Genomic DNA, 140,727 nt, shown 5'->3' with positions numbered 1-140,727 from the left:
CATTCCAACCTTGCTATGCCCCTGGCGGCCACTACACATGGGTTTCTGCACAACACCTGCACAGAAGAAACTTCCATGTAGAAAATGTGTCTCTTGTAAGTTGACCCTGAATTTTCCATCCATGACTGGGATATCTGAGAGTTAGAGTCAATAATAAAAGAACAGCACACTGCTTGTGACAGGAAGGGGCAAATTACAATGATTTCTTAGTCTGGCAGGGGCTGGTTTTGGCCCTGGCAGAACTTGGCTGTCTGCTCCTGTTGCAAATTCCTCTGTCTAGTGTGGCAAACTAATGTATCCTCCTCCCTCTTAGAGTTAAAGTAAACACTGGTGTGGTGAATGCACACATACCCCATCATGAGCCAACAGTCATCACAAGACAAAGGCTGGCAGGAATCATTCACTGGTTTATAGACCGACCCACCACCACCACCACCTTCTTCTTCCCCTATTTTGCTAGTGGCTATTTGGGCAGGTGATCCTCTAGGACAAAGTCATGTTTTTTTTTTAAAGAATGAGATGAGACAGAGAAAATGACACTTGGAATCCTCACATAACTCCTGACTGTTGTTCTAAGTCTTTTACAGAGATGGCTCATGTTTTCAGGTTTTGATAAACAACCATGTCTAGATGGTACAGTGTTCCTTTTAACAGGGATTTCCAGATATTGTTGACTACAAGTCCCATCATTCCTGTCTGGACAGGGGCGCAATTTCAGTGCTTGCCCTAGGCACTATTTTCCCTAGTTATGTCTCTGGCTCTACTCCTGGTTCTACTCTTTCCCCTTCTGGTTTATCTGAAACGTTTGCATCCTCACCCCTTAGGAGATTTTGCTTGCTGAACCAGATAACACCCAGTTCCTGTTGGCAACCCACCAGGCATCATTTTAAAAGCTGCTCTGCAACCTTTTTGATTTTAATCACCAGCAGTCTGTTTCCATCTTGGTTCAAATGGAGCCCATCCCTTTTGTACAGGCCTTTCTTGCTCCAAAATGTATCCCAGTGCCTAAAAAATCTGAACCCATCCTCCTGGCACCACCGTCTCATCCACACATTGAGACCTCTCAACTCCACCTGTCTTGCTGACCCTGCATGTAGAACAGGTAGGACTTCAATATGCTACGTAGCAGCTTAAATTTGGCTTCCAGGACCTCCTGACTGCATTTCCCAACACCGTTGATGCCGACATGCACCATGACAGCTGACTTTTTCCCAGCACTGCCTAATAGTCTTTGTAGATGCTGCGTGACATCCGCAGCCTTTGCACCAGGCAGGCAAGTCACCATGCGGTCTAGATGCAGGTCACAAATCCATCTCTTTATGCCCCTAATTATTGAGTAACCCACCACTAAGAGACCCTCAACCCCTGGAGGAGTATCTTCTGTGTGAGATGATATTGGTACATCATCCAAGGAAGGGGTCCCTTCTAAGAGAGCATTTCCCTCTTCCTCAGACTGATGCCCTTTTCCGTTGAGACCTTCATTCTCCATTACAGCAGAAGAGCTATCAGCCAGGGAGCGGGATTCCTCTATCATGTCCCTGAGGGTCTCACCCACATACCTCTTTGTCTCCCTGAACTTCTACAGGTCAGCCACCTTGACTTTGAGGGAACAAACCTGTTTCCTGAGAGCCAGGAGCTCTTTGCACTGAGTGCACACCCATGACTTCTGCCCCTCAGGAAGACAGTCATACATGCAACACTCCATGCAATACACTGGGAAGCATCCCCTCCCCTGCTGGAATTCTACCTTCATAACTCATTTTATTAGTTATTTAGAATATGTAGAGCTTGTTTACTTGAAAGCTAGGTATTAGCTGCAGTTAGCTAATTAAAGGTTTAAGCAATGTCCTCCAATAAAATTACAAAGTGGGATAGTACTCACCTTCTCCTCGTGCTGTCTTCTTTGTGATAAACGCTTGTGTGCCTCCCTGCATACTTCCCTGCTAAACTCCACACAAAATTCCTTTGATATCTGTTTGTAAACTCCTGTTTGCAAATTTATGGGTTGCAAAGCTCTCCTAGTCTGACCCTTCTTTTCTCAAGAACTGCTTTAAAAATGAGCTACCTCAGGAATGTTCCCCCTCCCACAATCTGGTTGACTCACCTGTAGCTAATGCCCCACCCACTGTCTCTCTAGGCACAACTGCCCTGTCAAAAACAAACCTCTAGCCAGCCAGAAATCAAACCCTGGAAAGGACTAGCCATAACAAACTTAATTTGTCATTTCTCCCTTGTTTTATTGTTTGTTTGTTTTTATTTGCTTGCCTGCTTTCTGTCTTCTTTAGGAAAGAAAAAGATTTGCTGCCTCTCCTAGCTTGAGCCTTGTCTTCTCAAGAGCTGCTTTCAAACTGAGCCACTTCAGGAATGTAGCTCCTCCCACAAACTGTGTGACTCACCTGCAGCTAATCCACCACCTTCGCCCTGCTGTTCATGGGTATGACAAGCCTCCAGACTAATATCTGATGGATCCTATTGTGTTAAACACATGTTCAATCAGTGTACAGAGCACACGTATGGATCTGTGCACATGTACAGTTATCCACATACTATGTTCACCACACATACAGTACTATGCTTCCTATCTGTACCCTGCATTTGAGGGAGCCTGAACTTAGATTGGCTTTAAATGAACATACAGCCATTCACACAAAAACATGTGCATGTGTACAGACATCTCTACACACACAATGTTATGTCTGAATAGAGCTTAGGTCATTTCAGTAGGCATCATTATAATTGATGCATACCTGAAGGTAGGGGGTAGAGAGGGGGAGAGGGAAAGATAATGAATTTACCAGTTACTGGGAAAATGAATTGTACTATGAGTGAGGGTGAAACCGTAATAACCCCATTGACCAGAGGTCTCTCAAAGGGGAAAGTTTGGTTAAATATGATGAGGTGGTTTTGAAGTAACCAGAAGTCATCACAGAGCACAATTTGGTTTCACTCCATTATGGGCCTGACACTCAAAATGGAGTGTCTGCACTTGCAGGTTGATGCTTTCTCAAAGTGTGTCAGCAGCCCAGTCCTGGAATGCATTTCTGTAATGACAAAAGATACTCGTCCAATGTATTTGTTTTATTTTAAGTGAATAGTCATATGGCAGTTAAGTGATGTACAATCAATAGCATGTATGTTATCTGATATGGTAAACAGGAATTAGTAACCTGATAGTATAGATGAAGATGGAAGTTTAATGCACATCTTGGCTTAATGTACTTGGTTGATTAAGCGTGTTATGTCCTAGAGGCAGTATCCATGGGGAGAATAAGAATGTAGCTCCTTCTCCACTGTGTCTAAAACTGCCATCCTTTCCAGTTTTCTCTGCCTGGTTGGAGGGGGAGCCTTCAAAATTCTCAACATGAAGAGACACAGGGGTCAAACTACGCATTTAGGAGACAACCTTAAATCAGGAAATAAACAGGAAGTGCCTCTTTTGTCACAAAGCAGACATGATATCCTCACTGGTTTTTCAGGTTGAGGCAGCAGCCAGGCAGTCTTTTTATCAGCTTCAGGTGATACATCAGCTATGCTCATTTCTGGAGGTGAATAACCTTAAAACAGTGGTACACATGCTGGTAAGCTTCAGACCTGACTACTGTAATACACTCTATATAGAGCTCCCTTTGCTCATAGTCCAGAAACTACAATTGGTACAGAATGTGGCAGCCAGACTGGTGTCCAGGATAACCTGAATAGACCATATAACATTAATCTTAAAAGAACTGCACCGGCTGCCAATATGTTTCCGAGTGAAATACAAAGTGCTGGTTATTACCTATAAAGCCCTTAACGGCTTAGGTCCAAGCTATTTAAGAGAGACCCTCATTCGTCATGAACCCTCCTGCCTATTAAAATCATCTGGGGAACTCCGGATATGGCTTGGCTACCACCACCTCATTTGGTGTTTTCTGGGGACCGGGTCTTCTCTGTGGCTGCCCCGGGGCTCTGGAATGCACTCCCTGTCAAAATCAGAGCTTCTCCATCTCTGGCTGTTTTTAAAAGAACCCTTGGCATGAGCTTTCCCAGGCTTTTAATTAATTGTTTTTAAATGGTCTGTTTTATATCATGAAATTGTTTTAATCTTATTGTTTTATACTTGGTGTATTTTAATGTATGTACACTGTCTAGGGAAGCATATGTCAGATGATATATAAATATGATAGATAGATTAGATAGATAAGGTAGGCAAGCTGGATTGGGACCACAAAGTATATTTTGGGAGATTAACATAAGAACATAAGAACAGCCCTGCTGGATCAGGCTCAAGGCCCATCTAGTCCAGCATCCTGTTTCGCACAATGGCCCACCAGATGCCGCTGGAAGCCACAGGCAGGAGATGAGGGCGTGCCCTCTCTCCTGCCATTGCTCCCCTGCAACTGGTACTCAGAGGCACACCCTTGAGGCTGGAGGTGGCCCACAGCCCTCTGACTAGTAGCCATTGATAGACCTCTCCTCCATGAAGTCATCCAAACCCCTCTTAAAGCCATCCAGGTTGTTGGCTGTCACCACATCCTGTGGCAGAGAGTTCCACAAGTGGATCACGCTTTGTGTGAAAAAGTACTTCCGTTTGTTTGTCCTAGACCTCCTGGCAATCAATTTCATGGAGTGACCCCTGGTTCTAGTGTTGTGTGAGAGGGAAAAGAATCTCTCTCGCTCCACTTTCTCCACGCCATGCATGATTTTATAGACCTCTATCATGTCTCCCCGCAGTCGTCTTTTTTCTAAACTAAAAAGCCCCAGGTGTTGTCTTGCCTCGTAAGAAAGGTGCTCTAGGCCCCTGATCATCTTGGTTGCCCTCTTCTGTACCTTCTCCAGTTCAACAATGTCCTTTTTAAGATGTGGTGACCAGAATTGTATGCAGTACTCCAAGTGTGGTCGCACCATAGTTTTGTATAAAGGCATTATAATGTTAGCCGTTTTATTTTCAATCCCCTTCCTAATGATCTCTAGCATGGAATTTGCCTTTTTCACAGCTGCCGCACATTGAATAGACACTTTCAACGAGCTGTCCACCACAACCCCAAGATCCCTTTCCTGGTCCGTCACCGACAGCTCAGATCCCATCAGCATATACTTGAAGTTGGGGTTTTTCGTCCCAATGTGCATCACTTTACACTTGCTAACATTGAACCGCATTTGCCATTTTGTCGCCCACTCCCCCAGTTTGGAGAGATCCTTTTGGAGCTGCTCACAATCCGTTTTGGATTTCACTACCCGGAAGAGTTTGGTATCATCTTCAAATTTGGCCACATCGCTGCTTACCCCTGCTTCTAGATCATATATGAATAAATTAAAAAGCACCGGTCCCAGTACAGATCCCTGGGGGACCCCACTTCTTACTTCCCTCCATTGTGAAAACTCTCCATTTATACCTACCCTCTGTTTTCTGTCTTTCAACCAGTTAGCAATCCACACATGTACTTGTCCCTTTATTCCATGACAGCTAAGTTTCCTCAGGAGTCTTTGATGAGGAACTTTGTCAAACGCTTTTTGGAAGTCCAGGTAGACTATGTCAACTGGATCACCTTTATCCACATACTTGTTGACACTCTCAAAGTAGTCCAAAAGGTTGGTGAGGCAAGATTTACCTTTGCGGAAGCCATGCTGGCTCACTCCCAGCAGGGCCTGTTCTTCTAGGTGCTTTACAATTTTATCCTTGAGGTTGCTTTCCATCAATTTGCCTGGAACGGACGTTAGGCTAACCGGCCTGTAATTTCCCGGATTGCCCCTGGATCCCTTTTTGAAAATCGGTGTTACATTTGCTACTCTCCAGTCCTCTGGTACAGAGCCCAATTTCAGGGATAAGTTAAATATTTTAGCAAGGAGGTCGGCAATTTCACATTTGAGTTCTTTGAGGACTCTTGGATGGATGCCATCCGGCCCTGGTGATTTGTTAGCTTTCAGTTTTTCCAGACAGTTTAGAACATCATCCCTTGTCACTTCTATGTGACTCAGCTCTCTAGCCTCCATCCCTAAAAAGCCTGGTTCAGGAGCAGGTATATGCTCAGTATCCTCTGCCGTGAAGACAGATGCAAAGAACTCATTCAGTTTCTCTGCAACCTCCATATCCTCCTTAATAATCCCTTTCACTCCCTCATTGTCTAATGGCCCAACCGCCTCTCTGGCAGGTTTCCTGCTTCTGATGTACTTAAAGAAGTTTTTGTTATTCCCCTTGATACTTTTGGCTAAATGTTCCTCAAACTCTCTTTTTGCTTCCCTTATTGTCACCTTGCATTTCTTTTGCCAGAGTTTGTGTTCCTTTCTGTTCTTTTCGTTTGGACAGGCCTTCCAATTTCGGAAGGAAGTCTTCTTCCCTTTTATGGCTTCCTTGATGGTACCCGTTAGCCATGCTGGCATCCTCCTGGACTTAGTGGTACCTTTCCTCCTTTTGGGTATACAATCTAATTGGGCTTCTAGTATTGTGGTTTTGAGTAAATGCCATGCACTCTGGAGCGAAGTGACTCTCCTGATTTTCTCCCTCAGCTTTCTTTTCACCATACTCCTCATTTTGGAGAAGTTTCCACATGAGGACAGCCCTGCTGGATCAGGCCCAAGGCCCATCTAGTCCAGCATCCTGTTTCACAAAGTGGCCCACCAGGTGCCGCTGGGAAACCAACAGGTAGGGGTAGAGGGCATGCCTTTCCTCCTGCTTTTACTCTCCTACAACTGGTATTCATAAGCATACTGAAGTGGCCTATAGCCCTCAGACTAGTAGCCATTGATAGACCTCTCCCCCATGAAGTTATCCAAAGCTGTCTTTAAGAGAGGGGCCATCCCCTTGCTTTAAGCCATCCAGGTTTTTGGTTGTCACCACATCTTGTGGCAGAGAGTTCCACAAGTTGATTATGCATTGTGTGAAAAAGTACTTCCTTTTGTTGGTCCTAAATTTCTTGGCAATCAATTTCATGGGATGACCCCTGGTTCTAGTGTTATGCAAGAGGGAGGAAAATTTCTATCCACTTTCTCCACACCATACATGATTTTATAGACCTCTATCATGTCTCTCTGGAGTGTCTTTTTTCTAAACTAAAAAGCCCCAGGTGTTGGAGCTTTGCCTCATAAGAAAGGTGCTCTAGGCCCCGGACCATCTTGATTTCCCTCTTCTGCACCTTTTCCAGTTCTACAATGTCCTCCTTGTGCCTTTTCCCTGTCAAAGGTTGCTCCCCTGAAGCACCTATTTTCCTCAAAGTGGCTATAGCCATTTCAGAAGCAAAGGGCCACAGGTGGATGGATTTTCTGTGGGAAAATAGCACAAGTGACAAGTTAACTCCCTGCAACCCCAGTCTGGATTTCCAGAAGAGGCTCTGGTGATCTGCCAAATAATTGAGCAGCAACTCAATAAAGACCCTCCTGTCTGTCTATCTATCTATCTATCTATCTATCTATCTATCTATCTATCTATCTAATTTTGATATGTCTGATATGTACATCTGCCTGATATGTACATCTCTAGGCAGTACACAAATTTTAATATTAAAATCATAGATTAAAATAAAACACAATAAAAACAATATAAAATTAAAATTATTAAAATTGATTCTAATTAAAAGCTTGCAAGAACAGGAGAGTCTTGGGGGTCTTCCTGAAAACCATCAGAGAAGGAGATGGTTTGGATATTGCAGCTATTTAGAGAAAACATATGGAGACCCTTGTATGACTAAACACTAAACATTTATTGGTTAAATACACTTAGATAGGAAAGACCTATATCTAATCTAAAGGACTACATAGCGGATAGGTAAGGAGAGAGAGAGAGAGATGTTTCCATCTGCTCTCTAGGAGGAAAGGAAGGATTGTGACTCAGCACAGGAAGTGCTGCAGAGTCAGTTCAGGGGCCATAGAGTAGGGACAGATAGGGAGACCCTGACTCACTGTCTCTACTCCCAATGCCCCTAGTGGTCATTAGGACAGTTGGTGCATAAGGTCGATGCACTGGAAGTTAATCACCAACATCCAGAAGATCATAAAAGGCATTGGAGTTGATGAAAAAGGAGGCACTCTCTTAAATAGCCTGGACCCAGGCTTTATAGGTAATAACCAGCACTTTGTATTTCACCTGGAAAACATATTGGCAGCCAGTGCAGTTCTTTTAAAACCGTGTTATATAGTCCCTTTGTGTTGTCCCAGAGACCAATCTGGCTGCTGCATTCTGTACCAATTGTAGTTTCCAGACTACATGTAAAGCACATTACACTAGTCAGGTCTGGAGGTTACCAGCATATGTACTACTGTTTTAAGGTCATTCATCTCTAGAAATGGATGTAGCTGACATATCAGCCAAAGCTGATAAAAAATGCTACTGGCCACTGCCTCAGCCTGAGAAACCTGGGAGAGCTTTGGGTCCAGAAGTACTCCCAAGCTATGTACCTGATCTTTCAGAGGGAATGTAACCCCATTCAGAACAGGCAGATCTAAACCATCTCTCAGGTCCTGACCCCCCACAGTCAGTACCTCCATCTTATTTGGATTCAACTTCAGTTTGTTATCCCTCATCCAGCCCATTACCGCCTCCAGGCAGGAATTTAGGGAAGATATGCCATTTCCTGATTATGTCGACATGGAGAAGTAAATCTGGGTGTCATCAGCATATTAATAATAGCCTGCACCAAACCTCCTGATGATCTCTCCCAGCAGTTTCATGTAGATGTTAAAGAGCATTGGAGACAGGAGGCTTGTGGGACTCCATACTTCAGTTCTCACTTTGCAGAGCAACAGTCTCCAAGCTACACCATCTGGTATCTACCAGAGAGGTAGGAGTGGAACCACAGTGCCATCTAACCCCAGCTCCCTCAGGCATTCCAGAAGGATACCATGGTCTATGGTATTGAAAGCCACAGAGAGATCCAAAACGATCCACAGAGTCACGCTCTCTCTGACAATAGGCAGTTGGAGATCATCCATCAGGCCAACCAAGGCAGTCTCAACCCCATATCCCACACAAAAGCCAGTTTGAAATAGGTCTAGATCATCTGCATCATCCAAAACAGCCTGGAGCTGATAAGCCACCACCCGCTCAATCACCTTGCCCAAACATGGAAGGTTAGAAACAGGTCTGTAATTAGCTAACTCCGAGGGATCCAATGCAGATTACTTCAAAAATGGTCTGATAATAGCCTCCTTAAGACAAGGAGGCATCTTGCCCTCCCTCAGAGAAGCATTTATAATGTTTACCAGACCCTCTCTGATAATATGATTATCAGATGAATTAAGCCAAGTTGGGCAAGGGTCAAGAGAACAGGTTGTAGGACGCACAGTCCGAAGCAGTTTGTCCACTTCCTCAGGAGTCACAAACTGAAAATGATCCAATCTAATCCCATAAGAGGAGTTGCTGGACACCTCCACAGTAGACGCTGCAGTAACACTGGAATCCAGCTCAGCCCGAATGCGAGAGATTTTATCTGCAAGAAGTCATTTAAAATGTCACAGAGCAAAAGACTAAATTGAGTGTGTGACCAGCATCATGGGTCAGTCTAGAGACCAATTGGGATAGGCCCACAGTCGTCATAGCCGCTATGAACTCTTGAACTGCTCCCAACAACCCGGTCCCAGAATGAATATTGAAGTCCCCCACCACCAGCAATTTGCTTTAAAGACAGCCCCGTGGTATTCAGATGAACTACAGGAGCTGAAGCAGCAAGGTAGACATAACCATACCAAAGAAAGGAGACTTAACAGATTGCGCAAACCATCAGCCTTAACATGCGAGCAAAATAATGCTCTGGATAATCCAACGCAGATTAGAACCCTACATGGAAAAGGAAATGACGGATGTTCAAGGTGGTTTCAAAAAAAGGCCGAGGAACAAGAGACATCATTGCTGATGGATGCTGGATAATTGAGAAAGCCAAAGAATACCCCCCAAAAGTCAATATGTGCTTTATTGACTACAGAAAAGCCTTTGATTGTGTCGACCATGTCAAATTGTGGAATGTCTTTAGGAAAATAGGCGTCCCAGAACATCTCATTGTTCTCATGAGAAACCTATACACAGAACAGGAAGCCACAGCCCAGATGGAACATGGTGAAACAGACTGGTTCCAGATTGGCAAAGGCTGTATATTTTCTCCGTATTTATTCAATTTATATGCTGAAGATATACTGAGATAAGCTGGACAGGGGCGGAGCCACCATTGGGCAAAAGGGTTCAAAGAACCCAGGCCGCCAATGGGAAAAGGCCACTGAGCCCCACCCCGTGGCTTGGGCGCCATAGGAGCCCAGAGCAAACTCCCCCCTCCCACACCCAGGCAAACTCTTCGCCAATTATTTTAGGCAGCTCCAACTGCCTGATAAAATGTTTTCCCCTTCCTCTCCCTCTCTGGAGGGAGAGAAAGGCGAAAACGTCCTATCAGGCAGCCGACGCTGCCTGAAACGACAAGCTGAGAGCTCGTTTGGGCTCTCGGCAGCCCAGGCCACACACCCTTTGCACGTGACAAGGGGGTGTGGCCTGGGCTGCCGAGAGCCCGAACAAGCTCTCCCCTCGTCATTTCAGGCAGTGTCGGCTGCCTGATAGGACGTTTCCTCTTTCTCTCCCTCCAGAGTACGTCACACGCACAGGCGTATTGGAGGGGGCTGCCGAGCGGGGCTTGATGCAGGCCGCCGCTTGGCTGGCTCCGCGCCTGAACCTGGATTGGAAGAAGATGAGTGTGGTTTTAAAGTTGAAGGAAGAAACATTAATGACTTCTGCTTCACTAATGACACCGCTCTGATAACTGAGAATGCAGATGATCTAGTAATGAAAGTCAAGGAACACAGTGAAAAAATGTAAAAGAATGTAAATGTAAAGAAGACTAAACTAATGACAACGCGCACAGCAACCAGTCTCAGAATTGATAATTAAGACATTGAAGTGGTGGATAGCTTCTGCCTTTTAGGATCGACCATCAACAGTAACGGATCCAGAAGTCAAGAAATATGCCACAGACTAGCACTTGGTAGGGTTGCAATGAAGACCTTGGAAAGGATATTTAGATGCCGTAGCATGTCTGTACCTACAAAGATTAGAATCGTTCGAATAATGTTTGTTCCCATGACACTCTATGGATGCAAAAGCTGCACTTTGAAGAAGCAAGATAGAAAAAGTATTGACACTTTTGAACTTTGGTGCTGGAGAAGACTTTTGAGGATACCATGGACAGCCAAGAAACCAAACAAATGGATCATAGAACAAATCAATCCAGAATTTTCACTCGAGGCACAAATGACCAGGCTCAAACTATCATACTTCGGACACATTATGCGAAGACCCAGCTCCCTTGAGAAGTCCATAATGCTGGGCAGGGGCGTAACAAGGCTGGAGTGGGCCCAGAGACAAAATTTTAAAATGGGCCCCTCGCTGATGCACACACACACACACACACTTCACATGTGACTTGCCTCTGGAGGGCCCCTCGAGGCATGGGGGCCCCCAGGCAGCCGCCTCCCCTTCCCTAATAATAGTTACACCCCTGATGCTGGGAAAAGTTGAAGGAAAGAGAAGAAGAGGACGACCAGCAGCAAGATGGATGGACTCGGTTACGACAATGATGAATGCATCACTAAGAGTCCTTAAAAGCCAAGCTGAAGACAGATCATCCTGGAGAGAATCTATCTATGTGGTCATTAAGAGTGGACAGCAACTTGATGGCACTTAATCAATCAATCAATCACAGCAGCAATTTAGGAAGATGCTGAAAGGCGTAATTTCACACTGTGCTGGAGGAGACAATGGTAAACCCCTCCTGTATTTTACCAAAGAAAACCTCATGGTTCTGTGGTCGCCAGGATGGCACAACGTTACTTTACTAACTACTTTTAAAAGTTGGTTTTTATTCTTCTTGTTATTGTTTTAGATTTTATTTTTTTTTAAATTTCTATGGTTTTCTAGATTATGTTTTTAATGTTGGTAAGAGGCTTCCAGATCCGTGTCAGCTGAGCAGCATATAAATATTGGACGGCAAATGGGGGCGGCGGGGCGGGGCGGGGCGGGGGTGCGTTGATGCACAGTCTTCCCATCTGCGAGCGCCCGCCAAGCTTCTCCTCGCATCTATACATACAGCACCAGCACGGGCGCATACGGCTGGTAGTCTCGCGAGACATCCTGGCACTCCACGGGTCCGAGTTGTCCTCTTTCTTCCCCCTCCCTCTCTCAGCGCGTCACGGCGGCGCGGTGCTTGTGCCTCTCTCACTCGCTACCGCTGGGTGGAAGGAGGGGAGGAGCGAGCCAGATCCAGCCGAGGAGAGTCCGGGTGAGTCCCCTCTTTTCCCCCACCCTGCCGCGTCACGGCAGCGCGGGAGGGAAAGAGAGGGGTGCTGCGCTGCCTCTGGGTGGGAGGAGGGGAAGAGCAGCCCAGAACCCCCTTCCCCAAAAACGTTTCCTCTCGCCCAGACTCGGTTCCAGGTCGCCTCTAGCCATCAGGCGAGGGTGACGGGCAAGGCTGGGGTTGCTGCAAGAGCAGCAGCAGCAGCTCCACACTGGTGGCGTGAGATTTTGTGCAGGGCACCATCTCCCTCTTGTCCTGGCTGCGAAGTTCCTGGAGAAATGCTCATGGCAGGCTCGGAAAGAGTCCCCACTAGTGGACGTTGCTGTAGTCCAGCAAAACGCGGGTGTTGAAACCTCTGAAGCTGCATTGTGCTGGTGGTGGTGGTGGTGGGAGAGAGATCTTGTTTTTCATCTTTAATGCGGAAAGCCGCGGGACCAGCGTTAAATCCCTGTATCCTCTAGTAATCTCCAGAGCAAACGGTCTTGTCTTTCAACTTTAGGCAGATGCAGGGTGGCTCCTCGTGGGGTCTCACGCCCGGCTTTGCTGCCCCTGCCAAATGCTCCTCTTGGGGCTTATCTGGTCATACAGTAGTTTATCTTAGCTGCAAAACGGGGCTTAAGGCTTTGAGGAGGTCGTTTCCTTGCACTTTCGAAAGGAATGTACTGTATTGACGTTTTGGGCAACAGGGTACTGCTGATCCAGGGTAGTCACAGTGTTTTTCTTCTATCTGAAGCTGGAATCTGGTGTGTGGAATGAAATTGGGCATCCTGAACAATTCGTTCCCATTCTGTCTAAATACCATTCACATCTCTTCCTGCATTTCACTCTTTGCTATTCCAGACTTTAGCTATATTAATATTTTAAAAACATCAAAGATAAATAAAGCTATGCATAATAAACTAGTCTTTCAAATAAACCAGCAGAAGTTAAATAGCTTGGACAGTTTTTTATTTTTATTAGCCTGCTTGTCCACAAATGCCTGTTACCTACTTATGAACATCAGTGTTGCTGAGGATTTGCTGATTAGATCAAGGACCTGTTTATGATAGCATTCTGTTTCCAACAGCAACCATCCATTTGTCTCTGAAGCTTACAAGCAGTACATGAAGCCAATGGCCTTGTTCTCTTATATGACTCCCAGGATCAAGAGTATACTGCCCATGAGCATGGAAGTATCATATAGTGGTTATGGCTAATAGCCACTGATAGACATACCAGCATATATCTTGGTATGTCCTATTAAGGGTTATTAGCTGTTATGGTCATATGTGTGGTGTATCAATGGCATGAAAGAGAATCAACCCTCTTCCTCATTTTACAAAAACTGCCTTACATAGGAGTGGTTTTGCTTGTCATAGATGACCAGGTAAGAAGCTGGTTTACAAACCTGTGAAAAACATGCAGGGGTTCTCAAACTTGGGTCCCCAGGTGATGCTGGACTTCAACTAATATCATCCCTAACCAAAATGGCCAAGGGCTGGCGATGATGGGAGCTGTAGACCAACAATATCTGGGGACATAAGTTTGAGAACCCGTGCATTATGCATGATTTATTCTGTGTTTGTAAGTTGGGTTTCTTTGTAGCAGAATTAGAGTGTAAGTGTGAAAGAGCAAGCCTTTTAAAGAAAAGGGGTGTATCACAGATGTCTCTTCTGCGTGTGCACAAGTGCACACACCTCACTGAAAAGTGACCTGCTAGACTGCCCTTCCATGTCTCACTTGTTTTTCTTTTTCAGGTGCTTTGGGAGCTGATCTTGGGAGATGTACATGATGATTTGAAGCACCATGCTTGTTGCTGCCTATGTCGCTTTTGCTTTACTCCTGGTGATATGCATCGGCTTGGAGTTTTCTGCCTGCCGCTCCAAACTCACTGGCAGGTCTTGCTCCAACCCAGCCTTCTTGCGGTTCCAGCTGGACTATTACCAGGTCTACTTCTTGGCTCTGGCAGCTGACTGGTTGCAAGGACCCTATCTTTACAAACTGTACCAACACTATCACTTTTTGGAGGCCCAAATCACCATCATTTATGTCTGCGGTTTTGCCTCCAGCGTGCTGTTTGGGCTGGTCTCCACTTCCTTGGTTGACCGCTTGGGCCGTAAGAAATCTTGCATTCTCTTCTCCTTGACTTACTCTATTTGTTGCTTCACAAAGCTCTCCTGGGATTATTTTGTGCTGATTGTTGGGAGGATATTAGGTGGATTGTCCACTGCCTTGCTGTTCTCTGCCTTTGAAGCGTGGTATGTGCATGAACATGTGGAGCGTCACGACTTTCCAGCAGAGTGGATTCCTGCCACCTTCTCCAAGGCAGCCTTCTGGAACAGCATCATTGCTATTGGAGCTGGGGTGGTAGCCAATGTCTTTGCTGAATGGTTGGGTTTGGGCCCAGTGGCTCCCTTCATGGTATCCATTCCTCTTCTCATGCTGGTTGGTGTCTTAGCTATAAAGAACTGGGATGAGAACTATGGCAAGAAGCGGGTGCTATCCAGAAATTGCATAGATGGTTTGAAGTGCCTCCTCTCTGACCGCCGGGTCATGCTTCTGGGCACCATTCAGGCTTTGTTTGAAAGTGTCATCTACATCTTCATCTTCCTCTGGACTCCTGTCCTGGATCCTTACAACCCACCACTGGGCATTGTCTTCTCCAGCTTCATGGCAGCCAGTATGGTGGGATCATCACTCTACCGCATTGCCACTTCCAAGAAATATCACCTTCAGCCTATGCATATCCTTTCCCTTTCAGTCCTGATGGTTTTCTTCTCCCTCTTCATGCTGACTTTCTCTACCAACCCAGGGCAGGAAAACCCCTCAGAATCCTTCTTGGCCTTCCTGCTCATTGAGCTCTCTTGTGGGCTCTACTTCCCTTCTATGGGTTTTCTCCGGCAGAAGGTGATCCCAGAGAAGGACCAGGCAGGTGTGATGCACTGGTTCCGTGTCCCTCTGAACCTTCTAGCCTGCCTCGGCCTTCTCATCCTCCATGACAGTGACTACAAGACAGGCACCCGGAATATGTTCACCATCTGCTCTGTCATGATGCTGATGGCTCTCCTGGCTGTCGTAAGCCTCTTCACTGTGGTCCGAAACAATGCAGAGCTCAGGATGCCCAGTGCGTCAGGACAAACTGAGGGCACTTCTTCTGAGCTCTGATCTAGTGCATTGCAAAGCCTTTCTGAGGGAGGTGTCAAGGCTACTTCACAGTTGCCTGCAACACATCATAGTGCTGGCACTGTATATAAGGGAGGACTCATTGAAGAAAACGCTGAGCCTCTGGTGAGTCCTATGTGGCTTTTCTATGTGGGAGAAACTTTTCTCTGCCCTTTCCAATAATGTTGGTCCATATCAAACAACTTGATTAAATTTTTGGCAAACATAGCTTTCTTCTCTATACCTTTTCTTCTTCTTGATTTCTATAAGCAAAACTGGGGGCTGTTTTCTACCACTGCATCCTGTAGTGGTTGAGAAGAAGATAGATGGTGGCAGGTAATGGATTAAAAGGACACAGTCACCTTTTAGAAAGTAAGCAATGGGGTTGATGGACATTATTCATTATCAGTATTGAACCTGGTCACTATACCAGCCAAATTCCATATTGCCTGCCCTATGCTTTTTTTTAACCAAAAAATTTTAATAAATTAAAAAAATATGAAACTTCTATCCTGTCTCTTTTCATTTGGGGGGTGTATGGCCAGGTCTGCACAAACTTTGTTAGCTGAAATTTTTAATTCGTAGGTGTCAAATTCCTATGTTCCTGGGTTATTAGGTGTGAGGATTTTTGCAGTCTGTGGTGGGGTATTTATTCCTTTTGCAATTACTCTGGGCATTGGTTGTATTACATGGCAGTGAATCTAAGAATGCTTCTTCTGATTCTCAGCTATTGATTAAAAAAAAAAAGTTATATCTACAGAGAAGAGTAAATAATTCAGTGTCTGCCCAGTTCTGGATTGTAAGCGGCACTGAAGATTTCTAAAAACAATCTGACTTTAAAATATGTTTAATAAATATGTAAATAAAGGCTCCGAGAGTGGGATGCTTAGTGACCTATAGGAGCAATGTTACTTGTTTATCGTTCTAGTGTATATGTGCAGTCTCTTGCATATAAATAATCCTGCCTCTTGCGAGCAGTGCCCATAAGAATCTACGAACCCTGCTGGATTAAACCAATGATCCATCTGATCCAACATTCTGTTTCCATCTGTCCAATCAGCTACTTCTAGTAAGCTCACCAACAGGGCAGGAAGATGATCTCCACCTATTGTTTTTGCCCATCATTGTGTACTTGGACTTTATGGCATCTGAACTCAAAGATTCCATTTAGCTATTGTGTCTAGTAATAGGTATTTGTGGGGGCAATAAAATGGCTGCAAACAGCACCTTTCCGAACTTTTGTTCATTGGTTTGCCCTTCATTCATCAGTTCTTGAAATCTGGTTAATTACAAAATTACCAAAATGCCCATGCTAAACTTGCTGCTTAGAGCTACAGCAGAGAAGAAGTTACAGCAGCCAAGAACTGCTTTCATATCTGCAGCCTAAAGGAGGAGGAGAAGCTTCACCCCTGGCAACTCAATTTCTACTAGGTTATTTTTGAGGACCATTTCCCTCCTCATGCAGCTGCCTAAACACCTTGGATGGGGAGTGGGGGAGACTGCCTCATCCCACACCCTTTGCTCCTGCAGAGAAGAAGAGATGGCAGCTCAGCGCCACTCTTGTATCTGTGCCCCAGCAGAGGAGAAACTCTGCCGTGCTTCTTAATGGCCATTTCCTGAAGCCTGCTGCAGTTTTGAGCAGCAGCAGCTATAGCCAGAAACCTGATCATTTGTTTTTCTTGTATATAAACCTGGACCTGAAAGGCAGTGCACAAACAACTTTCTGTGTACAGGACAAATTGTCTGATTGTATGATGAACAGAATTTTCAGGTTTTATAATGACAGCTGAAAAAACATTCACCTTCACTGTACAGCTGGTCCAACAACTAATGGAAGATAATTATAATGTGTCTTATCTCCTAACACAGTGTAATCACATCTGTCTTTTAATACAGCTGTCATCAGTAGGGTTATAACATGTAATCAATTAAAAAGATAGTTCCAATTAACTGAGCAGCTGCTTAGAAAATTATTTAACAGAAGTAGCTATAATAATTAGACCCTAGGCACCATCTTAAAAGGTATTCTCACACACCATTTTAGAAAACTTTGTCTGCTGTGACATGTGCATGTGCCATCTGAAATCAAAACCAGTATAGTTTTTTCTTTCAGAATAATTATGTATTTATATACAAATGAGTGCAGATTATCAACATTCTTTTAATGGACAGGTGGCCTTACTAGCTTGTGATGAGCCTGTTTCTCTTACTAACTTGCTGTTAGAGGGTGCTACCATTTGGGCTGAAGTGATGAGCCCTGGAGTTCCCCTGCTTTTTTTGTGCCTGCTATTAATGGTAAGATGGAAGCTCACCCATGCATGACCCATAGAAAAGCAGGAAACACTTGAGATGAAAAGGGATACTGTATATTGTTAACACCTTTTATTTTGTTTGTTTGTTTGTTTGTTTTATTCATTTATTTATTTATCAAATTTATATACTGCCCAAACTTTGGGCGGTTAACATAAAACAATTAAAAACACATATAAAAACTTAAAACAATTCAACAATTTAAAATCAACCACAAAATTAAAACCGACAAATGTTAAAAAGCCGAAAAAGTTTGGGTGAAGAGATGGGTTTTCAGATGTTTTTTTAAAATTGCCAGAGATGGGGAGGATCGTATCTTAGTAGGGAGCACATTCCACAATCTCGGGGCAGTAACCGAGAAGCCCCGTCTGTGTAGCCCTCAGATGAGTTGGCGGTAACTTGAGATGGACCTCCTCAAGTTACCTCAATGGGTGGTGGAGCTCATATCCTGCCCTTCCTTCAAAGGGGTTTAGGATAGTACTTGTTTATACCGTCTATCCATTGTATCCTCAAAACAACCCTGTGAGGCAGATAAAGCTGAGTGCGACTGACCCAAAGTCACCCTGTGAGAGCTGCTTCATGGCTGAATGGGTATTTGAACCATATCTCTTCAGTCCTAGTCTGACATTAACCACTATGCCACATTGTTTCTCAAGACATGTTCTAGCCAACAATTTGTCCATCCCCACAGATCCAAGTCCAATCTCCACTTTCCCAATGTAAGGCCTGCCAGCAATCAATACATTCTGGATCTCTCTCTTCTTTATATGTTTTCTCACTGTCTCAGTGTAGTTTTTGAAACCTACACAGTTGTTGCTTCAGATGACTAATTTCAAATTAACCAATTATTTTCTAGTTAGGAGACACATTTTAAAAAGCCTGATCCCCTCCTCTCCACCTTCCTGTTAGTAAAAAGATATAGTGGCTTCCTTCCTCAGCTTTTGCAGAAATAGTTCTTTGTCAGGAAGCCTGAAGCTAAAGGGTGGGCGTTGATTGTGAGAGATCTGACATGTATTGCATTGTTATGGTGTGAGAATTTCTGACACATTAGAATATTATGGAAACGAGTGTGTACGTGTGCTGTTGCCACATGCTAACTCTTCCAATAGCATAATGCCTCCTGCAGTTATGGCAGAGTGCTGAGCAAACTCTTAAGCCTATCCCAGTCTGTGCAGAATCCATTAGGCCTCGATCCTGTTGCAGTTCCATTACAGCAATTTGCAGGACTGCAACAGTCTGTGACAGCACTCCACATCCTAAATGTATTCTACCTGTTGGGCCACCCAGCACCACCCCTATGTTCAGCCCACTGCAAAGATTCGTGGATAGGACGACCTTACAAACAAATCCACAAAAGTTGCTGGTTCTACAAGCACACCTATAGCTCTTACTGGTTTATGGCATATTGATGTTCTGGAATGGAGGAGAAGGGAGAACAAAAACAACTCTCTTAAATTACAGATATTTTTTCCCCAGCTTGCAGGAGACAATACTTACCAGACATGGCAAGATAACTTGCAACTTGTCTGAGAGAGCTTGAGATGTAGAAGTTTGTTCTGAAAGTAGCATCAGAAGAGTAATGTAAGAGATTGGAGTAATGCCCAATCCCTTCCAAATAGCACATACACTGAACCATCATTAGAATAAAGCAGCATCTCTTGGGTGTGGAGGAAAGATAGGCTCTGATTTCTTTCTGCTCCTTCACTTTAAGAATCTAGAATGGAGGAACTATAGTATGATGTTACTATAGAACCTTGCTGGTATTGTAACATCTGTTTCCTATCTTTGTAGCATACACATCCAGATAGTATCATTATGTGTATAGAGGGAGTTGTGAGAGTAGTAATACCTGTCAAACCAGTTGGAGCGGTCTACTTTCAGCCCAGAATTCATCAGATCACAAACTTGCTGGTAGTATTTGTTTTGGAAGGTTCTAAACACCTACACACCACCACCCCAAATAGAGAAATAGAGTTCATCTTACCCTAACGCAGAATGATGAGATCTTGCAAGTTAGGACATGATTGTATGGTCTGATGAGTATAAGAAAGCTATGGGCTTGCCATTTTATTTATTTTGTTTAACATTTCTATACTGCCCAAAACTTGCATCTCTGGGCAAGTTTTAATGGTTTACAATTAAAATCAAACAATTAAAATCATTTAAAACCCAACATTAAAATATTAAAACCATACACATGCGGACAAATTTGTTGGTACCCTTACAGCTCATTGAAAAAGTGTTTTATGCCTCCTGAAAAGTGATTAAATGAAAAGCAATTGTCCCATGTTTACCTGCATGCCTTTGATATGTCATCGAGTAAAGCAAAGCAAGTGTGAAAAAAGATAAAGTATTGCTTATTCTACAAAGATATTCTAAAGTAGCCTGGACACATTTGTTGGTACCCCTAGAAAAGATCATAAATAATTGGATTTGAGTGATTTTTCAAATTACCTGTTTTCTTTAATTAGTATCACACATGTCTCCAATCGTGCAATCAGTCATTCAGCCTATTGAAATGGAGAAAGGTAGTCACTCTGCTGTTTGGTATAATCGTGTGTCGCACAATGAACATGGAGCAGATAAAGCAAAGGAGATTGTTGTCTGAGGAGATCAGAAAGAAAATGATAGACAAGCATGTTAAAGGCAAAGGCTATAAGACCATCTCCAAGCAGTCTGATGTTCCTGTGACAACAGTTGCAAATATTATTAAGAAGTTCAAGGTCCATGGGACTGTAGCCAACCTTCGTGGACACGGCTGCAAGAGGAAAATCGACCCCAGAATGGGCAGAAGGATAGTGAGAATGGTAGACAAAAAGCCAAGGACAACTTCCAAAGAGATACAAGCTGAACTCCAAGGTCAAGGTCCATCAGTGTCTGATCGCACCATCTGTTGCTTTTTGAGTGACAGTGGGCTCAATGGAAGAAGACCCAGGAGGACTCCACTGTTCAAAGAAAAATATTTAAAAGCCAGACTGGAATTTGCTAAAATGCATATTGACGAGCCACAATGCTTCTGGGAGAATGTCCTTTGGACAGATGAGACAAAACTGGAGCTTTTTGGCAAGTCACATCAGCTGTATGTCCACAGATGAAAAAATGAAGCTTTCAAAGAAAAGAACACCATACCTACTGTGAAACATGGAGGAGGCTCGGTTATGTTTTGGGGCTGCTTTGCTGCGTCTGGCACAGGGTGCCTGCATCTGGCACGGGCAGGTGGGGGGGTGGAGTCTGTGCAGGGAACAATTAACTCTCAAGACTATCAACACATTCTGGAGCAAAACATACTGCCCAGGGTCAGAAAGTTCTGTCTCAGTCGCAGGTTATGGATCCTCGAACAGGATAATCACCCAAAACACACAGCGAAAAGCACCCAAGAATGGCTAAGAACAAAACATTCGAGTATTCTGAAGTGGCCTTCTGTGAGCCCTAATTTGAATCCTATCGAACATCTATGGAAAGAACTGAAACATGCATTCTGGAGAAGGCACCCTTCAAACCTGACACAGCTGGAGCAGTTTGCTCAGGAAGAGTGGGCCAAACTACCTGTTTACCGGTGCAGAAATCTCACGGAGAGCTACAGGAATCGCTTGTTTGCAGTGATTGCCTCTAAAGGTTGTGCAACAAAATATTAGGTTAAAGGGTCCCATCATTTTTGCCTATGCCATTTTCATTTGTGTTATTATTTGAAATATTCTGTTGCATCAAAACTCTAAAGCAAAGTCTGATTTTTGTTAAATGCGGAATAAACAATGATGGGTGCCAATAACTTTTGTCAGTTTCAAGTTATTTCAGAGACAATTGTGGGTTCTTCTTTTCTTGTGAAGGGGTAACAACACATTTGTCCATGTGTGTAAATCTAATTAAAAGCCTGGCTGAATAAATGTGTCTTCAGTGCCTTTTAAAAAGTTGCCAGAGATGGGGAGGTTCTTATTTCAACAGGGAGCGCTTTCCAAAGTTCAGTATTTTGCCATATTTGTAAAGTGGGACAAACCTCTTCAGATGGCAAGGTGTTATCCATGCACTGTTTATTGAGAAATTTATATTTTATCTTTCACAACATATTTATCTCAAGGCATTTCTCCTACCTTTTTATTTGAGTCTGTTTAGCGGGCCTATGATAAAGCAACAGGAGGCAGTTGTTTCTGGCAGCAGGTTCCAAAGTGGGTGTCCCTCCTGCGTTATAAACTGTAAATGCCTTGTTAAACGCTGAGAAGGTGTCACTTTGAATTTTTACCTCAAGTGCAAAAATGCCTTAGGGTCAGTGCTGCAAGTTAGTGATGGTGCTAGTCCCCTGCTGTCTTTCATGCTAGCCAGTTTGCTTCTATCTCTTTAGACAGCACTAAACAACTAGTGCTGATGGCTAGGGAGCGATACCAGAGCTAGGGCAACTCTGTGCATTATGCTTGCTGCAAGAAATACTCTTGTGTTTTGAAGCAAACATGTAACCTATGGGCACTGATTCTACCCCCATGGATATGCTGCTGGGGACCTTCGCCCAAACAGATTTCAAGGCTGTTCACATGAGCAGCCCTACCACTGGGATTAAGGCTGATTCCGGCACTGCCCTGCCATTTTATTAAGGTAAGTCAGTGTGCTTTTATTAAGGTAAGTCAGTGTGCATATGCCCTCTTTCCTCAGTTCCCCAGTTGTGTGTCTGCTTAGGCTGCAGGCAGCCTGAGCAGACACAGAGCTGGGCGCCTAGAGTGCCCGGCTGACAGGGAAAACTCCCAGTGCACCATGCTCTTAGTGTAGTGCATTGAGGGATACCTGGAGGCCAGGTGTCTTTCCCCACCCTCCTTGTTGCTGCAGTGCTTGTTGTAGCGGCGCTTGTCTGTGAGCATGGTGTGGCAAGTGGAGCGGCAGAAAAGCTCGCGTGGCAAAGGCAGGAGCTGTCCTGTCTCGCCCCTGGCATTCCCCGGCTCCAAGAAAAGGAGGTCTTCATGTAGCGATCCTTTAGCAATCATTTTCAGGACAGCTGCACATAGTGGCAGGCAGTCATCTGGTTGACTAACGGGATTGTTTCTCATGCAGCACTGTCAGAACTTTAGAATATTTGCATAACCTTTCTCTCTTTAGAATCAAAAACCAACCTCCATTCCATTTTGCACTAACATAAAAATCTGCATGGGTGCATGCTGACTCGGGGTCCATGTCGCCTTACCAAATCCGGTTCTCGCATTCTAGGGATGTAGCAGCACAACAGAATCTGAACCTAGAGAGATCTTGACAGAGAAGCAAAGCTCGTCAGGGCATGCAATGAAAATACTTTCTCAGAATCTGCATACACAACTCTTGGAGCTTGAAGTATAGTTTTGGTTTTAATCAAGAAAAATAAAAGTGCCCCAGGTATCACATTTTTTGAGAAATACTTCTACATGCTTTCATTACGGGATGCACTTACACAAACTTAAACTGAATTGAATCATTCTCTTGTGAACATATGAAACTGCTTTATATTAAGTAGGGCCATTGGTCTATCTAGCCTGGTGTGGCCTCCTCGGGAGGACAGCAGCTCCCGAGTATCTCGGGTGGAGATCTTTCTCAGGCCTGTTTACCTGATTCTTTCTACTGGAGGTACCAGGGATTGAACCTTGGACCTTCTGCAGAGCACATATGTTAGACCATTGACCTGGGGATCCTCCCCAAATGGCCCCCCCTCCTCCAAGAAACCCATGGACCATAAGATCCAAAAAGGGTTAAGAGCCTTTCTGGACCACACCAAAAGCCTATCTAGTCGGGTCTGCTGTTTCCAACAGTAACCAACCAGATGCCTTTCACTATCCACTCTCTCACTATTCATAATCTTATAATGAATGGTGGGGAGAGAGTGGATGGTGAAAGGCATCTGGCTGGTTACTGTTGGAAACAGCAGACCGGACTTTGGTGTGGTCCAGAAAGGCTCTTCTTATACTCTTAACCCTTTTTATGTGTGCTTGTTGAAAATTCTTGTAGATTGCTCTCTCGCTCTCTCCCTCTCACCCCTGCACTGGGTTGGCAAAGACACATCTGCTCTTATATGTAGCAGGGGGATAACAACTGTTTCTATCCAACACTGTCACAGCATCACCCCAGTAGCTGCTGCTGGTGTCTCCCTTGTGTTTATGTTCATGAGCCCTTTTGGGAGAGGGAACCATCTTTTTATTCCCTTTTCTATGTAAACTGCTTGGAGAATGTTGTTGTTTGTTTTGACAAGAGGTATATTAATATTTGAAACAGTGATAATACATATTATTTATTTATTTATTGAATTTCTATACTGCCTGATATAGAAACCTCCAGGCGATGTACAAGTTAAGACATAATATAAAAATAATATGAAACAGTTAAAATTCATAAAACAGATAAAATCTCAATTTAAAGCCTGGGAAAACAGGTAAATCTTCAGGGTCCTCCTGAAAACAAAAAGAGAAGGAGATGCTCTTATTTCAGCAGGGAGCACATTCCAAAGCCCTGGGGCAGCCACAGAGAAGGCCCGGTCCTGGGTGGCCACCAAACGAGTTGGTGGCAACTATAAGCGGACCTCTCCAGATGATCTTAATAAGCGAGAGAAGACAAACAAGCTACTCTCTTAAGTACACTGGACTGAAGCCATTGAGGGCTTTATAGGTAATAACCAGCACGTCGCATTTCATTCGGAAACATATTGGCTGCCAGTGCAGTTCTTTTAGAATTGGTGTTATATGGTCCCTTTGGGTAAATCCAGAGACCAATCTGGCTGTTGCATTCTGTACCAATTGTAGTTTCCAAACTACATAGAGTGCATTACAGTAGTCAAGCCTAGAGGTTAACAGCTGTTTTAACCACTGTTTTAAGGTCATTTGTCTCCAGAAATGGGGAGGATCTTTCAGGGGGAGTGTAACCCCGTCCAGAACAGGCAGATCTAAATATCTCGGATCCCAACCCCCTACAGACAGTACCTCCATCTTGTTTGGATTCAACTTCAGCTTGTTATCCCTCATCCAGCCCATTATCGCCTCCAGGCAGGCTATTTCCTGATGAAGTTGGTATGGAGAAATAGATCTGGGTGTTGTCAGCATATTGATAGCATCCCAAACCAAACCTCCTGATGATCACTCCCAGCGGTTTCATGTAGATGTTAAAAAGCATTGGAGACAGTATGGAGCCTTGTAGAACTCCACACTTTAGCTCTCACTTTGCAGAATAACAGTCTCCAAGCAACACCATCTGGAATCTGTCAGAAAGGTAGGAATGGAACCACTGTAGGAGAGTGCCACCCAAGCCCACCTCCTTCAAGCAACCTAGCAGGATACCATGGTCAATGATATCAAAAGCTGCTGAAAAATCCAAAAGGATCAGCACAGTCACAATCCCTCTGTCAACCACCAATTGGAGAACATCCATTAGGCCAACCAAGGCAGTCTCAACCCCATAGCCCAGCTGAAAGCCAGTTTGGAATGGGTCTAGATAATCTGTGTCATCCAAAACAGTCTGGAGCTGAGAAGCAGCCACTCGCTCTATTCCCTTGCCCAAACAAGGAAGATTAGAGACAGGTGTGTAATTGGCCAACTCTAAGGGGTCCAATGCAAGTTTCTTCAAATAAAGTCTAATAATAGTCTCCTTAAGACAAGGAGACATCCTGCCCTCCTTCAGAGAAGCATTTATGATATTTACCAGACCAAGTATGGTAAATTATATATGTATTAATGCACTGCTTTGTAATCATACACTAGTTTGGAGTGATAATGTCTGGGGAAACGATATAAAAGCTAGCCTAGAAATACAGATACAGCCTTCCTAACACAATCCTTTAGGATTCAAACTGGTTGCTGCAGAACAACAGAGCAGAGGTGGTTCCCAAGGTTTGAAAAGTATTAGCTGTAGTGAATATTTTCACTGTTGAAAATACTTATCTGAAAAGTATTCTTCTAGCTGAGCCTCTTTTCCTCTGAATGTGTCTGCTGTCATAGAGCATGGGCCCTAAGGTGTCACATAGAGGTGGTGGTTGCATGCACAAAGAATTGTACATGCATATGCTGTGAAGGCTATATGTTGTGAATACAAATGAATATAAAATGTGCAATCACATTGAACTCCACTCTTTCATTAAAAAAATAAATGGATGTATGTTGGTCTTCTAGTCACTGCACAGGGAAACCGGCCAGACCAGACCAGACCAGACCAGAGCCTCTTCCTCTCAGCTGAATACTATTTCACCCCAAACCGTACCTCACTGCATTCCACCCTAGGTAACCAGGCTTGCCGACTGCCTGCAAACAGGACACCAGGTTGTGCCTAAGGTGACCAGATAAGTGAGGAAGCATTCCCTTCATAAAGTCACTCTGTACATGCTCATAATGTACATGCTCCAAATAATGGGACTTTATTTTATCTACCAGTGAATGGCAGTTATTCACTTTTATGTATGTGTTTATTTACTATACGTACATACCGCTTTCCTGCTTGACCAAGGCAGTTTACAATATTAATACCAATACACGTTACTGAAGATTTAAAAAGCAATTTTTCCTCAGACTGTGGAAGGCCTTTTCAGGAACTGAGGACAGAAACCCCCTGGTCTGGGTCTTTTTAGTTTTCCTTGGGAAGGTGCAGGAGGGACTGTGATGGTGTGAGCATTCTGGCCTGGGCCTCTCTTCTGCCATATCTGGGGGAAAGTAAAGAAGTGCAACCAGGGACAACATGGGGGGGGGGAGGCTGCTCTTGGTGATCCCAGCCATTGAAGCCTGCTGCTCCCATTCTGAATGGTTTCTCTAGAATGTGACAGAACATTGGAAAATGGTTTGTGTGTCCAGTTGTAACAGCTACATCTCTGCAGAAGAAAGTAAGTCTTGGATCCCAAGGTGACCTTGCACTCACAGAAGGGCCATTTTCCAGTTAGCAGAAGAGTGTTGTGTGAGAAAGGTGAGCCCCAAAGGAATTTCTCTGTGAAAGCAGTGTTGCACAAGACTTTGTGTGCTCCACCAGAGTAGGAGTGGGCTGGCAGAGTGGAAATTTTAGGCTTGTGGGATCTACTTTGCTTTTTACTAGATCCCTGAGAGCCACCAACCAAAGTCAGGCATATAATAGTGGCTCAGAGGGATGGGGTGGACAAAAGATTTAAGGACTAGGGTACCTCTGAACACATGTTCTTCATGAATTTGTTTTCAGTACCAGAACTGAGCTTGCTGTCTTTTCACATGTAAATCCCCCAAGGTTCCTTTGTTCAGCAGCTTAATTTAGAAGAAAAAGGACCTTGTTGTTGCTGCTAGAATTAAACAATTAAGAATCAGAAACCTTGCTGACTTACTGCAGTAGCAGAAATCTACCAGAATATCCTATCCACCTTCTGTCCACCTGTGCAATAGAGTTCATAAACTATAGCCTCTATTTTACTGATCATGTTTCTCATATTGTAATGCAACCAATATATTGTGGTGCTGCAGTGCAAAAAGTCTTTCCTTAGGGCTTGTGTATGAGTGCCTGAAACAGCACGAAGTCACTTTCTGCTTCTGTTCACTGTTCTTGGGTCTAGTCATAGTGATTAGCAATATGACTGGTGGGGAAGTATTTTAATTATTTTTCATTTACATATACTTTAACCTAGTTCCTGATTGTAGCTCACAAAAATATAAAGTATGTTAGGGTGGGAAATCTAGCCAGTTTACTAGACATCTGTTAGAGCCAAAGTAATTTTTAGTAATTTATATTTTTATGTGGCTTTTATTTTTGTATTTTGTTAGCAGCCTTGAACACCTGCTGCAGATGGGAGGAGAAAGGTGGAATATGCAGTTTTATAAGAACACAGGTAAAATTTAATAGAACTGTACCTGCAGTCATAAATATTTTTAAGTTGGCTAATACTTTGAGGCAAGTAAGGATTTCGTGGCAGAGTGTTTGAGAACATCATCTTATCTCACATTCAAGCTAAATATGGGATTTTCATATGACACATGCTTAGCATACGCTCAAGAACAGAAACAGACAACGTAGAAATGTGGACTGGCCAAAAATGGGCAACAATACTGATGTGATTCAGTCTCTTTAAAAATGCAAAAAGTGCACACACAATCAAAGATTTCTTTCCTTTTTTCTCTTGTGTGAAAGAAGTTCCCTGCTCTGCACTTCCTGAAGTTTCAGGGACAAATTGTCTTTTTCTGGAGGTCTCCGGAAAGAGCAGGCTGAGAAGCCTGTCTTACATGTATGTGTAAGCATATACAGCCCACCTTTCCATCTGACATTTCTGGATCTGAATAAATGAGTTGCCCAGTAAACTTTAATGATGGTAATGGAAGATGTAATAGGGACTAGGACACCTTGAACAAATGGCCTGTTCTTTTCTAAAACCAGGAAGACAAAATTAATACAATAAATATCGGAAGAGTACTCAGTTAAGCTTTGGCAAACCAAACATTTCTGGCTTGAAGTCGTTCATAGACTGGAGCACCAGAGTGGCTTCCTGGGTAAGTTCTTTCTTCAGATGCTCATCTGGAATCATAACTACCTGCATCCCAGCTGCCAAAGCCCCTTTGACCCCATTAGGAGCATCTTCCAACACAAGACACTTTGCTGGAGGTGCTGGAGGTACAAACCTCTTTGCACAGGCTAGGAAAACATCAGGCTGTGGCTTGCCAGCCTTCACTTCAGGGTCATCAGCCACCACGATATGATGAAAAAAACCAAAGAGGTCTTTATGATGGGTTATTTTCATTTCATACGCTTCTCGATTGGAGCTGGTGGCAATAGCAAGGGGTATGTTGTGTTTCTGTAGATGGCGGACAAGTTTCTCAGCTCCTGGCATCAGCTGAGTCTTGGGAAGTAATTCTTCTTTCTTCTGCTTCATGAGATCCTGCATTTCTTCTTTGGTTGCTGGAATCTGTAGGGTCTCTCGGATGATTTCTAAACCCACCAACTCTTGCCTACCCATAATTAAGGATTTAATCTCCCAATTGAAGTTCTTCCCAAAACGGCTACAGATGTCTTGGAACATAATAGTATAAAGAGGTTCAGTATCCAGAAGGGTGCCGTCCAAGTCGAAGATGACGTGAGTGACAGGCTGCAGAGAGCGACCCGAGGAAGAGGGCGCCGACATGGTGCTGCTGTGGCTACAACAGCTACCCCTGGCCCACCGCACCAGCAACCGTCGCACAAAGCCGGGGAGCATCCGGACAAGCGCGATGACTGCGCGTGCGCATTACCGGTATCCCGACGGCTTCTACCGCTTGTGGAGTCTGTCACGCGGCCCCACGAATTGCGTTCCACGCTCTGCGTTTACTTCCAGCTAAGCCGCAGCAAAAACAAACAGTCGTGCGGCTCTTTAAAGGGTATCAGTTATTGCCACAATAAATGTGTTCGTCTCTTAAACTACTGCCACAAAAAGCGAGGAACTCATTGTCGAGGCGCCGCTGGTGTGAAAAGAAATGTTTTGATAGCTAGCCTGCTCCTACAATGCACGTTTCTTTGGAATGCGGCTGCTGTCTCACTGACTCCAACACGACTGACATCCGAGGAAGCGTGCAAAGGATTGCTGCTTGAGTTTTTTCTTTCTGGACTGCAATTCTTTCTAGCCACATTTACAATACTGAGGGGCAAATATCATTGAAATTAGTGGGATCTCCTTCTGAGCAAGTTAGTTGGAGGCTAGTTGCGCGGTTTGACAAGAACACAACCGCGAGGGGAGGGGCCCGGTTTACCAAACCGACCCTCTCTTCCCCGTGGGGGGCAGAAATGCTCGAGCTTCAGATCAGTGCATGGGGCGGGGGCATCTATAGTTCTTTTCAGAAAGAACAGAGTAGTAACCTAAAGACGCTCTCGCAGACTACATCGTACTTCATCACATGCAAGAAGCCTGGGCTCAGATGCTGGCGCCACACCACGTATGTGACGAAGTGGAGTGTAGCCCACGAAAGCAGATGCCGCAACACGTGCGTCAGCCTAGACACACTACGACAAGACAGCTTTCGGGGCAAAAGACCAAACTTCCCAGCAGGCAAGGCAAGAGAAGGGCGGGGCGACAAGGCTGCACCGGTGATTGGCCGCGGGCGCCGATTTGAACAGGGCGCGAGGCGAGACGAGTTCCGATTTTCCTGTTGCTCCTGCAGGGGCGGCTTCATAGAGCGCATGACCGGCTGGGAACTGGGGAGAGAGACCCCCCTGCCTGCGGGTAGGCTGCCTGGGGGGGATATGGCTTTCGCGAAGTGTGGGGCGGGGAGGTCTGTGTGGAGGGCTGTCTGTGTGGGGTTCGTTCGTAGTAAGTAGCGTGATGGAGGTGCACCTCTGCACGACAAATTTGTCGTCTACGCGATTATCTGCTATACACTGTCTGAACTGTTATGACTCTTTCCCGCATCTCCTTAAAGAACCCTGAGATCAGTGAACAACGCTATAAAGGAGCTGAGGTTTCTCTTCCTCTTTATAGAGAGGTACCACGTTTCAAGCTATAGTGGTTAAGAGTAGGATTTAGGAATACTGAGAAGAAGCTTGAAGAGCGGGGAAGGAAAGCCCAAGCCTGCGTTGACACAAGCAAGTACCCTCTTGGTGTGCTTTGGGTTTTTAAAGTTAACTTCACCTCATTAAACTTCTTGCTCACACCTTATGCCCCTTGAACCACCCTTGTGTCTGTGTACGTTTTTCACTAGATAACTTCAGGAATATTACTGAATGCATCTTCAGTTCTGGCCTTTAAAAAAAAAAATTGTAGTGTGGCTGTGGGAAAACGCAAAGTGTCAGACTGGATTGAATACGTGGATGACTTTTGGTACTGTAAGGGTTGTGGCATTTAGGACTGATAGGGAGAGGTTTGCCTGGTGTCCCTTATCTCAAAAGTGTATCTCATATCGACAAGTCTTACAGTTACTGTATTTACCAGGATAGATGACCTTGAATTTAAGGTGATCTGACCCTCTTTAAAAATGTGGGTTAAACATAAGTTCTACTATTTACTCAATAGGAAGTGGACCCTGAATTTAAGACTCCCCCCCCCCATTTCTAACATCAAAGCACTTGGAAAAAATCTAGTATTGGATTCGTGTAAATGCAGTATGGACATATGAAGCTGCCTTCTACTGAGACCATTGGTCCATCTTGCTCAGTCAGGAGATGCCAAGATTGAACCTAAGACCTTCTGTATGCAAAGCAGGTGCTCTTCCACTGAGAGATGGCCCCTCACTGTACAGTGAGTGTCTCTGTGACTGAATGTTGTGAGATTAGGCAATTTACCACACTTGTGAGCTAGCGGTTCAGATACTGGGGTTTGCTTCACTATCTCACCCTTGTGCTATTCAGTATAAACTGGCCTAGTTGGCCCTTTGTACTTCATGACTTCCCTGCTGCTGCCACTGTTGAAGTCCATCCAGATATGTATGAATATTGCTGGTGTAGGACTGAGATAGAGTAGATGTGTGATCTGAAAAGACTCATCGGTTCAGTGCTATGATAAAGCTGAGATGGAGTATTGGGAACTGCAGTTAGACTAGACTGGAAACAAGGCCAGGTCTAACTCTGTTGGTTGGCTAATAATGTATGAGAGTGCTCTCCCTTTCTGTAGGATGCAGAATGAAGTTCCTCAAAGACATGGATTTCATGGCACAGACCAGTACTCCCCAAGAAACACTGGCCTTGTTGTTGGAGCTGAAGGTAAGATTGTAAAATGTAGTGACTGCTAGTTTGACCACTGAGTTAAAAGCCGTTAATGGGAGATTACTGACACATTTGTGGAGTAATCATTGACTGACATTCAAATTTCACAGACAAACACACACACACACACACACACACACACACACGGAGAGAGCAAGGGCGTACAGGAAGCTGCCTTCTACTGAGTCAGACCCTTGGTCCATCTAGCTCAGTATTGTGTACACAGACTGGCAGCAGGTTCTCCAAGGTTGCAGGCAGGAGTCTCAGCCCAGGGAGGGCATACAGGTGCTCTTCCCAGAGCGTCTCCATCCCCTAAGGGCAATATCTTCCAGTGCTCACATGTAGTCTCCCAATCAAATGCAAGGCGGACCCTGCTTAGCAAAGGGGACAATTCATGCTTACTACCACAAGATTGGCTTTCCTCCCATTGCATACGTGCAGCAGTGTGAGTTCCATATTATTGCTGTGCTGTCACTTGAGGGCGGTGAAGGAGTGACTTTTGTTAATCTTCCCTTCCCTCTGAAGCCCACTGTGTGTCACCAAAATATGGTCCTGAAGGTTCCAGTCGCAGTTGTCTTGTGTGAACTGAGGATGTGTAATAAGGGAAGAAATCTCAATTGTTCCAGTATCAACTAGGGAGCAGTTCTCTGGATGAGGCTTGATACTGCAAGCTGCTGTTAGGACAATTATTGAATCCATCTTCATTAAACAGGGCTTTTAAAAGTTTAAAATACTTTAATGTTGGATTGACATAACAAACTTTTATTTTAATTCCAGGAATACCTTGTAATGGCAAAACATACAGATGGACCAAGCCAAGCTTCCAGACAGACAACAGCATGTGACAGAATCTTACGGGCTTGCATCCATCGACTTGGTGAAGGTTTGGATTGCCCAGCTTACTTTGAAAATCTTCAAGCCCTGGCCGAGGTGGCCTATCATGGCTATGTAACAGCTAGGCTCCACTGTATTCCTCTCTACTTGGAACGGTTGCTCTTCCATTTGCTCAAGGGTATTGCTGCCCGAGGCCCATCGGATGCCTGCATGAAGTTTGCTGATCTTCTCTATGCTGACCTGTTGAAATGCCAGCCTCCACAGGTGTCTGCTGATGACCGTGTTTCTATTGCCAAAAGTGCCTTTAGCATACTGTGGAAGTGTACAGATGCCATGGCTAAAATGGACAAGACTCCTGCCGGGTTCAGGACTGTGCTCTCCACCCAGCTGCAAGCAGCCCGCTTCTTATTCCTTCTGGAGCATGATGGCACTGGCCTCATGCTTCCGGAGCCACCTTTCTTTACCTCCATGGTAGCCCGGCACACTTCTACTGCAGCTGTTATATTTGAGGCCCAGCGGAGCCCACTAAGTGGGGAAGAGGCCCGTTTCCTCAGTGAGCAAATCTGCCATGTTGTTGCAGCTCTGTTGGAAAGGACAGGCATGAATGAGCCTTTGGCCTTCCAGGATTCCCTCTGTGTGTTTGAACTCACTGTGGTGAGGGTTCGTTACCTCTGCAAAAGTGGCTGCTTCCGGGAAAGTAAGGAAGTGCTCCAGCAATCCAGTGGCTACTTGAGGAAACTGAGGAACAAGAGAGATTGCTTCAGTGTCGCTTTAGACCTCCTCACTGCCGGCGTGGAACTGAACAGAGTATTTGGGCTTGCTTCAGGTTCAGCAGGGCCCTTCTTTACCCAGGCAGCTGAGGCTCTGAATACCTCATTAGATGCTCAAGAGCCCCTGCTCAGAGTGCTGGCTGAAACATGCCAGTTGTTCATAACCCCTCTATATGAACATGCGAGGAAGAGCAAACTAAAGGTCTTTGGCCTGCAAGATATTCTAGGGTTGTCTGCCTTCATGGAAGGTTATTTCAGGCTCCTTAGCAAGCTGCTGGATACTGTGAGTAAAGCTCTTTCTGGCCTTTCATATATAGTCCTGGATGACATCAAAAGCATAGTTGGATCTTGAAAGTCATGGTGGTATCCAGTGCACCCCAAAAATCCAAACTGTGAGGCAGGCTAATGTGCTTCTATTGGCTATGAAACATGCAGCTTTTAAAACTTGTGTCCCGGGCAGACAGTTGGGGGAAAAAAGGCTACATGGGCAGGAGGTGTGGAAGGGTTGGAAAGGTCCTTGAGCATGCTGACTGTCCTCATGAGGTATAGAAACCTGGTTTTAAAGGACAACTGTGTGAGAGATGCACAGCTGGATTTTAGAATACAAATAATTGAGCTACATCCCAGAGATACTAATTTCCCAGTTCTCATCTATTGCATTTCACACTGGAAATGTTATAAGCCTGGCCAAAAATAGTAGGTAAACCATACCCTTTCCTGTCTCAAAGATCCAAATGGGTCTGTAACCTAGTTCCTCCTTGCCAGCATGTGTGTGTGTATGCATGCACACATAGTCTTTTAGTAGAACTGTCAATTAATTAGACACTGTAAAAAACTTGGTGCAGGCTTAGTTTGGGATTGTTCAAGTATTTTTCTACTAAATCTATCCCCTACAGGTTGCACTAGACAACACGAAACAGCAGCAAGCTCTGAAGAAGCTGCTATGCAACTTCTTCCAGCTATACACAACTGTGATATGTGACTCACTCCAGGCTCTACAGGTATGGGAAATCAAGGGACTGCATGTGCCCTGAAGAATCTCTTAACAAAAACCACAGTGTGCGTGGAGTTAGGATTGAGACTTTTATCTTTGGTTTGGAAGTAGAAGAAAATACAGTGGGGCTATGTACACGACCACGCCTGTCCACAGTGGGTGGGATGGGGTCAGGGCGGGAAGCAGGGCTCAACCTACCTTCCCCCAGACAATCGCTTACAGCCCTGAAGGATGCAAGCCACGCACCCACGACCAGCACTGCAGGGAGCAACATGGATGAATCTCCCTGCTGCTCCTGGCAGCGCGTGTAAACAGAGGCAGGGACTCATTGTCCTGGCCTCTGGGAATCCCACAATGCATTGCATGACACCCACAATGCACTGGGGGATTCCTCCAAGAAACAGGCACTCTAAGCGCCTGTGGCTTTGCGGCTGGGCTGCAAACAGCCTGGCTCATATATGAGCAAGTAGCCAAGCTTAGGAGTGCTCGTTCCGAAAACTTCAGCTAGCAGTGGGGCTAGGCAGTGCTGGCCCTCTGGGATTGGGCCTGATCCTGGCGGTTCTCATGCACAGCCTAACTCAGGCTAGCCTGGGTTAGGCTGCGTTTGAGGACAGCCTCAATGTTCCTTTAAAGTTGAGTCCTGTAAGTCTTAGCCCAGCAGAGACTCTTGGATGGCTCAGTGACTGAGCATATGCTTTGCATGCATAAGATTCAAGGTTCAGACCCCACATCTCCTATTAAAAGGACTTGAGAGTCACTAAATGGGCCTTTCAATTGACTGGGTACAACTGTGTTCTGATCCCTGTACTTACTACTTCTAGACAATATGGCTACAAGGGACCATATAGACAATTCCTGGCATCTTCAAGTATTGAATCACTTTTCTACAACAACAAAAGCTCATTTACACAGCAAATGAGGAAATGAGAAAACTGTTCCTTGCCCCACAAAATGTCACCACCAGCACACTGGGAGGGATGCTGGGTTGGATAGGGGCAGTTGTTATCTTCCTAAATACAAGTGGGAAGTACTTGTATACCCGTGGGTGGGGGATCCTGTGGTCTCCCCATTGTCATGGACGGACCACTACCTGGTTAAGGTTGGTTTCATAGCTACAACTCAGGCCTGCAGGGGTGGAGGACCTATTAAGATGGCCAAAAAGCCTTGGAGGGTTTTGATGTTGGTTCTGCCAGTGATTCTGTTGATGCCCCGGTGGGAACCTGGAATAGGGAACTCACCCGGGCAGTAGACATGATCGCTCCTAAGCGTCCCTTCTGATCTGCTTTAAAAGTGGCCCCTTGGTATACAGAGGAGTTACAGGGTCTGAAGCAGCAAGGTAAGCGACTGGAGCACAAGTGGAGGAGAACTCGGCTTGAATGTGACAGGACGCAGCATAGAGCCCATTTGAAGGTTTATGCGGAGGCAGTGCGTGTGGCAAAAAAACAATTCTGCTCTGCGTGCATTGCTTCTGTGGGTTCGCGTCCGGCAGAGCTGTCCTGGGTTGTGAGGAGTTTGATTCAGGCTCCTTCCAATTCAGATCAATCCCTGGGGACTTTGTTCTGCTGTGATGCTTTCAATGGGTTCTTTGTGGACAAAATCTCCTGTATTCGGGCCGACTTGGACTCCACTGTTTCTGCAGAGTCTATTAAGGTGGTGTCCAGCAATCCCTCTTGCAGTATTAGATTGGATCAGTTTCAATCTGTGATGCCTGATGACGTGGACAAGCTGCTTGGGGCGCTGCGGCCTACTACTTGTTCTCTGGATCCTTGGCCGACATGGCTGCTTTTATCTAGCAGGGAGATTGTTGGAAATGACTTAGTTAATATCATTAACTCATTGCTGAGGGAGAGTAGGATGCCTCCTTGTTTGAAGGAGGCAATTATTAGACCACTTCTTAAGAAGCCTTCCCTATATTCCTCAGTGATGGACAGTTATAGGCCAGTCTCCAATCTCCCATGGTTGGGTAAGGTGACTGAGAGAGTGGTGGCTAACCAGCTCCAGGTGGTTTTGGAGGAAACCGATTATCTAGACCAGTGATTCTCAAACTTGGGTCCTCAGGTGTTATTGGACTTCAACTCCCATAATCCCCAACCAAAGGCCACTGAGGCTGGGGATTATGGGAGTTGAAGTCCAATAACACCTGAGGACCCAAGTTTGGGAATCCCTGATCTAGACCCATTTCAAACTGGCTTTAGAGTGGGCTATGGGGTTGAGTCTGCCTTGGTCAGCCTGATGAATGACCTTTACTGGGGAATCAACAGAGGGAGTGTAACTCTGTTGGTTCTTTTGGATCTCTCGGCAGCGTTCGATACCATCGACCATGGTATCCTTCTGGATCGCCTGGGGGAATTGGGGATAGGAGGCACTGCTTTGCAGTGGTTCCGTTCCTATCTCTCAGGCAGATTCCAGATGGTGGAGCTTGGTGACAGTTCCTCTTTAAAACAGGAGCTATTATATGGAGTCCCTCAGGGATCAATTTTGTCACCAATGCTTTTTAATATTTACATGAAACCGCTGGGTGAGGTCATCAGGAGATTTGGTGCAGGGTGTTATCAGTATGCTGATGACACCCAAATCTATTTTTTTCCTTGGTATGGGGAGGGCATCCTAACGTGACGGGTTATCAAGCTCTGCATGCTCTGAGACAGGACCAATCAAATTTCAGGTCGATCATATGTATCCAGACAGCTGTCACTCATCCCCAGTTCCAGTCCTGTCTCGCTCCACAGACAGAGCATGAGTATTGCTGTGAGGAAAAATTTCACAGCCTTTCTCCTTTTTTATTTTAATAGTTTTTACTTTTGGATTTCCTCTGTTGAGGTCTCTCTTATTCGCAATATGGAGCCTGATTATGGGGGATATGTTGAAGGGTTCCCTTCTGGAGGGCCCCTTCACAGAAGCCGCGATTGTTCCCTCGGTGGCAGGGACAGCGAGCTTGGGCCTAACGGCCATTGATAAAGGAGAGGAGACTACTGTGAGCCAGGAGGCTTCTAATCTGCCTGCCCCGCCGCCCAAGAAATCGAAAAAGAAAACTAAACACCTAAAGGAAAAGGGCATTGTCAAAAAGAAAAAGCATATACGATCCCCTGGCAGCACGCCACTGAGCGATAGACTGCAGTTGAAGGCAGTTCGGGCGCAGCAACCTTCCGCTTTCCCGCCCGATTTAACTGCCAAAGGCGCGGTGGCCATTTTAGCTCTCCTCTCCAAGTCTAGCCCTGCCGTTCTTTTTAAGAGCAATGGGGAACCTGGGCGCATGACGCCGATCTCTGAACCCTTCCAGGGTTCTGTCTATTAATGACCCCCCAGTGGGGTCCGATTAGCGTGCCAGCGGCGGTCTCCGTGCTCGACCCTCCTCAGGGTCCTATTAGCGCGACAACTTCATGTACCGCCCTTGACCCTCCTCAGGTTCTGTTTAGCGCGCCGACGCCACTCACAGTCCTCGACCCTCCTCAGGGTCTGTCTGCTGCTGCTGCCGCTGCTATGTCTACCACTGCAGGTGTCGGTTTGTCTAATATGCCTCCACTCCCTGGCGGCAAACAGCCGTCCCCGGGTGATTTAATTTGGCTGGGGGAGTTTGTTAAGAGGCACTGTCTGGCATGGGTATCTTCTCTGCTAAGTCAGTCCGCAGACAGAGCTTGATTAGCGCTGTGAGGAAAATCTTCACAGCCTTTATCATCGTCTTTCACTTTCTCTGACTACTTCAGGCCGGTTTCTCCCTTCCTTTATTCTGTGTGCAAGGATGGGAAGGGAGTCGCCAATTACGCTCATTTAGCTGCTTATTTTGATTATTTCCTCTGATTAAGGCTGTATTATTCTGACTATGGAGCCTGCTCATATGGGGAATATGTTGAAGGGTTCCCTTTCGGAGGGCCCCTTCACAGAAGCCGCAATTGTTCCCTCAGTTGGAGGGACAGCGAGCTTGAGCCTTTTGGCTAATGTTAATGAAGAAGGAGCAACTGTGAGCCAGGAGACTCCTGTTTTGCCCGCCCCTCCGCCCAAAAAAGCAGCTACAATAGAGCTTCCATTCTGTGGACTAAAGAGCTTGTTAAGCTGATACCTCCAGAAAATCTTAAACTCCGCCAGGGTTTAAATAAATTGGCCAGAGCTTCTGCCCTTATGGCAGACTCAGGTCTGGACTGCATACAGCACGCCTCTCGTGCCATGGCAGCCGGGGTGGCACTGCGCAGAGAGTTGTGGTTAAAAAAAAAAAAAATTGACGGGTAGATGCCAAGTCCAAGGTCACCTTGGCTGCTACTCCCTTTCAAGCCAAAAGGGCCATCAAGGATGTGTCTCAGGAGACTGGCACACCTTCAGCCGCTGGCTTTGATCAGGAAGGTTTTCCATCAACCTCTATTTCAGCAGCCACTGTACCTTTTCCACCATTTTAAAAAGATGTTGTGTTTGCAGAGTGGGGTGTGCCGGGGGCCACTAAACCTGCCATATCCTTCCCAAAAAATTGTATGCCTTACCTCCTGATATAATGGCTCTTTTGACAGTTCCTGTGGTGGATGGACCTGTGGCCCAGCTGGTAACTGGGGCTCTGGTGAACAAGGAGGGAGATGACCTTCTTAAGACACCAGAGGAAAAGAAAGTGGATCATCTGCTACGTAAGGCTCATGAGGCATCTGCAACTGTCATAAGGGCAGCTGCCACTAATTCTATTTTCGCTAGAGCCTCCATTTTGTGGACTAAGGAGCTTGTTAAGCTGGTACCACAAAAGAATTTAAAACTCCACCAGGGTTTGAATAAGTTAGCCAGATCGTCTGCCCTTATGGCGGACTCTGGTTTGGACTGCATACAGCACGCCTCTCGTGCCATGGCAGCAGGCGTGGCAATCCGCAGAGGTTTGTGGTTGAAAAATTGGAGGGCAGATGCCAAGTCCAAGGTCACCTTGGCGTCTACTCCCTTTCTGGGGGGGAAGTTATTTGGTGAATCCTTGGATCCTATTTTAGTGGACACAAAGGACAAAAAGAAAACCATGCCAGTTGGGCGTGGTAATTCAAGGAGGATTTTCAGGGGAAATAACACCTTCCAGAATGCCTTTTGTTCCTTCAGAACTTTCAATAGACCTGCCAATACAGGGTTTAGAGACAGCTACCAAGGAAGAGATGATCGTGGATCTTCCTTCAGGGCTAACTGGTGTCACCCCTGGAATAACAGGCAGATAATCGGGAAGAGCACGTGCTGGAGGTTATGTCAACGCACAAAACCGTAAGCAATGACGCGATATCGGTGGGGGGCAGGCTTCTGGAATTCGCAGAAGCCTGGGTGCACAGCACCACGGATCAATGGGTGTTGAGAACAGTAAAGCACGGCTATGTTATAGACCTTGTGGCAACTCCTCCCGATTTTCTTTTCTTAACACCTGTCCCCAAGGTGAGGTCCAAGAGACTGTTGATGGGCCAAAGCATCCAACACTTATTAGACATCCATGCGATAGAACTGGTTCTGTTGCTGGAATTATGTGTAGGTGTCTTTTCTCTTCTCTTTTTGGTGCCCCCCCCCCCAAAAAAAAGACGACTCCTGGTGCGCGATTCTGGATTTGAAAAGATTAAAATCAGTTTGTGCAAAAATGCACATTTCGAATGGAGTCTTTAAGGACAATAAAGGCAGCCGTACACCCGAGCAATTACTTGTCCTCGATAGACCTTTCAGAGGCGTACTTACATGTACCGATTCATTCTGCCTCTCGCCAATACCGGAGGTTTGTTTACAATCAGAGACTGTTCCAGTACAGGGCTCTACCCTTCGGGTTGTCCTCAGCTCCTCGCGTATTCACCAAACTCATGGTGGCAGTGATAGCTTACATGCGCTTGCGGGGGATCCATGTTTACCCGTATCTGGACAGCTTGCTCGTGAGATCTCTGTCCTACAATCAAGCCTCCAAGGACATAGCTCAGGACGTCCAGATACTAGAGGATCACGGGTTTGTCATCAACCGTACCAAGAGCCACCTAAACCCATCTTGTGTACTCCAGCACCTGGGAGTTGTTTTCGACATGAGATCGGGCACTGTTTCTCTCCCAACGGACTGACAACAGAAGATTGCCTCACACATCAGGCCATGGCTGTCCAGGAAATGGGGTTCCCTCATGTCTCTGGCTCAACTCATGGGCTCAGTGATCGCCTGCCTAGAATGCACGCCCTGGGCCAGGTGGCATTCGAGCCCACTTCAATGGTTCTTGCTTCCTTATCAGGAAGCCATTATGGCAAAGAAGCAGATAAAACTTCGCTTACCACGGAAGGTCAGGAATTCTCGCCTTTGGTGGCTGTCGCCGGCGATAGGAAAGTAAATACTTCTGGAAACTCCCCAGAGGATTGTGGTGACGACAGATGCCAGCCTCTCTGGTTGGGGGGCCCACTGCCTGGCACATCATGCGCAGGGGTTGTGGGTTCAGAAGGATTTGGAGAACAACATCAACTGGCTAGAGTTGAAGGCAATTCTATTAGCTCTTCTGCAGTTCCGTGATCTGTTGATAGGGAGACATGTTCTGATAAGGACAGACAACGTGACCGCAAAAGCTCACGTAAATCACCAGGGTGGCACAAGATCAAGGCCCCTCATGCAGGAATCCAACTTACTATCCGCATGGGCGGAAATTCACCTACACTCCATGACGGTGGAACATCTGAGCGGCACGGAGAATCTACAAGCGGATTGGCCAGCCACCAAGCGGTGGATCCAGCAGAGTGGGCCCTGCATCTGGAAGTCTTCAAGGAAATTGTCCACAGGTGGGGTTGTCCACAGCTGGACCTCTTCGCGTCACAGGAAAACGCCAAACTACCAAGGTTTTTCGCAAGATATCTAACTCCTCACGCAGAAGAAGTGGATGCTCTCACGTCTCCCTGGCCACGGGGATTACTTTATGCCTTTCCCCTGACTCCAATCCTGAGCTCGTTCCTATTAGAAGAAGCAGAAGCCGTTTTGATAGCTCCTTATTGGCCGCGAAGACCCTGATTTTCTGACCTCCTGAGTCTCTCAGTCCAACCGCTGTGGCCTCTTCCCCTAAGGAGAGATCTACTATCAGAAGGACCTCTATGTCATCCGGATCTGGTCTGGCTACGCCTTCACGCATGAAGGTTGAGCGCATTACCCTAGATTCCAAGGGATATTCCCGCCAGGTGCAAGACACTATCATAGCGTCAAGAAGGCCGTCCACTTTGCACATTTATCGGGTTACCTGATCAGCCTTTTGTTCCTGGGGGCGGAAGCAGGATTTTGTTCCATCCTTGGCGGGGGTTGCAGAGGTGCTGGGGTTCCTTCAAGCAGGTCTTGAGAAAGATCTGTGTCCCAGCACATTGAGGAGGCAAACTTCAGCCTTGTCCTCAGTCCTGGATTTAGCGGTGCCTGGTTCATCTTCCTTGCACCCTCATATTAGACGTTTTCTAAGGGGAGTGAGCAACTTGGCTCTGCCTCCCGTACATAGGTTTCCCTCCTGGGATTTGAATTTAGTTTTAAATGCTCTTACTAAGGCTCCATTCGAGCCTCTTCGTTTAGCTCCCTTGAGAATTTTGTCCTTTAGAGTCTTGTTTCTTGTGGCCATCACCTCGGCACGAAGGGCTCCTGAACTAGCTGCCCTCTCTGTGCGCAATTGGCTATGCATTTTTCAAAAGGAGTGTGTTGTTTTTGAAGTTGGATCCCACCTTCTTACCCAAGGTTAATTCCATTTTTCATAGGAGCCAAGATTTAGTATTTCCCTCCTTCTGTCCTAGTCCTGCTCACCCTAAGGAGCATGCTTGGCATACTCTGTATGTGCGTAGGGCACTTAGATTGTATATTAAAAGAACCAAAACCTTTAGAAAGACGGATTCCCTTTTTGTTTCCTTTCAGCCATCTTCCCTAGGGACCAAGGCGTACAAGGTTTCCGTGGGTCGATGGATCAGAGCTGCCATATCGTTGGCTTATGAGTCTCTTCACCTACCTGTTCCTCGTGACATTTCTGCCCATTCCACTCGCAGAGCCAGCACTTCTGCGGCCTTTTCAGCTCGTGCCCCCTTGGAAGAAATTTGCAAGGTGGCAACTTGGGCATCAGTGTCTCCCTTCATTAGGCATTACAAGATTCCGTCTTTTCACGCTGCTCAAGCAGCAATAGGAAGGACGGTATTGCAACAGGTTGTCTAATCATTCTCTCCCACCCTTGGGATTGCTTTGGTACGTCCCGTCACATTAGGATGCCCTCCCCATACCAAGGAAAAAGAAACATTGGTAGACTTACCGTGAAGGGTTCTTTTTCTGGGTATGGGGAGGGCATCCGGCCCACCTGCGAATGTTTACGACGGATATGCAGGGAGGTGGGGCGACTCCCAGGGTTGCTTAGTTCTTTGCTGTCACTGTTTACTGTACAACTTCATCCCTTGTGGACTATTTTTTCTCTCCTTGCTCTCTGTATTTTCTGTGCTCAACAGTCCTGGAACTGGGGATGAGTGACAGCTGTATGGATACATATGATCGACCTGAAATTTGATTGGTCCTGTCTCAGAGCATGCAGAGCTTGATAACCCGTCACGTTAGGATGCCCTCCCCATACCCAGAAAAAGAACCCTTCACGGTAAGTCTACCAATGTTTCTTTCTCCTTATCATCATCATCATCATCTTCATAATCAGGAAATGGCATTCACTCCCTAGATGCCTGCCTACGGGCAGTAATGGGCTGGATGAGGGATAACAAATTGAAGCTGAATCCAAGCAAGATGGAGGTGCTCATTCTGGGGGATCGGAATTTAAGGGATGAGTTAAATCTTCCTGTGCTGGATGGGGTTACACTCCCCCAGAAGGAACAGGTATGCGGCTAGGGAGTGCTCTTGGATCCAGGCCTCACCATGGTATCTCAGGTGGAGGCTATGGCCAGGAGCGCTTTCTATCAGCTTCGGCTGATTCGACAGCTTGAAGAGAATGATCTCAAAACAGTGGTGCATCAGCTGGTAACCTCCAGGCTTGACTACTGCAATGCGCTCTACGTGGGGCTGCCTTTGTACGTAATTCAGAAACTTGAGTTAGTTCAAAATGCGGCAGCCAGATTGGTCTCTAGGGTAACCCGGAGAGAACATATTATGCCTGTCTTAAAACAGCTGCATTGGCTGCCAATATGTTTCCGGGTGAAATACAAAGTGCTGGTTATTACCTTTAAAGCCCTGAACGGCTTGGGTCTGGGTTACCTTAGAGAGCGCCTTCTTTGGTATGATCTCCATTGCTCGTTGAGGTCATCTGGAGAGGTCCGTCTCCAGTTGCCACCGGTACATCTAGTGGCGACCCGGAACCGGGCCTTTTCTGCAGCTGCTCCTGGTCTATGGAATGCACTCCCGGCAGATATCCACAGTTTAGGCTCACTGTCGGCCTTTAAGAGAGCCCTAAAACCCTATTTATTTGGCCTGGCCTTCCAAGGCTTATAAAATGTTGTTGTTTTTAAAAGGGTTTTAATTGGTTTTAAATAGTTTTAATCATTTTTGAATTGTTTTTATGTTGTTTTAGCATTGTTTTAATTGTGGGTTTTATGCCTTTTAAAAAGTTATTGTATACCGTCCAGAGCCTCTGGATGGGGCAGTTTATAAATGTAATAAATAAATAAATAATAAAGAAGTGGCACCACTCTAAAAGGTGTCATTTTGCCCAGTTAGCAAAAAAGGGCCAGGCAGGATCCTGGTTTGAGATCCTGGAGTGCAAATGCCAGCCAGTGTGTAGACAGTACTGAACTAGGTAAACCAATGGTCTGACTGTGTTCTTCATATGAAGCTCTTTTTTAGTAGAACATGTTTGATTTTGCCTACGGGCCAGTGTTTTTATATACTGAATGGCCATCTAGTTATCTAGTATATCTTGGTGAGAAAAATGGGTGACTCGTACTTGAGCTTGAAACCTAACCACTAAAGAACAGTGTGTGGGCTGCTTTACAAATGTGATCATGGGTAATCTCTTTTAACAGCCTACATGTACTCAAGTGTCTGAAATGTGGCAAAAGTAGTTTCCCTACCAAGAGTATGTATACTGGGGTAAGCATATCTTGGTACAGGGGATGTCATGAGACGAAGAGGTATAATGTCCCAGCCTTATGCCTTGAATGAATGAATACATCTTTGAGACTGTAAAGGAGACCTGCCAATCAAAATAGAACTTTACTTTACTTCACGCTCCAGCCTCCTGAACTCAGTCTTCCTTTTGGCTGCACAGAAGACTCACTTATGTCTTAATCTTCCAAAGTTTACAAGCATGTAGAATTGCTAGCAAATGTATACAAGTTATAAGATGCTTATGGGCAACAAGTTAATGCAGAGGAAGATTAAGACATAAGTGAGTCTTCTGTGCAGCCAAAAGGAAGACTGAGTTCAGGAGGCTGGAGTGTGAAGTAAAATAAAGTTGTGCCTTTGAGCTGGTGTCCACTCCTGGTGACCACAGAGCCATGTGGTTTTCTTCGGTAAATTACAGGAGGGGTTTACCATTGCCATCGCCCTCACAGTATGAGATGATGCCTCTCAGCATCTTGCTATATCACTGCTGCCTGATATAGGTGTCGTTCTGTGCTCTGGCTAATTCAAACATGAGAATTTTACATACTACTACAATTTACCCTCCTTTTCTTGATCAATGTAATCTCTTGTGTCCATCTGTATTTGAGGTTCTGGAATATATCCTCTGTTGCAACAGGGTGTGAAATAGTATCCTATTCTGGAATGCCTTTCCTTGATTGCTTTTTCAGAAAGCAAACATTGCCTCCATTAAGATTCTGAAAAGCTTCCATACTTGCTTACTTTACTATATTAAAATGGTTGATCGGATTGTGAGAGAGCTGACTGTATAAATCTAAGAACTGAGGTTGCACTAAGATGGACCGTGGTGGTAGCTCTGTCTGTAGCAGATGCTGTGGCAACATGTTACTTGATGCTTGTAGCTTGTGCTCCTTTTTTCTGCTCTTAAAGCCTGGGATTTTATTTCTCACAGGGACCAGACTTTGCTGGGCTGTCACAGTTATTGGTATCTCTCCAAAGGGCTGTTACTTGGATGCTGGATTTATTAGAAGGCCTTCCTGAGAGAGAGAAGGCAGAGTACCTGGATGTCTCAGGTTGGTGTTTAAGACTGATGGTGGTCTTCCAACAGCTGTCTAGAGCTCTGTGTATTTGGAATCATTATCTTTCATAATAAGGAAGAAACAAGCATGGATTTTTCCTTATTAGTGGCAGAACTTTCAGTCTCTACACTGCAGCTTTTCTTTTCATCAAGGAGATCTCCTTGTTGAATCATACTGTGGAACTTGGAAATAGCACCTGCTGCTGTTCTGATTAGGGATAGGTAACTGGAGGTCCAGCATATTCCAGGTAATTGGTTCTTAAACTCTTCCCGTTGTATGAACAGAGGTTCTGCTGGAATTCTCTCATTATGCATCTTGGTTCTTCATGCTATCAGGAATGGTCTATCAATGGCTTCTAATTGTGATGGCTATAGGCCACCTCCAGCCTCAGAGCAAGGTTGCCAGAACCTAAGGGGTATACTCGTGGGTCAAATCGGCCGTAAGCCAGAATTTGGCTTTTAAAAAGCCAAATCTGGCCACCTAGCCTCAGAGGCAAGATGTCTCTAAATACCAGTTGCAGGGGAGCAATAGCAAGAGAGAGGGCATGCTCTCACTTCTTGCCTGTGGGCATCTCAGAGGCATCTGGTGGACCACTGTAGGAAACAGGATGCTGGACTAGATAGACCTTGGGCCTGATTCAGCAGGGCTGTTACGTTCTTATACCTGTATATGAGCCTGATGCCGGCAGATTGGGATGAGCAGATAAGGGAAGGACTCGGCCACGATCATTGTTGTTGTTCCCTCTGGACAGCAAGAGTGGCTTAAAAGGAGCCCTTTGTCTGTGTCTTGGTTGTGTGGGAGTTGGTGGTGGGCAGAGCAACCCCTACTCAATTCAGCATATGGCCCTTGTTAAAACTTACTTGCCAACCCGGGATCTGGATGGTGAATAATTATCTGCTGATGCTTGGGCTCCTCATCAGTATAATGCTGGCAAAGGTAGATGTCCTGCAAGGGAACCTCCTGAAGGAGGCTTGTTAGATCAGGCAAAAATGTCCACTAGTCTCTTCAGGAGATGACACTATAGTCAGCAGTACCTTGGCCAAAGGAGGCTGCTTAATCCATCATGACTGGTCCTGTTCTCCTACCAGCTTATTGCGTGTCCAGGTTGGCCTACAGCTTCTACTGTCAGAAGATGTATGTGGAGTCGAACTCTATAGCAGAGCTCTTTAGCAGAAGGCTGGTCGAGGAGGAGCTCTTCAAATACCCAGAACTACCTACAGAAAAGGTAACTTCAAGCTTTTTGTCACTTTATGAGCAGGTATGAAGGAGGCACAGGTGCAGCATCATAAAGTCCAGGACCTGTATCTGCTAGGAAGACTGCTGTACTGTTGTGATGCAGGGGGTGCACTACTGACCTTGGATTTAGAGCCCCTTGATTTTTTGGGGTGTGCTTTGCCTAAGCTATGACCTTGTACCTGTTTACTAAAAAATAAGACCTCCTAACTTCAGTGGGGCTTGCTCTTAAGTATGTGTTGGGTTGCTGCTGCCTTGGACTAACCTATTTCACAGGTTTATAAGGATAAGGTGGTGAGTTGAAGTAGCTGGCAAATCTGGGTGTGAATTCTAGCTCTTGTATCTCTGCCCTCTCTCTAGCTTTCCTCTGTGCAGCATGGTATTATCCACACCACTTTCCATAGGTATGCTGCTGCCTTTTGTACCCTAGCCTGCTCCTTCACCAGACCCTTTTGCTGGTCATGCTTATACTCCAGGTGGAATCTTGGCACTACTGCCAATGGCACCCAGAGATCCTTTGCTTCCCCTGTGTGAAACTTAAGCAGATCAGTCGGTCGTTGCCAAAGGCATCACCCTTAACCACATGTGTGCTGCATGGAGCTCCTTGGTGGAAGGGAATACACAAATGTGGCAGTATTTAAATGGTGATACCAGAGAGTCTACCTAACTGGACTAGAAGGCACCTCTGCTTGAAGCATCATTGCCAGTTGAAAGCCATTACCCTAATAATACATGGGCCACTAGTATTACCGTTTGGAGCATGAGCCATGCGGCATAGGATATGCAAGATTTTCTTGTTCTTGCTAATGGGGAGTTTGAGAACTGGAGAGGGCTTTGTGTTCTTTTCTTGCAGGAGTTCATTTCTGCTGTATGCCGCTTGAGTACTTCTTGTTTCTTTTTTTCATAGCTGCACAATTGCTTTAAACTGCAAGTGGAAAACTGCAGGAAGCTGGGCAGGTTAGAGGAGGCTCTCAAGACCGTGGTGTTCTGGCTGGTTGCTCAGCGCAGTGATATCGTAGAGCAGATGACGGAGCCTGTCTCGTCCTGGGTCAAAATCAAAATGGATGCCCACAAAAATGGAGCTGATGACCTGAGACTAAAGTGAGAAGGGAAATGGGAGGTTTAACAAAATTCAGACTTTGGAGTAGCAATTTGGGGGCTGCTTCTCAATCTGTTGTTGTAGGCGTATCAAGATTGAAGTATGGCTTCCTCTTTTCTCCCCACCTGAAGTTTATTCAACTAAACTCTCTCTATTCTTGCTGGGATAAAGGAAACACAGTTGGTCCTGAAGGGAGCTAGGGCACCTTACCTCTGCATATCAGATAGTAATGAGGAATGAATAGAGGGAAATGGAGTAGGTGAGCCCCTTCTTGCTGCTAAAGACTTTGCCAGTTATGGCTGCAAAGACTCAGCTACTGAACAAGTGTGCTTTTATTTAGTTGAACTAGAATTAAAACGTATATGTTATTGAACGAAAGAAGTCGTATTCCTTCCCATCTGTAAGGAGGTATAAATGCTCAGTCTGTTGTATTGGGATTTCTAACTAAATTATTGGGATTACTAATTAAATTATTCCACAGAATATCTAGCACAAATATGCCTATTCACACACATTTCCAAATGTGCAGAGTTCTGTTGGTGGTTGTAGAAGAGGATTTTTTTCTTGCTCTCTGCCCATCACCCCCCACACACACCTCTGGCTAGCTTCTCCCAAGTGGTAATGGAGCCTGTAGATCAGTCTGTCCCATGCAATTCTCTGCTCTTAAGTTCAGGCCTATCTGCAGGTCCTATTCAAACATTGGATCTTAAGATGTGGAGCTGAAGTGGGACAGACATACCAAGCTGCCTAGTCCTACTTACTGCAGGTGTAGACCAGATTCTTGTAGGTTCTGTTTCAACACCCCACTCAACTGACACCCCCCCCCCCAGAAGTGTTGGAGGCTTTGGCATCCAAGCTCCTAACGGACATTACTAACTATCCAGAGATTCACAGGGTGGATTAAAACAGACGGTTTAAAAATGGATTTTTATATTTATAAACTGGATTTAAAATGTAAATAGAATACTACATCTCAAATCTGAATGTAAAAAAATGGTATGGTTAAAATGAAATCTCATCCCAAACATACTACACAAACACACTCTCCCCCCAAACTGAATTAATGACTCTCTATCTCACACAAACATGGACATTCATTTCAGTTTCATCTCAAAAATGGCTCTAGTTTCCAGCAGTGTCCAGCAATTATTGTCTCTTGCTTTTGGAAATGTTTGGACTTTCAGTTCTATTTCTAAGCAGACTAAAGTACAGGGGCGTATCTAGGGTAGGGCAGGCAGGGCACGTGCCCTGGGCGCCACTTGAAGGGGGGTGCCATTTTTCTAAAATTAAAAAATTAAAAAAATGGCTGCTGAAAACAAAATGGCCACTGCGCATGCTCAAATGGCCTCTATGAGGCCCTAGGCCAGGGGTGGGGAACCTTGGCACTCCAGCTGTTGTTGAACTACAGCTCCCATCATCCCCAGCCACAATTATTGTGGCTGGGGATGGTGGGAGTTATAGTTCAAAAACAGCTGGAGTGCCAAGGTTCCCCACCCCTGCCCTAGTCCATGCCAGGCCTCGCAGAGGCCATTTGAGCATGTGCGGTAGCCATTTTGTTTTCAGTGGCCATTTTTTCAAAAATATTTTTAAAAATGGCCATTGTACATGCTCAAATGGTCCCTGTAAGGCCCTAGAGGCCAACAGGGGGAGGGGGAACCTTTGCAGGGCCACCCCCCGACAGCCTTTAGGAAGCCCCCAGAAGAGGCTACAGGTAATTTTTTTAAAAAAATTAATATGTCATTGTACACATATTCAGTTTGGCACTATGTACAGAGAGTCAGGGCTTGTGAATACTGAGCTGAAGCTTATGTGCTAGAATTGTATTCATTTGTTCTTACTTTGCTTCTTGTGATAAGTGAGTTAAATTTGATGTCTTAATAATATGCCTATTAATGGTGAGTTTGTCTTTGAATCGGTGTGAAATCCTTAGTATTAAGGCCCACTTGGAGTTTCTTGCTCTCTCTCTCATTTTAACTGTCTTTCTGAAAGACTAGAATATATTCCAAGCAGAGACACAGTTTACTCTGCATATCCTTTTAATTATTTCCAGAGTATCTGGGAAAAGTAAAATTCTCCATTTATTTTTAAAACTTATGTAATAGTGATGCTACAATGCATAGTAGAGAATTAGACAGGCACTTCTGTTTAGTTTTCCAAGTACACCTCCACATAGTATTTGGGTATTTCATGAGCCCCAGCATACTGAAATATGTAGTTTTCCAGCATTTTTTGGTCTGGCTACGTCCACTGCTAAATAGTTTTTGAAATATTAAAAGATTAGCGAGCTTGACTTGTATTTTTCAGCTGATATTATGGTAAAGTTATCTGAAAGATGGATGTCAGATGTTTGGACAGGGGGCGGAATTTCAGTGCTTGCCCTAGGCGCTATTTTCCCTAGATACGCCTCTGCTAAAGTAGCATGTGCAAAGACACAGGCTGGATAGTGAGGCAGGACCAAGGCGGAGGTATGACCAACACAATATAGGAAAGGAGATGGAGTAGAAAAACAGTGGAAACAAAACAGGAAGGCTTTATTTAGTACACAGCTTCCTATATTGCCCAACACTTTGCCACAGGAAAAACTGTCATAGTTTCTGGACCTTAGAGAACTCTATTTGGGAATGTTTTGAAATGCTTTTCCTGGGTAAAAAGAAGGTGTCTAGTATAAGCTGGGCAAGAAGGAAATGCAGGGCAGCCTGACGAAGGTAATGAGTACATTACATTGCAATTACGTTAAACACCAAGTATTGTGTGCGATTTCCTAAATTAGTAAAAAAAAAAAAAAACAGGTTCTGTTTAGAAATACACAAAGTGTACCCTCCAAAATGTTGTAACTATTCTATTGAGTGGTAAATTAATAGGTTCTAGTGATCAGATTTTCACCATTGTTTAAGAAATATGTGAGGTATCTGTGGGAAGCTTGATTTAAATCAGTGATTTTAAATTGACCATGTTATGTTCTTGTAACCATGCAGTCGACAGAACTTTAGAGGCTGCTCCACTTTGTGTCTGTTCTAACCCATACTCCTGGCTTGTATGTTGACCACAGGACTCTGAAGGAGGGCCTGGGAAGCTACAGCTTAGCTCCTGAGATCCTCATGAAATTGCTCTTGGAAGAACTGAAGGCTTATAAGGCTATGCGAGTAGACACTGGCCAAGAGCGCTTCAATGTGATTTGTGACCTGCTGGAGATATGCTCTGAAGGCAGCAGTTGGACACATGAGCGGGCTGTGGTCCTGATAGAACTGGCACAGGTTCTGTGTTACCATGACTATAATGAGCAGACAGAATGGTGAGTGGCCAGTATGGGTTGGGGCTGCTATTGTTGAGGCCCTAATTGGCTTGCCCTTTACAGCAGGGGTTCTCAAGCTTGGGTCTCCAGCTATTGGACAACAACTCCCATCATTCCCAGCCACAACAGCCAAAGGAGTTGTTGTCGAACAGCATCTAGGGACCTAAATTTGAGAACTCTTGACTTATGGAATAACAAATTGTGTGCTTAAAACAAGATCCCTTTAAGCTTGTTTTTTTGAGCTTAAGCTTTTTAAACTTGCACTTCTCAGCTGCTGGGTAAGGACATCTCATGTGGGTTATCCTCCCCAGCATGCTCCAGAGGGCAGGACATATTCAAATTAGTCAGAGCCTTTAAGAGGCCCAGGAGGATAGCCCCTCACAGTTTAGTTTGTCCTGCAGAGCTCCAGAGCGGTTGGCATTGCCTTGCTTCTGCTTCCACTCTGTTTCTCTTATTCCTCATCTCTTTCTTTCATCCAGTTCTACTTTATCTTCTATCCTAAACTGTTTCCCCAAAATTATGCACACACACACAAAAAAGCTCTTCTGCCTCCCTCCGTTTTCCTTTCTCTTCTCCTGCTGATGGAGCCTCAGAGGTCCGGCATTCTGCATGTATTGATGCCGAAGGGGAAGAAGTCTGTGGCCTCTTTGCCTGGTAAGCCCCATCACCACCGTGTGATGGTGCACGCCGTGCAGAGCACTCCACCACGGACCACCAGGTCTTCATTGGGTGTGCCTTGGGGGTGGAAGGGCCAGAACCCATACTTGGGTCAACCAAGAACCTAACTCACTGCCATTCAATGTTCTGCCTCCCCCTTCAGAAGACCCAAAAGCCCCAACCTCATCATCGTGGAGGAGAGCATCTCAAGTCTTCTGGTGGGCCCGAGCATTCCTCTGTGATCTGCACTGACTCCCACCAAACAGCCCAAGCCCTCAGAAGCAGACTACTCGGCACCTGCCCTGATAGAATAGCAGGTGCCAACTGAGAAAGGGAAAGAGAAAGCTCCAACAGTGTCTGACTTCGTTCATTGTGTGGAATGAATTTTGTTCTGAGTGGCAGTATCAAGGCAATGTGCACGTACATGCATTCAGGGTGGGGCCTTTCTAATTCAACCTCAGTGGGATCTAAAATTAACTGAGCAGACATCAAAAAATGTGTGAGCACGCACACATGCGCACGTCTTAGAGGGAACACTGGGCTCTTTTCTTCCATGCTGAACCAGACGCTGGAACAGCATCAGCCCAAAAGGCCATGCAAAAAGCAGAACAGACCTTAAGAACAGTTCACCTCTTCCTCACAGGATTCTGACTCTTCTTCATCGTTGTCATCAGAACCCTCTCCTAAAGGATGGTGGGGGGAGTCATAAGCGCATCGCACTCATGGAGACTTTTCCTTCTGAACACTTCTCCAATTTATTTGTAAAAGCCTTACATACTTTGGGCCTACAAGTTGAGGGCCTGCAGGGAGCTAGTTCTACCCACTACCTCTTCACAGGACCTTTTGGTTCCACTCCCCGAGACTTGCAGAAGTGGTGAGACAGGAATGACAAGCTCCCTCAATGCAAACTACGCTAGCTAACAAATGTTACAGTTTTGTTCATACAGCAGCAGCGTTATTCCAAAAACCCCTGTTGACGCTCATGTGGCCGCTCTCACGTCAGGGGCAATACAACTACGAGATGGAGAATCGGTCCTCAAGGATCCCACTGAGAAGAAACTTGAGTTCCAACTAAAAAAGAGCAATGAATCCGTTTCAATGTTCATTTGAGCATCTAGCAACATTCATCATCTCTAGGGAGTCCTTTCTTTGGACAGATGATCTCCTTCAGCCTTCTCCACCAGATCCACCCAGACTAGAGGCAGATCCTCATTAAAATCCAAAAGGCCCAAGCCTTTAGTGCAGGTGCAACACTGGGCTTTGTACATTTTGGGGCACGAGCCATAGCCAATAATGTGGTGGCCAGGTATACCTTGTGGCTGAAGCACTGGAAGGTGGATGTAGCCTCATGCTCAAATCTCTCAGCAGTCACCTTTTCCGCAACCAAACTTTTTGGTGATGAGGCATTACAAGAAGTTGAAACAAAAGACAAAAAGATTGAGCAGCAGTTCCACCAGTTTGAAGGCAGGGGGCATACCTTTAAGGGTGGGGGATGGTGCCCTTCCCCATCCCGCCATGTTTCCCGTCATTGCTCCATTGAATAAGTCCTCGTTGGGGCGGCAGTGTACCTCCATGGCACCCTGGTGTCCTCCTCAGCTAGAAGTTAAAGGAAGTACCCGGCTCACGTGCGTGTACTGGACGCGTGTGCGTGCACATTGGGTGCAGGTACATGGGCATGTTGTGTGCAGACACATGCCTGGTGTGCGCATGTGTGCCAGGTACTTTAACTTCGAGCCAAGTAGGACATTGGGATGGCAGGGATGTACGCTGCTCCCCCAATGGGGACTTATTCAGTGGAACAGTGGTGGAAATGCAGTGGGAGGGATAAGGGCACCCTCCCCTGCCCTTAAAGGTATGCCCCCTGTTGGTTCTGTGCACATCCTTACTTCCTAGACAACACCACCAAAAGCTAACTGACCCCTTCCAAGCAGATCCAGCACTTGGGGATGATCATAAGACAGGACACAAGGCAAACTCTTCCTACCAGAAGAACGCAAAGACAAAGTACTGCACTTAATCTGACATACTGTCTCTCAAGAGGGTATTGGTCATCACTCTAGCCCAACTCTTGGGACTAGTGCTCTCCACCATAGAAGTGGTTCCTTTGGCGTGTTTCCATGTACGCTCTCTAAAATGGTTTCTACTACCCCACCAGATGGAGACTGCCCAGAGACACCAGACAAAGGTCATGCTACCCCACTCAGTCAAAGATTCATTATGCTGGTGGTTGCATCCTCCACACCTGGGACAGAGCAGACATTTTCTGGATCCCCCCAGGATAATAGTCACAACAGATGCCAGTCTGGCTGTGGGGGTGGGTGAGCGCATTACCAATCCCAGTCAGCTCAGGGACCTGGACTCCACAGGAGGTGACCCACAGCATAAATTGGCAGGAGCTGAGAGCCATCTATCTGGCTCTCATAGCCTTCCAGGACCAAATACTCTACAAGGACATCTTGGTGCACACAGACAACACAACGGTGAAGGTACATGAAAATCACTAGGGGAGGAGGACCCGCTCCAAGTCCCCTCACCAAGAGGCAGTCCTATTGATGCAATGCACAGGAAAAATACCTGCCTTCCCTCCTGGCCCACCATGTCAGTGGCTCGCTCAACACACAGGTGGACTGGCTGAGCCGCCAGGAGCTTTACCCAGCAGAGTGGAGACTTGACCCCCATGTCCACCATCTCACACAGGTCTTGGTTCATCCATCGGTAGACCTCTTCACATCTCATCTCATCACTCAGCTCCCTTGTTTCTTCTCCCACTTCCCATGCCACCAGGCGGAAACAGGAGGTGCCATATCGGCCCCATGGCCCAAGGAACTCTTGTATGCGTTCCTGCCAATCCCAGTCCTCAGCCACCTTCTACGCCGCATCTGGTTACTGGGAGTGCAAATCATTCTGGAAGCACCTTACTGGCCACGTCATCCGTGGTTTACAGAAATTCTTCACCTGGCAGTGGATGGTCCATTGTTCCTTCCAACAATAAGCGACCTCAGTCAGGGTCCGGTTCTACATCACAACCCAGCCTGGTTCAAGCTTGCTTCCTGGTGCCTGAACACAACTTTCTCAGCTGGCTTGGATACGACCAGCGAGTTCTAGATACCATACTGGCGTCCAGAAGGGCCATCACCAACTGGGTTTATTATTCCACTTGGCGGGTTTTTCTCCATTGGTGCAGACAACGCAAATTCTCAGCGATAACATGTGGGCTTCTGGAACTTCTGCTGTTTCTCCAGGACAGCCTGGATAAGGCCTAAAGGCAAACACATCAAACATGCAGTGGGCTTGGGAACTCCGTTCTCGCCTTTCAAGAGCAAGGGTCTGACCTCACACCCACACTTGAAATGCTTCATAAGAGGGACCACCTTGTCATCTCCGCCAGTGCTTCATAAGAGAGACCACCTTGTCATCTCCGCCAGTGGTACCTGGGTTCCCTTCATGGGACCTGCACAGAGTCCTCTGGGTACTACAGGCACCTCCATTTGAACCTCTACGATCGATACCTCTATGCATCCTCTTGATGATGCTAGCCTTTCTGGTAGCCATTACTTCAGCTAGATGGGTTTCCAAATGTAGGTCCCTGTCTGCCAACCCAAGGTTTTGTGTTTTCTCTCCAGATTCTGTAACTCTGATTGCAGATCCCTCTGTTTGTTTTACCGAATGGCACAAACTTGACATCTGTTGCTGTCTAAAGACTTACCTGTCTCAGACTTCCTCATTCCGCTCCACAGAGGGATTATTTGTGTCTTTCCTGCCATCTGCAATGGGACAGCAAGTTTTGACATCTACCTTGTCCAAGTGGATCAAGGCCTGTATTTCTCTGGCATACAAGGTTCAGAGCCTTCCTACACAGCTGAAACTTACAGCTCACTCCACCCACTCGGTAGCCACCTTGGTGGCTTTTTCCATAAATGCTCCATTAGAAGACATCTGCAGAGCGGCGACATGGTCCTCTCCTTCCGTGTTTACAAGACACTACAAACTGGGCCTCGTACATTCCTCACAGGCTGCCTTCAGCAGTCGTGTGCTCTAGCATGTTCTCCCGCCCCAGTAGCCGAGGTTGCCCACCCCCCCGGGTCTTTTTAGCTGTGGCATGTCCCACACAAGATGTCCTCACCCAGCAGCTGAGAGAGGAACATTGGTCACTTACCGTGTAGGCTGCTTCTTGCTGCTTGAGTTGAGGACATCTCGACCCACCCTTGGCTTCCACAGCTACTGGTCTGCATTTTCCTCATCTGGTATTACTATTGTTCTCTGATGGGTTTTTCTTCCTTCTGGAAGCTTGGCTTAGCTAAATAATTGAGAGGGGCTATCTTCCTGGGCCTCTAAGGCTCTGACTAATTTGAATATGTCCTGCCCTCTGGAGCATGCTGGGGAGGAAAACCCACATGAGATGTCCTCAACTCCAGCAGCAAGAAGAAGCCTTCACGGTAAGTGACCAGTGCTCCTTTCCACTTCAACAGCAAATCCATGACTTGTGACTGAACCATGCCCCCCTCCCCCAATTTTAACAAAGACTGGTATGCTTATGAGCCAAAGATAGTACTAATCCCTGACTTCTTGTGCACACACCATTTCCTAGTCTGAGTACTTTAAATTGCAAGTTGCAAGCTTTTGAACTGTGTGAGCTAGATGTCCTAGAAAATTACTTAACCCAGATCTGCATACTTATGGCCACCCTGGGGTGGAGAGAGGAACGCTTGAGAAATTAACAGGTCATGCATTCTTCCAGGGGCGTAGCTATAATTGAATGAAAGGGTTCAAAGAACACGGGGCCCCAGCTCCTGAGGGCCCTCCAGTTCCATCCCTTCCTATTTTCTTCATTGTCTCCCTCACTCTGGGGGGCCGCCCCAGAGAGGGATGAACACGGGCCCCCTTTCCCCTAGCTATGCTCCTGCTTCCTTTTTGACATGTCTTAATACAGCCTTTTAGAAGCCCGAGGGAAACTACCTTCATCTGCAACCTGTTCCAGGAGGCTTCTGTGTAACTTGAATATTCTGTGTCAATTCCAAGTTGTGTCCCAAGGAGAGCAGAACAGGAAAAGCCGGGCAGATACAGGTTATTGTGCAAACTCTCTGCCTGATGCCCAGACATCTTTTCATCTTAAGCCTATAAAATGAACTGTGTGTATTTCAAAACCTTGCATCATACATTAAGATCATGCAAAGCTCCCTGTATATGCATAGAATGCAGGGAGCAGTTGATAAACTGCTCCCTGCATTCTATTTACTTAACTTGATCTTAATTCCAAGTTCTTCTTGGTTGGTATAACCCACGATCCTTTAGAGAAGCACTTGATCCTTGGAGTGAGTTTGGGTTTGTAGTTCTGATGTTAAAGCCTAATGAAGACCATACTGATTTGGTCAGTTTGCTCTGGTCCAGTCACTTGTTTGTTCTCTGCAAAACAAGCCCTGCAACATTCCCCAAAGGGCTTCATGATCGAAGTATGCAAGACGCCGTTGACTAAACTCCAATGGTATCCTCTGTAGCTCTGCACTGGACTCCATACATGAAGCCCTGAGGCTGTTGGACTCTGTGCCAAAGACTTCTCGGAATGAGGAGCAGCTCCAGGATGACAAGGCCCAAGCCCTGCTCTGGCTTTACATCTGCACCATTGAGGACAAAATGCATGAGGTATGTGGCTGGGAGCTAAGCTTGTTAAAATAGGGGTGGTTTGTGCTTTAAGAAGCTGGATTCTGTACCAGTGTAAGTCACAGGAAGCGTTGTCTATACCATGGGACTGTGACTTTGCCCCTCCAGGCCAGCTTTTTTTGGACTACAGCTCCCATAATCCCCAGCCACAGTGGCCAATAGTCAAGGATTATGGGAGTTGAAGGCCAAAAAATGTTGTGCAGCAGTTGACTAGCAGCAGCTTTCCAAGGTTTCAGACAAAGGTCTTTCTCAGCCCTACCTGGAGATGCCAGGGATTGAACCAGAGACCTTCTGCATGCAAAGCAGAGATGTTCTGCCACTGAGCTACGGCCCCATCCAGTCATGCAAATATACTGTAAATGCAACTGCCTTGAATACTGTATTCTGTTTCTGTCAGTCATGGGGAGAGGCAAAGCAATGGAAAGCCTTGCCTCTTGTTCAGCCATCCCACCCTCCAGCTTCTAAGCTCTCATCAGGCATTGCCCATGTGCTTTCAAGCCTATCTTTACCACCATAAAAGCTAGAAACTTTTTTCCATATATTTTTAATCAGATGAGCTATCAAGGCTGCAGAATATTATGCGATTCTACATCTTTCTGCACTTTCTCAGAATAGCAGCACAGTCCTGCTTAAATGTGTGCAGCCACATGAGGCAAAAATATCCAAATTCTGATACAGAGAAAGCCTTCTAGGAGGTGTAGGGTAGACTAGCTATGATAAAATTGTGGCTCTGTGTTTGAGTGGAAAGGACCTGTCCTTTTTCATGCCATAGTAATTGCTGCTACCCTGAGGGCTTCTGGCACATTAACAAGTGGTCTAATGATAGCTGTGGGATTAACATCAAAGCTCTGTTGCAAATCGCCATGGACTTCTGCAGCTGTAGGGTCCTTGGCCAGTTCCTACTCTTCCAGTGCTTGCTAGGCTTTGTTTATTTAAATGGAGGCAAACAATGTTATCTGTTCCTACAGATGGCGACCAGGAGGCCAAGCTTTTCTGTTCTCTTAAGACATGAGGCATGCATTTTGTACTCCTTTGCCTTATGGGGGAGAATGTTCTATGAAAACGTGTGAGAATGTTCCCTATGCTGGGTTGTAAAGGTAAAGTGTGCCATCTAGTCGGTGTTGACTCCTGGCGCCCATAGAGCCCTGTGGTTTTCTTTGGTAGAATACAGGAGAGGTTTACCATTGCCTCCTCCCGTGCAGTATGAGATAATGCCTTTCAGCATCTTCCTATATCGCTGCTAGCTGCTATAGGTGTTTCCCATAGTCTGGGAAACATACCAGCGGGGATTTGAACCGGCAGCCTCTGGCTTGCTAGTCAGGTCATTTCCCTGCTGTGCCAATCGGTGGCTCTAAAAGAAGTAGGCTTCCTTTGTGTTAGGGAAAGAATCCATGGAGCAGATGCCTTGAACAGCTGTAGCTTGGTGACAGAGCACCTGCTTTGCCTGCAGGAGGTTTCTGGTTCAATCTCTGGTAGCCTTTCCCGGTAGGGCAGGAAGGAACCCTGTAGAGCCGCTGACAGTCAGTGTAGACAATAGAAAGCTTGCTGGACCAATGGCCTGACTCTCTAAGGGAGCTTCTTACATTCATTATGGCAACAGCTGTGCAACTGTGTCTCATTTACATATTTATATTGAGGATGGGACTGTAGCTCATGCAGAAGACCCCTGGTTCAATTCCTGGCATCTCCAGGCAGGGCTGGGAAGACCCTGCCTGAAACCCTGGAGAGCCACTGCTACTCAGCGTAGACAGTACTAACCTTTCTATTTTTTTAAAAAGCCATTTTGTTAGCGATCAGGTGTTGCTGGGCAGGAAGTCCACCTTGCCTTTGCTTTGGGCAGACTCCTGTAGTACCCCAGAGGCATGGGAGCTGTTCTCCTGTGGCTTGTTGCAGGTCACTTTGGATATAGAATTTTATTGGTAGGACTGAATGGTATGGTCCCATCCCCATCACAGGGAGTGATGTCCCCATGTGAAGAAAACATTTTTATATGGACAAACTGCATTCATCATCTCACCCATATGCTACTTGTGCAGCATGGGATGTAGCCATGGGGAATTAGCTCTCGTATCACCATTGTAATGTATTGTTCCTACTAACAGAATAGGAATGGTGACAGAGAGGGTTTGTCTTTAACTGGAAGTAACTGGTTGTGAATAAGGCCCCAGTTAGCACTGATCATGATGTACCATGTGGGTTGGACTTAGGTGCTGGTCTGGGGCTTTTTATCCTTTGGCACTAGGACAGAGATAGGCAGAGCATCCTGTTGAACCATGCTAGGAAGATTTTACAGAAGCAGAGCTTTTATTCCGGCACAGAGCATCCAGCAAGAGCAGAGGATCCAAAACATACATGCTCGGGGACAAAAGACTGTGGAAGCCCTTGAAGGCTTTGAGACCAATGATCTTGGCTATGAAGAGAAGTCCCAGGATGACAAGTTCTTGTATCTTGGCATTGCGTTTAACCTGTCTGCAGATTCTGGTGAGGACTGTGGTATTTGGTTGGGACAATGGTGTTAGTCTATAATGGAAGGCAGGATTGAACAGGATTTTCTACCTGAAGTGGAATTTTCCACATTAATCCACAAACCAGTTTGTTTAGCCAGGACAAAGCAGATGACCCTTCAAGGAGTATTGTCTAGCACATGTGATTTTAGTGGATAACCTTTAGCTACAGGTACTGAGAAGGGAGAAAAACTTGGCGGTTTCTTAAGCAAGCATCTATATTGAACAGTTCTTTGCATTAGCATTTAGTGCAGATCTACTATGGGAGGGCCCCCTGGTGGCTTTTTGCCCTTCTGCTTTTATTTTGTAGTCAAGCCTTCTCTGGAAGGCAGTCATGATGCTCCCATGCAGTCCCTGTTATCATGCATGTGGATCCAGTTGCTTTCTAATGGCCAGATAGTGGTTCTGACCACTGAAGTCCAAATGGCCCAAAGCCATTTGAATGGGGCGGTATATAAATGTAATAAATAAAGTAGGGGGTTGACTCTGACATATGTGCACTTGCACATACACCAGTTATTTTCCAGCCGTCACTACTTGGCTGTAGTGAGATAAATGTACTAAATCATAAAATTGACAAATGGCCATACAACTTCTGATCTGGCTTGGGGTTGGGCCTGGACTCGCTACTTCATCTACTGTACCATTTGTAAGAACTAATCCTGAAATCCCAAATGGCATGTGAGGTAGCAAGGTTTCCTGGGCTGTACCACTTGTATTGCTGAATGCGCCTGCATACAAAATGTCATTTGTGTAGAAAACCAAATGTTGGAGAAAAGAGTTCTAGCCTTCTCTCTGACATGCTGGCTTTCTAGATGCATGTTGTGGGGGAGCTGTCCATCGTATGAGCCTTCACTTGCCATCTGTGGTGGTATAGTTGAGGCTCGTCTTTTGTCTTTTGTTTGAGAACTAGGTATAGTCAAAGTGTGTCTGTTGCAGCTCTATAATACTTTGTAAACAGATTATTCAGAAGAAATAACATCTTTTGTGTGTGTTCTTTCAAAGGACTCAACATTTCAAAAGCAATCTAACTTTCCACAATTCAGAAGAGATTTATGGAACAATACAATTGCTTGTTAAGCTTAACTACACAGTAGCATAGCTCCTGATGGCAGGATAGGCCATAGATGTGGAGTACACTGAGGTTCCAACTACTGCACAAAACTGGTTTTGAGCCTTGCCTCTTGGGGCCAGAGGTTCCCAACCTTGAGTCTCCAGGTGTTGCTGGACTACAAATGATCCAACATCTGGGGAATTGAGGCTGGGACCTCCTGCCCTAAGAGGAAGGCAGTGTAATCTGCAGTCTCTGGGCAAACACTGTACCTCCCTTTCAGTGCAGTCGAAGTGCTTGGATGATGCCCTTGCCTTGTGGAAGCAGCTCCTCTCCAAGAGTGGGATCCCAGCTGTGCGGAGTATTGAGCAGACAAAAGCATCTCTGAACATCATAGCAGCTCTATACAGAATGATGGGAAAGGTAACGAGAGCTGGGCACTCTGCCTCGTAGCAATCCGTCACTTTTGGTTCCTCTTCGGCTTCCTTGAACTCTACTCTCTTGTGCAAAGTCAGTCTTGCTTCTTCCCTGGAGGTGTCTGTGGGTGCTATGAACATCCTTGGTGTAGGAAGGTGAAGGTTCTGCATAGGAACTGCAGGCACCCTCTTGTAAGAGTCCAGTACATGCATTCTTCTGCCTAATAGTACTGTCTTTAAAAGATTACTACTTTACAACTCAAATGCTGTATTGTCTGCCTGCAAACGTAATCTAATTCTAACATTGCACATGAATAGGTCAGCCAAAGTCCCTTTGGCATATACATGTTAGAGCAGGGCTGCTCAACTTAGGCCCTCCAAATGTTGGCTTACAGTTCCCATAATACCTAGCTATTGGCGTGGCTGAGAATTATGGGAGTTGTAGTCCAAAAACAGCCAGAGGGCCGAGGTTGAGCAGCCACTTTGAATGGAAGAGCAGTCAGTGGAGCTTTACCAAAATTGACAGGGAGAGGAGAGATGAACTAAAGAGCCAGCTGAGGTAACTGTACTTCTACAGCACCTACATGTTGTTTCCTCCCACTGGCCTAGATGGTAGCAGAAAGGCTGGGACTCTTCCAGTTCAGAGAACGCTTCTTGTGCATTCTCTGTACTGGCCAGTAGTGGGGCAATTGAGGCAAGAGTTGCTGGGTTGGGTGCAGTGGGGAAAAGAAACCAAGGGGAATGTGTAGAGACTTTCTTTTTGGGGACCTGTGGACACCACACATTCCTGTCAGCTGCAGGCTGTCTTTGCTGCTACTGGGCTCTGGAGGCTGTATGCATACAGGGGATGTGTATGGACAGCTCTCTAAAGAAGAGCAGCCACAGCTCCTGATTTCTCCTTGCCCCTTATAGTGGATTACAGCCTTTCTCGGAGCTAGTTCACATGAGGGAAAGAAAATGCTGAATTATTCCTGCTGAGTTGCCTGGCTAGGCTTCTCCTAAAACTATTCTGTAATTATTGGTAAGTTCAAAATGCTGCTACCAAGGACCCTAAAACCTGCTGAGAACCGGACCTGTGGATTGGGTGCTGTAATCCAAGGTCCCTCCGGAGCTGGGTATTGGGCAAATGCAAAAAACCCCCTTCCACATGTAAGCTTACACAGGATGAGAAAACTGATAGCTGCTGAACGTCTGAGGATGTGTTTGCACCAGAAAAAAATCTTCTTTTGCTCCCCTGCCTTTCCTGAGTTAAAAACCAACTCAGAGAGGCTTGTAAAAAGAAAAAAAAACTAAAAAAAAAGTTTTATTCCGTTAGTACAGACTGCTTCCATCTGAGGTTTCTAGCTTTTAGATACAGTTAAGAATACTTAGTAGGGTTACAAAAATAGGTTGTCTTAATGCACGCTTAAATGTTTATAGAATCTTTTGCAACGCCCCAGGTAGGATGGGTGTAGGCTAGTGTTGCTTATTTTCATTATGTTACAGGTAAACAATAATAGGACAGTATCAGGAATACGCAAAAGCACACACACCAAATAAATATAAGTTTCTATCGCAAAGTCTGACTAAACAAACTTTGCCCTAAATTATTCTTCCTGAAGCCAAAGCCCAGGCTTCCTTTCATTGAACTCGCCAAACTACAGATGAGAATCCAAGCTTCCTACCACCCTGTCTTTCACGGATCTGTAGAGTCATTCCCCTGCAGCCAGCCTCCATGGCTACATGTCCTCCTCTGAGCACCTCCATCCTAGCTTCTCCTCACAAAAGAACTCCCTTCTTCCTGGCAACAGCTCTCTAGGTCCCACCCACCTGGTGTGCTGATTGACTGAGCCCTGGAGTTCACCAGCCTGTCAGTCAAGACAGGGTTCACTTCTGGTTAACTCTTTAGTGGGAGGGGAGGCTAGTCACTACACACCTTCTATCTGCTGTTGCTCATCTTTGTTTATAAGTTAGTGCTGTGGAACTGGAGAGAATGATGTTGTGTAACTTCCCAAGGGTAAGTGTATAGAACACATACTAAGTATTTGGTGAAACGTTCTCCCAAGAGTCCAAAAAGCCCTGTTTGGATGACTTGTTGGAGCTACCTTGTTCTGACAGTTTTTCCTTCCAATTGTCCCAGTGTAGATCCATCTGCTACTCTATCCTAAGCTTGTGATAAGTCGCTTCCCATCACAGAGATTCCTTCATAGCACTGGATTGCCAACTGGTGGCCAGTGGGTTAGATTTGGCAGCTTTTATCTGGGCTGTGATGGCCCAAATACCAAGGTGTTAAAATAAATATGCTCTTTACCTGTGAAGGGGGTTTCCTGTTAAATGATGCTAGCTTTATAATAAAGCCTGACAACTTATATGGAGACTAGATAGTTCTGAGCCCCTGAATTATCTAGAATAGAAGTGGTCATCCCTGTTCTACAGTAGTGTCTGTTTTTCTACCATCTGCTCTCCAGTGCCGTATTTGAGTAGCCTCTTTCCCTTCTATTTCAAAGCCATTACAGGCCATAGAGAGCTATTTCCTGATCACAACTCTCTCTGGTGCCCTTGAAGACTCCATTGGGATGATCAATGCCCTATGCCAAATTGCCAGACTACTTCTCCTGCTGCAGTGTCCCAGTTATGCTGAGGTAAGCACAAAGAGTTGCCTTGTGATGGCAAAATCTCCCCATAGACTACTGTCTCTGTATCTACAGAAATTTAAAATAGGTCTTGCCTTTCCATAAAACACTCAAGGCAGCTTATGATGACAGTTTAAAACTGTGAGCAATAAAAACAGAAAATGAAGGAAAAGTTTTGACAAAATTGCCAGACAGAAATTCCTTAAGCTACTCCTAGTTCAAAGACTTTACCCAAAAAGCCAGGTTTTGGCTGAGGTAGCAATGATGTGGACATGAGCCTCTTCTGGGAAGGACATTCTGCAACCTAGATACTGCAGTTGAAGGCCCTGGCACATGTCCTTGCCCGTTTCCCATATTTGTCGTATGGTGGCGGAACAGGAGGCAAAGCCTTCAGTTGCTGAGTGAGGCCTCCAGGCAGCTTCATATTGAAGGAGGTGGCCTTTAAGATAACTGGTTAGAGATGTCTGCAACTGCCTTATGCCAGGTCAGAGTTGCAGTCCCTCTAATCTGGTGTACTGCGGTGGTAGTTATCAGAGGTCTAATCCCAGGTGTGCTTTCTGAAATGTTTTAACTAGCTATCTAGGACCTAATGGAAAACATTAGCTTTACCACTGAGCTATGACCCTCCAGGCTCCGGCTATGAGCCGGTATGGGAAAGGTCGCATGGGAGTCTGCTCTCCCAATGTAAGGGCAACAGCCACAGGATAAGCCTCAAATGTGAGGGTCTCTGAAGAGAACATAGCAATCCCATGCATATCAGGCTTGTAGCAGTGATTTCCTGGCAAGTTCCTCTCATTCTGTGACCCTTTCTGCTGTCAAAGTCATCTGCAGCCTGATAAGACAACTGCTGGTTGAACACTGTTAGTCCATTGGAGTTGTAACATCACAGTAACGTTGTCCTGTTTTCTCTCAGAACACCTTAAAAGAAGCTGAATCCTGCTTGCAAAACATTGATGGAAGTAATGACTCCTGCCTGCTGATGAATCAAATGCTAAATGTGCTCCGTAGCAAACTGTGCTTGGCAAACCACCAGGTAACTGAAACTGGTGTTCTAAAGTACTTGCTTAAATGAAAAGCTACCTCTGATGAATTATCCTGGTGTGAAGCTCAGCCACTTGTTTCAGATTGTGCCAGGTCAAGCTGTAATATTCCAGTTCAGGGCATGTATGGGCTTTGCACTGCAGCCAGATCCTGACTTCCAGGAAATCTTTCTTTGGGGTGGGCAACAGCCTGCAGCCTGACCCTTGAGTTACTGCCGCATAGCTCTAACACTGGCTGACTTGCTTTGGAGAATGGGGTGCTGTCTTTTCTTGACAACTGAGTGGCAGTGGCACACTCTCTGCTGATTCTTTCCGGACAGGTTGAGGAAGGCCTTGACCTACTACTAAAAGTCCTGCAAAACCCAGCTTTGCAAAAGCCATCGAAGGCCTGGTACCTCCTTCGAGCCAACGCTCTCCAGTTAACAGCAGCTTATCTTGGTCTACCGCCTTCCAGCCTACCACTAGCACTCAGGCAAAAACTCAGAGCTCAAGGTGAGTATGAAAACCTACATCTCCTCCATATTGTGTGACCCACCTGCTTAATCCATGTATTGATGGAGGTGTTGTGGATCTGGAGCACTTTGTAAGTCTAAGAGGTGAGCCAGGCATGTATTGGCAATAGCAGTTCATTCCGGATGCATGGTGGGAGTTCCAGTTGTGAACAACATTGATTCTGGAATCTTCTGCTGCTGTGCTGGTGAACTGCATGTGGCTCAGAGCAGGAGGAGGAATGGCCCAACTTAATGTCTGGGCGGTACAACAGGTGCTTAAGAGCAACATATGAACATGCCTCTTACAATGGCAGATCTTTGGTTGATCTGACAGGAATTCTCCAGGGTTCAGACAAAGTGCTGAATGAGGCAAGAAGACTTGAAATGTACAGTGCTGATGTACAATGCCCTTTCTTTCTCTCTCCCTCCCTCTATGCAGGATGGAAGACCCCTGAAATGGCTCTGAGTGATGCACACAAACTCTACCGCAGCATCCTCTTGAACTTCTTGCTGATTAGCAGTGGCACGTCTGCTAAAGATGTTCCAGAGCATCACTTTGTAGACCATGGTAATACGCGACTACTTCCCTCTAAAATGTGCAGACTTCTAACATCCTGTACCCTTGAACTTTCCCTGAACTGGGGCAAAGAGATCAAGAATCAGAACCTTGCCTCCACTTCCTGGAGTCCTTAAACCTTCTTCTCAGACAAGGCTCTGTAAGATAAAGCAATAGGCCACATCTATGCTTCTTCTCAAAATTAGTGTTGGTAAACCTATTCAAGCATATAGTACAGCTTTGAGTCTACTGTTCAACAGTGATTCTACTTTTTTATTAAGTGGATCTTACGCAGTTAAACAGTCCAACAGACCCTTATCTGAGATTAAGGTCAAATAATGGAGTTGCTACCAGTTCTGCAAAAGAACTCATAATCAATTCAGCTGCAGAATTCTGCATCTGGATAATCTGCTTCTTGATTGGCCTTCCCAACTCCGGCGCCGTATTTACTTGAGAAATCGGGCAGCAGGATACCTCCCTGCCACCCGCTTCAATCCCCGCTTGGCTCCTTTCTCCGTTAAAAATCGGGCGGCAGGATAACTCCCTGCCGCCCCTTTCCCTGCTTGGCTGCAAAAGTTGCAGCCAAGCAGGGAAAGGGGCGGCAGGGAGGTATCCTGCCGCCCGCTTTCTAAGGACAAAACGGGCTTGAAGGGGGCAGCAGGGGGATTGAAGGGGGCGGCAGGGAGGTATCCCGCCGCCCGATTTTTAACGGAGAAAGGAACCAAGTGGGAATTGAAGCGGGTGGCAGGGAGGTATCCTGCCGCCCGATTTCTCAAGTAAATACGGCGCCGGAGTTGGGAAAACGCGGGAGGGGTAAGTAAAGCCCCCCCACAATGGAACCCTCCACCCCAGTGCCAGACCGCAGCTCCGCGGTTCCGTGCACACCCCTAGTTCCTATATTTGATGCTGTTGATGCAACTTCAAAATGAAGTCAGTCCAAACCTGTAATCTAGCAATAACTTGCTGACAATTTATAGGCAGTTTCCAGTCCCCAAAGCAGCTTTCTGATTCCTAGCAATCCTACCAAACCATTGTGGCATAATAAAGGTGGTTTATCCACTTGTAAGGAAAAACATGCACCTGAATGTTCTTTGGCATTTCCAGAAGGCTAAGGATCACAGCCAATCTGTCTCTTGAGGGGATCTTCCAGGAAGCACACTTACAGACCCCTCCCAGTAGATGATCCAGGGTCTGGTCCGAGGCACACAATGCAGCTGTCTTGTTGAAGCTAAGGGGGGGGGGTTCTGGTCAGTGCCTGAATGAGAGATTGCTTGGAGGCAAAATACAAATATCAGAAGATTCACTTCCATCAGTGCATTTGCTCCATATCTGAAACCTTTACTGCTATGCAAAACAACCTGTTTTATACAACTTTATAATAAACTAGTCAATTTAGGCCCGTTAAATAATGGGCGCTAGTAGGTGCTCCGGGCCCCCCGGCCGCCATTCCCCCTCCCGCCGCCAGCCTCTATGCCGCGGCCGGTCTCCCCGGCCGGGCAAGGGCCCCAACGTCTCCCAGCCGCCCGGCTTCGGCGGCGGCTCCCCCACCACCTTGGCCGGCTTCCCCTGGCCGGCTTCAGCGGTGTGGCCAGGCCTCGGCCATGGCTCCGCCGCCGCCTGGGCTTTGCCCCCGCCTGGGCCACCTCCCCCGCCGCCGCTTACCCGGCTTCTTCGGGGCGGCCGCTTCTGGGCGCCCAAGATGGCCGCCGGGTGCTGGCGGTCGTGTTTCCCTTGCTCTGTTCTGGGCATGCGCTTTGCGCATGCCCAGAACAGGCCAGGGAGGCACGAACACACGCCTTGGTGTCCATCCACGGACGGACACCAAGGCTTTTATTAGAGAGGATGAGCTGGTCAGATTGTTCTAGCTATGCAGAGAACAGTGCCCCTAACAAAACACAGAAGGTGGTCTCTGTCTTTATGTGACGCTCTAGAAGGCCATCTTGGGCAAAGTGACTGCATGCAAAATGCAAACTGCCCTACACATACCTAACTGTGTTTCCAAAATCTGACCCTACTCAGGTGACAACCTAGTACAGAAGTGGCAGGTGCTGGCCGACATGTTTGTTTGCTCAGAGAAGTTTGTCTCCCTCCTTGGCAAGATAGAGACTGTAAGTGAGGCAAAAGCTTTCTGCCTAGAAGCTCTCAAGATCTCCATGAAGCTGCAGTCAATCCGATGGTAAGGTATCTCTATCTGGATCTCTTTCCTGGGTGAAACTACAAATGAAATAGCACAGCTGGAATCAGAATGGCTCTGTGTCTGGCCTTCAAATGTGTGGCTGCAGAGATTGGGGAGCAAGATTGGGTTGGTCTAGTCAAGGCAATGATGGCTGTGTGTAAGTGGTGCCATATAACTAAGGCGTGGGCTGCTGTTAATGAACTCTGCTGATGCAATGCTGTATATTTGCGGGGGTGGGGCACCAGTTGGCTGGTGCCTCCTGTCCTCAGACCAATGAAAGCTGTCATCTTGCTGCTGAGGATTGGAATACCTCCAATGTGTGCCTTGCCTGTTCTTTCATCTCAGGTGTGCTCGCTTCCTGGTCTTGAAGAGTGAACTGGAGCTGAAGCGCAGCGATCTGGAGCTGTGTCACTCAGACCTTGAACAGGTCCTGTTTCTCCTCGAGTCTGGCACTGGTGAGCCTTCACCTTCTTAAATCCAGGCAGGATTAAAGAGTCCAGCTTAATGCCTTCTTGTTGCAAGGCAATCAGCAAGCCTCCACTGCCATTTCCTAACAGGAGCCCTTCTACTTCATGACTTAGTCCCCACCCACCCCCTCCTTAGAGTGAAAGCAAGAGTTGGCCCGACATGGATCCTGCTTTCAGATCTATGCAAATGAATATTCCACAACTGTTGGAACACAAACAATAGTAAAGGGCAAAACAAGAATGGATGATGAGATCTGTAGAAGGTTGGCTGTGGGGAAGGAAGAGGGAGCTATGCCAAGCAATCCAGCCCCACCCCATCAATGAGAAGCCCTTTCTAACTTCTAGAACACTTCCAATTGTATAGTTCCCTGCAGGCCTAGGTCATAATTCTAAGGATGCCAAATCTCTAATGTGTTGAGGGCTGATGTTCAGAGTGGAGCAGTTGCTACTCATGCACAAGGTCCTATTTTCTACCCCTAGGAGCATCTCCAGGTAGAGGCTGGGAAGGACCCCTGCCTGAAATCTTGGAGAGCCACTCTTGGTCAGTGGACCAAGACTGAGTGTGCGTGGAACCGTTCTGGGTAGTTCAGTTTCAAACCCCTGCTAACTTGGCAAAGAGGCACTATTTATTTTATTTATTTCATTTTATATCCCGCTCTTCCTCCAAGGAGCCCAGAGCGGTGTACTACATACTTGGGTTTCTCCTTACAACAACCCTGTGAAGTAGGTTAGGCTGAGAGAGAAGTGACTGGCCCAGAGTCACCCAGCTAGTATCATGGCTGAATGGGGATTTGAACTCGGGTCTCCCCGGTCCTAGTCCAGCACTCTAGCCACTACATCACAGCATGGGGAGAGTAAATGGCCCTATCCACCCCCAGCACAGTACTTCCAGTGCCTGTTGCTGGTGTCTATCTTATTTTTCTTTATAGATTATGAGTCCTTTGGGAACATGGATCCATCTTATTTATTTATTATTTCTCTGTGTAAACTGCCCTGAGCCACTTTTGGAAGGGCAGTATAGAAATCAAATAAATAAATAAGAATAAATAAATACAGATGGATCCGCTGGTCTGTAAACTGAACCACTGGTCAGTTCTAATGAAATGCTTTGGTCCAGTTTGGGATGCTTGTAAAGGGGAATCCAGTAAGGATTCCCTTTTTATAAACAAAGGGGAATCACTAACTTTTAAAGGGGGTTGAAGGGGCGGGGGGGCAGGAGAAGGGGCATCTTGCCACCAGTTGCGGCGGCGGCTCTTGGCCCTTCCAGCACTACCCCCCTCTCTTCCCAGCAGCATGGCCCCACCAGCCTGCATTGCTAGAGGGGGAAGGGACTGGCAGGGCCTAGAGCCACTGTGGGTAAGTGCTCTCTTGCCTGCTGCCCCCCCCCGCCCACCCTTTCATCCCCCTTTTACAGTTGGGGATCCCCCTTTGCTTGTCCTTCCTGGATTCCCCTTTACAAGCATCCCAAAACGGTTTGATCAGGACCGAACTTGGTTTGGTTTGAACTTGGACCAGCCCTCACAAAATGGGGCTGGTCCAGTTTGAACTTAAACCGTTTGAATGAGGCTGGTTCAAACTGAACTGGGTTAGACTTGAATCGCAAGCTAGATGGACCAATGATCTGACACTGTGGAAGGGCAGCTTCATAAGTTCATGCTGGACAGGAACATACTCTCCTTAGGGGCAAGCATGATGCTGACCATAATTTGTTAGGTTCCACTGTGCAGGTAAAGGCCAGTAAACCAAACATTTAACACCCTTTGATAGAGAAACCAGCTCTGTGTCGGGGTACTTACCTAGAAAAATACATATAATTTGGTGTGAGGAGTCTGAGTTACATAGATATTGGGAGTCCTGCCCAGAGGAGGAAAAGCATTTTTATCACAGGGCTTGACAAATCTCAGCAAGCCATGATGGTGCCTAGAAATTTAACTGTGGCACCTAGACTAGGATATTCAGAAGCAGAGTTAATTAATCTTTATTTGTCCTAGGCAGCCTTGTCCTTGCTCTAATTATGTTACTTGTAAACGGGATAAAGAGAAGCCTGTTTATCCTCTGTTCCCTCCACTATGTCTGTCATGGAGTCTGGTAATGTTGTCAAGTGTCCATTGCCTGGCTCTCCTAGAGTCAAAGAGAATATGTCAAGGCCTGCTTTAACAGTACTTACTCCTGGGGCTGGGTGGGTGAAGACTCTGCTTAAATTCATATATGCCTTTGCAGGCCAGATGGGGCAGGGTGTGTGTGTTGCTAAACTCAGTACAAGGAGCAAATGCTAAACCAGCCAATCTCTTCCATCTCCAGTGTTTGAAACAAAAGGGGAAACCAATAATGTGAAAATCAAGCCCAAGAAAGGTGGATCTAGGCCCAAGAAGCCCCCAGGTCTGTGCTTGGAGCCCTTTGAAGAAGAGCAGACTTTCTTGAGAGAGGTCTCCTTCGAATTTGTCGACACAGTCTCTGCGCAGAAGGAGGCTCCTCTGACCACCTCACCAGTGCTGAAGCCAAAGCTGAAGAAGCAGCCCATCTTTCTGACTCATCCAGAGGCATGCCACTGCTCACTTTGCTCAGATGTGGCCCTCTCAGTGGTCTGCCTCTGCTGGCTGGTTGTCTCTGCGGAGGGGGAGCTGGCTCATGGCAACAGGCTGGAAGGGCTGCGTCTCCTTGAAGCCGGTCTGAAACAATGTGCCACAGTAAGTCTGCGTATCTCCAACATGCTGGCCTGCATTTCTCAAGGCAATGGAAAGAAGGCTGGAGTCCAGCATCAGCCCACAGTTGGGCTCCTTGATGATCTGGTGGCCGATATCTATGTGGCCCTGGCAAAACAAAGCATGAGCACAAGTCAACCAGAGAAGAAACTATGGAAGCTGTTGGAGGCTGGGTTGACCTTGCTCTGCTCCAAGGGGCCTCAGCTGCCTGGATTCAAATACCAAAGGGCCAGCCTGCTGCTTACCAAAGCTGTAGCCGCCATCTCTGTCTTAGCTTCCCATCATGGTGGCTGCACTTCAAGCATTTTTTCTAGGGCTTGGTCCTGGAAATTGCCCTTGTCTCTCCATGGGAACCCAGAAAACCAGCCAGCAGCAGAGAAGACACTCGGTGCACTTCCTACACAAACCCTGAAAAGTAAAACTCTGAGACAGCCAGTGGCAGCCCAGAAAGCAAAACCCAAGAGAATCCAAGGAGCCAAGTCACTGCTTGCGGTCAACCCCAGTGACCCATTTGCCCTGGTGGACTCTGATTCAGAGGCTCCTCCAGTTGTTAGGCTACCTATAGAACACTGTACCCCAGCACAGAAACCCCGTCAGACTGCTAAGACAAGCCGGTCTTCGGCAGCCAAGCCAACCCTCACTCTCAAGGCTCCATTTGTGGTCTTTGAGGAATCTTCTCCGAGGCTGAAGGTTGAGCTTCCAAAGGCTCCCAAAGTGTCCAAGAGAATGAAGTCTCGTCTTAAGGTAATTGAGTACTCCCTAATTACTGGTGCTGGAGCCCAGTGAGAGTAGAATTTTACTTACTTACATACATGGGATTATTAATTTTGAGTCCCCAGATGTTGTTGAACTAAACTTGCATCATTGCTTTTGACCATTGTGGCTGGGGATTATGGGAGTTCAGCAGCATCTGAGGACCCAAGGTTTAACACATGGTATATAGTGAAGAAAAGAATGATCTTGTTCTGTGAGACTGCAGTCTGTTTAGTCCAGCTTCTTGTTATCAACTGCAGGGATGAATCTGGAAGTCCATAAGCACAGGGCATCATTGTGATGGTCATCTTGTCTACAGTGTTTGGCATTGGAGGGGTGCTGCCTCTTTTTGTTTTATAGAGGGGGGGCGGGGTTTGGCCATTGTGGCTATTAGACCATGTTGTCCAATCCTCTTTTAAAGCTGTCTGTTACTGGCCAATGCATATAATGTCCCCATTTCTGGCAACTTTTAAAAAGGCACTGAAGATCTATTTATTCACTCAGGCTTTAAATTAGATTTATGGTCTTAATACTTTTAATGTTGGATGTAGTGACCAGCCTCCCCTCCCTCTCTAAAGAGTTAACTGGAAGTTAACCCTGTCTTGACTGACAGGCTGGTGAACTCCAGGGCTCAGCCAATCAGCACACCAGGTGGGTGGGACCTGGAGAGCTGTTGCCAGGAAGAAGGGAGTTCTTTTGTGAGGAGAAGCTAGGCTGGAGGTGCTTGGGAGGGTATGTAGCCATGGAGGATGGCGACAGGAGAATAACTCTGCAGATCCTTGAAAGACAGGAGGCCAGGAAGGTTGAATTCTCATCCAGAGTTTGGTGAGTTCAAGGAAAGGAAGCCTGGGCTTTGGCTTCAGGAAGATTAATTTAGGGAAACATTTGTTTAGTCAGACTTTGCGATAGAAACTTATATTTATTTGGTGTGTGTGCTTTTGCATATTCCTGATACTGTTCTATTATTGTTTACCTGTAACGTAATTAAAATAAGAAATACTAGCCTAAGCCTTTCCTACCTGGGGCATTGCAAAAGACTCTATAAACATTTAAGTGTGCATTAAGACAACCTATTTTTGTAACCCAAGTATTTTTAACTGTATTTAAAAGCTGAGAGCCTCAGACAGAAGCAGTCTGTAGTAATTGAATAAAACTGGGGTTTTTTTTAGTTTTTTTCTTTTTACAAGCCTCTCCGAGTTGGTTTTTAACTTAGGAGAAGGCAGGGTCGAAGGGGTATTTTCTCTGGTGCAAACACATTCTCAAACGTTCAGCAATTATCAGTTTTCTCACCATGTTTAGGCTTGCATGTGGAAGATTTTTGTACTTATCCAACAGCAAAATAGTTTTCCCTGGGATTCCACCCCAAGCCCAGGGAGGTTCGAAATCTGTTGATAAGAGGGGTGGTGGCGGCAGCATTTGAACCTACCGATAATACAGAATAGTTTTAGGAGAAGCCTAGCCAGGTAGTTCAAGCAGGGATGATTTAGCTTTTTTTCCCCTCACGTGAGCTTGCTCTGGAGACAAAGCCTTTAATCTGCTACATTGGGTTTTAACAGATTTTAATGTTAATGAGTTTAATGTTTAAATGGTTTTAATTGTAAGCTGCCCAGAGATGCAAGTTTTAGGTGGTATAGAAATATGTTAAATAAATAAATAAAATTTCCATTTTTAAAAATCTTCCTTTTTTGGTGTGCCTATAGCCTACTGCAAATTAACTCCATTGGGTGATTCTGAGTTCTGGTATTATGAGATTATTTCCCTGGCAATTCTTAAAACAGTAACTTAAGCCTTTATCATGTCCCTGTCCTACCCTTCATTCTTTTCTAATTGAAAAATACCCAAATCCTTTACCTTTTCAAAGGGAAAATATTCCAAACTCTGATTCCTAAAGGTTTCCCATTTTTGTACCTTTTCGAAGGGAAACAATCTCTCCATAGAGACTTGCCCTGTACTGTTCCCTTAGGGCAGTGGTTCTCAACCTGGGTTCCTTTACATGTTGCTGAACTACTACTCCCAACATTCCCAGCTAAAACTTATTGTGGTTGGGGATGCTGGGAGTAGTAGTTCAACATCTGGAGCAACCCAGGTTCGGAACCACTGCCTTGGAGCTTAATAAAGCTTTAGTCAGTAGCTCATAATGTTGCTACAGAAGCTTTAGAAATAGGTTGAGGTGAGGCTAAAGCAAACTTCGTTGTCTTCTCAGGCCCACTTCAGTGATGACAGTGACCCTGAAGATCTTCCAGAAACTGCACAGGACCCCAAGTTCCCTGTGGCCAAAGAACTAGTTGCTGCCACTTGCAGGCCAGGGCAGAGGCCTGCCTCCAGCAGAAAGCAATCTAAGATGAGCCTTGCCAAAATGGAGGGGTGCAGTACCAGCTCTTCGTGTGACTGCTCCCAAACTGCAAAGACAAAACCACAACATGGAAGGCCATGTGGCAAGAGAGCCACTAGGCGTGGAAAACAGCAAGACGACAGCCAGGAACCTCCTTGTGAGGAGAGAACTCTAAAAGCTAAGAATGCGCAGGAAGAAGAAGAAAAGGAGGTTCTGAGGACCATTAAGGAGGGGCTTGAGGCCAGCTTTGAGGTCTTGCGAGGCTCTGAGGAGGAGGCGATGGCAGTTAAAGGTGGGTTTGGCTGCTTGAGAAATCCAGGAGCAGAAGGTGGCAGGCAGAAATGTAAGAATGAACTAAGTGGTTCATTGAACCACTTGAACTTCTCGAGGAAAGTAGCTGAGATTTGAGGAATGTGTCTACACTTATAGATTATCAAGCTTTTGAAATGAGAAATGCAAATAAGCTCCTACTTGGTAAGAGAGAAGCTGAGTTGATGGCTGCATTAAAAAAAACTTTCTGAATAAAGGTATTGGAGAGTCTCTAGTTCTTCAGATTTTAAAGCACAGCATATATCAACTCATTTATTTCTGGCCTATGGAAAAACAGGCACTAAAGAACTGCATTAGATGGGGAGCTAGGTAGCGAGACCTGATCCTTGCCATGATAGCTATGCAGAGCCTTGTGAGCAAAGAGCAGGGCATGAGGGGGAATAATGAACTGCCCTGGAAGCATGAGAATGTACTGTGTTCCCCTGAATCCAAGACTAGAGGTGTTCCAAATCCTTTGATATTAGAAATCAGAAGGTCATCTTAAATTCAGGGTCCTGTTCCTTCTGAATAAATACAGGTATTACCTGTATTTGACTTTAACTTTTTAAGGAGGTTGTCTTAAATTCAGAGTCATCCTTGAAAACCCGTCCTTTCCACAAGAACTAGTTTCCTGGGCAGAGCACAGACTGCAGCTGGGAGAACTGGAGGGCTCTTCCTGAAACTTCTCATGGGGCCAAATTTCCACTTCGGTTTCTGGAATTGAGAACTGCTGTGGTACTTTGCACTTTAAATCAAATGTCTGCTGAACCGCTCGTGCAAAAATATGCATCTTCTAATTCTGCTGGGTCCTTGTCTCTCTCCATAACTCTGCAGGGCACTGAAACCCATCTCCAGCCACTGGAAATAGCCACTCTTCTGTCTTCTGAGGTTTTAGCAGGCATTACCCACATGCTTCAAGTTTATCTTTGCAGCTATAAGGGCTAGAAACTTGTTTTTAAAAGTAAAGCGCTGAAATGTCTTGGTGACAAATTCCAGGGGATGAGGCTTAATCTGTGTCTGCTGCAAACTAACTTGTGGCACCCTAAAAAGACCAAGGAATTCATTGAGGCATAGGCTTTTGTGGGCTCCTTTTATAAATTGATATTCTAGTCTACAAACGTTTAAGCCATAATAAATTTCTTAATCCTTTTTAGAATGTAACAAGTCTTTCTTCTATTTCCCAAGATGTGTTGGACAAATTCTGTGCTGGGGTGGCATGGCAGCATTTCTTTAATTGTGATCAAAAACCCTGAAAGCAACACTTAGTGGGGAGTATTGACAAGTAAGCATGAATCTCCTTGTAGGAAACAGAAAGCGGCCTACCCCTAGGTCAAAGGGCACGGAAGAGGACCAAGAGGTTCTCCGGCGAGATATTGGCAGTGACTTGCGGGAGACTTTCCTGACTGCAGAGAACAGAGGCTCCAAGGATCCTTTTGACCTGCATGCTCTTGCGTCTTCTCTGGACACAGATTCTAGTAAGAAACATAAGCACTTCTCCTGTCCCCCCCACCCTCTACCCCCATGTTTCTTCTCTCCACTCCATTCCTAACAGTTTCTTCCTTAATGGAAAGGTCTGCCTGAAGCCAAGGCTTTAGAAATTAGTATGGGGCAGACCCTGAAATGCTGTGCACTCGGTATGCTTAGGAGTCTGGTCTTATGTAAAACCTGAATTCTTCAGCCTGTATGAATTGTGTGATGTGGACAAATTCTGATCCTGCTTATTTTATTTTACATTTCTGTACTACCTAAATACTTGGTCTCTACCTGCTATACAAAACAATGTGAACAAAAGGTTCACTTTAAAAATGCAGGTACAGTCATTCACAAAAATATGTACAAGTGTTCAGACATCAGTAAAATGCAATGTCTGAATAGGGCTTTAGTGGTGTGGTGGTGTGGCTTGGCTTATTGCTTGCTCTTTTGCAGAGTGGAACAACCTGTAAACATTATGAAGCATCTATGAATTTGTCTATGTATGGTCCTGCTTCATTACCTCATCCCAGTTCTGGGAATTAGGAGTGCCAAGTTGCAGGCCTCTACTGGATATGGACCTTGAAGGGCATAAAGATCTGTCAGGCTAGAAAAGCTCAGAGGGACAAAGCTTCTCCTTAAGACCTCAGTGCTCTGCATCCTGGATCATAGCTGCTTTCTAGATCCAGAGGCCCTTACACTTGAGCTTCTGCTCTGGTCCTGGCAGAGGGCTATGCAATTGGTTTGGGCCCTTGTGACACTTGCGTCTCTACTGCAACCAGGTCTAGAAGTCTGTGCTTGGATCCAAATCTGGGTTTTTAACAAGGTTTTTAAGCACCCCCTGCCTAAGCTTAAGTGGGTGTCTTAATGTTTTTAATAAACTTACACTGAATTTGGAATTGCTTTCCTCCTCTCCCCCTAACTACTATAGCCACCTTATCCATGGACTCGGTCTACAACTTGCTGCAAGCTGCCTTCTACTTGATTAGTCATTACCCATCTGGTGCCCTCTACCGCCATATCTGCCACCTCATGGCATTGTGCATTGGAAACCGGGACCCCCTTGCTACTGCCTACTTGGTTTCAGAGTCTGTTTCTGTCACTCTCCGTCATCAGATGATGAGCACCATGCACAAGAGACTCAAGTAAGAGCTCAAATTTGAGATGCTGAGGATTTGGATGGGGGCTGGGGGCAAACAGTGTATGTAAAGTTGGAGAATTGTAAGGTTTACCATGTATGAGTAAAAATGACCCATCTTCATAGAGGTTCCTCTGCATGAGTTGCTGATCTTTGTAAGCTTAGAGCAGTGATTCATCCAGATCTTCATCTAGCATCTGCCCCGAAGGCAAGTACTTCTGCTCCCTATTGTGTCAAACAGAGCAGATGCAGCAGAACTGCCCGTCCATGTGGAGCTTATTGGGAGGAGCCAGAGCCAGAGCAGCAGAGATTCAAACCAAATCTGAATCCAGACCCCAAACCTGGTTCACTTTTTCAGTGGACTGGAGCAGAACTTGAAACAAAAAAAATGGTTGCCTTCAGCCTAAACCAAAACCAAATTCTGGCAACTGGTCCAGTGATCAGGTACTTGGCCTGCAATTGGTGAGCTAAATACTGATGAACCAGAACTGAATCTACATTTCTTTCATAATGGTTTGCCTGCTTTGCAGAGAGTCATCTATACAATGGGCAGTCTCCTCTTTGGGTGGGCACTTCAGACTTCTGGAAGCCTCTGCCCCCTCTTTCATGGCACAGTGTGCCCTGGCACACAGCTTCAGAAAAACTGACTGTCTGTATTGGAAACATAGGAAATTGCCTTATACAGAGTCAGACCATTGGTCCATCTAGCTCATTGTTGACACTGACTGGTAGTGGCTCTCCCAGGTTTCAGGCAGGAGTCTTTCTCAGCCTTACCTGGATATGCCAGGAACTGAACTTGGGATCTTCTATATGCAAAACAGATTTTCGACCACTAAGCTGCACCCCCATCAGACTTCTACCAGGAATGCAACTAGCATAAAATTGAAAGTCTCTGTTTCCTAAACCCACCCTGGGGACCCACCCACCCAGACCTCACTAGTGTGAAATGGATGTGTTTGTTAACCATTCTGGAACTGTAGCTTGTTCAAAATCCATGTAGGTAGAAGTTGGTAGTTGCTTAGATGTTGTGATTATTGAACAGGTTGGGCTTGATGTTGCTGTTGGAATACAGAGGCTGGGGTGGGGGGTGAGGCTGTGTGTAGCTGTAGCCATCTCTGCAATGAAACCTTGCTCGCCCTGTGCTCTCTGGGGTACTCTGAAAGTTAGTGCCTGAATGACCTTTGCTTCTCGTCTTCAATCTTAGCAAAATGAAAAAGGCATCGGTGGCGAATGCAGCCAAACAACTGGAGGCACTTAACCTGCAAGAAGGAAATGCTGGTTCTCTGCTCCAGCATCTCTCTGAGCTAGAGAAGCTCTTTGAGTTCAGCTGTCCCAGCACAACCGAGTTGGAGACAAGGAACTTCAGAGAACAGCTGCAACAAATCCCCTGTGGTATATGACTGACTGTGTGGGAGAAGGGACAGTGTTTGCCCTCTAGCAATTAAGCAGTGCCGCTTCTAATAACAAAATGGCCAGAGGCCTATTCAGCAGTCCTTCTAAAGGATGTCATGTTGATACTGTGGCATGAAAGCCACAAGCAGAAAAGGCCATTGTCTGGTCACTGCAGTAGAACCTTTAATGAGCTGGCAGCTTGCAATGTGTTCCCTTGTACTTGGAAACTTGGAACACATATGGTGCAATACAAATTGTGGCTGGAGTGAAAGCAAAATACTAAGCAAAATGAGTAAAGTGAATTGCTGTGCTCTTTATTCTGTTTGCTGTATGTATACTTATGCAGGCTGCTGTTCGGCAATATGGGATGCTTAGGGAACAAGAGTTTAGGAGATAGAATTAAGATGCCCAGAGCTCTGTCCTAGACATCCCTGGATATTGTACTATCAGTGAACGCCTGGCTCTTAAAGAAATACAATATAGACAGTTTCTCAAAATGCGGACTAGAAACCTGTTCAGTTTCAAAAGGGGGAAATGAAGAGGCAGCTGTGTGTCTTCAGGAATGCAAGAGATTATGTGCTGAAGCCAGGTTCAGGACATGATGGTGCAATCGTAACCCATCTTGTGTTTCTGTAAAACAAAGGGCTCCTTTTAATGCTTCCGCTGGGTTGGAAAACCACATAGTAGCCTACTCCTTTTGTTAACTGGACCCCATTTCTGTTTCTGTCACAGGGGTAACTGTGTGCGTGTTGACCTTGGTGAGCATCCAGCCGGGTGCTGTTGGGGACACCCTCCTGCTGACACGGCTGGAGAAGGATGCCACCCCAGTGACCATCCTAATACAGACCATATGCTCCAAGGTAATGGGCTGGGCAACAAACTTCCAATGGGACATTGTTCTTGCTTGCTTCCTTCCTTCATGAGGCCACTTCTTCCTAGGTGCCCTTAAGCGCGGTGCTTGGTGAGTTGGCTGCCATCCTGCAGAAACAGAAAGAGATCTCTAACCTCACAGAAAAGGAGGACTGGTGGCTTGGCCGGATTGCGTTGGATAAGAGAATGAAGGTGAGGTTTCATACAGCCTTCAAGGGGGGAGGTGTTGACAGAAGTGTTGCCTCTGTATGGGCCCCTATGATGAACCAGAGAAGGTGATGCTAGTCACAAGCCTGGGCCTTTTTTTTGGCAGGGGAAGGTTTAGATGGCCAGGGTCAGAATCTCACTGCTTTACCAATTATTTATATCTGATCCCTTCATTCTTGCTGTCCCCCTCCCTCCCTAAAAAAAACTTGACTGTCTCATTGCGTCGTATACTGGTGGCAATTGTGGGGAAAACAGTGGGTTAAGAGTTTGCTTGGAAGCTGGGTTACTGCTCCAAGTCCTTCCCTTCCATGGCCATCATTGACAATTGGACAACGAGCAGTTTCTTCCTGAAGGAACTCTTTTCACTCCACAGGCGTTGACAGAGTCCCTGGAGACAGATGTGCTGGGCTGCTGGAGGGGCGCCCTGTTGCCAGCCTATGAGGACCGGAGCTTGGCACAGGAAGCCTCCCACCTTCAGACGTGTCTCAGGGAGTGTGGCTGTGAGCGGGTGGAGCTGGCACTGCTCAAGGTAAGGAGCCTGGGTGTCTCTCAGTTGGGGATCTGCTGCATTGGACCAAATGTCAGGCAAAGACAATCTCATCTGCCTAAAACTGTGTGTGGCTGTTTTAAGAAACTTAACTTGTGTGCTGGCTTTTATCACTTAATTGTACGCTGCTTTGCATAGCCTTTTTATTTAAAACTTAAAAAACAACAACATCCAACATCCAGCTTCTAACAGCAGCTGACCAGACACTTCTAGGGAGCCCCGATCAGGGTGCGAAGCTGCTGACTTGTGTTTGTCTGCAGCACCTGGTATTAATGGGTGCGCTGCTTCCAAATATGGAGGTACTGTTTAGCAATCACAGATAATGAGATGTTGATGGGTTCATATTCCTCCCATGAATATACCTGGATTCTTTTAAAGCCAGGAGCCACCATCTATACCTTGTAGCTATGCATTCTGTTCATTACACATTGTGTGCAGTGCTCTCTTCTTGTCTGCCCTCGGAACTCTGCTGAAAACCTGCGTCACGGGATGGCCCTGAATCTATTACTCAGAGAGCGAGAGCCCTCTTTGTTCTGCTTTCTTCTCACTTGATAACTCAATCATCCTCTACTGTCCCCCTGCCTGTCTCCCCCTTTCTAGACAGAACCTCCAAAGCTTTAATCTTGCCTCACAAAAAATGTGCTGCGACACCTTAACTACTTCCACCCTTCTTGGTTTCTTTGCTTTTACACAAGGCATTACTGTGCTAGGCAACATTACGCAGAGATTCTGGGTCAGAAATGGCATGCCTCTGACTTCTGTCCTCCTCCCAACAGGCTATGCTAACTGGCTCACATCTCTTGACCCAACAAGATGTGCAGTGCCTGGCTTGGGGGCTCAACCTGGCTGAACCCAAGAGAGCCCAGCACCTTCTGCAGGAGGCAGTGGACAAACTGGGGTCCCACACTGGTCAGGCATCGCGTGGCCATTTGGTCCTCGTGCTGGATAAGGTGAGTGAAGGGCACTGCCTCTTTCTTGTTTACATCAAGGTTGGGCCCTCAGGCTGCATCTGAACTGTTCCTTGCTTTGTGAAAGGGGCTGCTCCTTACCTGGCAGGCTAACGGGAAAGGTAAAACCACCATCTCTTCTCCTGTGGAAAGGATGCTTTCCAGTTGTCCCTTCTCTGCTGCTTTTGGCCTGGCCAGTTTCACTTCACTAAAGGTTGCCTAGCAGAACTGGAGTGCAGCTCACAGCCTTTTTTCCTTTTGGCCAGGTGAGAAGCAGCCTATTGGGTTCTGTGGGTGAGTGGTCCTCATCAGGGGCTCCCCTCCTTGCCTCTCCTTCTGGGCTGAAGAAACTCGCACCACTGTATATGCCTAGTGATTTTCCCCTATATCGCTCAATTTTCCTCTCTAGCACCTGCAGAAGCTCCCCTGGGAAAACATACCATGTCTGAGAAGCCAGTCAGTGACTCGTTTGCCATCTCTGCATTTCCTGCTCAGCTCCTTGCTTACAAAAAAGGTAAAGGGTCTGTTCAAGTAGTAGCACATAGCTCAGGCAGAAAACGTCTCCCTTTAAGAGCAAAATGCACAAATATGGTCCTAGCTAAGCAGTAAAGATCTTGCATGCATTAGATGCCGGTGTCTGCCTTTGTTATGGGCCAAAGGTTACTCTAATGCTTCTCTGGGATCTACCCTCAGTAGAGAGATTTCTCTGATCCCAATTTAGGAGCACGCCACTCCCTCAATGTAGGCTGCCACCAGCTGAAGACTGATCTAAAGCCACTGACCAGGCTCAGACCGGCTTCAACAATCTAGAACTGTCTGGTTTGGGACTTGCAGGCATTGTACAGCTGGACTCCACGCAACCCAACAATGCTCTAGGCAACAGTGTATTATCCTAAAACAAACCAACAGTAGTGCATGACCTTATGAGGCACGTGGGGAAGAGTTTTGCAAATAACCCTCCAGAACCTTTTAAACCAGACTGAAGCCACTATCTAGGTATATGAAATTAACTAACTAGTTTTACCTTAGTTGGGCAGTAGGCAGGTCCTTGGCTGAAAGTGTGTTAATCTCTACAGCATCTCCCTTGGGACACCAGTAGCAGCTGATGACTTGGTGCCTGGTTACTGGCAATCCATGACTATATGGGTGACAAAATGATGGGTGATTGGCCATCTATTTTATAGTGATTAAAGTGGGGGAAGGCTTTTCCACTCTTCCAGAGATAGACAGCTCTTGAATCCAAAGGAAAGAACCAGCGCGCATCTTCAATGTAATGCTGCTCTTAGTCCCAGTGGGAGGTTCCAGCTCTTTAATGAGTCTGAGCTTACATGTCTAAAGGTAGGTCTGGTTTGAGCTGGTCACCTATTGTGAAAAGGGTTCGAGACTATATAGCTTGATGGCTCTGTGCCTTCAATGACAGAAGGCAAGGATTGTCCTCATTCAGTATCAAAAGGGAGGAATGTCTCCCATAAAGAGCACTCTGTGGGTGGAGTGGAAGTATCAGGCATTCTTGGGCTAAGAGAGAGACCTGAGTTTCATCGCAACCTTATTGGGGATATTGTAAATGAACAGGTCTTATAGTAGCAAGGCTAGGAGAGACTTACATTTGCAAGGTCCTATAGGGCTAGCTTAGAGATGGTACTGAGCTATCCTTAGTGGTATGAGGCTTGGCTGGCCAGCCTGAGTCAGCTGGAGTTATTTGCGGAGGAGCACTTCTGCAGTATACCTGCTCTCTGTTTGCTCTTGGTTTTGCATACATTGTCTAGGAGGGGGAAAGGTCTGTGCTGATGGATGAATAGACTTGCCCTTGGATAAGCTGTTTAATCTGGAGGGTCCTTTTGACCTCTTCCCAGTTCTGATTCTAAGTGATCCAGTGGACTGGCCAGTGGTAAGCACTGAGCTCTGGACTCTTAGTCTAAGTGAGCCATTAAACTGAAAGTACAGAGCCCTGTGTTTACTGCTGCTGAGTCCACTGGATCACTTAGAATCAGAACTAGAAATTTTTTTTAAGCCACCACAATTTTATACTACTAAAAGCTGGATTCTGTGGCTTGTGTAAACCAGCTTGCAGATGTAATTGGATTAATTTAGGCAATTGCTTTTTGTGGAAATATGTCTAGTGCCAGATTTGATGCGGCTTTCCCCATGCTTGTATAAGGCAGCTTTTCTAATCTCTTAACAGTATCAGAAAGAGACTATCCTGAACCAGGGTGTCAATGTTAGCAGCACCTTCTATGTCCTGAACCCACACAGAAACCTCTCTGGGACCGAGAAGATGTTCAAAGACTGGTTTCAGAGGTAGGTATCTGCATGCACGCCTCTATTCACATACACCCCGGTCTCAAATGGGAGGGACCATAAGCACATGTTTCCAGTACAGAAAATCCCAGATAAAAGTATCAAGTAATAGGTGCTGGGAAGGAATCCGTTTCTAATCAGAGCAGCCAATAAAAGGCTAATTGGAACAATAATCTCCCTCTATCAGGAGTCTCCAACTGCAGCCCTCCCGTAGATGTTGACCTACAGCTCCCATCATCCCTGGCTACTGGCCATTGTGGCTAGGGATGATGGGAGTTGTAGGCCAGCAGCTGCTGGCCTGCAGTTGGAGACCCCCTACTCTGTATTTGGGGGGAAAGGCTTCATAGGTTCAGAAATCTGGGTGCTGGGCATGGTCTGAAAGCACATAATGCTGCCAGCTTACTGAAGCTAAACAGGTCTGGGTCTGGCTGGGAGTGCCTTGGTACCCCAAAGACCTGTTTAGAATTCCATGGAAGGAAGATGGCACAAATGTTAGTAAATGCACGAAGTCCCTTATGCAAGCCGTGACACTGCGGCACGACCAGTTCTCACACCACCACCTGCCTGCAGGCTTCCTTTTGGTAGATGGGAGCTTGCAGAGTTGGCTTGCTAGGCTCAGTGCAGCTAGTACTCGCTTGCTTAGTTCTTTATAATCTCTTGGCTTGCAGTGAGCCTGGCTGGACAGGAGTAGTGGGAGAGACCCCCAGTGCAGACCAAGTATCACTGGCTCTCGAAGAACGTGATCTCTACATGTGAGTACTTTAAAGGAGGTTGGCTCTAGGCTAGTGGGGCAGGAGGAGACTGGAGAGGAGGGGAAATGCTCTTTGCTGAAGAATTCTCCCCCTAACTGGAGCAGGGCAGTCTTTTAACTGGGATGGCATCTCCTCCTTCTGGTAGCAGACAGGGTCTAATTGCCCTCTGGGCAGGGAACTTTACTTGCAAAGACTGGTCATGTCTTGGGGACAGGAAGCAGAGAATTGGGGTGCTAACTCTGCACTGTACAAAACTCAAAATAAAACTCTGGCCCTGCCCTCAGGCTGTCAGTCAAAGGCTAGCCACAAGAAGAGTGAAGGGAATGGGTAGAGAAGACAGACTGGTTTGACAGTGCCAGAATTGGTAGTCTAATGAGCATTTAAATTTGTCCAGGACCAGGCTGATCTCTTGCTGGTGGTCCTCATAAGAGAGGTGTGGTCTCCCAGAAATCTCTGACTGGTGACTTCAGGGAGGTAGAGTGCCTCGGTGGGGAAGTGTATCCTTCCTCGGTGGGGAAGTGTATCCAAAGCTGGATTGCTCCTCCCCACCTGCTCCAAGACAGGGCCAATTCTGAAAGACTTATGAAGTCTTTATAAGAGGGGCATATATATGGGAGGGGCAGCCCTCTTGGCCTCCAGTTTTCACCCTGTCTCGCTCCGGAGCAGGTGCCTATTTTGTTCTCTGTTGCCTTGGATTTTCCATTCCACTTTCCCACCCCAATTTTTGACCTTCTTTTTGTGGATTAGTGGAGTCGGTGGGGAAAGGGAGATGGAATGCAGCCAGACAGCCCATCGTTCACGGGGGCACCACTATTCAGAGTTAACTGTAGTGTGTCAGGGCTCCTCCAACATTGCTGCTTGCACTCTGCCACCTCTGCCTGCCTGCCTGCAGGGAAGTGTGGCATGCAGCCATGGCTGCCACTTCTAAAGCACGGCTCAGGGAGCCAAGGGAGTCCAGATCCTCCTGATCAGCTTCTCAAACCTGCATGTCCCTGGGGGTGCAGGCCTCCAATTCTGCCACGCCCATTGAGGAGAAGCCCGCCGAGCTGGCCTGCAACCCCAGAGATGTTCTGAAGGGCCAAGAGTGCCACTTCAGCAGCACTTTCTACCCTCACACCCCTGGCAGATATCGGTAGGGCTACCACCTGGACCTCCTTGCCTACTTTGGTTAGGCATTATGAGATTCAGCACCTGCAGATGCTTCATTTGGGGGATGTGTTCTGCAACATGTAGTTCTGCAATGAGGACCGGCCTGCTTTCTCCCACCTTGTATTCACTCAGAGGTTTTTAGTAGGTCCCAGTCTTGGATACACTCTTTTAGATTGTGAGCCCTTTGGGGACAAGGAGCCATTCCATGCCATTCATTCATTTATATGTAAACCACTTTTGGAACTTGTGTTGAAACGTGCTATATAAATATTTGTCTTCATATTCATATACACTTTTCCGCTGAGGGAGAATGAATCATCAGCACTTATCTGCCTGGTCATTCCCTTCACTTTTTGCAGCCACAGCGGCAACTCTGTTCTTCTCTAGGTGTTGCAGGCAGCCAAGCTCCCTGCACCTCGTCTGATGTCTAGAGCAAGGTTCTCTGCCTCCTCCCAGCCACCCCACTGCCGTGGTCCTCTCTCTGGGAGGGAGGAGGTGCAACTAGGACTGGCACACTGGCAAGTGACTGGCCATAGTGTCTCTCTACAATTGACCACAGTCTGTTTTCTGAAGCTAAGGCTGCCACTATTTGGGTAGCTGCTTCCCATTGTAACTGCATTATGTTGGCAAGAGCAGGAGTGTGGGCCATTTGTCCACCACCCCTGCTGTGGTCAGGGGACAAATGTAGCAGCATATAGTAAAGCCTCTCCTGCTGGCCACCTGGCAGAACACTAAGCATTGGTCATTGGTGGCAAAGCAAACTTTGCTTCTTGCCTTGAACAATGCAACTTCTGCCATGCAAGCTTGCTTTTATGCAGAGCAGGGAGCTGAGATTGTAGTGTAAGGGATTGCTTTTGGGGTCCTACTGGCCACTGTCTTTTAAAAATTATTCCAGTTCTAGTATATGTGCTGCTGAAGTGAGCACTGTCCTTATTTATTTATTTGTGGTGCTTTCTTCCTGTAGTTATGCTGGACATGGTGCAGGTGCCCGTTTTGTGGACTCTATCCTTAAAGTATACTGCAGGGCTGTGGCTCTTCTCTTCGGCTGCAGCAGCGGTGCTCTAGCAGTGCAGGGCAACCTGGAGGGCACGGGCATTATCCTCAAATTCATCATGGCAGGATGGTGAGTGAGCAGTCACAACCTCCAATCAAGGTGGCTCATAGATCTTTGCATCTAGGACAATAACTGTGCTGTGCAAGGGACTGCAGAATGCCTTCAAGCTATGTTGGATGCCCTATGGCTGTGGCGCCGAGGCCCTATGCAATGTTGTCTGCCAGTATATGGGTGCATGGCATCCTTCTTGAGGGGAGAATAAAGATGCATGAGGATTTTCTCGCAGCTCATCTGCTTCAATGCAGGTGAAGTGCAGGGGATTCCAGAAGCATGCACCTGTCAAAACTGCAAGATCCCATCCCTGAGCCCTGTGGTGGGTCAAAGGGAAGGGTGGGATGCCTAGAGGGAATATTAATTGGGCTGTCCCTATAGTTACAGAAGATGCCTAACTATTGTTCTGGGGGGTGATTAAGAAAATAAACCTTTCCTTTTGAGTGCAAGAGTAAAATGTGCTTCCAAGGAGAAAAACAGCACTGCCCAATGTTGGTGGTTTTACACATTTGCAAACTGCCAAACATACACCTCTGGGTGGTTTACAGGAGATTAAAATACAACACAAAATTTACAAAAATTTCAAAGTTTAATTATAAGTCTGTTTTGAACAGGTGCATCTTAAAGAGTTATTATTTTTTTAAGCTACCAGAGATGGCAAGATTCTTATTTCAAAGAGTGTCTTCCAAATTTGTTCAGGAAAGTGGTAAATGCAGATCTTGGGAAGGAAAGTGACAAGGTTGTAATACAGAGCACATTTCTAGGAGTACTTATGAGAGAATCTAGATCCCAAATGCTTCATGGTCTATAAGATAGCAGCAGCTATATCCAGAATTAGGTTTAAGTAACTGGTAGTATCCTTTTTTATCTTTCCCTTCTCCCCTTGTCTCCTAGTCCCCTAGTGCTGGGTAACCTCTGGGATGTGACTGACCGAGATATTGATCGCTACATGGAAGCACTACTGAAGAACTGGCTGAAAGCAGGATCTGGAGCCCCTTTTCTCCAATATGTCATACAATCCCGCCAGGCTCCCAGGCTCAGATATATGATTGGTGCAGCCCCCATAGTCTATGGTTTACCAGTCTCTCTGCAGTAGATAACTTGGAAGGATTTGGGGTGGGGAGAATTCTGAAAGGACTTGAATGAATTTTTCCTTATGCTTGAAACTGCCTTGAATGGGACCTTCTCTTGGAGGATGCATATTTGGCATAAGCAAGCCAGCTTGATCACCCATTTCTTCCTTGCTTTCTCTTCAGGGGACAGCTTGTGTTGTCTTTTATAGGGGATGTTCTTAATTTAAGCTGCTGTTGTTGGAATATGTAACATTTGCACAATGTATAAATTGCTTTCTTGGAGATGAATTATTCTTAATCTATTTGTATTTTAATGTTTAAAATCCTGAATAAAGGTTAAAGCTAAAGTTCTAATCTCTGGATTGCTTTTTAAAAAAACCAGTCTGAACTTGGGACATGTTTAAAAATTCTAGTCTTGACTGATGATGCTTGGGGAAAATTTGTCACCTTATTGACCTCCAGTGATCATTTTGGCATGTCTTTAATCTTTTATTCTGGCTTGCCCAAAATATAAATAGCTAGTGCATCCACGTGTTCGCTTGTGGATTGCAAAATCTCTCAGGGCCACTCAGATCTTGAAAACTTTCTATGCTTGGTTACACCTGCTACACCATGCTGGAAATGGGGTTTGAACTTGTGGGGTTTGGAGAAAATGTTGGAACACTTAAGAATGGTACTATAGGCAGGCTGTCTGCACTGCAGTTGCACAAAAGTGTAAAATTCAGGTTTTTCTGAGAATCTAAGCTGCTGCTTAGAGGGGGGAAATGTTGATCAGGAGGTATTGCCTATACACTTCAGAGTATATTTCACATGATGTTGGAGATAATGTTTTCTGTCCAGGACCTTAGGCAAGCCTCTATCACTTTCAGCCTCTCCTCCACAATATAAATCATGACTGTTTGCAGGCTTACAACAATTACAGAGATTGAACACTGGAGCACTCAAAGCACAATACAAATGCTAAGTAGTAATATTGCAATTACAAAAACTAGTCTGTGGCAAGCTCCTTTTGTCAGTGTTCTGAAAGCATCATGTCCTCTATTCCCTAGAAAGAGAAAACATGCTACTTATGGTTAAACATGCAGCTGGCTGGGCTATCTTGCCACTAAAAAATGCATGAGGCAGAAATCCAACAGGTACAGCCCAAAATGAAGAAACATGTGTAATTTGTGCCTATGCATTTTTTTAAAAAGGAGTTTCCCCAGAAGGCCATTGCTGTATCTGTGATGTCAAAGTATAGCACAATAAACTCGTGTTGTGCCACAACCTTGTATAAAACCTCAGCTTCAGTTCTGACAGCACAGCTGTCAAATATGTCCCTTAAGCCTGGTCAACATAAACAAAATGAGTTGGTAGGATAGACTTCAGACTGCAATAGTGGGGAGGACTACATTCTTGAGTGCTTGCTCCCCTGCTTTTAAATAGTCCCAGGAAATAGAAAACCAGCCCAGTCAGCAGCCAAAGAACAGACCTCCCTGATGTCTTAGGTTTTAATCTGCAGGGGCTTCCTTTAGAGGAGGAATACTGAACAGTCCATTCTTTGAACTCAGCACCCACCACTTCATTCTGCCATGTTGACCAGGCCTGAGTTTCTTAAAGATCTCAAGAATTTCATTTTCTGGTCATGTGTACACATTTTTCCTGCCCTTCCTCATAACTGTCCAGTGCAATCTGTCTTCTCTCTGCTAGATCACATAACCCAAACTGGGTGGGTGGGAATGTTGCTTTATGCGGTGCCTGCTAGATGTATTGAGAGGCAGGAGCACTACCATCGTAATCCTAGGAACTCTACTATATGTGGTGTGTCTGCAGTCCTTAACAGTTTATGGAATAGTGGGAATAAATATTTTCATAAGGCTTTTATAAACAAAACAGATTTGACTCACGCTATTGCTCTCTTCACATTGTTAAATGCACCGACACAATGCAGGTACAATATATGCACATACAGTTCACACATGTTCCGTTGTACACTTATCTATCCTGCATCTGAGAACTATACACAGGTTCACTTTTAAAATTAACATGTGCAGTTACACAAAGACGTGTACATGTGCAATGCAATGTCTGAACAGGGCTGTGGAATGCCTAGCTTTTGGAAGCTTCTGTCTTTCTGCCGCCTGAAACCCTAGGAAGTTCCACTCCAGGAGGCAGCAGACTCGTCCAGTAAGCAAAATAACTGGGAGGGAAACGTCGAAGGTGCGGTTTTCACAAAGCCTCGAGAAAGAGTCTCTAGCCTTGCCCTGCTGCTGCTTTATTTAATTCTTTATGCCTATCCATTTCCACTCTTCTTAACCCTCAGTCAGGAGTCTCAATCGCAACCGGAAGCGAGAACCGCTTGGACGTCTTGTCTTTTTAGAGTCTCTTTGGAGCTGCAGCCAGAGACCGGGCGGGGTTCGACGACTGGGTAACAATAGACGGCTTGATCATAGACGTCGCAGGCTAGAGCGGATCCCGCAGCGTGATCGTTGTCGGGGGAGAGAGACGGCTCCTTTCCTCCTCTCTCCCGGCCAAGATGGCGCAGCAGGTGAACATCTCGGAGCTCTCGCTGCCGCAGCTGGAGGTGTTAAAGAACCAACTGGACCAGGTGAGAGGGCGACTGAGGGGGAGGGAGGGCGAGCTTCGGTACGCGCCCGGGCGGCCCCCAACCCCATGAGAGCACGCATGGCCGTGCATAAGTGGGGGACCTTTCTCCCAGGCAGCCTAGAAGGGTGGCGCGGGGAGCTTGCCTAAGGCTGCCCGCTTTCAAAGCCTGGGCTTAAAAGTTCCTTCCTGGGTTGTGCATCCCTGACTGGTCCCGGGATGCGCCTGTGGGTTTGGAAGCAAGTCCCCCTGTCTTGACAGTGTGGATGATGGGAAGGTAGCCTGAGGAACCTCCACATGGTCTTCAGGGAAAAGGAGTAAATCCCTGCATCCTGAAGGAGGCGATTCCCTTTACACCTCGAGGCACTATGTCTGGCTTCTTCCCTGGCTCGCCAGTTGCTGTCTTCTGCCCTTCCAGGCTCCAACCCCCTGGGCTGCTGGGCACGGCTCCTTGGCTTCCAGATTCTGCCTCCTGTCCTGCTTCAGGCAGGGGCGTAGCAAGGTTGGAGGGGGCCCAGAGACAAGATTTTAAAATGGGCCCCTCGCTGATACACACACACAAACACACTTCACAATATATCCTACACTCACACTCACATCCCCATTATAAATATGGTGAATATCTAGTTCACATTGAATCCAGTTTTTTTATTCTCTGCTCCTGCTGATCTCCAAGAGACTCAACATAATTCATAGGGGTTGCAACATGGGCGGGTGGGGAGTCATGTGATATTACTCTAGGGGGGCCCCTTGAGGCAGTGGGGCCCCAAGACGACTGCCTCCCCTTGCCTAATTGTAGTTACGCCCCTGGCTTCAGGTGCTGAGCGGGCAAATCAGTCCTCAAGAGCTATGCTACTTTTGAGGATCTGTGTGCGAATGTGGTGGCCAACGTCAGGCTTCCTCTAAAGCAGGCCTGCTCAACTTAGGCCCCCCCAGCTGTTTTTGGACAACAACTCCCATAATTCTCAGCCACAGCAGCCAATAGCCAGGAATTATGGGAATTGTAGGCCAACATCTGCAGGAGGGCCGAAGTTGAGCAGGCCTGCTCTAAAGTGTGAGGGGTTCTTTTCGTTTAAGCCATACCCCAGCCCTGTGGTGATTCAGTCCTTTCAGCTCAAGTATGGAAATAGCTTGCTCAGTACAACTGCTCAGCAACACCCCCATCCCCAAAACACACATTCTGTTGGGTGTGTCACTTTTTCTTTACTTGACTGGCTGGGCTTCAGTCAGGCAGCAGATTCAGGGGCGTAGCAAGGTTGGAGTGGGCCCAGAGACAAGATTTTAAAATGCCCCCCCCCCCACTGAAGCTCAGCTCATGAAGTAAAGAAATCTTACTTTAGATTTCTGAATCTAAAGAATTTAGATTCTTTAATAGTGGTAATAAAAAGCATAGTAAAATTTTCACACACACACACATGCCACAATAGAACATCATCCTAAATTATTTTTTAAAATGTTTTGTAAATTGTGGACGATGTAAGTCATTGAATGATACTAGAGAAAGACATGCTGTTGTGGTACTCCAGGTCTTAACACTCATATCAGTTTCGGAGGATGAATACAACTGAAGGAAGCCCGGGTGGGTGCGCAGCTGGGGGACTCAGTCATGTGACTTGTCTCTGGGTGGGGGGCCAAGGCAGTGGGCCCCCAGACAACTGTCTCCCCTTGCCCTAGTATAATTACGCCCCTGGGCAGATTCTAATCCATCATGCCACCTCCTGCCTCAAGCTGTTCTTCCTCTTTGCCCAGCTTACCCAATAAACAATATTTTCATACCAAACTCTTTTTGAATACTCAAAGCATTTAAAATACCCTATTTCAGCTACATTTGTAACGGCCTAATAAGGAATGGCAGTGTAGTTATCGTCTTGTTACAGACTGGTAGTTTGAAAAAGTGGGGGGAGGGGGCAGAGGCTGGAACAAGAGTTTGCTTAAACTACCTATTTCTACTTCTCTAAATATTTATATACTGTTTTTCAACAAAGGTTTACCCAGAATAATAAATAAGATGGTTCCTTGTCCCCAAAAGGCTCATAGTCTTTAAAAATAAAAATAAAAAGCAGAAGGGTGACACCAGCAACAACCACTGAAGGGATGCTGTGCTGGGGCTGGATGGGGACAGTTTCTCCCCCCCTGCTAAATTTAAGAGACTCGCCACTTTCAAAGGTGCTTTTTTGCTCAGTTAGTAGGAGTTTACTGACTTTGTGGCTGAGGTGAGATTTGAACCCAAGGGGTTACGTTGCCCACTGTGGGAAAATGATGTCATATACAGGTTTTGTTAGCATATTTGCTTACCTCAGAATATATGTGTGTGTGGGTGCGTTAAAACCCAGTGTGCATGTAAGACCTAAAGTGCAAGGGACATAGCGTAGGGTAGGGGGAGTGGAAAGAAAGCAAGAAGAGATCCACACCAAGGTATTTGATTGAATGAGAACACCATTGTGGTGGTGGTCTGAGTTCCTGGGCCACCCTGTAGTATCAGTTCATAATGGTTTGGTTCAAACTCAAATGTTGAGGACTTTACTAGGAAAATTGTGTGTCATGATTGAATAAGTGTGCCATGTTTTATAGTACTTGTGCATGAGTTATATAATATAGAGATGATCTCCATCCCCACTTTCTTTTCTGGGGTTTCCAGGTCTTTAGGCTAGCTGTTCTGTTCCAATTCAATGAAGCATGTACTGTCAGGCAAGCAGCACAAGTTCTGTTGCTATGAAAGAGCATGAGACTTGCCTTTCTGTGGGTTAGACTATGGCCCATTTAGTTAATTGTTCAAAAATTGTAGGGCGTTCATTGTTCAAAAATTGTAGGCACTGGCTGTTTTATGAGGCAGCATATGAGACGTGTACCAGGAAATTATGAACTGAACCATTGCTTGCCATTCATTCCCTATGGACTCTGTAACTTAACTACATGAACCTGAGCATTGTGCATAGAATGCACACTTGGGACTTGAGTGTGCTATGTCCAAGGTGAGTGAGATCCTGTGTTCAGACAGACATAGGATAAAACATAGGATTTTCATTTCAGATATTACCTCCTATGTTTGGTGAGAAGTAGTGTGAAAGTGCTGCATCAGCTGGTAACCTCCAGGCTTGACTACTGCAATGTGCTCTACGTGGGGCTGCCTTTGTACGTAGTTTGGAAACTTCAGTTAGTTCAAAATGTGGCAGCCAGATTGGTCTCTGGGGCAAATCAGAGAGACCATATTATGCCCGTTTTGAAACAGCTGCACTGGCTGCTGATATGTTGCTGGGCAAAATACAAAGTGCTAGTTAATTACTTTTAAAGCCCTGAATGGCTTAGGTCCGACTTATCTTAGAGAGCACCTTCTTGGGTAGAATCCCCACCACACATTAAGTTCATCTGAGGAGGTCTGTCTTCAGTTGCCAGTCACCAACACATCTGGTGGCAACTCAGAGGCGGGCCTTCTCTGTGGCTGCTCCTGGGCTGTGGAATGCACTCCCAGCAGAAATCCGTAATCGGAGTTCATTATTGGCCTTCTGAAGAGCCCTTAAGACCTATCTGTTTGGCCTGGTCTTCCAGGGTTTTAAAACTGTTTTTAAACCGTAAAGGTTTGCCCTGGTTTTCCAGGGTTTTATAAACTGTTTTATTTTAATAATGGTTTTATGTTGTCTTTACAGTTTTCGGTTTTAACAGTTAATTGATTTTAGTGTTGTTTTAAATGTAAACCGCCCTGTGCCATTTTTGGAAGGGTGGTATAGAAATCAAATAAATAAATAAATGAGTCCAAGGATGTTCTCAATCATTCTGTGTGTGTCAGAATTCCTAAACAGGAGAAAAAGCAGGAAACTAGAGTTATTTGCAATGTGTTATGGACTTGTGGTCCAGATATTCATTATGACTTCATCCACTTTCTTATGCATAGCCTTTCCCTTTCTTCAAGTGAGAAGTGCAAATTCTCTATAAGCTTTTAAAGAGTCCCCCCATTTTATTGAACTTGCCCCCCCACTAAACCTTATCTTTAATCCTCCAAACTTATTTTTCTCTTCCCCCACAAATTTCTATCTTTTCTCCCCACCGCCCACCCCCATGAGTGGGGAATTGTTCCTCAAGCTCTCTCTGTCTGCTCCTCTGGTATCATACAGTGTTGGCAGAGCTTTTTGAAAGAGGGTGGTAATTGGTCTAGTCTGTTATAGTAGAAGATTTTAGCCCAGTGGCCCCTGATGGCATCAAAATCACCTAATGTTGGTCTAAAAATCCTGCTCTGAGAACAGTTTATGTACACTAAAGTTGTGGGTCCTTCACTACTGAGCTTCCTGTTTTGTATGCCTTTCTGTAGGAAGTGGAGTTCCTTTCCTCATCCATTGCACAGTTTAAGGTGGTACAAACAAAGTACGTGGAAGCAAAGGATTGTCTGTCCGTACTGAACAAAAGCAATGAAGGCAAGTGACCATTTCATTGAAATTATTTTTTTCTCCCCAAACAAGGATTTCAAAGTGGGTTATAACAATAAAACATTACAGTAAAAGAAATACTAAAAAGTAATAATGATGATGATTTATAAGTGGTGGTCTTTTTTAGGCAGATAACCTATCTTGCAGACCAGGTGGAAGAACAAAACGTAGCATGTGTATAGGCAGTAATGAAAAAACCCAAAGATTTTGTGATTTTACATTCTGAGGGTGAAGTGATCTTGTCGCTACCCAAAATTGATCACTACACACAACTACAGTAATGATAACGTAGGTGGGATATGCATCATATGACATTACTAGAACTGTGTGACATGGCCTCAGTTATTCCTCATGTATTGTTTCCCAGTCTCCACGCTGCATGCTTAGAGCCTCCATTTCATCTCTTAGTCACACTTTGATTAAGATCTTCCTTTGGCTAATGTGTTCACTGTGCCTGCACAATGTTAGTACACATTGTATGGCTTGATGGGATCCTGGCCACAGGAAAGGGTATATCTTAAGCATCCAATTTTAATGAGGCAGGTAAACCTTTAACTTATTCCTCAGCTTCTCTTGCAAGCTGTAGGTCTCCCTCTTTCCTTGAGCACAGTTGGTTTTCCTTTAAAGTGAGGGTTGGATTTTTAATTACAGGTGCACTTCTTGCTCTTTCAGAGCTCTTTCATTTGCGAATTAAAGCGGCTCGCAAGCAAAGTAAATTTAACACACAAACCACCCAATTCCATGATCCTTTTGTTCATTCTTATAATCCCATTTTGGGTTGTGTTAAGGAATCTGGGACTGGTAGATAATGATTTGGAGATCAACACTCCAGAATTTGATTCGTATTTCTGCTACTTACCTACCTGACGATGATTTTGGGCTAGGCATTTTCCCTGCATGAAATAGGGGTGAGGTATGCTTTAATGAGCTATCTTAGATATGGGCATAGAAGACGAAGATCAGTGGCTGTCTCTCTGACTTGAATGACTTTCACTTTAACAAGTCGTCTTTGCAAAAGGTGAAGGGTGCTTCTGAAGAGAGAGAGAGAGTTCTGCAGTTTCTCTGTGCAGTAAAGAGGCCTGTTTCCCCCTCTCTCTCATTAGGTAAAGAACTACTCGTCCCACTCTCCAGCTCTGTATCCTTCTCTGTATGTGAAGAAACACTGTTATGGGAGCATTACAACCTGCCATGTTAGATCTCTTCTATAAGCAGCCTTTCTATTATCCTGTAATTTGACTTCATATGCAAGTGAGTCTACCAAAACGTTCAGCCAGCAGTCTCTGCTGGAAATCTGCTGCTGTTATTGCAGTTTGTCCGTATGCTCCAAGCAAATTTATTAGAAGAGTAGGAACATCTTATTTCTGTCCAGCTGTACTGAAGTTCAGCCATAGTGTTTATTTCTCTCTCTGGACTTATTCTCTGACTTCTGAGTGGAAGCCCTTGGTCTCTGGGACTTTATCCAATACTCAAGTGTCTGTAGAGCTTGTAGTAAGTAGTAGGGCCATGCATTGGGTCTGACAGGCATGCCAGACCTAGTATGCCCTCTGTTGGGCATTATTGCGATGACTTCCATGATGGCAGGACAGACTACCAGCAGTCAGAACTTGTTCCCATATGGTTTCTCTTTGGCCCTTGTATATTTCTTTAATCACCCCTCACTACAGATGTACGTCCCTGGGAAGCTCTCAGACGTTGGCCATGTGCTGATAGATGTAGGAACAGGTTACTACGTAGAAAAGGTAAGACTCCTGTATTTCGGGTTCATGTGAAATTAGTGTTAGACTAGCTGCAATCTAAGAAAGCAGCAACACATAGTTTAATTTCATGTGAAATGTTGGAGCCTAGAATGATCTGAGTCTCTCCCAGTTTCAGCCCTGAACTCTTGGATTTTTATTTTATTTTATTGGCAGTGTTCCTGTTGAACTGTAGCTATTTTATTGGGCCAGAATATGGGGAGGGAAGATTGTTGTTATTCCTAGCCATTTGCTAACTATGGATGCTGCCTCAGCATCCGTGGGATCAGCCTGGGTATTACCATGGGTATTCTGTAAGAAGGGTCTGATTACAGGATCTGTAAGTATGGATAAAATGAAGTTTTCAAGGCTCCTTGTTCTGTTACATATGCTTGATAAGGTGATGAACTGAGATCAACTCCATCCTAACCCTGATTTCTTCTCTTTTGCCACCTATGCAAGACCCTATTGTTGTTCTCCATGTTAACTAATGTGGAGTAACTACTGCCTCCACTGTCTGTACCTAAAGTTTATTCATGTGTGATGCAGACAGTACCCTGAACTGCTTCTGCATGTGGAAACTCAAAATGAAGCTATATCTAGAGTTGGATCCAGGATTTTGTGGGCCATTGGGTAAAAAACTATCAGAGGGCACTCCTAGTCTCATCTTGCACGAGACATGTAAGAAAAGACTGTGACCTTTGATCATGTACAAAGTGCTTTTCCGTACCAATTGAAACCCACTTAAAACATCTGCGGTTAGGGGAAAGGGCTCTCACGCCAAGGGCTGTGATTTCTAGTAGGGATGTGCAGGGAACTGGCAACTGCCGGGTCAAAGGTGGTGGGGCGATAGCTTTAAGGACCAGGGAGGGTGCTCTCCCCCCTGCCCTGCGTTTCTCCTGCCAGTACTGTGTTAAAAACCGGTCCTGCAGGGCAGCAGCATACCTCCTTGCTGCCCCGGTGCGTGTCGGACTGGAAGTACCCCCGGAAGTACCTGGTGTGCACAAGATGCATGTAAGCGTGATGTGCACACACGCACCAGGTAATTCTGGGGGTACTTCTGGTCCAACGTGCACTGGGGCAGCAAAGAGGTACCCTCAGCCCCTTGGGACCATGTTTTAACACAGCACCAGCAGCGTGGGTGTGTGTGTGTGTGTAAGAGCACTGCCCCCCCATCTTTAAAGCTACCCCCCCCCACACACACACCTTTGAACCAGCAAACCGCCGGACTTTTGAACCGGTTCGGTGGTTTGTAAAAGGGCCTATGAGCCGGTTTGTGCATGTCCCTAACTCCCAGGCAGCACTATTTCATTTAATATTTTTATGAAATCGACACCTATAGATTGCACAAAAGATTGCTGTTACTGATGTGCATGAAAGATCACACCTCCCTTATGTAGATTGGCAAGGAAATGGCAGAAATCAAGTACAGACTCCAGCAAATAGCCAAATTTACCCACTTCTCACCTCATGCCTATAGCACTTGTGACATATGGATTGCGCCAGTGGGATGGAGGCTTGCTGCACCTAAAGTGAAATGTATATTGAAATTGGGCTTTGTCTTTGAGCTAAATATCTGAAGAATTTCATGGGAAGCTCAAATAATTTTGTTAAGTTTAGCCAAACTTCTTAGCAGGGGTTTTCCTTATCCTTGGGGATTAAAATGGCCACCACAAAAGGATTTAAGGGTGCAGAAGGAAAAACCACCCTGATTATGGATATGCCAGAGTGGTTAAGGGCCTAAATGATCTTTAGTATGTATGCCCTCTTAGTGGTTATGAGGCTTAGGACTCAGCATTCCTTGCTGAGGAAGCTGTTCTGGTGATACGCAGGAGTGTTACGATACCTTTTGATTTTGCAGTCAGTGGATGACGCCAGAGAATTCTTCAAGAGGAAGATTGATTTCCTGACAAAACAGATGGAGAAGATCCAACCAGCACTTCAAGAAAAGCATGCAATGAAGCAAGGTGAGGTCTGACACCAGGATATGATTGAAGACTGGTGATTCGCCATCTGATCACAACGGCAGCAGCTGGAATAAGCTCATAATTCTGTTTCTTCTTCTTTGCAGCGGTGATGGAGATGATGAGTCAGAAGATTCAGCAGCTAACAGCAGCAGGGGCATCCCAGGCAGTGGCAACAAAGGCCTAGCAAGCACCAGCCGCTCATGTGCCCTTGTGCTCTTATGGTTCAGCATTTTGTGACTGAACACCACAATGTTGTACTTCAGGGTATAGCTCTCCTGCCAGCCATGCATTTGCGGGGAGGAAGGGTGTCCCTAGTTTAAATACACAGGGGATTCTAATACAGTGGGAGCTTTTCTGGGTGTGATAGCATCACCAGGAACCCTGTCCATTTAAGGCAGTGGGCTTTCAGTAGGCCTGTGGCTGAGTATTTGTATTGCTGGTTGTCATGTGGGATTGTCTATAACTTTAAACCCCAGTGAAAACTTCTGTCACTTGTAAATGGAACTGTACAAAATAAACAAGTAGGATTACAAAATAATTCATGGATTGATTAGGCAATTCTCTGGGGGAAATGGTGAATGTAAGGAACTGAGCAACTGTGACTTCTGTATCTAGTGCAAAGAGCATTCTGACAATGGTCAGGTTAACACATAATGGTGGCACCACAGGTTCAGCAGCCCTGAGCACACAAGCAAACCAGTCCCACTTCCAGTTGCAGGGGTGATATGCCAAGATTGGATGTTTCAGAAGAACCCATCAATCTTGGCATATTCTACCCCACTTACAGCATGGAACCTGATACCTGAGGCACAGATGTCAGGTTCCTTGCTGCAAGAATGTGTCATGCAAACCCGCCAAACTTGGGTTTGCATGTCAATCTTACCAGTTGAAGGGGAGCAACAGCAAGAGTGAGGGCATGCCCTCATCTACCTCTTGCCTGTGGGCTTCTCAGAGGCATCTGGTTGGCCACTGACTGAAGCTAGAAGCTGGACTAGATAGGCCTTGGGCCTGATCCAGCAGGGCTGTTCTTATGGCATAAAGGTCCTGCAACAGGGAATAGGGCTTGCTCATTCAGGCTGCTGGACCTGCAGTGCCACTATCAGGGATGAACCTGGCCAATGTGTGAAATGAATATGGTGGAGAATAGGTCTAGGCCAGGGGGCTCAATATCATTTTTTCTTCCAATTTTCGAGTTATTCTAGCAGTTCAATCCTAAGCATATTACTCAGAAGCAAATCTCAGAGAACTCAGTGGAGCATATTCTTCAAGCATGCTTAGGATTGCAGTCTTGGTATTGTCATTTATACTTGTTGGAGAGGGAAGGACTTTGTCTTCCATTCTAGACCCAGCTTCTTCTCTGACCTTGTAGAAGGAAATGCAGAAGATGTGTCGATCAGTGGTGATTAGCTATGAGAATTAAGAACAGAACTTTCTTACTGAAAGGCAACGTAGCTCAGCTTAGCAGAGCTAGGCCTGTATGTTGTTACTCAAGCCTCTGACCACGGTTTGAAACAGAATGTTGGGTTTTAGACTCAACATGGAAATGCTTATGTTCTGGAGTCCTCCTGCATGTGCCTTAGTGCAGTTCTGTGCATCAGGATCCCATTCTCATCCCTCTGGTTTTTGTAGCATCCTCAGATTCTTCCTATTGTGAGTTCACTCTAAACCTCGAGACATTCCCTGCTTTCTCTCTCTCTCTTTGTTTCACTTTCTCTTTCACTGCACTTTCAGCATAGGTGGAATTAACTGTGTCCTGGCTGCACTATTATCTGAGCACCTGTCCAAATATTTCTCTCCCAGAGATCTTTTCATCTACTGCCTCTTAATAATAATCCCTTCTCTCTCACTGGACATGAGGAATGCACCTTTGCTTATATTTCTCTGTAAAGCACCAAGTACACTGATTGTGTACAACTAATCCTGTGACAGATTATGAACCCAGATAAACAAAAGGCAGTGTTCTTTATAGGGAGCGGAACATGACTAGAGACTATGAAGGAAAAACAAGTGGTCACAGCAAACAAAAGTCTTACCTGTGAAAACAATCTCTTGCAGACCAAACTATGTTTAATATCATGGTTTCCACAGCCATGACCTCTGGAAATGGCTTTACAGATAAAAACTAAATGCTGAGAGATTCACATTTTCTACATTCTGTACCAGATACCAGTTTCTACACTGAAACTGCAGGAAAATTGCACTTTGTGTGGGCTTAAGAGACTTCTAACCCTGGGGGTTTCTCTTCTTCCTTGCTGCCTATCAGCCACAGCAGTCTTTTCATCAGTGCAGATCCAGCACCTGTGCAGTATTTGATCTGCCTTCCATTTCTACTGTACTGCCCAATTTTCCACTATTGTGATTTTCATCACAACCATATGAAACAGGGAATGGATAACCATGGAGTGAGAGACTAGCAATTTGAGATAAAGGGATACCGAAGTCTTTATTTCATAAGACTAATTTCACCCTTTTCAACTGTCCTCACAATTTTTTCTGGTAGTCCATGCCCGTTCCTTTAATCAGGGGCATCCTTCTGCCACGAGAATTCTGGATGAGGTTCGTCTCTTCCTTAGTTTGAAGAAGCCGTATTTTGATTGGAGACTGGATCTCTCCCCGCTCCCTTCCCGATTTCTATTATGGCTTCTACCTAAAGAATACCCCCACATTATGTACAGCAGCAGGGCCCAAGGCCTGTAGGTTCTCAGAAGGAGGTGAGAACTGTGCTCCAGTTTGATCCTGCCCCACAAGGCCGATCAAGATCTGGGCTCTAAGCAGTCTCTCTCCTACTAAGTCAATGAAATCCATGTTCTAAGCCCAACCTCCTCCTTTCCCCTTCATTGCTGCTCAGTGGTTTTGCTTGTTAGCCCTAGCATAGCCTTTGACCTGAGCAAGCAGGACCCCAATTCTAGTCAGTGTCTCCTTGCACCTTAGCCTGCAGACCCCAGGCTGCTGTCAGTCTCCAGGCTAGAAACCTAGATGTATGGTTAGAATTCTCACCCCACTGGGGGACAAAACTCAATGGACAAAGATAGGCTTGTGCACTCGCTTGTGGCGGATGAGTGTGGTACTCTTGGCAAAACACTCTCCACACTCCACACAGATGAAAGGCTCGGATGGGGCGACGCCATGGTGAGCCACACGGTGACGTTCCACCTCCGAAGGTGCCCGGAAGCGCTGCCCGCATTCTGGGCAAGGGTGGCCAATAGGGGAGTCTGTATCATGACGCAGGCGCTGGTGTTTGATCAGGCCAGCAGTGTGTGCAAAGCCCCGTCCACACTCAGGGCAGCGAAAGGGCCGGGCGCCTGTGTGCGTCCGCCGGTGCTTGGCCAGGTTCTTGCTCTGGGTGAAGCTGCGGCCACAGTCCCCACACGTGTATGGGCGCTCTCCCGTATGGATGCGCTGGTGCTGGATCAGGTTGGAGCTCCAGCTGAAGCTCTTGCCACAGTCGCGGCAGACGTACGGTTTCTCACCAGTGTGCGTGCGCCGGTGCTGCACCAGGTGCGAGTTCTGTGAGAAGCTCTTGCCGCAGTCGGTGCACGTGCTGGGGCGCTCGCCTGTGTGTGTGCGCTGATGCCGTAGCAGCTTTGACCAGTGGCTGAAGCTCTTGCCACATTCGTTACAGATGAAGGGGCGCTGCTTGCCAGAGCGTGAGACTACGGTCGCTGCCACTGCCACTTCTCCCTCGCCATAATTCCCAGGGGGTAGCGGGCTCCCCTGCCGTTCCACTGCTGATTCCGCCTGCTGTGAGCTTGCCTTCCAGTTGGGCTGTCCGTGTTGCATGGCGGGCTGGATGACCTCGTGTTCCAGCTCATCTTCATCCTCACTCACCGCACCTTTGTCAGCTGTAGGGGGAAATAACCATACAGTTCATCTAGATATGCAGTGCACCAAGGCCTGTAAACAGAGGTAAAGCTAGGAATCGGGGAGGCCAGGGTTTGCATCTGACCTCTGCTGTAAACTCACGAAGGGGCCTTAGCCAAGCGACTCTCTCTCAGCTCCCATTCTGTAATATGGTGATAATGGCTCCCCATACCATATTGTTATAAGGACCGCAACAAGATCATGCCTATCAAGTGCATAGAATACTTAAGTGCTATGTAAATGCTGCTACCTCTAGAGGCCAGAATAATGTCTCTCCAAGGCTTAAATAACAACCACCACCCTAGAGATCTACGTGTTACAAGTGTGTTTTTAAAAAAACAAAAAAACACCCTGCACCCAGGCAATCTTAAGTTTTGTGCCAAGAGCTGATTGTGCAGCCTACGTGCGTTATGCTCATTGGCTGGACGAGGGATAACAAGCAGACTGAATCCAGATAAGACGGAGGTACTTATTGTGCAGGATCTTTGGAGACAATTTTGATCTGCCAGTTCTAGGATAGGGTCACACTTCACCAGAAAGAACAGATACATAGTTTGGGATGCTTCTGGATCCTAAGCTCTCCATGCTGTCCCACATCGAGGTGCTTTCTATCAGCTATCAGGACAGAGGTGCTTTATCAGCTTCAGCTGATACACCAGCTGTGTCCTTTTCTTGTAAACAACCTCAGAAAGATAGTTCACCTGCTGGTAACCTCCATACTTGTCTACTGCAATGCGCTCTATGTGGGGCTAACTTTGTATATAGTCCAGAAACTGCAGTTGGTACACAATGTGACAGCCAGGCTGGTCTCTGGGTCATCTCAGAGATACCACATTACTCCTATACTAAAAGAGCTACACTGGTTGCCAATAGGTTTCTGGGCAAAATACAAGGTGCTGGTTATAACCTAAAAAGCCCTAAACAGCTTAAGCCATAGGTATTTAAGAGAACGTCTTCTCCATGAGCACCAGTGCCCATTGAGAGCATCTGGAGAGGTTCGTCTGCAGTTGCTACCAGTTCGTCTGGTGGCCACACAGGGACGGGTCTTCTCTGTTGCCCTCCCGAGACTGGAATGCTCTCCTTGCTGAAATAAGAGCCTCCTCATCTCTGATAACTTTTTAAAAAGTCACTAAACACCAATTTTTTCATCCAAGCTTTTTCACTGGTTTTAAATTGTTTAAAGGTTTTCATTTTAATTTGTTTTATTATGTTGTTAACTGCCCAGAGACTGAAGTTTGGGGCAGTCTACAAATTTGAGAAATAAATAAATAGTAGGTCGTTTGTTCCACAGTCTTCCATAATTAGTCAAGTAAAACAAGTTTGGTTTTGGCTGGCATTCTGTTTGTTAGTAATGTTGAAAAATAAGATATCGGAATATAAGCTGATGCCCCCTATTCAGGATTATCTTTCAGGTTCAGCCACCACCTTGATCCACCACACACATCTGTTTTCTGATAAAGATTTCATACATGCATGCTCTTAAACACTAAGAAATAAAATCAGCTGCTCAATCCCTGCACTTTAGCATGCAAAATGGACTGTAATGCTGAATCTGCAGTGAGACCTCTTGAATTCCAGCTTACATGCAGGCTTCCTCAATGCAGTCCCATTGAGATTAGCAAGTTAGGCAATACCTGTCATTTTAATTTCAATGGGACTACTCTGAGTAGTTTTCCTCATGTAGGCCAGTGTGTGTTACTAGTTTATTTCATTTGGCAAAATCAGGAGGTGTGGTAAGGTGATAGGACTCTAAATTACTTCACTAACTTCCGAGATTCCACAGGCTTTGCCCACAGCCTTTCAAGCACATCTCTAGAATCACAAGGGCGTGTACACACACACACACACACACACACACACACACACACACACACACACACACCCTTCCAAAATCTGAATTGCTAGATTCTCGGCAAGTTCTGTTTGGCACCTAATACTGCATACTGTACTTCTCCTGCACTCCAAAGGCATACACACAGCCCTGTGGAGAAGTGAGGAACAAAGGATTTGAGGAAGGCACATCTGCATTGGAGGCCTCAGGCATTTCCCGTTTCTGGGAAAGTAACTTCTGCTGCCCTTATTAGCAACAACAGCCCAACCTCAAACCAAGCTTTATTCCATGGGTTTGTTCTGCATGGGGAAAATGTATGTAAAATTCCACCTAATGCCCGGGAATGATTAAGTAGCCCACAGATGCCTTCTAAACCTACTGTTCCAGGGTTAGGGTATCCACTTTTAAATGCACCACCACATAAGCTAGGGGAACACAAATCTTCCTAAATAGACTATGTAATATATAGTAATAGCCTGTAAGGATGCAGACAAGGCCATGCACCAGGGACCAAGCCTCTCACCTATGTAGACTCTCCTCACGATCCCGCCATCATCTGAGTCATGAATCTCCACAATACCCGGGTCTTCACACTCCATCTCAAAAGGTAGTTTTTACAAGCCAGAATCTCGCTGCTGCATGGAGAAAAAGGAAATTAAAAGTTTAACGTATTTATGGCATTGGAACAATTGATGCTGACTTATGGGGGATGTGCCCAGCTGTATTCTGGCATCCCTTCTAGCTAAAATGTAATCTTCTGGTGGGATTCATGGAGGCACAAAAACGCCTACTTTGCCTGGCTAATCCAAAATATTCCATTGTCGGTGGTTAATCTCAACACAGAAAAGTGCCAGGCCTTGTTGGCTATGTCTCTGGTCTAAAGGCCATGCCCTGTAAGCTCAGACAGGTTCAGGCTGCTCAACAAGGACCAAAATGCACCCTGTGCATGTTCAGGGACAATCTTTAGTAGTACTTCACTTGTTCCAGGGACTGAATCCCAACCCTGAAAACAGGTCCAAGGGATATACTTGGGCAATATTAGGCCTTGCCCACAGGGTGTAGAGCCTGATCAGGCTAATCCTCAGTAGTTTGAATTCCACTCATCTGCTGGTAAGATGGCCATGCCACATTCAGTGATGTCGAAGCAGCTCACCTGAACAGGAGGAATTATGTCGACTCAAAGCAACAGGCTTCCACTAGGCCAGTGGAATTCTGGGCTTAAAAAAAACAAACCAAAAACACTCTTATGCCATATCACAAACTGCTTCTTAAAGGAAGTTTGGTTGGGAAGGCAAGTAAATACCATCAAGCATCTTGTCTTTGATTAGCAGCCATTAGTGCCCCAAGGGGCACAGGCACAACTGAGACAGAAGCATAAAAGTTTCAACAGCCTTCAAAATGTCTCCAGTTCATAGATAATTCTTGATAAAATCAAACTGGCACAAAATTGGAACACACTACATCATGCCACTAAGTACAACCTTGGTCATTGGCTGGAACAGTAAAATAGCCATCAAATCACCTGCTAGAAGCAGAAAGCCCCAAAATAGCTTTGAGAAATAATGCAAATCACTGCAATTGACCTGCTTACATCTATAGCACAAAGTAAAGCAGCCAATTTTTCAGCTGACTGCTGAGGCTGTGCCTTTAAAAGCAGCATAATGTGGACATTAGGCGGTTGTAATGTTCTCATGACTCGTTTCTGCATATGAAGTTTTTTTTGCATCAGCTAGCAAGTGAAAAGGGCCACCTTTCCCCATATAAATATGCTTGTATATTTCGATTTCATCTGAAGCTCTGTTCCGAGTGCCTGCCACACCTATCAGAGACCATACCACTAAGGAATAGGATGTTTTCTGTAGTGGCACCCAGGTTATGGAAGTTCTTCTCCAGGAGACAAGTTAAAATCATTCTGTTTACAAGAATGATGATGGGAATGTAGCTCATTGGCAGAGCATCTGCTTAGCATGCAGAAGGCCCCAGGTTAAATCCCTAGGTAGGGCTGGGAAAGACTCCTGCTGAAACCTCGGAGAAGCTGTTGCCAGTCAGTGCTGATAATACTGATCTAAATGTACCAATGGTCTGATGCAGTACAAGCCAGCTTTCTATGTTCCCAAGAGATTTGTGGAAGGTGAGGGGGTTAACAGCGCATAATTAATCTATGGAATTCTTTGCCATGGGATGTGGTGATGGCCACCAGCTTGGATGTCTCTAAAAGTGGCTTAGACAAATTCATGGAGGACAAGTCTATCAATGGCTACTAGTCTGGTGGCTGTGGGCCACCTCCAGCCTCAGAGGCATGATGCCTCTCAATACCAGTTGCAGGGGAGCAACAGCAGGAGAGAGGACATGCACATACCTCTTGTCTGTGGTCTTCCCAGAGGCGTCTGGTGGGCCACTGTGTGAAACAGGATGCTGGACTAGATAGGCCTTGGGCCTGATCCAGCAGGGCTGTTCTTATGGGTTAGATTGCCATTTGTTGCTGCTTTCCTTTTTGTTCCTCTCTTATTTAGACTCTTGTCAGCCACTGTTTTATCTGGGTTTTCTGTTTTCATTGGGTGTAGAAGAAAGAGTTATGATTTGTATTTCATTTGCATAAAAATCGAAGCCAATGTGCCTTGGCACACTGGATGCCTTGTAGAGGTGGAGAGGTAGGACAGAAGCCTTTAGGGCAGGCCTGCTCAACTTAGGCCCCCCAGCTGTTTTTGGACTACAACTCCCATAATTCCCAGCCACTGTAGCCAATAGCCAGGGATTATGGGAGTTGTAGGCCAACATCTGCAGGAGGGCCGAAGCTGAGCAGGCCTGCTTTAGGGTAACAAAAATCCTAGCTGGAGGCAATGAGGTCCCAGGGCATGGTCTGAGGACACATGATGCAGCCTCCTTGCTGATGCCAAGCAGGCCTCGATCTGGTCAGTGCCCCAGATGGGTGACCACAGAGGACCCCATGTATGCTACCTTGAGCTCCAGGGGCAGAGCTGCAACTGAGCAAAAGGGGACAAATGTTCACAATCACATCCCGCTCCTCCTGCCTTGCTGTTAGGGAGTGCAACATAACTGCCAATCGGGAGCACACCCAGCTCTCCTACCCTGATGGTGGTTGTGTGGCTAATGAAGTGTCTTGTGGCACCTTACAAACCAACTGATTAATTGTATTTTAAAACAGATTGTATGTGTGTGGAATTTTTTTTAAGTATACTTGCCATATACTCTATACATTATACTCGTTGAAAACTGTAAAGTATACTTTGCTGCCTGCAAAAGTCTCCTTCCCCTGTCCCATAAAACACTCCCCCTGCCCCCTAAACTGGGAGTATCAGTGACTGAAGTTTGTTCAGACACATTATCCAGCTTTCCTAAGAACTACGGGGAAGTTTTCCATAATAGGTCTATGCATATTATGGGGAAAGATGCCAAATAGAAACCATTTTAAAACACTGCTGAGCAGGTGGCTTCAAGGTATTGCACATCACAGTGAACCTTGTAGTCTGACTAATGCACTGAACAGAAATCAGCACAGCTGTCTGAGAAAATATATAAAGCTGCAAGTACACATGTCAGAGGGGCAGCTGTGTCCATCTACTGTAGCAAAATAAATCTTGTGACACCTTCAAGACTATATATTTTACATTTATACCCTGCTCTTTGGTGTACACAGTTATGTTTATCCTCACAACAACCCTGTGAGGTAGGTTAGGCTGAGCATTAAGTGATTGGCCCTGAGTCACCCAGTGAGTTTAATGGATGACTGGGGATTTGAACTCAGGACTCCAACACTCTAACCACTACACTTCACTTAGATAGACTGCCATGTTTATGTTACAATAAATCTGTCATTTAAGATGCCACATGACTTCTTTGTTTAAGCTATAAATAGCATTTTAGAAGTTAAAAAGTAAACAGTTTATATCCTCGTTCCCCCTCCCTTTGGACGCCTGCCCTGGAGGATAAGGAATCATCCCCACAGTTTTGCTCTGCCTCAGGTCTCGGCCCGGATGCCCTACACAGTGACTGGCTGTACCCCAAAGCAGCAACTTTTAACTGACAGCTTTTTCTATAGCTCCGGGTGGCCATCTTGGGATCGAGCAATGTCATTTGGGACAGCAAACATGCAAGCAGGTGGCGAGCGAAAACGATCAGTCCGGCTAATGAGGTGCAGAGCTCCTCCAAAAGGGTGCAATTCTTAACATTCCCATCCCATAAAAGAGAAGACAACTGCGAGTTTGCATCGGCAACCGAAAGAAAGAGAAAATAAGGAAACTGTAGCCAGTGGATCGCCAAGGATGGGAGCAGACAGTTCCGATCAATAACAAGCCATGCAGTCTTTTGCAGAGCGAGGAGGCACAGCAGTATGGCCCACTTGCCAGGGATGGGGAAGGAGAGGTCATTCCGGATTACCTCTGAATGTTCCTCTCTCCCCGCTGCAATCCGGTTTCCAATTCTCCAAATTACTTCCTAAAGGCAATGCTTTTTTCTTTTTGGAGCCCACCCCCGCAAATCCCTCGATTAAAACTCACTTGCCCTGGGATGAAAGCAGGAAGCTCAGGAATTTTCTCTTTGATTTCCCTGCGCAGAGAAGAGGGCTCAGCCCCACGGCAGCGAATTGCACTCCAGCTCAACTCTCAGCTCAGGGGGCTGCTGGGAACAGGAAGGTCCCAGTTTAATTTAATCCCCTATTCCTCCTCCTCTTTCGCTGTATTTCCTGGTGATGGCTAGGAACGGGGAGGAACTGGTAGCTCTATGGTGAAGGTAGGCTGTAATCCTAAACGCGCGCCCTCTTGGAAGTGAAGAAGAAGCAATGTGCATATCTTAGGATCGGAAGAAATGATGCAGCTTGCGTGCTCTCAGGAAAGTAAGCGGGTGGTGGTTGGTTGGTTTTTTGTTTCGTTATGGATGATCGGCTGCCGTTTAGCTTGCTGCAAGTTTTTAGTAAAACTGCTCAAGTGGCGGTACCGGGGAGGGAAATGGGGGGTGGGGGCAGAAGGGTAAAGTTAATGGGTGGGTGAGTGAGCGAGCAAGCTGTATATATTTTATATCTGATATAGAATTGAGAGGGGCAGTTGCAGGGGCAAAGTACTTCTTTTAGGGGGTGTTTACGGTTTCTCTGCCCCCCCACCCCAGCCGTCCTTCCCTTTTATAACTAAGTGTGCAAAGAATATTTCCCCGGATCGCAATACCAGATGTGCACTGCAGGCTCTTGGATCAGAATGTTCCCCTGAAATTCAGTTCCATCGATTCAGCAACAGTGTAAGCAGAAAACAATTCTTGCAAAGGGCTTTCCCCCCCTTTAACCACGCCCATTTAGGAGCGCCCTCCAACCTGTGTCCATGCCTCTTCTGTAAAGTCACGTGTATTAAGTAATATTATTAACTTTTAAAGTGTTTCTGGGCAAGTACAGAATGCCTATCTTCACTACTGAGCACTGCTGCACCCTGTTCCCACATGATTAGGAGTAGGCTTCCTTCCAGTGCAGATGCAAGGCACCCATACAGGTGTGAATCCCAGTACCCCACCCCCTCGCTCTCTTTTTTGGAAGTAAGGAAATGCTTCATGTCTGCCTTGACAGCATTCAGAGAACACATTTTCAACCAGTCCTGAGTCTTTGGAAAGGTTATAGTTTATAGGGTATTGTTTTTGTGCCACCACTAAATCTTGTAGGCTGGGACTTTTGTACCTGACTGTTCCTGTCCACTTTTACGACTAGATTTCAGTGTAACTTGCTGATGAGGAAAGATTTGTACTCTGCATTTGTGATTTTGATCACAGTTGGGGTTAGTGATTGTGAGTAGGAAAAATTGGAGTTTGGAAAATTGGAAAAATTTAGAAATATTAGATAGTTGGAAATAAATTGTCTAGAATTCATGATTTCATGACCTCAAGAACACATCAGGAGAGCTGGTCTTGTGGTAGCAAGCATGACTTGTCTGCTTAGCTAAGCAGGGTCTGCCCTGTTTGCATATGAATGGGAGACTTGAAGTGTGAGCACTGTAAGAGATTCCCCTCGGGATATTCCCCTCTGGGAAGAGCAGAAGGTTCCAAGTTCCCTCCCTGGCAGCATCTCCAAGATAGGGCTGAGAGAGATTCCTCCCTGCAACCTTGGAGAAGCTGCTGCCAGTCTGTGAAGACAATACTGAGCTAGATGGACCAATGGTCTGACTCAGTATATGGCAGCTTCCTGTGTTCCTAAGTAAGTCCAGTGGAGCTTGCTTCCACGTAAGGTCATGGTATTAGTCTGTTTACATGAGAGTGCTGATCTTTTCTTCTTTTTTAAAGACCTTGCCCCTGTACCTTTTAACAGCAGCCTGATATGAAGGAATTAAGCTGGTGAAACCTTTCCTGCCTTGCATATTAAGAAAAAGGTGAAGCTTCCCCCCACCCCCAAGCCCTGCCCCCAGTTTCTGCCTTTCAGGATGCTGTTTCATTATGGCTGTGTTATTTAGTCACAAGCCACTGGTCCCTTCACTTACTGTCTTCAAAATATTATTCTTCCACAATTGTTCTAAGTGATCAATTAATTACCCTCTTAGTTGGTTAAAAGCAATGTAAGAACCTGGAGCACCAAATTAACATAACAAACAGCAGGATTAAAACAGGATGACTTCTGGAACTCTCTTCTACCAGAAGTTGCAAGGATCAGTTGTTGAAAAAAGGATAGTCGTTTAACATCTGCGCGATTGTACTTGATTGCTCCCCTCACCGGCTGCCACAGCCCCCCTCAACTCAGAGATATCTCTCCACCCTCACCTGAGCCGCACTCCTGCTCCTCCTCCTCCATCCCGTTGCTTCCATCCCCCTCACCCCTCTTGCTCACTCCTCCAGTCCTTTACTCCATTCCCACCTCTTGTTTGCGGCTGCAGCAGCTGCAGCTATTGGCCAAGCTGCAGCTCCCTATCCTCAGAGACCTCCCCATCCTCACCCAAGCTGCACTCCTGCTTCTCCCCACAGGAGCAGCAGCAGCAGCAGTTGACCAGGCCTTTCCTTGATGCCACCGCCATGGCCACTCGTTCCCCTCAGGCCACTGACCGGCCTGGGGCCCGTCCCTTGCCTGCCTGCCTCCCTCCGCCAATGGCCTTGGAAAGCCCCAAACAGCAGCAGTGGTTGACTGGGCCCTTCCTTGCTGCCAATAGGTGCCACCATGGCTGCTTCAGGCTGCTGGCAGGCTCAGGCCTGTCCCTCGCCCTCCCTTCTTTTTCTCTCTTGCTCTTCCCCTCTGTCTTTCTTCCCCTCCTTTCTCCCCCCCCCCTTCTCCCTGCTCCTCATTCTTGAGTTAACAGATCTTGTTCATCTTGTTTCCTCATCTAATTCACACAATGGCAGCCTCCTTCTCCTGAAGGGGCTCTTTCCTCCCTTACGACCCCTCTCTTCACAGACCCCTGCCCACTATCCATATATATACACTAGCCAACCCCGCAAAGAGCATCTGTGCTGCGCTTTGGGGCTGGCTGTTTCCCCCTCCCTCTTCCTCCTGCCCTGGTCTCTCCTCTCTTCCCCTTCCTCCAGCCCTGCGCTCTCCAACCCTCCTCCCCGCCTGTTCCTCCCCTCCCGTTCCTCCCCACACACAGAGCCGCAGCTCTGTGAAGGGCCCTGCCACTGCCGCTTTTTCTCCCTCCCATCCGCCCACTGCCGCCTCTCTGTCTGCCCGTTGCCCCCTTTCTCTCCCCCACCCGCGGCTGCCTTTCTCTCCCCCCGCCTGCTGCCCGCCGCCGCGTTTCTCCCGCCCACCCGCTGCCCACTGCAACCTTTCTCTCCCCTGCCCGCCGCCGCCTTTCTTTCCCCGCGCCGCCGCCCGCCGCCTTTCTTTCCCCGCGCCGCCGCCCGCCGCCTTTCTCTCCCCGCGCTGCCGCCCGCCGCCTTTCTCTCCCCCTGCCCGCCGCCTTTCTCTCCCCCCTCCCCCTGCCCCCGCCTTTCTCTCCCCCGCCCCCGCCTTTCTCTCCCCCGCCCCCGCCTTTCTCTCCCCCGCCCCCGCCTTTCTCTCCCCCCGCCCCCGCCCGCCGCCTTTCTCTCCCCCCTCCCCCCACCCCCGCCTTTCTCTCCCCCCGCCCGCCGCCTTTCTCTCCCCCCGCCCGCCGCCTTTCTCTCCCCCCGCCCCCGCCCACCGCCTTTCTCTCCCCCGCCCCCGCCTTTCTCTCCCCCCGCCCCCCACCCCCGCCTTTCTCTCCCCCGCCCCCGCCTTTCTCTCCCCCCGCCCGCCGCCTTTCTCTCCCCCCGCCCGCCGCCTTTCTCTCCCCCCGCCCCCGCCCGCCGCCTTTCTCTCCCCCCTCCCCCCACCCCCGCCTTTCTCTCCCCCGCCCCCGCCTTTCTCTCCCCCCTCCCCCACCCCCGCCTTTCTCTCCCCCGCCCCCGCCTTTCTCTCCCCCCGCCCGCCGCCTTTCTCTCCCCCCGCCCCCGCCCGCCGCCTTTCTCTCCCCCACCCCCAGCCACCTTTCTCTCCCCCCGCCCCCGCCCCGCCTGCCGCCTTTCTCTCCCCCCTCCCCCCACCCCCGCCTTTCTCTCCCCCCGCCCGCCGCCTTTCTCTCCCCCCGCCCCCGCCCCCGCCCCGCCTGCCGCCTTTCTCTCCCCCTCCCCCCACCCCCGCCTTTCTCTCCCCCCGCCCGCCGCCTTTCTCTCCCCCCGCCCCCCTCCCGCCGCCTTTCTCTCCCCCACCCCCCGCCGCCTTTCTCTCCCCCCGCCCCCGCCCCCGCCCCGCCTGCCGCCTTTCTCTCCCCCCTCCCCCCACCCCCGCCTTTCTCTCCCCCCGCCCGCCGCCTTTCTCTCCCCCCGCCCCCGCCCCGCCTGCCGCCTTTCTCTCCCCCCTCCCCCCACCCCCGCCTTTCTCTCCCCCCGCCCCCGCCCACCGCCTTTCTCTCCCCCCGCCCCCGCCCGCCGCCTTTCTCTCCCCCACCCCCCGCCACCTTTCTCTCCCCCCGCCCGCCGCCTTTCTCTCCCCCCGCCCCCGCCCCCGCCCCGCCTGCCGCCTTTCTCTCCCCCCTCCCCCCACCCCCACCTTTCTCTCCCCCCGCCCACCGCCTTTCTCTCCCCCCGCCCCCGCCCCGCCTGCCGCCTTTCTCTCCCCCCTCCCCCCACCCCCGCCTTTCTCTCCCCCCGCCCGCCGCCTTTCTCTCCCCCCGCCCCCTCCCGCCACCTTTCTCTCCCCCCTCCCCCTGCCCCCGCCTTTCTCTCCCCCCGCCCCGCCTTTCTCTCCCCCCGCCCCCGCCCGCCGCCTTTCTCTCCCCCGCCCCCCGCCACCTTTCTCTCCCCGCGCTGCCGCCCGCCGCCTTTCTCTCCCCCTTCCCCCCTCCCCCCGCCCCCGCCTTTCTCTCCCCCCTCCCCCTGCCCCCGCCTTTCTCTCCCCCGCCCCCGCCTTTCTCTCCCCCCGCCCGCCGCCTTTCTCTCCCCGCGCTGCCGCCCGCCGCCTTTCTCTCCCCCCTCCCCCCGCCCCCGCCTTTCTCTCCCCCCGCCCGCCGCCTTTCTCTCCCCCCGCCCCCGCCACCTTTCTCTCCCCGCGCTGCCGCCCGCCGCCTTTCTCTCCCCCCTCCCCCCGCCCCGCCTTTCTCTCCCCCCGCCCCCGCCACCTTTCTCTCCCCCGCCCCCACCCCCGCTGCCTTTCTCTCCCCCCGCCCCCACCCCCGCTGCCTTTCTTGCCCCCGCCCCGCCGCCTTTCTCGCCCCCCAAGAGTAACAGAGGAGGGTTGTTGTTGTTGATGATGATTAAAGCGTCCAGAAATGCTACCCAAGACTACCCCAAAACAACAACTCTATTTGCAAGAATGTTTGGATGCTACCCATCAATCAATCCAGACTAGTCTTGCACTAGCGAAAATGCTCTTGTACTACCATCAAGATATAGCTCATGGTGGTTGTGTGAAGGAATTCACCACTGTTCCAGGCTAGTTCTTGTGAAACCTCTTGTGCTGCACAACCTTTTGCTCCTGTGCAAATGGGGAACTCCTTGCATAGCTTGCATTTGGGAGTGCAAGCAATCATGAGCCACCTAGAAAGGCCCAACTTTGGAGCTGCCTCTCGGAACCCTCTGTGGGAGATGTTTCCATGCAGCTTCTCTTCAGCTTTAGCCCCAACCAATTGGCCAGCCATTAAAATATGCCCTTTCCAAGTATTTTGGATCTTCGCCCCCCAAAAAAAGCACTTTTGGGCCAGCTTTTCTTTCTTCTACAGAATCTAAAAAAGCTCAGATTGCCCATCACAAGGCTAGAACCTGTGACTTTGGATTCTCCAAAAAATAAATTCACAGCTGCCTCCTATTCTGAACCACCTAGAATGGTCTGTCCTTGGAGCCAGAAGCATCATTCTATGAGGGCCAGGATGAAACCATCGTTTTAATTCTGTTTTCAGCAGATTGTTGAACAGCAGTGCCCCAAGCAGTGCTCTTGTATGGAAATACCTTTGTTCGTTGGGATTTAAAGCATATTTGCAAAAACCAGTGAAAATATTTCGTTTCCCCTAAGAAAGAATGCAGTCACTGGAAAAAAAGCTGGGAATTCTGAGAAATCTTAGAATCAGTTTTGAATAAATTTTATTTTCTTGCACCTTTGCTCTTTTGTCATTTTTCTGCTGTGTAATGCAGCCCCTCCTTCCAGGTTCCAAAATGGGAACATGATGCAGAAATGGAAAGTTTAGTGCCTTGGAAGGCCAAGTGTGCAAATGAAATACCTTACTGCAGCACGTGCCTCAAGAAGTGTGTCCTTTTGTCAAGAGTGTCTTATAATTGTAAACCGCCCAGAGATGCAGGTTTTGGGCGGTATAGAAATATTTTAAATAAATAAATATAAAATAGAAGGCTCTCAGGCCTCTGGTCGCATGTATAACTAGACTCCAACTGCAGTTTTAACTGTGAGCAAATTTTCAAACTTTAGTTTCTAAATTTGATTTTGAGGGACCAAAAAACCCTGACCTAAATTTTCAATGTAAAATTTGATCAATGTTAAGACAACTGTGTTTTAAGTATCAACTTGCCAAATGCAGTATTCTGATACCCTTCTTTTCTTCTTAGCCCCCTAAATCCAAAAACATTTATAAAGGAGAATGCTTTAAAAGTTTTGAGTTGGAAAGAAACATTTTGAATTTTTTGCAAGTACACGAGTTTGAAAATCTGAACCCCCATCTCCCCCCCACCCCGCAACTTTCTTCCATTCTACACAGAACCTGCTGCCTGTCTCTCTCACAATTCAGTTTGATTTCATTACACATACCCACAAACCCTATGCTAAGTGCAGCTTTTGATGTCTTCTCAGCTGTGATTTGTGTCGGAAACCCTCCCCACACTCCACGCAGATATAGGGCTTCTCGTCCGTGTGAGTACGTCGGTGACGGATGAGGTTAGAGCTGACGCTGAAGCGCTTCCCGCACTCCATGCACTTGTATGGCTTCTCCCCTGTGTGGGTCCTCTGATGCTGGATCAGTGCCGAACTTTCACTGAAGCGCTTACTGCAGTCACTGCACTGGTAGGGCTTCTCCCCTGTGTGGATCCTCTGGTGGGTCACTAGGTTGGAGTTCTGGCTGAAGCCCTTGCCACAGTCAGCACAGGTGTATGGCTTCTCTCCAGTGTGGGTGATCTGGTGCCGAATGAGGTCCGAACTACGACTGAAGCCTTTGCCACACTCGCTGCAGATGGTAGGCCTGGTGTGCGAGTGGGATCTCTGCAGCACCAGCATATCCTTCAGCTTCTGAATGCCCTCCTCACATTGGGCAGGTATAACAAGCCTCTTTCCTACTGCTGGGTTCTTTCTTCGCTGCCTCCCTGGTCTGCTCTGGTTCTCATAGGCTCGCTCCCGACCACCACTGTGGAAGATGTCCTCTTGGGGGCTTCCCCCTGGCCCTTGTGAGTCTGGTCTAGTGGGGTCTTTCTGGGCAGGCTGGTTGTCCTTCATTCTGCTCTCCATCCCCCTGGCTCCTAGAAGAGAATTTGTGTCAACCACAGCAGCAGCAGCAACAAACATATTTCTGGGCAAAAACATATCTCTTTATCCACAGACATTTTTCTGTGGAGGACAAAGCAGGAGCAAAGCAGACTGCAAGAGGGCTGGCTCCTGTCTTACACATCTTAGAAGGTTTAGGCCACCATCCAAAGCACACTTACTAAAGAATGACTCCCACTGAGTTCAGTGGGGCTTGCTTCTGAGTCAATGTGCTTAGGGTGGCACTAAGGCTAGACATCACTGTCCGCTATCATTTTTGATGGACTACATTTATATCCCACCTGTCTCCCATCATGGAACTCAAGGCAGCATATATAGGGTTCCTAGGCAGTCACCCAGATTCCAGACATATTGTAATAAATCTTTCTGCATATGGCTTAGGATTGCAGTTACAGTTAAAATTCAATTTTGAGGGTTTTAAAAAATATATTTTCAGTTTAATTATAATTTGTATACATTGCTAAAACCTATTCAGGAAAATCCCCTTTAAGTTTTATTTGATTTAAAGATGCTAAACTGAACATGCCTAGGTGATAGTCACCAGACCAGGGTTATGGTCTGAAGGCACATGACAGTAGCTTTGCTGAAGCCAAGCGGGTCTAGGTCTGGTCAGTGTCTGGATGGGTGACTGCCTAGGAATCCTATATAGGCTGCCTTGAGTTCCAAGAAGGAAGCCAGGTGGGATGTACATGTAGTCCATAAAATACGATAGTTGACAGTGATGTTTAGTAGTCCACAATAATCAAGAGATGGTACACCATAGAACTTGACAACTGCTATTATAATAGAGCCAGTGTGGTGTAGTGGTTGGAGTGCTGGACTAGGACCGGGGAGACCCGAGTTCAAATCCCCATTCAGCCATGAGACTTGCTGGGTGACTCTGGGCCAGTCGCTTCTCTCTCAGCCTAACCTACTTCACAGGGTTGTTGTGAGGAGAAACTTAAGTATGTTGTACACCACTCTGGGCTCCTTGAAGGAAAAGCGGGATATAAAATGTAAAAAACCCAGTAAAATAAATAATAAAAATATTTGGAACTTGGATGGTATGTGATAATTGACAGCAGTTGTGTGACAAGGGGTTGTGAAAACTGACAGTCTCTTCTATTGTTAATAATCTGGCTATGGTCTGTGCATAGCCCTGGCTCCTGGAACAGGCTTTTCAGCTTCGGGAAATGCTCACTCATCCTGTTGGATCAGAGTCAGGTTCTAGCTAGGATCTGGTCAGGGAGACATGTTTATCAACCACAGCTCTGGTTGACAATTTTGACATATCCCCCTCCACCCCTCCATCATCAGCACCAAGAGATGGCATAACAACCAGAAAACACTCAAATATCAAATCTTTCCAAATTGTATTTGAAAATGAAGCCTAATTTCTTTCCCCTTTGAGATGCTGAGTTACAGATGTATGCTGAAGGAATCTGCAATATTTGCCAATCCCCACTCTCTACACATCTGTAAAATGGGGAGAAGAAGGCCTTAATTTGTAGAGATGTGGAAAATGAGATAGGGAGTGTAAGGCACTTTGTACAATAAGAATCTGCTGTGTGGGTGTCAAAAGAATAAAATGCAAGGAAGTCTAAGCCAGGGACTTCTAAAAAAATTTTTTTTTCTGCATGCCCAGTCCTGAGATCCTAGGGATACAGACCAGATTCGGACCGTGTGTAAACAAACACCATTAGTGAGATGGTAAGACTGGGAGGGGCACACCCACAGCATCATCTTCCGAATGTTTCCCCCTTTTATCATGTATGACCTGAATGCATTTTATTTAAATTATCAAGAAGTAGAGACCAGACCGCGCATTTTGTGTTATTGCTTGATATAGAGATAGAGATAGAGATCCATCGACGGATATCCGTTCCAGCACGTAAGCTGCCGGGATAGATCCCTGATAGCAGCACGTAGGATCCCACTTCTGATGATCAGGAGTGATCGTCCTGAAAAGAAGACGATCACTTCTTTTCATCCGCTGGCGGCGCCCTGACCCCCTAGCAAGCAAATCCTCCTCCTCCACGCCTTCCCATTTTGTACTACTACGCACCTCTGTTCTTGGCGCCGAGGAATCCGTCCTTTGCCTTTCTGCACGCACCGGGAGATGATGAGAATCCTCAGCAAGCACCAGGAGGTGGAGGAACCAAGCTCCGGTCTCCCTCAGCAACACCAGCATTAAAGGGATGCTGGGAACAGGAAGGTCCCTCTCTAACCAATCTCCTACCCCCAACCCCGCGCTGTGCCGCTGAATTGCCGGAGGATCTTTAGGAGGCGGCGGCAGGTCTCTAGGAAGCCTCTTGTTAGACTTTGGGGGCGGCTGGCTCGGCACAGGCAGTGTATGGAGAGGAAGGACTGTCCTTTGTTCGGATAAACCAAGCGTCGGAAAGCAGCCCATGGTATCCTCTGCGAGGCTGTTCTTTTGTTTGTCTGACTCTCCCGTCTATCCATGGGGTGGGGTGGGGGCATCCTGTAACTGTACCTTTAACGATCGTTCTGCCAGTAGTACCCATCTGCGATGATAGCTAAATGGATCCTCCATGTTCAGAAGCAGCACTGAATACCATTTGCTGATGAGCCACAGGAGAGGGCTATTGCATCCAAGCCCTGGTTGTGGGCTTCCCAGATGCATCTGATTCGATTCCTCCAACAGAAGGTCGGATCCTTTGATTATTTATTTACTAGGATTACATTCTGCTTTTTAAAAAGACGACTAGATGGACCTTTGGCCTGATCCAGCAGGGCTCTTCCAACATCCTGCTAGCAGGGGCCTTTCTTCAGACACTGCATGAAAATTAACTTTGTATTCCCGCCCCTCGCAAGAGGGTAGGGTAAGCTGGTGTTTGAACTTCAAATGAAGAATTATGTCATAAATGTGCATAGCAGGTGCCATTGTGATACTTCAGTGTTCAAAAGAGATTGCACTATATTTTGTTTTAAATCTTTCTTTCCCTCATAAAACTGTCAACCCCAACCCTCCTTGGGACTGAGATGAGCACTGTTCAGATGGAAATCTATGCACACAGAAAAGGAGCAGAATCACAACCACTGAATACTTTATGTATTCAGAAAGGTTATCGGAGGGGGCTCTGCTCCGCATACCAACAATGAGGGGGGCTCGGCTGTCGTGCACATGGGACAGGGCCTTCTCAGTTATTGCCCCCAGACCTTGGAATGCTCTCCTGGTGGGCATCCACTCCTCTGTCTCCATCACAGTTTTTAGAAAGCAAGTGAAATTTTGGCCTTTTTACCCAGCCTTTTGTTGCTGCCGCCCAGCATTTTTATGGTCCTATCGTGTATGTTTTTTAAACTTGTAATTAGATTTGTATTTCTATATTCAAATTTAATATTTGTATTGCCGAACTGTTCTATAGTCTTATATTTCAAATGTTTTGTAAACTGCCTTGAGATTGTTTTAATGAAAGGCAGCATAACAACAATATTCAAAAGAATAATGTATGAAAAAGATTATTCACATATTATGTTCAATGCACAACAGTAGTGAACTTCCTATCTGTATGTGGTATTTGAGGGGTCTTGAGCCCAGGCTCACTTCTAGAATAAACACATGTACAGTCATTCAACAAAACTATTTACAGGTGTACAGACACCTGTACAATTGTGCAATGCATGATGGTCAGAAACCCATTAATAGGTAGGTCTCCAATTAAACATACACTATGTATGTAATTCTGTACACTGCCTAGAGATTTTTATACTAGGTGATATATAAATTCAATACATAAATAATAATAAATGTATATATATATATATATATAGAGAGAGAGAGTGTAGGTATAGGCTTTTTTAGACATGATGCTCAATGAGCATAGTGGGCAGAGCCAGCAGGATGTGATCCTGCTTCCCCTTCTACATGTGTCCATCTGAACAGTCCATTGGTGTTCAGACTTGACACAGAGGTTCTCACTGTGCATGGCAGTTTCTAGACCAATATCTCCAGTCCAATATCTGAGTTTTCAAGACAGATACTAGTCATGTTACAAGTACACACAGAATGCCCAATGGGCATGTTAAACCAAAGGCTGTGCTTGGATTGTACAATAGAATAAATCAAATTAATAATAATAATAATAATAATATAATATATTCTGCGACGATATCTATAACTGACAATAAAATTCAGCCATCCCAGGTCCTTGGGAAGAACTCGATGTCTGGATAAAACAAACCAGTCAATAACACCTGTCTGACTGTGTAAACAAGAAATAATAAATAATAGTCAAGCTAAGGACAGTCCTGATTTTCTGCTATCTGCATGATGCCTCTCAATACTAGTTGCAAAGGAGCAACAGCAGGAGAGAGGGCATGCCCTCACCTCTAGGGATGTGCACGAACTGGTCCAAAGGCCATGCAAGAGGCCTGCAAACCGGTTCGTGCTGGTGCTGGTTCGAAGTTCGACGGGGGGTCTCCTTTTAAGGGTGGGGGGTTGAACTTACCCCTCCCTCCGCTTCCCCCCCACCGTTGCTCCATTTTAAAAAAGGTTTTCGGGGCATCAGTGTTCCTCCCTGCCACCCCTGCCCTCATTGTTGTCTGGAAATACAGGAAGTACAGGCTGCGTGTGCACATGCAATGTGCGACGTGTGTGGCAGGTGTGCATGGCGGCGCGCATAGCCCATACTTCCTGTATTTCCAGGCAACAACGGGGGCAGGGGCAGCAGGGAGGAACGCTGCCGCCCCGAAAACCTTTTTTAAAAAACGGAGTGCCAGCAGGGGGAAAGCGGCGGGAGGGGTAAGTGCAATCCCCCCGCCCTTAAAGGGAGACCCCTGCCGGCGTCTAACCACACCTCTGCAGTTCCATGCACATAACTACTCACCTCTTTCCTGTGGATTCCCCAAAGGCATCTGATGGGCCACTGTGTGAAACAGCATGCTGGACCTTGGGCCTGATTCAGCAGGACTATTCTTATGTCCCTGATCTGCCCAGTCAGACCTGACTTTGTGGAGAGTTTGGGAGAATGGCTCTTCAAAATTCTACAACAAATGTGTAGTATTTAATGTGCCACAAGAGTCCTGTTGCTTTTGTTGCTATGGGTGAACACAGCTACCCCTCAGGAAGTGGTTTGTTGTGAGCTTTTTTGTAGAGAGGAGCCTATTTCATTGGCTGTCAGGAGGACAAAGTTTTTTGTAGAGAGGACAACGTTCAAAAAGGCCGTACTAGGTTCTCTCTTGGATACATGCAATTTTAAATTGCAAAAATAACAGTTTACAGACTGTTAGTCATGACTAAACTGCTCTGAGTTAGTCATGGCTAGGCCCTGCTCCAAGAGCTGAGTCATGACAAATGAGGTGTGGTGGGTAGCTACTAGGGAGAGGGTCTTTTCAGTGGTTGCACCCCATTTATGGAACAGACTTCCCAGTGAGATTCGCCTGACATCATCACTTTTTTCCTTTAGATGCCGGGTAAAGACCTTTCTGTTCACTCAGGTCTTTTAAATTTGATTTTTGATTTTTAAAACTAACTTTAAAACAAATAAATATTTATTAAGAAACTAAAACACTGACTGAGAGAGAGCCATTGAACAACAGACCCAAACAGGCACTAGCCTTCAACAGCAACTGAACAATTCTGACTCTTAACTGACCAAGAGAGACCTATTAACGTAACTCCTCATGCCTCTAGTGACCAGAAGAGGTTACTGTGGTGCTAAGAGCAATGCTTTCGAATTCTCAACATTAGGAGCATGTGTTATTATTATACAGGTGCAATAGCGCCAGTGTTTTCAAACAAAGTTCCACAATTGTAAAACCTGAACATTATATTGTTATACAATCAAAACAATGTGTTCAATCTGCCTGGCCATCAGCATACATGCACTAGGTGACCCCTTCAAATTTGGTGAAGGTCAGTTGGAAAATGGCTTAGATAGTTTAACATTTTTCTCTTTTGAACAGGGATTTAAAAGGTTGGTGACATTGTTTTGGACTGAGGAAGTGCTATTTACATTATTTTGTAGCCCATTTGCATAGTTTTAGCCTTTAGACTGCATGCCAGAAAAGTGCCTTTTGTATATCTCCCGGGGACCCCGATTGTTATTTCACAATTGATCCTCAAAGTTGGAGTTTAAGAGGTAGAAAAATACATTTTTAGTGCTAACAGAGTCTGTGCAGTAACACATTTGAGGTTACAGTGCCCACAACGTTGCCCACAATAAACACGGCAGCTGACTTGCGGCCTCAACCCTGCTGCTCTCTGTCACGTTCCTGCCTGCTGCTCCCACCTGCTGCTCAGTTCCACCGACTCGCTGCCCTGACCTTGCTGCCCACTACCACGCTTCCGGCCAGCTTGTGTTCCAGCCTCTGCCCCTAGGGCTCAGATGGCCTCCACACATGCACAGAAGCCATCTGAGTCCTGGGGGCAGGGAAGCTGGTAGGGAATGTTCCTGTCTGCTGCTCTGTTCCAGCACATGCCCCTCACCCATCCAGGCACACAATTCATCCAGGCCCCAGCAGGCCAGTGTTCCCTGCTGGCTGCCCCAGCCTCCATCCCCAGGGCTCAGATGGCGGCTTGCCAGGGCCGGACGAGGAGCACGTGTGAGGGTGTGTGTGCGTGCACGTGTGAATGGCTATGTCACTTGTGTACAACTTTCACACTGTTTTGCTGATAACACCATTCTGAAGGAAAGTAGGAGATTTATGTAAAATTTCTGGGACGATAATCTGTAGTTTTGGATACAGTTGTTAAAGCATTTGTTATTTTTAATTATCATTGTGTGTGTTTTAAGAAAAAAATGAAGTACAGATTTAAAGCATTGATCAGAGATGCATCAGGCAGAAATTAATCAGGGGCCCCTCTAGGAAGTGATTAGGAAACTGCACCTGTTAAATGTCTGCCTGGATGCATCTTTGCCCAGCCCAATGTCCAAATTAAAGACCAAGGCAAAGTGTGGGTGTATGGAGCCTCATTTCTAAAGCCATCATCATATACCAGACTGTACAAAGTCTTTACAGCTGTTTGCATTACTGAATATTCTTCTGTTTCATAGGCATTGTGGTTACAGTCTTCTTACTAGGAAGTCAATGACTGAGTAAACAGGCTTTATGGTCATGGTACACAAATGCTTGTTCAGTGGAGCCACAGGTTGTCAAACTGAAATACAGGACAACCCTAAAGCAAGAAAGCATGCAAGATCTACAAGTTTTCCCCGCTGCACCTTTCAGCCTGCTCCTAAGAAGGGTTTATCTAGGACTGAACTCAATCGAACTTTCTTCCCGGTAAAGACGGTGAGACTTTGACAGACGCCGCCGCAGCGCAGAAGGAGGACTTACGACTGAATCTCGTAGGTGAGTGGAGGAGAAAACCTGAGAAAGAGGCTGGCTCTGGCAATGAAGCTGCAAGACGATTGGGAGGAGTAGAATGTGGGGCGGGCCCTACCTACGGGCGTCGTGGATAATTGGAAGAGACTTGGGTGGAGGGCGGGGCCTACTCCAGAAGCGGGCGTTTCCCGCCTTTCGCGACTTTGCCCTCGTTTCCGGCGGGCTGGGGGTTGACCTTCCGGGTGGCGGCGCTTGCGGCCGCGGAGAGGGCGCGGGTCGGCTTGGCGCCGGCGGGTCGGTGAGTGCAGCTCGGTGGTGACGTCAGTCTCAGGGCCAGGCCGCCGCCGCCGCCGCCATCTGCGAGCGATGTAGGCTGCTCCCCTCTGCCCCTGTGGGCGGCGGCGGCGGGGTGTGTGCGCGTTGGTGGGTGGTGGGTGCATCTTTCCTCTGGCCCCCGCTTGGGTTAGCCGCTGCTGCTGCTGCACGACCTCTGCTACGTTTCCCGCCGGCTGTGGAGGTCTCTTCCCCGGCAGAGCTGTCTCCTCTCGCAGCTCCCCCGCCCCTTCCGATCATACGTGCCTTGAGGCACCGACCTCCGCATGCACAGTTGTTGTTTTTTCACTCTTGGGAGGTAAATGTCCCTTCAGGCTCCCGCTTGCATGGGGACGCCAGCGAATCCTGCGGCACATGACAGAGGAACAGATTTATTGTGGTGGAAACTTTCATGGACTAGCTGGAGGGGCGATCCTCAGCTGACAGATGTATCAGCTGTGAGCTGATACATATCAGCTGTATCAGCTGGCCTGGCCTTTCAGGGTTTTTAATTAGTTTTAATTGTTTTAATGTTAACTTGGTTTTCAGGTTTTAAAATGTTTTGATAGTTTAATTGTTTTTTAAGATGTTTTTAAATTGGTGTTTATATTTGTATTTCTGTTTTAATTGTTTTTAGTGATTTCCGTTTTTTAATTGTAAACTGCCCTGAGCCAGCTTGGAAGGGTGGTATAAAAATCAAATAAATAAATAAAGTGTGTGATTAATAGAAATTCACACAGGGAGGAGATTGCAATGGTGAGGTCAGATGGCCATTAAAAAGCAAGCATCCTGGGGAACTCGGAAGCTTGCCCATTTCATTCTACCCTTTTGGTCTCAGTAAAAGTTTGACATAACAAAATTGCCTCTTGGGGATGTTTTTCCTAATGGACCAGCCGCCAAAAAGTGGCAGTTTTAGTCGGTGAATATTAACGCTATCAGAACAGTTCTTATGTGCTGAAAACTCAGTACTGACCGATGCAACCCTCAGTGCAGATCAACCTCTATGCACGGGAAATTTAGCCTTTCGATATGAGATGACCTGTGCATAGATACGAACATATCCACACTCTAGATGGAGGAGGAAGAAATACAGCTGATGCAATAATATTATCTGCCCCTAGCAGAGAGTGATGAAATGGAAGCAAAGCTAGAGAAGTGTATCATGCAAGGTCGGGCCTCCTTTGAGGATGGCTGCTTTGGCCTCACAGGATTTGGAGCCTTTAGGTATTTAATCTCTCTCCTCAAGGCTCTCTGACAGTTTTCTTGCTGCAAACAATACTGGTTTATTATCTGTTGTCTGTAACATCAACTGTCCTATCTGGAAGGTACTGGTAATCATAGCTGTTTGTTGTGTTTCTCAAGGACAGGCCCCTCCCCCCCCTTTAAAAAAAAATCTTTGCACACTGCTATTTTCTGGTTGGGTTGTTGGAGCAAAAAAAGAAAAAGGAAGAATAAATGCTTCAGAGAATTTTATACCTCAGTGTTGCACCCTCAGTTTGAATTTACAGCATGCCTTGCACCACACCCAGTTTTTCACCTTGCTTGCAACCATGCACTGCTAAGATTATGTTTGCGCTGAGATTATGTTTGTGTAACACGTACTGTAAGTTTGTAGCCTCGGGCCATTACTAAACTGGCAACCTGCAAACCCTGATTTGACGCTAGAAAACCCCAAATGAAATTGGAGTGATTTGCATATACTTTTAAAAATTGCATATTTTGTTCCAGATGCAATATGTGCAAGGTAGTGAGGGTTCCCCCATCCCCTTTAGACTATGAAAGCTCTCTTCTTAAATAGCAACAAGAATCATGGGAGCAAGATGTGTTTAAAAGAGGTTTCAATCCTAGTTTGTGACTTGGCACAAATAACACTGATGTTCTTATACAGTTGGCTTTATGTTCTGAATTTCCTAAGGCCCAAGTAATGTAATAGACTTGTTTTTTTGTGAAAAGTGATTTTCCAGACAGTTGTCTTGTGATAGAAATAATTGCTGTTGGTTAAATGCATGTGGAACCTTTTTCTTCAGTGGGGGGAAGTGCCTAGTTGCCCCCCCAAGACATTGCATGACTTGACTTTGAGCATTTACATTGTATTGAGCCTTGATGAGATACTGAGTGCTTTGCCTTCTCATCACACAGAATAAGTTGTGCACAGGTCTATCATGAGGCAACTGCCCAAAAGTCTCCTTGTGGCAGAAGAACTGTTACGGGAATCAGCCCAAGATATTTTTACTATTCTAATATTGATTTTCCACACTTACTGCTGGAATTCTTGTGAAGGTGATAGCTTTCACCAGTTCTCTTGTCAAGATTCTTCTGTTTAGAGCACATCTCTGACCCTTTTAGCATAGATGTTTTGAGCCTAAATTGTATTTTGTCGTCTCTGCCTTCTTCTGGCTCTATTGTTCTCCTAAACATCACATTTCTTTTTTGCTTTATCTTTTGCCTTTCCCTTGCTTTTTATCTTTAGAATTTGCTACCAACTGAAGTTTGACTCACTCAGTCCCATCCTTGTCTTAAAAAACATACCGTTTATTTTAGTCTCATCTTAATTGTCTAGAGCAAGACTATTTTTCTGGTCACTTCTTCCTATTCTTATTGTTCTTGCTCTTCTTCTATTTCTGTATTCATCACCTCCCATTGTTGCACTGGATCATGCCAGTGATTTTGCCTGCATGTTAGTATTGAAAGTTGTACAGGTATTGCCTCCCTGGTATCCATCATTTTAGCTTGCTTTTGATGTTCCTTGCATGTGCCTAGGTAGATTTCTTCAGGGAGGCCACATCCATCCGTCAAGCATTACAGTAATGAACCAGACTGGTAGTGCTCTGAAGTTAGTGCGTATGAGAGCCTTGGTTTGTTGTGGGTCTTCACAGCTTTGGCTGCTGATTGTTGAAGATATTTACCTGTGAAGCAGCCTTATGTTGGCTACTAAACAATAAAGTATAAATAATAAAATCAACAAATCAATAAGTAACCCTAGTTTAAAATGAATTAATTAAAAAAAACAAAAACCATAAAAGGCAGCAGCAGTCAAAGAAAGTGAAATGGAACCAGACAACGTTAAAAGCTTGTCTATAAAGGGCCATTTTCCTACTGTTATCAGGTGATGGGTATGCAAGCAGTGGTCTCTCTAATTTTTTTCATCTCTGTGTGCAATGAGTTTTGTTCTGGGCGGCAGTATCAAGGCAGTGTGCGCGCACCTGCATTCAGAATGGGGCCTTCCTGATTCAACCTGAGCGGGATTGAAAATGAATTGAGCAGACATCCAAAAACTTGTGAGCATGCACACATCTTAGAGGGAACAGTGCATGCAAGTTTAAGCCAGTCCTTAATTTTCAGGATGAATTATTTTCTAACCACCTTTCCTGACTTTGGTGAAATGTAATAAGTGCGGAGTATTATTTTATTTCTACAGTGATTATTATTTGTGGTTTTCTGGGACTTGGTGGGAGCCAAATGATGCTTAAAACCTGTTTAAACCTTATTTTGTGTCTTCCAGGCAGTTTGGAGCATGTGAAAAACCATTAAAAAAACCCTGGGAACCTGAGTTCCAGTATGTGGTATATTATGCAGAGCATTCAGAGTAAATATTCTTTGTCGGAGCGATTGATCCGGACTATAGCAGCCATCCGATCCTTCCCGCATGACAATGTTGAAGACCTGATCAGGAGGGTATGTGGGAATGGACTGAAGTTCTAGATTTGTTGGAAAGTTTGTCTTTTGATACCTTTAAAAGCCATGGGAGGGTCTTAATATGGCCCTGCTGCAACCTTGGCAACGCTTCCTTGATGCCTCTTACTTCCTCACTTGACTTCTATATACCTTTTCAGACTTCCTGAAGGCCAGCCAAGTAATATGGTGGGGGTAGGGAGGAATAGAGACTTGGAGTTCCTCAGCAACTCCAGGCATCCACAAGGAACATTGTCCCTCCTCCTGCAGCCCCAGTAGCTGTCTTAAAGCAGGAGAGGAGGGGTGTTGCTTGCCTCCCCACTTCCAGGGTGGGAACCTTTCATAGAGGCAGGCTAGTCTTCCCTCTTCACAGATTTGTCTCCAAGTACAGAAATGATCACGTGGCTGTCCTAAAAGTGAGGACATGTGTTTCTATGACACATGTAACATAGTTTAGTGGTTATGACTTTGCCACACATACCCTTTCTCAAGAACCCTCTAAATGTGAAAGCTGTGAGAAGGCTGTAGATCAAATTTCAGCTTCCTCACAAGTGGGCAGAGTTGCATGGGGGAGCAACAACAGCTGTTTCTCTCTAAAACTAGGTCTGAGTTTGGGTAGATGTCACCATTCATTGTGCCAGGCTTATTGAATCTTCTTGGCTGTTACGAAGCTCAAAGGGGCAATAGCTTAGTAGTGGACTATGTGCTTTGGATATTTAAGGTCCTAGATACTGGGAATCTCCAGTTAAGATCTCAGTTAGCAGGGAAAGACCTCTGCCTGACGCCCTTGAAGAGCTACTGTCAAGTTCACTCTGTGTAAGGCAGCTCTGTATCTTATCTGGGCACCATCTTCTGACCTCTAGTACCAAACAAATGTAGCTTGAATGAGAGGAAACCCTTATAAAAATTCATATCCTTCAGAAGACAAAATACCAGGCATAGTATGATCATTGCTATAACTATTGTATTCTAATAATTGATTATCTGAATTAATATTGGGAAGTAGGGAATGCTGATGGAAGGTTTTGTGGTTTATACTGAGCAGGTGATACAGAATGGTGGGTCCAGTGATCTTGTGAGAGAATGGGATACCAGTGTGGGCTATGTGGAATTGGATAGGTAGGGAATGTTGGCTCACTTGGATGGGAGAGGCAGGAGTGGTAACTAGGGTTTTTAAGCCTGCCACAAGATCTCACTGAAACTTGTTCAGTATCTTGACCTTTTGAGTTGACTATGTGTGTCATGGGCAGCTGTGTTTGTATTGTAATCTGCCCTGAATTGTCTTCAAGACAGGGAAGATTAACAACCTAAATAATACTGCCTTCCAGGGTGGACTTGATTTAAATCAAACTGATTTAAATCACGATTTAAATCACTAGCAGGGTGGATAAAAATCAATGATTAAAAAAAAAAAGGATTTTTTTGATTTAAATTGGATTTTTTTTAAAAAATCATTGATTTTTATCCACCCTGCTAGTGATTTAAATCATGATTTAAATCAGTTTGATTTAAATCAAATCCACCCTGCTGCCTTCGTACTGTATTCTGATGCTTTCCTGGGGGGGAAAGCAGTTAAGAAGTAGAAGGAAGGCAGTGCAGTTTCTGTGAACAGAACAGATGTGGAAGCAGCTCCCTCTGAATGTTTTTTCCCCATCTTGTCATTTCTTGCTGCTGTTAGTGCAGAGCAGTGTCTCTTGGGAGTGACAAGAATGGGAAGTAATTCCTGTTGCTCTTCCTTTTACCCCTCTTCAGAGGAGGAAGGCAAGAAAAACAGAGTTTTGTCTAGATCTGCTTTGGCCCAAGAATTATGGGGAGAGCAGCAGATGTTGAGATGTTGCGTCCCCTGCCCCCAGCATGCCCAAATGAAGGTGCTGTACTATAACTGAGTATTCAAAGTCCTGCTGTAAGAACTGAAATAAGCTCTTCAAGGGTGTTCGAGCTAAGATTATCTTGGTGACCTTAATTCTTACATGTTATGCACTCCACAGAACTCTGATTTGGGTCACAGGAATACACCCTCCAGATTTGTTTGTTTTTTGAGTATAGGGATTCTCTTTCCTTGTTGGTGATGGTGCATCAGGTTTGGCACCTGCATGCTCACCCTGACCAATTTTAATTGTAAATTGGAGCAACTGAATAGCATTCGGGTGTTTATTCAACAACAGCAGCTTATGGCCATGCAGGCAGTTTCAAAGTGTGTCAGAAGTAGTATATTGAGAAAAGTTTAAAAACCATTTTCCTGGTGAGAAAGCTGCTCCTTATCGCTAACAAATCTTTTGCAGTGAAAAGGTAGTCTATGGATTTTGACTATATAAAGAAGGGAGACCAAGGAAGGTGGTTTAGTCTAGTTACTTGACAGATAACTTGTGTTTCCTTGAAGAATAATCCTCAAGTCTATTTAAATGTGACATTTCTGTTCTTCAAAGGAGGTTTACATTCTCTTTAGCTCCAAAGGGTGGTAATAAGACTTCAGTTTCCAATTACTCAGCTCTTATATATGCAGGTTTCCATATTAGGCTTGATCGATGTTGCCAGCTGCCTTGCTCTATTAATTCCCATGTCTCTAAGCATCTGTCAGAGCCCATTAAGTATACTGTAATTCAGCCTAGTGGCCAAAAAGCTTGTGGAAGCTGATGAGTCCTTGATGTTGTCCACTGTACTTTCCATCTTGACTGTACTTTTAAGTAATGTAGTGCTTCTTTCTGGCACGTGTACAATAACAAGGGCCTGTACATAGAACTAAATAGCCTGAGAGCAGGACCTGTGTCTCTTCTATTCTAATACTAGACACACACACAAAGGGAGAGAAATGGTGGCAGTCCACTTGAGGGTGCAAAAGTGAAGAGGTGAGGGCTTTTATTTTTTTAGTAGACGTTTAAGCACATGGCATTGTTCTCTCTGCAAGGAAGTAGAAAACAAGTCCTGGTTCTTGGCTGGGGCCAACCAATTTTTGGCTTCCCAACCTATGTATGCAGCAATAAGCTGCATGTGCAGTTGTCATACGTTGCTGCATATGTTGCAGTTTTATTCCTTTTTGGAAGAAATTCCTTCTAACTATGGCCTGTTAAGACTTGCGAAGTAATCCTGAGAATGTAATTCATCTGGACATTGAGAGATTTAATGTTGGCATCTGAATCTGCTGAGCTGGTCTTTAGCACATATTGTCCTTTTGTATTGCCATGTCTAGTTCCTATGAGTATATCCCCTGACAACATTTTACCTGCAAATTCAGTGCATTTCAAGAGGATTCACTCAAAAAAGAGTTCCTTGTATCAATGGGGGAGAAAGTCCAAGTGCCAGCTGTTTGTAATGGGCCACAAGTGGAACCTGAGTTTCATGCCTCTTGCCTGGGGGCTTTGTAGTAGGGTTTAAAGAGTAAACAAGATGCAGTTGTCTCCTTTCCAGGTTTCCTTAAGCTGGGCAGACCCTGTGGAATGTTGATAATCCTCCCTGTTTGGGTTGACTGCTTCTGCTACTTTAAAGAAATAGGTGTAATGCTGGAGAAAGCATTGCCACACTTGCTGACACAAGTGTACGTTATTGACATCTGTATCTGTGCCTCTGAACTGACTTAGGGACATTTAGCTCAAAGCTGAATCTGTAAGTGTGCATCAGAAATGGGCCACTGTCTGGACAAAGGCAAATGCCAGTGTTGGGGTACGCCAGAGGAGCAACAGACTCCTGATGTTGATCTTTTCTTTAATCGGGTGATTTGTTCATCCCATTGGCTTATCATAAATGAGATGCACCCGGATTTGGCATCTCTTGCTATTAAATGGCAAGCATATATTGCAAAGGTGTAGTATTGCAGTGTTCAAGATCAGGTGGACTTACTGAATCCCCTCCTTTCCCCTTGTATTCCTATAGGGAGCAGATGTTAACTGTATGCATGGTACCCTGAAGCCATTGCACTGTGCTTGCATGGTTGCTGATGCAGATTGCATTGAGCTGTTGCTGGAAAAAGGAGCTGAGGTAAGGAGAGTTTGAGTACTATTTAAGAATGGTTCTAGAAACTCTGCGCAAGTATAAGAGCTGTAATAGTAATAGTATAACACGATACATATTTGAGTATTCCAAGTGGTTCTTGTATGTTATCTTAGAAATTACTGCAAGGTAGGTTGTTCTTGATAGACTTATTCTGTCGATGAGATAGTGATGTGCCTACGGCTACTTAGTGAGTTTGTGGCAGAATTAAAAATTGAACTAGGGATTCACAGCTTAGTCTCCTAGCGACCATGCTAGTAGGCTACCATCTTGCATAGGCTTAAAGAACTCTCTGCACTGTGAATACCTTTTGCTTTGTAAAAGATTTAGGTTCTCTCCCTGCCCCCGCCAGTTCACCTTGTGTTATAACATTAGCTGCACTAAGATACAACTGGATAAGTTGAAAGCTCCTCTGACTGCATTAGTTTTTCCTTTCACCATTAGCTCAGTCCATAGTCAGGAGGACTGGGAATGGTCATCCAAAGTAAAGCCTGTATCTACAGCTTTTAGGAAGGTCATGACCACTTGCTCATTATACCACCTAAAACCAAATTTCCCTCAAATTTTGAAAATGTTGGGTTTGAGCATGAATCTATCTGTGCTAAGAACATAAGAACAGCCCTGCTGGATCAGGCCCAAGGCAGCCCATCTAGTCCAGCATCCTGTTTCACACAGTGGCCCACCAGATGCCACTGGAAGCCTACAGGCAGGAGTTGAGGGCATGCCCTCTCTCCTGCTGTTACTCCCCTGCAACTGGTGCTAGAGATCCAAATAGCTATTTCAGGTGTGCCCAGTGAGAGTTCTAAGGTTCCTTTGGGAACCGAGGACTGCATCCAGTGTTTCAAACTGCTTTTGAGAGTGGAACTGTACGTGACTCCCCCAAAAGAGCTTTCACCAAAGAAAGCAGCTTCCTTCTCTCCCCAGCCCCTGACCCATTTCCATAATGTCTAGCACTTCTTATCTGTGTCATTGCACTGAGTGGTTCCCTGATCCTACTTTACAACATTAGCCCTATACAGATGTGGTTAAAAAAAAAAAAAGCCATACGTGTGTACAGCCGTCAAAAGTGGGTACGGATTTTCTCCCCCCCCTGCCGCCCCCCAGTGTGTCAATCACTCCCCCTCCCAGGCTGCTTATGGTTGTGGCAGTCATGTGAAGAGGCAATTGCTGTAAGCATGATGGCAGGTTGGGCAGCCTGGGGTGCTTCAATTATGACTCCGAGGTCAGTGTTGAGTGTGCCTCGTGTTGCAGCCGTTAACTCTTAGCATCACTGAGGAATCTCTGCCTTTGTAGGTCAATGCCCTTGACGGGTACAACCGAACAGCACTTCACTATGCAGCAGAAAAGGATGAGACCTGCATGGAGATTCTCTTGGAATATGGAGCAAACCCAAATGCTCTGGATGGAAACAAGGACACACCACTGCACTGGGCAGCCTTTAAGAACAATGCCGAATGTGTCCGAACGCTCTTGGAAAGCGGTGCCTTTGTCAATGCTCTAGATTACAACGACGACACCCCCCTGAGCTGGGCAGCGATGAAGGGAAACCTAGAGAGTGTGAGCATCCTCCTGGAATTTGGGGCAGAGGTCCGGGTGGTCAATTTGAAGGGGCAGACCCCAATCTCCAGGCTGGTTGCCCTGCTGGTCAGAGGACTTGGCACCGAGAGGGAAGACGCTTGCTTCGATCTACTCCTCAGAGCCGTTGGACACTTTGAGCTGCGGAAGAATGGTGCCATGCCCCGTGAGGTCATGCGGGATCAGCAGCTTTCTGAAAAGCTGACCATGCTGTGCTCTGCCCCAGGCACCTTAAAGACCCTGTCACGCTATGCTGTGCGCCGCAGCCTGGGAGTCCAGTTCCTGCCTGATGCAGTGAAGGAACTGCCCTTGCCCAACTCTCTGAAAGATTATGTGCTGCTTAAGTGAAAGTCTGTGGGGTTTCTACTGATCGTGCAGATCAGTTGACTATTGTGCAGCTTCCTTCCTGGTGGTTTACACAGACTGCAGTAGCGACATGAAATAGTTTTTGCTGCTCTGTCTCTATCCTTGCAGGCCAGCGGCCTCCTGTTCCCCTTGGCGCTGGCTGATCTCTCTTCTCTCTCTCTCTGCTGCAGTTGCATTGTTTCCTTCAAGGAAGAGGCTGGACTATGCCTTTTGTGCCCCTTTAGGGCTGGGGTGGGGTATGGCTCTCTAGAATCATCCCTGCTCATTCTCTTCTGCAGCAGAACTTTTCTGCAATTCTACTTCTGTTTTCTGCTGAGCATCTTTCAACAGGAGGTAGAGTTGTTTTCTGGGGCTGTTTAATATGTTGCTGTTGGCGGCAGAAAGAGACCCTTAAAACAGGAGGGGAAGAGAAACAACTGAGGCAGTACATAACAGTGAAGCACTTGGGAGACTACCTTTCTGCTTCTAGCTTTATAGTTTTGAGTCGGCATTTTCATTTTCTAGTGGGAGGTGAGCTGTTCCTCTCAAGGGCTAAAGAGAATGCAGTAGCTTGGTGGATTTGAATAAATCTTGAGAAGTAATCTTCTGTAGGAATTGGAGGGCACCTCTCTGTATTGCACCATCTCTTTTACACATCTCCTGTTCACTTGCCGAGCAGTGCCAAAATCACAGGAAAGGGAGAATAAATACTGTATCAGGATCATGTTTTGTTATGACTTGGCCAGATAGACACATGCAGCAAAATAAGACACTAGAAGCTTTGGGGTGCAGGCAGGGGGGTGAGGTGCAGCTGTGGAATAGGGTGCCTGAATGTTCCGTCATGGAGGAGAAAAAGCCCCTTGTAAGTGAAAAATGTAACGTGTCCGGGAGGAAACTTATTTACCAGCCCTCTCCCTGCTTGCTAGTTTCGTTTTATGCGGAGGTGTTTTTTCAGCCTAGAAAAGCATCCAGAGACGTGCAAAATTAAAATGGGTGCCTGTACTCTGAAATGCTTGCTATAGCTCATTCTGCTCCCTCGTCTGGCTGCATGTGGAGATCCAGTTTTGGTCTGTTGGGAGAAGAGGATTGGTCTGTTAGAAAAGAGGATGGCTTGTTGGGGACAGCTATCTGTAGGCATATAGATTGTGCATTTTCTTTTTAATCCAGTAGCAAGACAATCTGAAGTACACACATGGGATTTATATCTTGTACAGTGATAAACCTAGTCCCTATCTACATGGTGTGTTTGTGTATCTTATCTATGGCTTTAAAGCTTGCTAAATACATGCTTCAATCTGCATTGCAGCTCCAGAGTGGTACCTAGCGTGTTCAGCCAAGTCCTGATTTGCCTTCATATCATACAGTTTAAGAAGCATTCAATTATGTATTTAATAAACTTGACCCACAGTGCCCCCCCCCCGGTTGAAATAGCAGACATCCTTCTCTCAGCACTTAAGAGATGTTTTCTTGATCAGAACAATGGACAGCCATCCCCCTTGCAACTGCTGAACAGCTCAGTTAATAGTGCCTCCTGGTGTCTTAACTTCCCCTTCGCCCAGAGATGGGATTATGCTTTCTGAGCAAGGGTGATAAGTCATGGGGTGGTGTCATTGCTTCTCTATTGGTGGGGAGTAGCAGTCAATATTGGAGGCATGTCCCTGCTGTAAGGGGTACAGAATAGCGATGTGGCCAACATAGTAGCTTATGTTCTCAAGGTGCAATTCAGTGTGGGGAGAATCATTGTTCTAATCAACTTCTGAAATAATCATTGGTATGAACCACAAGTCTGCTGTTCTGATTCAATGTAAAAAGAGCCATCAGGTTCTATCTACATATTTCTACACTTTTTCTGCCTAACACAGGCATTTGAGCAACATTGCTTTGTGCAGAACCCCATGGTTTCTGACTTTCACGCAGATACCTCCAAGTGCAATGCAGTTCTCCTCTCCTCTCCTCTCGGATCTCTTCTGTTCCATGGATTTGGACCTGCCTTACCTCACACTGAGCATTCAGAAACCATACCTTGTGAAGAACAAGCCACACCGTGAGCTCAGTGTCCCCATTCCCAAGGGCTCTGTTTCTGTGTTGGAAGGTTCAGCAAGCAAGCAACTTGTGTGGGATATTAACGTTTGCTGATTAAATGTGTGATGTACTGGACACTTATACTAATGTGCTTGTGTTTTCATTAAGATAGCTTAATGTGTAACTGGCAGTCACATAATTTCCTTTCCTCAGGAAAGTCTTTGTATTGTATTTACTGCCTTGTGCAGATCAGCATGGTGTTCTCGGTTGTTGCAATCAAGGCATCTCTGTGGGTTATCCCCATCACGTGCTCCTGGGCAGGACTATGTAAAATAGCTAATAGAAAGCCTCTTAGAGCCCGACGGGGATGACCCCGCCCAGTTCTTACAGTCCTGCGTTGCTCCTGGCAGGTTCTCTTTCTCATCTCGTTCGTCAGGTTCTTATTCAATTCTTCCCTTTTGTCTTTGCTGTCCCATTGTTCTTATCAATTTCCCTCAATTTCTTTGTCATTTCATCTTAAAATAAAAAATTAATATACGTTTGTTTGTACTCTGCCGTTTCTGGCTCCCCACCCCCTCGTTCCCTCCTCTGTTTCCCTGTGTATGGAGCAGGCAGGGAGGGTTATAAACGTTTTTGTGCCGGCAGGGCGGGTGAAACTGCGGGTGCCCAGTTCTCCTCCCACGGCCTTCAACTGGACATTGACTGGCAACTCCCCCGTCCTCCCTGTTCCTTTCTCGGCGGTCACCAGACCGTCCGAGTGTACAGAGCGAGAGGCCCCCTGTTTGTTCCCACCTTTTGAGCGGCGAGAACAGGGCAAATACAGAGGGGGAGCACAAACTCAGCCTGCCGAAGCGCCTGATGCGAAGCACAGCGGTGGGGCAGATTTCAGCAGAAAAGCGGTGGCTAGAAGAACAAGCCACGTTCAATCTGCTGTCTGCCAAACTGAAGGGGTTAGTCAGACCGCTTGCTAAACCTCCCCCCACGCGAGCCGAGATAAGGGCGATTGCTGGGGGAGCAGTAATGGTGGCGCAAACGGGCGCTCCAGAAGGAAGACAAGATGGTGGCCGCAAAGTGGAGTCCACAGAAAAGCCCGCCAAAAGTCAGGACACTGCTCATCAGCCTGATCTGTGTGTGCTGAGCTCTGACCATGGGGAAGGGGGCTCTGGACTTACTAAATTAGCTGCTTCCCAGGCTATCCCTAGAACAGTACCACCAAAGTGGCAGGCTTGGCTGAAAAATGCCATTGTTGACACTGTTTTTCAGTTGAAAACCTACAAGGAAATCCAAAGAATCTAAAAAACATAAGTGCTCTTCCTCGTCCTCGAAGGTCTCCTCTGATTCCAGTTCTCCAGCACCTTCCCCTAAGAAAGCAAAGTGCAAGAAAAAACATCTTAAGGGGGTGAAGAAGGCTTCTAGAAAATCAGTCTTAGTGCACTCTTCAGACCTCTCAGGAGAGGAGTCTGGGGATCCTATCCTACCCCTAAGGAGGTTAGACCCAGGGCAATTAAGTCAAAAGAAAAGTTAGTGCAGGTACTGGATGAGGATACCACTGGTGGCTTGGGGGGCCAAGGTGGAGGGGGCCAGAATCTGGATCAGGACCTGGGCCTTGACAAAGAGGAAGGGGAGTGGTCTGGCATGGAGGAGCTGGAATGTGCTCAGGTATCACAGCGCCTATTTGCCCCAGATGATTTTAATCCCATTATGACTAAAATACTTACTACCATTGGGCTACGCTCAAAGCTGGACACTGAGCCGACCCAAACTCATAAGGGGGACTTGGTTTTTCCTAAGGCTAAGCCACATGATATGTTGTTGCCTATGCCAGATTGCTTTACAGAGACAATCAAAGGTGAGTGGGCTATGCCTGCATTGAACAAGAAACCTATGCCAGCAACTACGCACTTCTATTCTTTCCAGCAAGAAACTACCGACCTGCCAAAACTCCCAGCACCGATGCACCAATAGCCCAGCTGGTCACTGGGTCCTTGATTCTGTGAGATGGTGAAGCTTCCTTAAAGGACCTGTCAGAAAAGAAAGCAGAGTTTGCTTTTAGACGGGTGCATGACAACTCTGGCAACACGGTCCACCGCAGCAGCATCTATGGCTGCAAGAGCCAGCTTATTGTGGCTTAATGACTTCCTCAATGAGACTCTGACTGATCCAGTTCTCCTCAGACAACAATTAGTGAAACTCCAATGGGCCCAGGTGTTTGTGGCGGTTAGCACATTGGACTTCATTCGATTGTCCTCCAGGGCATCTGCTGCTGCAGTGGTGGGCAGACGTCACCTGTGGCTGAAGGGTTGGCAAGTGGACATCACTTCCAAAGCGAACCTGTCAGTGGTGCCTTATGATAGCTCCAAACTTTTTGGGGAATCAGCCCTCAAGGATGTGCTGGTGGAGTCAAAGGAGAGAAGAAAAGCAATGCCAATGGCCTCTAAGAAAGGAGATAAAGCTACATTCAGAAGGCCCTTCCAGCCTTTTCGTTCCTTTCGCCCTTCATTCAGAGGGCGTGACAGAGATTTCAGATCACAAAGGGGAGCCTGGTCTCGCCAGCGTTTCCCTTCCAAAAATTTTGGAAACAGACAATCATTCAGCCAGGGCAAGCAACAAGGCAAACAGTTCTGATGCAGGAATACCTGCGCTCGGGGGACGCCTCTCAAAATTTGTTCAAATTTTGGAACAGACTATAGGGGACAAATGGGTCTTGGAACCGATCAAGTCAGGCTACAGAATAGAAATGAACTCCCTTCCTCGCCCGAGGTTTCTTCCTACCCCCCCGCTCTCATTGTTTTTCCAAACATGCAGACGTAAATTCAGGCATTCAACATCTTCTGGCAATAGGGGCAGTAGAAAAGTTTCCTCCATCTCAAGTGGGGAGGGGTGTTTATTCTATTCTGTTCACCATCCCCAAAAGAGACGGGTCCAAAAGGGCTGTACTGGACTTGAAACATCTGAACAAGAGTGTTTGTCCACAAAAGTTCCACATGGAATCCCTGCGGTCCATCACGGAGGCTCTTCGACACGGAGACCTGCTCTCTTCTATCGACTTAAAAGAAGCCTATCTACATATTCCAATTCATTCAAAGAGCAGACGTTTTCTATGCTTCAAATACGCGGGGGTCGACTATCAATACAAGGTCCTTCCATTCGGTCTGTCCTCGGCCCCCAGGGTCTTTACCAAGGTCCTGGCACCCGTGATGGCACACCTACGACTACAGGGCATTCACATCTTTGCTAATTTGGACAATTTGCTCGTGAAATCAAGGTCCCCAGAGGCAGCGACATCCGACCTGGCGGTGACCCTATCTACCCTAAAACAACACACGTTCTTAATAAATGAGAAGAAGAGCCACCTGATACCTTCTCACAGGCTCTTACATCTAGGGATCATTATAGATACCATACAAGATTGACTTTTTCTGCCGGAGGACAGAATTCAGCCCCTGGTCTTGGAAGCAAAGATGGCATTCCATGCTTGGGAGACACCAGTGCTATCCTTAGCAAGGCTTCTGGGCCTAATGGTATCCACCTTGGAGGTGGTACCTTGGGCGAGGTTTCACCTCAGAGAACTACAGTGGTTCCTCTTGCCGTTCCAATCAGTCATCTTGAGGAAGCGGAACATGATAGTGCACATGCCCTCCAACGTTCGGATGTCTCTTCGTTGGTGGAGCTCCCCCAACAATCTATCTATGGAGAAGAGATTTATAGAGTTCCCAAGGACTATTGTGATGCCAGATGCCAGCAACAGAGGTTGTGGAGCCCACTGTCATCAGTACTCTGTTCAGGGAAAGTGGACTCCAGAGAAACGGGCGCACTCAATAAACTGGCTGGAGTTAAGAGCCATCCGACTATCCTTACTCAACCTTCTTCCTCACGTGACGGGCCGGGATGTATTAATAAAAATGGACAATACCATGGCCAAAGCACATGTAAACAGGCAAGGGGGCACGAGGTCAAGATACCTATATCAGGAGTCAGTGCTTCTGATGTCTTGGGCAGAATGTCATCTAAAATCAATTGCAGCCCACCACGTACAGGGAGACCTGAACTCGATTGCTGATTGGCTCAGCAGAGAGGACCTCCTTCCAGGGGAATGGGCACTGAATCACCGTATCTTCGAACAATTGGCACACAGGTGGGAACGCCCTGTCCTGGATTTATTTGCCACACCACTCAATGCGAAGCTACCACATTTCATCACCAGATTTCCTTGTCGGATGGCGGTGGGGACGGATGTACTGTCCAGCCAGTGGCCATGAGGTGTACTGTACACTTTCCCTCCGATTCCGTTGCTGGCTTGCGTATTAAGGTGCATAAGGGAACAAGAAGCAGAAGTCATTCTAGTAGCCCCCTATTGGCCAAGATGACCGTGGTTTGCTGAACTAATATCCCTCAGCATAGACAAGCCGTGGCATCTGCTGGTCACACCGGACCTTTTACTACAAGGACCAGTCCAACACTTGAACCTGGCCTGGTTTCAGCTGCATGGAGACTGAGCGGCGGCTGCTGAACAGGCAGAGTGACAGAAAAAGTGGCATCCACCATCCTTGCCTCTCATTGCCCATCGACAAATCGAGTGTACCAATACACCTGGAGCGCGTTTCTCTGTTGGTCTTGCCATTACCATATCGCTAAAGGGCAGGCGAACCTTAACTACCTCTTGCAATTCTTACAAGAAGGCCTAGATAAAGAGTTGAGACCGAACACACTGAGGAGACAGGCGGTCTCCCTTGTATTGCTCATATCAGGGGGATCTTCAAAGGCATCAATAGGACATCCGTTGCTTAAGCGTTTCCTGAGAGGGGCAACTCTTTTATCTCCGCCAGTAGCTCACCGGTTTCCTACGTGGAATCTGAACACGGTACTGAAGGTGCTACAGCAACCCACATTTGAACCCATTAGGTCAATACCGTTGAGACTGCTGTCCATTGAACTAGCCTTTCTGGTGGCCGTGACTTCGGCAAGGCGCGTGTCAGTTCACAAATCCTATTGTATAATCTCAGAGGATTCCGTACACCTGATACCAGACCCGTTCAGCCGTCCAAAGGTGTTATCTGTCTTCCATGTATCGCAAGATGTATATTTGCCATGGTTTTGCCCACATCCTACACATCCTCAAGAGAAGATGTGGCATAAGCTGGATGTCCATCACTACTTAAAGAAGTATATCGCACGGTCCACCAGTTTTTGAAAGACGGACCCAGTTTTTAGAGCAGAAAAAGTTTTTAGAACAAGAAAAAAATATTCTGAACCAAATAGTACCGGTATACTAAAATAACCCCCCTGGATTAGGGGCCGAATCGGCCCAAGCTACTGCCGCCGCGGCCGCCGACCGCCTGCCTGCCCGAGTCCTCACCACCTTCTTTGGCCCACGTCAGTCGGGCCAATCAGGGACCCGTAATTGGAGAAGGAGAGTGGAGCTCGCAAACAGAGCTCCTCTCTCTGCAAAGCCTCGGCCTGAACTGGCACTTTGCGCCCAAAGTGCCAGTTCGGGCCGAGGCTTTGCAGAGGGAGGAGCTCTGTTTGCGAGCGCCACTCTCCTTCTCCAATTACGGGTCCCTGATTGGCCCGACTGACGCGGGCCGAAGAAGGTGGTAAGGACGCGGGCGGGCGGGCGGTTGGCGGCGGCAGCGGCGGCAGTAGCTTGGGCCGATTCGGCCCCTAATTTGGGCGGCGGGGGCGACTGGTGTCCTGCCGCCCCAATTAATCAAATAATTACGGTGGCAAGCGAGAGAGCAGCGGGAGGGGTAAGTAAACCCTCCCGCTGCTCTTAAAGGTACCCCCCCACCCAGTGCCGGACCGCAGTTTGCGGTTCTGTGCACACCCCTACGGGACAGCATTCGGACTATAAGACGCAACCTTCCCCTACACTTTTTTGGGGGGGGAAGTGCGTCTTATGGTCCGAAAAATACAGTATGTAGATTCTTGCTCTACTCCAGGAGAATTTATTATTTCGATAGGTATCGTGGTCATGGGGATGTTGTTAAATCTTGACTCCTATCT

General features: G+C 46.4%; 6 protein-coding genes across 13 annotated transcripts in view; 4 read left to right on the top strand and 2 right to left on the bottom strand.

Moving 5' to 3' along the window:
• Positions 1 to 15,891, top strand: part of MFSD5 (major facilitator superfamily domain containing 5) — a 17,391-nt gene extending 1,500 nt beyond the window's left edge. The window contains exons 2-3 of one of the 3 annotated variants that reach the window (XM_053297407.1): positions 2,286 to 2,434; positions 13,979 to 15,891. In XM_053297407.1, coding sequence (XP_053153382.1) covers positions 14,028 to 15,386 — 1,359 coding nt within the window. In that variant the 5' untranslated portion in view covers positions 2,286 to 2,434; positions 13,979 to 14,027 and the 3' untranslated portion in view covers positions 15,387 to 15,891. Of the gene's footprint in view, positions 1 to 2,285; positions 2,435 to 12,036; positions 12,228 to 13,978 lie in introns of those variants that run through there. The other 2 variants (XM_053297406.1, XM_053297408.1) reach the window with 2 other exon arrangements.
• Positions 15,892 to 27,680: 11,789 nt separating this feature from the next.
• LOC128345458 (pseudouridine-5'-phosphatase-like) lies at positions 27,681 to 29,322 on the bottom strand. Its single transcript, XM_053297413.1, has one exon. The coding sequence runs from the start codon at positions 28,813 to 28,815 to the stop codon at positions 28,039 to 28,041; it is 777 nt and encodes a 258-aa protein (XP_053153388.1). The 5' UTR covers positions 28,816 to 29,322; the 3' UTR covers positions 27,681 to 28,038.
• A 346-nt stretch (positions 29,323 to 29,668) lies between these two features.
• Positions 29,669 to 87,591, top strand: ESPL1 (extra spindle pole bodies like 1, separase). Of its 4 annotated transcripts, XM_053297402.1 has the most exons (31): positions 29,670 to 29,814; positions 31,198 to 31,286; positions 32,067 to 33,176; positions 33,790 to 33,894; positions 44,822 to 44,942; positions 46,037 to 46,173; positions 47,089 to 47,282; positions 50,330 to 50,572; positions 56,725 to 56,869; positions 59,206 to 59,368; positions 60,726 to 60,865; positions 63,345 to 63,479; positions 64,384 to 64,503; positions 64,831 to 65,002; positions 65,441 to 65,569; positions 67,577 to 67,733; positions 68,079 to 68,188; positions 70,502 to 71,646; positions 73,859 to 74,279; positions 75,601 to 75,771; positions 76,698 to 76,911; positions 78,109 to 78,296; positions 79,029 to 79,156; positions 79,236 to 79,358; positions 79,747 to 79,902; positions 80,697 to 80,870; positions 81,277 to 81,381; positions 83,050 to 83,165; positions 83,834 to 83,917; positions 86,031 to 86,189; positions 87,066 to 87,591. In XM_053297402.1, the coding sequence occupies exons 1-31, from the start codon at positions 29,772 to 29,774 to the stop codon at positions 87,265 to 87,267; spliced, it is 6,699 nt and encodes a 2,232-aa protein (XP_053153377.1). In that variant the 5' UTR covers positions 29,670 to 29,771; the 3' UTR covers positions 87,268 to 87,591. The 4 variants fall into 4 exon arrangements, with proteins under 4 accessions (XP_053153378.1, XP_053153377.1, XP_053153380.1 ...); XM_053297403.1 differs by lacking the exons at positions 83,050 to 83,165; positions 83,834 to 83,917; positions 86,031 to 86,189; positions 87,066 to 87,591 and adding an exon at positions 80,956 to 81,133 and having other exon boundaries at positions 29,669 to 29,814; XM_053297405.1 differs by lacking the exons at positions 29,670 to 29,814; positions 31,198 to 31,286; positions 32,067 to 33,176; positions 33,790 to 33,894 and adding an exon at positions 36,610 to 36,635.
• Positions 87,592 to 89,669: 2,078 nt separating this feature from the next.
• On the top strand, positions 89,670 to 98,483 carry PFDN5 (prefoldin subunit 5). Its single transcript, XM_053297414.1, has 6 exons — positions 89,670 to 89,831; positions 94,131 to 94,233; positions 95,349 to 95,380; positions 95,910 to 95,984; positions 97,840 to 97,945; positions 98,050 to 98,483. Exons 1-6 carry the CDS (start codon positions 89,760 to 89,762, stop codon positions 98,127 to 98,129), a joined length of 468 nt encoding a protein of 155 aa, XP_053153389.1. The 5' UTR covers positions 89,670 to 89,759; the 3' UTR covers positions 98,130 to 98,483.
• A 1,407-nt stretch (positions 98,484 to 99,890) lies between these two features.
• On the bottom strand, positions 99,891 to 118,867 carry LOC128345460 (zinc finger protein 501-like). The gene is made up of 3 exons (XM_053297415.1): positions 117,593 to 118,867; positions 114,861 to 115,523; positions 99,891 to 101,523 (listed from the first exon to the last, which is right to left on the bottom strand). The coding sequence occupies exons 2-3, from the start codon at positions 115,510 to 115,512 to the stop codon at positions 100,961 to 100,963; spliced, it is 1,215 nt and encodes a 404-aa protein (XP_053153390.1). The 5' UTR covers positions 115,513 to 115,523; positions 117,593 to 118,867; the 3' UTR covers positions 99,891 to 100,960.
• A 4,115-nt stretch (positions 118,868 to 122,982) lies between these two features.
• ASB8 (ankyrin repeat and SOCS box containing 8) lies at positions 122,983 to 135,262 on the top strand. Of its 3 annotated transcripts, none has more exons than XM_053297411.1 (4): positions 122,983 to 123,112; positions 126,629 to 126,801; positions 130,666 to 130,770; positions 132,076 to 135,262. In XM_053297411.1, exons 2-4 carry the CDS (start codon positions 126,685 to 126,687, stop codon positions 132,703 to 132,705), a joined length of 852 nt encoding a protein of 283 aa, XP_053153386.1. In that variant the 5' UTR covers positions 122,983 to 123,112; positions 126,629 to 126,684; the 3' UTR covers positions 132,706 to 135,262. The 3 variants fall into 3 exon arrangements, with proteins under 3 accessions (XP_053153386.1, XP_053153385.1, XP_053153387.1); XM_053297410.1 differs by having other exon boundaries at positions 123,050 to 123,182; XM_053297412.1 differs by lacking the exon at positions 122,983 to 123,112 and adding an exon at positions 123,206 to 123,445.
• Positions 135,263 to 140,727: the final 5,465 nt, after the last annotated feature.

This window comes from Hemicordylus capensis, chromosome 2 (assembly GCF_027244095.1).
Source record: "Hemicordylus capensis ecotype Gifberg chromosome 2, rHemCap1.1.pri, whole genome shotgun sequence".
NCBI lineage: Eukaryota > Metazoa > Chordata > Lepidosauria > Squamata > Cordylidae > Hemicordylus > Hemicordylus capensis.
The sequence above is the reverse complement of the archived record's forward strand: the minus strand, read 5'-3'. Positions and strand labels throughout refer to the sequence as shown.

Coding starts and splice junctions, on each gene's coding strand:
- LOC128345458 (XM_053297413.1), bottom strand. CDS start 28,815: ATGCTCCCCGGCTTTGTGCGACGGTTGCTGGTGCGGTGGGCCAGGGGT.
- ESPL1 (XM_053297402.1), top strand. CDS start 29,772: ATGACCGGCTGGGAACTGGGGAGAGAGACCCCCCTGCCTGCGG. Junction 33,177..33,789: donor TTAGCAAGCTGCTGGATACT/GTGAGTAAAGCT, acceptor TATCCCCTACAG/GTTGCACTAGACAACACGAA. Junction 67,734..68,078: donor AAGCTGCAGTCAATCCGATG/GTAAGGTATCTC, acceptor CTTTCATCTCAG/GTGTGCTCGCTTCCTGGTCT.
- PFDN5 (XM_053297414.1), top strand. CDS start 89,760: ATGGCGCAGCAGGTGAACATCTCGGAGCTCTCGCTGCCGCAGCTGGAG. Junction 95,381..95,909: donor TCGTCCCACTCTCCAGCTCT/GTATCCTTCTCT, acceptor CCCTCACTACAG/ATGTACGTCCCTGGGAAGCT. Junction 97,946..98,049: donor AAAGCATGCAATGAAGCAAG/GTGAGGTCTGAC, acceptor TCTTCTTTGCAG/CGGTGATGGAGATGATGAGT.
- LOC128345460 (XM_053297415.1), bottom strand. CDS start 115,512: ATGGAGAGCAGAATGAAGGACAACCAGCCTGCCCAGAAAGACCCCACT. Junction 101,524..114,860: donor CCGACACAAATCACAGCTGA/GAAGACATCAAA, acceptor GGTCAAAGCTGC/TACGGCATCAGCGCACACAC.
- ASB8 (XM_053297411.1), top strand. CDS start 126,685: ATGTGGTATATTATGCAGAGCATTCAGAGTAAATATTCTTTGTCGGAG. Junction 126,802..130,665: donor TTGAAGACCTGATCAGGAGG/GTATGTGGGAAT, acceptor GTATTCCTATAG/GGAGCAGATGTTAACTGTAT. Junction 130,771..132,075: donor TGCTGGAAAAAGGAGCTGAG/GTAAGGAGAGTT, acceptor CTGCCTTTGTAG/GTCAATGCCCTTGACGGGTA.